Source organism: Aricia agestis, chromosome 18 (genome assembly GCF_905147365.1).
Source record: "Aricia agestis chromosome 18, ilAriAges1.1, whole genome shotgun sequence".
NCBI lineage: Eukaryota > Metazoa > Arthropoda > Insecta > Lepidoptera > Lycaenidae > Aricia > Aricia agestis.
In genome coordinates this window covers 9,513,483-9,647,191 of record NC_056423.1, presented here as the reverse complement: position 1 = coordinate 9,647,191, position 133,709 = coordinate 9,513,483, and the positions used below count along the sequence as shown (strand labels likewise).

General features: G+C 37.6%; 2 protein-coding genes across 2 annotated transcripts in view; both read right to left on the bottom strand.

Moving 5' to 3' along the window:
- Positions 1 to 48,283: 48,283 nt before the first annotated feature.
- On the bottom strand, positions 48,284 to 103,909 carry LOC121736063 (DNA translocase FtsK-like). Its single transcript, XM_042127109.1, has 6 exons — positions 103,794 to 103,909; positions 61,453 to 61,574; positions 54,565 to 54,614; positions 53,962 to 54,115; positions 49,748 to 49,963; positions 48,284 to 49,420 (listed from the first exon to the last, which is right to left on the bottom strand). Exons 1-6 carry the CDS (start codon positions 103,813 to 103,815, stop codon positions 48,344 to 48,346), a joined length of 1,641 nt encoding a protein of 546 aa, XP_041983043.1. The 5' UTR covers positions 103,816 to 103,909; the 3' UTR covers positions 48,284 to 48,343.
- A 26,445-nt stretch (positions 103,910 to 130,354) lies between these two features.
- LOC121736028 overlaps positions 130,355 to 133,709 on the bottom strand; it is a 12,270-nt gene continuing 8,915 nt past the window's right edge. Inside the window, exon 3 of the mRNA XM_042127061.1 lies at positions 130,355 to 130,490. Coding sequence (XP_041982995.1) covers positions 130,355 to 130,490 — 136 coding nt within the window. The remainder of the gene's footprint in view (positions 130,491 to 133,709) is intronic.

The following is a 133,709-nucleotide window of genomic DNA, read 5'->3' as shown; positions in this document are numbered from 1 at the left end:
TAAAAACTACAGTTGTTTTTTTACGCCCTATTTCTCACGGAGAAATAATTCACTTCTACAAAAGCACAGGTAAATGAGTACAAAGTTATACAACTCGAATCAAGAATTTGTAAAACAGTTCTTGGATCTGAAATACCTAAGAATTTCTCGAGAGTAAAACAATTTAGTAAATTCTAGACGTCGCTAGCTCAAGTAAAACAATAAACAATTGTGTGGAATTCCAGGTATTCCGGAGTATTATGTCTACTTTGTTTTAACTCCGTGGTACTACACGTATACTACAGTATATTATTATCCATAACCTGTCTGTTACCTAAGTCTGACATTACCTCCTTACGCCCAAACCGCTAAGCCGATTTTGCTGAAATTCAGTGTGGAGATACTTTAAGTCCCAAGATAAAAAATAAGATACTTTTTATCCCGGAAAAATGTACGGTCCCCGCTGATTAATGAATTTTGGTGCAACTCCCATACAAAACAATGATTTTGGAGTATTTTTGCTCCAATATATTTACTTATTTAGTAATCTCACTTAGTGTGAGAGTCCGACTAGCACTTGGCCAATTTTTTATGATGAGAACGAAGTCGCGGGCTACAGCAACTAGCTTTTGTTGAAATGGATTTAAAATGCTGTTGTTTAGCTCGTGTTTTCGTCTCCTATTCAAAATGGAAATGAGGTCAAGTCGTGGCTTTGTTCGAAAAATGAACAAGATCGGATTCTAATTCGGTTAGAATTCATCGTGATCATCAGGCGTTAGTTATGAAAAATCATCACCATGGATATAAGTCGTAACTCGTAAGTATTATACGATTAAAATAATATTATTATGTAGCACAAACAATAATAATAACTATTGAAGACATGAGTGTAGAATGGGTACCTAGTACCTACTTAAGTAACATTTTACAACATTTACCGCTGTAATCAGAGACATTTAAACTCAAACTCAAACTCAAAACTCAAACTCAAACTCAAACTCAACCTCAAAACTCAAACTCAAGCTCAACTCAAACTCAAACTCAAGCTCAACTCAAACTCAAACTCAAACTCAGTTAATAATTATATTTACAGGGTGTAATGAAACTAAGTGATAATACTTTAGGGTGTGTACGTGTTCCTTGTAGAGAGTTCACTCTAAAAGTAGCAGCGCTGAAAGAGCAAAAAAATTTTTTCACTTTTGTATGGGGAAACTCGCGAGGCTCGGGCCCTTGCCCATACAAAAGTGAAAAAAATGGTCTTTCAACGCTGCTACTTTCACAGTGAGCTCTCTACAAGGAACACATACACACCTTAAACTATTATCACGTAATTTTGTTACACCTTCATACTTATAGCTAATCTATATATATAAAACTCAAAGGTGACTGACTGATTGACATAGTGATCTATCAACGCACAGCCCAAACCACTGGACGGATCGGGCTGAAATTTGGCATGCAGGTAAATGTTATAACGTAGGCATCCGCTAAGAAAGGATTTTGATAAATTCCAACCCCAAGGGGTTCAAATAGGGGGTGAAAGTTTGTATATAATAATACTTCTTAACGCGAGCGAAGCCGCGGGCAAAAGCTCGTATAGCTATAAGTTCATAGAAATTCCGTTCCCTATCCTCCCCTATAACCCTTCCCTTTCCATCCCTACCCTCCTCTATTACCCTATCCCCTCTTAAAAGGCCGGCAACGCACCTGCAGCTCTTCTGATGCTGCGAGTGTCCATGGGCGACGGAAGTTGCTTTCCATCAGGTGACCCGTTTGCTCGTTTGCCCTTATTTCATAAAAAAAAATTAGAATCCACATTTTTTGATTTAAAATCGTTTTCCCGGTCCCAAAGCCTCTATATTTATGTGAACAAACGACAGTTTTCAAATTGTTAGTTACCAACTTCATCCACTCATGTCTTCAATTATTATGATTATTCTACTATACTGTACTCGGCGAAACATGGCGGTAGCGTTCATTGACTCCCTGTCAAAAATTGTCATAATTATTCTATTCAAAGCCGCGATAGACAACGTCTGGCACGTCACTGTCAATCGCGGTTTATTTAGAAAATGACAAGTGTTTGACAGGGAGTCAATGACCGCTACCACCATGTTTCACCGAGTACAGTATAAATCACAGAAATAAATCAAGATGGAACGGCGACGCGCGTGCGTTGCTAAGGAATCGATCGTGTCAATTTTTGCTTTGCATTTAGTTTTATACGTGGGAGAGCCATGCTTCGGCACGAATGGGCCGGCTCGGCCGGAGAAATACCACGTTCTCACAGAAAACCGGCGTGAAACAGCGCTTGCGCTGTGTTTCGCCGAGTGAGTGAGTTTACCGGAGGCCCAATCCCCTACCCTATACCCTTCCCTATTCCCTTCCCTTCCCTTCCCTTCCCTTCTCTACCCTCCCCTATTACCCTGTTCCCTCTTAAAAGGCCGGCAACGCACTTGCAGCTCTTCTGATGCTGCGAGTGTCCATGGGCGACTGAAGTTACTTTCCATCAGATGACCCGTTTGCTCGTTTGCCCCCTTTATTTCATTAAAAAAAAAAAGAACAAATAACTTACCCGTGGAAAGAAATACCTCCTTTTGACCGATTCACTTCCGTACTTCTGTTTTTACAATTAGAAACTACACAATGAGGCATTTTTGCACAACCGCTCCGGTGTAATCAAGTCGAGACGTGCACGCTGACGGCTGACTAAATGAACGTTCAACAAATCTTGCTCACTTGTGCAAGATTGAAACACGCGTACTCCACCCGCATAGCCGTTCTACCTTGATTTATTTCTGTGGTATAAATGCTTGTCATACGTCTTCTAATATACCTACACCAACTCGATACGTACCTATATCATGTATTACTAAAACCTCAAATGACAATCTTTATTAAATAAATAGGTCTTTAATATTTTGTTGTCAGTTGTAACCTACCTAGTTAAAAACTTTTAACTACTTTCCAAGTCGAAACGGTTAAGTAATTTGTAGTAAATTAATATTTTTGAATACCTACTAAGATTTTACTTCCACCGTAAATCATATAATTTTCGATTACTTAGGTATAAGAGTTTTATAAACTGTAAGAGTTAAAGTTTTCTTTCTATATCAATTTACCTTTAAGTTTTGGAATAATATTAATATGTGATCTGTATGGTATTGCAATAAGGACTTTTTTCCTGTCATGCGTGTTGTTTCCTGTCATGCGGGTGACAACATCCCCCAGGCCAGGACAAACATCTATGAAATGATAGAATGCGGGCAACTTGCATGCATTCAATATAAAATATTGTAGACATCTGCGCGTGGGCGACGGCACGCATGACAGGAAAAGCGGAATTAAGCATTTTCTCTGTGTGCATGCATTTTTGTCATACATATGTGGCGGTACCCACAATTCGCCTAATATTCCTGCATCGCGCTATCAAAGTTTTTTGAGCGCGTCGGTATATATACGACAGCTGAAATGTATCAAGTGGGCTTCGGCCTGACCGAGCATAACACCTCGCTTGGTCGGAAGATCTTCCTTTGGCCGCCACGCACATATCCCACACATATTACATCCATACTTTAATACATATTATAAATGCGAAAGTCTGTCCGTCCGTATAAATATTCCTAGTGGAACTTGTAATAATTGTACATAATATTGTGTGTTTAGTGTGTGAGAGAGCGAACAACAGCGTCGGTGACATTTAACTTCTTGTCTCATCTCATTTCGTCTTATCGACGCATCTTAAGGGTCAATTCAGACCGCAACGTGACGCGTAGATGCATTTCTAAATTAGTATGGATTTGACAGATTCGCAAGACATCTCACGCTGACGACATCTGTCAAATCCATACAAATTTAGGTCGCGTCGCGTCGCGCCTCGCCTCGTCACGTTGCGGTCTGAATTGACCCTTATAGCGACCGCTGCCATCGCCGGGACGTCACCAACAAAAAATCAAATAAAATTCCACTTAATGATATACATTATAAGTTTCATTTTCCAGCGACATTGGTCTAGCGACCTATGCCGCCGCAGCTTTGTTTGGCGTAGAGCAAAATGAAACTTATATCGTAGGACATAAAGTGGAATTTAATTTGAGTCTTTATCGGGCGGCCCGGCGGTTGACGGACGGCCTTAAGCTCAGGCTTTCCGCTTTTCCTCGCCCTTGACCTCAAAGTTCAGAACTGCAATTAACCAGATTAGACGGGCTTTAACCAGATTGTGGAGTAAACGGTACAAAGAAAACCTTTTAGAAGTTTTAATTCATTTTCATTAACAGCTGTTCCTAATCTTTTTTAAACAAAATGCTTCGTTTAGTCTGTTTAGGTCTCTTTTATAATGATAATGATAAATACATAATATACATGTAGCCTCGTGGGTATATATACCCAATGGGGTATAAACTGAAATGGTTTACAAAAGACTTGCATCATAATCATCCCTCTGGAGTGTAGTATATAATCAAAGCCTCTGGGCTTTTAAATCTACCAGAATTTCAAATGTATATATGTAGTAATATCCGAGATTTTACCACGAGACGAAAATGTATGTTATCTTCTGTTGCTGCTTGAAACGAAGTAAAAATAAAAAACAAAGGAGAGCCGGATGGAACGAAGTTATAAAAAATAATGAAAAAAAAATCATAACTGACTTGCTTTATATGAGAGAGAGAGAGAGAGAGGACACGCGCACGCCGAACGGCTTACAATTATACTCAGCAAAAAACACAGATCAAGATAAAAAGAAAATAGTCCCGCGAAGTACATACACATGCGATATCTATCTTTATCTATGTCTGAAGTACATACACATGCGATATCTATGTCAAAAAGTGTCGATCAAAAAGTGTCGTGTCGTTACAACTTTGGGCGTTTTCACACTGCGACGATCACGACACGACACGATACAATTTCAAGTTGGCCGACTATCGTACAAACTAAATTGCGTAGTGTCACAATTAAATTGGACAACTTCGTCGTGTATGCTGCCAGCCGCAGACTTTTTTTGGTAACGGAGATTTAGTTGGTAACGGTGTAGCTAGCCTAGCGACGTGCGTGTTAAAATGCGTAAAAAGCACGCTTTTATTGTGGCACTAATAAAGCGAAGGCGAAAAGAAAGGAGAATATTTTGGGTGCATTCAATACTAAGTGCCAGATTAGAATTAGGAAAACATTATTGATCATACCTTGCATTTTAAACTTCGATATTATCCAGATAAATTTTAATGAAAAAATCCAGATAAAAAGGTGATACAAACTTCCATACAAATTTTTTTTTATTGTGTAATTCGGGGCCGTCTATGGGCTATTCGCCCATAACCTTTTTTTGCTCCCTTTTTATATTGCTTTTTCGCAACTTTCGCCTTCGTTTTATTAGTGCCACAATAAAAGCGTGCTTTTTAATATTTTAACACCCACGTCGATAGGCTAGCAACACCGTTACCAACTAAATCTAAAAGTAGGGCTGGCAGCGTACAGATAAAGTTGTCCAATTAAATTGTGACACTACGCAATTTAGTTTGTACGATAGTCGGCCAACTTGAAATTGTATATGTGCGGTGGCCTGCGAATAATAAAAACTAAGGAATAGTAACTCCGTCAAAAAACATGCTCCACAATATTTGTCAAAAAAGTGTACCTTAGGTACACATTTACATACGTTTGCAATATTTAGGTGACCTTGAGCGGTACTAGGCTGACGTTACATGACAGATCAAAAGGAACCAAATTTAAAACGGTAAAAAAAATAGTATGGGAATTACGATTCCTTCGTTTTTATTATTCGTAGGCGGTGGCCTTCTATTCTGTGGTATCGTGTCGTGTCGTTATAGTCGCAGTGTGAAAACGCCCTTTTTCCGTCTAGCCTCCATTTGCAACGCGCGATTAGGAACTTCGTTCCAAAAAAATCATAATAATCACTCCTTTAGTAATTCTTGTTTTGGACGTATTTCGACTACAGCCACGAGCCACGATCTTAAATAAAATAGCTTTTATACGACACTTTTCTCGATAATGTCGTTGTGAAGTGGCGGGCTCAGGTTCCAATATAAAATCGTTTTTGGGGTGCCGTCCGCGTCACCCGATCCCGGCTTTCACACTCCACGGCGCCCAATATAAGATCAATCACAAACGAATGAAGTTTAAAATTGTCGGTTTTAATCACATATGTATACTAGATGTCCCGCGCGGCTTCGCCCGCGTAAATTAGAAATTTTACAGAATCCGTAGGTACATTTTCCCATAAAAAATATTTCCCCCGTTTTTTCCACATTTTCCTGAGTTTCTTCTGTCGTATTAGTCTTAGAGTAATAATATAATATAACCTTCTCGATAAATGATGAGTCTTACTCGATAAATGATCTATCTAACACTGAGATAAGTTTTTAAATCAGACCTGTAGTTTCTGAGATTGACGCGTTCAAGCAAACATACTCTTCAGGTTTATAATATTAGGTAGATATAGATTTTTTTTTATTATCGCTTGACAAACTCGAGTCTCGATCTAAAAGACTATGAAATGGTATAATATGGTAGTGATGATGATGATGATGATGATGATGAAGAATGTAATTTGCATAGTAGCATATGCTTTCTGTTCTTAAAACAACGCCGAAACTCCCAAACTTGTATCTATAAAGAATCAGGAATTCTCTCAGCACCTTCCGAACCACGGTATACCAGGTATATCTCGGTGCAAAATCTTACTTGTTGGTAGCATATGCTTAGAATACTTCTCACGAAACCGAAGTCACCATATGTTTCCCTATAAGTTTTGAGGAGTTCCCTCGATTACTTATGGATCCTTCATCAGATCACCACTTTTCTGAATATAATACCAAATTGGGATGATACGCTATATACCAAAAGAAAAATTTTGAAAATCGGTTAACAAACGGCGGAGTAATCGTTGAATATAAGAAAACGAACATAACACCTCCCATTTTGAAAGTCGGTTAAAATTGTAGCCTATGTGTTATTTATTTAATATTTTAATCAGCACATGAATTGAATAACAAATTTTTTTTCAAATTAATCGTAGCACCATCTGTCAGGACAAACTAAAATTGAAATAGAATAATATTGAATGCGATGATAGCGCCGTCCGCCAGATCTAATGTAAAACATTCCAAAATCAACAACTCCTTATAAATAAGAAATTAATTGAAAAAACATTTTCCAGTAGACCAAACTGTAAATCTAAACCATTCTCGAATCTCCACGAACACACACAAAAAATTTCATCAAAATTGGTCCAGTCGTTTAGGAGGAGTTCAGTCACATACACACGCACACAAGAAATATATATATTAAGATTATATTTAATGAAAAACCCTTAAATATTTTCTCTATAGGATTGACAAAGACCAATTTTTTTAATAAAATTAGGGTGCAAACGAGCAAACGGGTCACCTGACGAAAACTTACTACCGTCGCTCATGGACACATGCATTATCAGAGATTGCGTTACCAGCCTTGAGGGAATAAGCTCTCTTCTGGTTTAGGAATTATGTTGGACCACCAAAAATGTCAATGGTTTTCTATTTTCAAGCGCGCCACATATTTATCGTTATTTATATGTTATTTATATGATAATATGACGTTATTTAAAATCAATTACTTTAAAAAAGCCTTAAATTGCATTTCTCTCTATTTGATATAGGACAGAAGAGCTTTCTAGCCTTCGATCACTAATATTAGTGATCGAAGTTTCTAGCAAATTATACTATCTACAGAGCATACATACTTCAATTTTAAAACAACGCATCTCTAGGATACTTCACATGGAAAAAAAAAGAATTTTTCGTTATATTTTTGTTTACTTGTAGTATAATATAAATGTTATATAGTAGAATAGCCCACCTGTGTCCTTGTAGTTAGGCTCTCTAAATATAGGGGCGTCCCGCGTGACAAATTGAATAATTCTGAAAGTCATCATATTCTCTTCTCTCGATCCAGTTTCAGCTAAATCGAGCCGCAACTTTGTTGCGCCAAAACTCGTTTATCGCACGGAAACCATACATTTTTCTGAAACGAAAACTGACCTATGTCCTTTTTCTAGACTCAAAGTATCTAGACTCAAAGTATATTCCGGATGTCATAAAAATATTAGACAACTGACAGACCGACAGTTTTATGACTCATAAGTAATATATAATATTATTATGTGAACCCAACACCCAATCGAAAGTATGAAGCTAGTATGAACATGGTCTACTGTTATATTTATATTTTGTAGGGAACTGACTATAGGCCTCTCGAGTATACCCGGGTTTCCCTCGAATGTGTTACATAATAAACAAAATGTTGCCAATAGAATATCCGGCGGATTGGGCCCGAGGGAGCAAGGCGGTGGAATGCTTGATAAAAGTTACACAGATCTGTTTGGTAAACATACATACAGCTGTTATCCGCATTTTGGCGCAATATGGCGGATTTTGCGGCAATCTAAAAATATGCTATTCGGTTTGGGGAATATTGTTGACGTGCGCTTTGGTGAAGACTGCAAATCCACAAAGAGACTGGCATGGATTTTTCAATGGAAGGTATTACACGCATCAATATTATCATGATTCTAGTATAACGCGATTCACAAGTGTACTGTGATACTGCGATTCGGCCTACACCATCAATATTATCACGGAATCGTGATAATATTGATGCGTGTAATATGCCTCAATGTATTCAAGCGATTATGCTCGATTATTATGCGTCCGCCAAAACGCGCGGTCTGGCGATATACAGGGTGATCTCAGCAAAAAAACATACATATATAAACATAGTGTCAATGCGTCGCCACGTACGGCACACAACAAAATCTCGGCCAGTTTTACTAGGCTGGTACCGCCGAGATTTTGTTGTGTGCCGTACGTGGCGACGCATTGATACTATGGCGCACACATACAAGGCGGCACGAAGATAACTTACTTCCCCTCCTTTTACTATGCTACTGCCGCACTCAGTATTAAAATTACCAAACTGTACAACATTTTGTCATAAGTCCCGTACATTATCTGGAAAATTCTTTATCAAATTAAGTTAAAGTCCAAACGGCGCATCGAGGTAGAAAACTTCATTTAAACTTGGCCGTGGAGAGGTGGGAGTCGGGAGCTTGGCTGCAGGCACTACTATCTAAAAACACAGGGACATTGGTGGACAGTAATTCATTCCGTCTTGCCACTGCCCTGCGTCTTGGTGTCCCCCATGTCGTCCCTTATCAGTGTGATTGCAGCGCGCGCGTAGACAGCTACGGTCACCACGGGTTGTGCTGCTCGCGAAGTGCTGGACGCTTTTCGCGGCATCACAGCCTGAACGACCTTATTCGTCGGGCTCTTGTCATTGCCGGCGTACCAGCGATACTGAAGCCCTCCGGTTTGGCGCGCGACGATGGCGAGAGACCCGATGGACCCTAGTCCCCTGGAATGTGGGACGGGCCCTTGTGTGGGACGCTACTTGTGTCGACACACTCGCCTCGTCCCATATTCAGGGCTCGAGGCACCTCGAGCTGTAGCGCAGCCGCAAACCAAGCAGAGAACCTCAAGCGGCGCAAATATGAGAACCTCAGCGGAGATCTCATATTTGAACCGTTTGGGGTGGAAACTCTAGGCGCATGGGTTTCGGGGGCACATAAGCTTTTTAGACAGATATCTAAGAAGCTTGTTGAAGCCACCCGAGACCCCAGAGCCGGGAGCTACCTGGCACAGCGGAAAGCAATTGCCATCCAACCTGGCAATGCTGTCAGCTTGCTGGGCACTCTGCCAGGACTTGGGCAGGTTTTTCTTTTTATAGTTTTATATTTAAAGTTTGTATATAATATTATATCTGTATATTTTAGATTGTATTTTAGTGCTTACATTTCTAACCTATTATTCTTAACATTTATTATTAAGTATGTTGTTCTCCAATAAACCTTTAAAAATTTTAAGTTTAATTTTTTGTGCCTCGTTATTTTGATTGTAGTAGATACTATAGTATAGTTTCTGCCTCATTGTCGTAAGATCACATCTCTATTAACTAGTGCTCCATATGAAATAGTTTTGGCAGGACTACATGAGTATCTAGAAAAATATACATAGGGTAATTTGTATGTAACGTGTAATCCGACACGTACATAAAATATACTATCTTCGTACTTACATAATTAATTTATTATGATACGTTTTAATATTTTAGGTCAGTGAATCCATATTTTATTTATTATGCATCCATAATATCTATTAGCGACATCTATGTAAAATTTAAGTTATTTGCTTCTAGCTGTTGTGCATTTTATTAATAAGTATTATATTATAACTTATAAGGTAATTTAATATATTCTTTATTTTACACACGGAGCGTCCGTGGCCTAATGGGTAGACCTTCGGTTCGCACTCCTAGAGAGTGCTGGTTCGAACCCGGGTGGAGGCGTGTACCTATGAGACATTTTCTGATCTCAAGTACATAATACGGACGCTCGTACGGTGAAGGAAAACATCGTGAGGAAACCCGCACATAGTTGGTCCCAGACGTATTGACTAGTTCTTTCCTCTGGACTAGGCCGGCTATGATGCGAGAATGCCGTATGCGCTTGGGCAACCATACGGACATTTAAAAAATCTTGTCCCAGGCACTACAATATTTGAGGAGTGGTTACTTCGCTCTGAAAAATACTGTATAAATCATCCACAACGGATGTAAAGGCCTAGTTTTTTTTTTATTTTACACACAATATTTTTAACAATTTAAAAACCAAAAACATTATTAAACACAAGTCTAACACAATGGCGGCCTTATTACTAATTAGTAATTTCTTTCAGGCAACCACTGGTAGAGGAAACATAATATATTTATGAGACATTTAAAGGTGAATATAACTCTTATAAAAAGAATAACTCTTATAAAAAGGCTAAACGCGAACAAACCTTAAATAACTCTTATACTTTTCCTCGTTTTAAATGTTATACAGGCTTTTAATTTTAAAATTTTATCTGCGAAAAAATTCTTTGACCAAAACTTAATCCCAGAAATTACGCTAAGTTAGTAAAAGTGACTGATTAAAAAACTTTCATCAAAATTAAATCAGCGAAGAAAATAAGTTTACTAAAATTTACTTCTGGAATTGAGACCGTGTTTCATGAGTCTTTGTTTAAATTATAAATCGTTAATTATCTACTTTACATAATAATTAAGCATGCAATGAAACATCAGTACAATATGAAAATTAACCAATGTTGTGTTGGTAAATATTTTAAACTAAGGTGGGATTTCACCAAACACACATAAAACTTAGTTTTATAAAACTTATTTCCCATTGAACGCGTTCATGCTGCGACGTAAATCTCGTTTTGTTTCGATTGGATTTCACAAACTTCTTTTGATCGCGATTATTAAATCTAAGTTTACGTGACGTCACGCGATTATTTTACATGTTTTCATCATTTTAAAGCCTTTTCATGTCAATTTAACTACAAAATAACAAGAAACAAAACATAAACTAACAAAGGCATGCGTCAAAACTGTCATCTTGACATTTCTTTTTTCTATGTTTTTCGTTCCGCCATGACAGGGCTTGAACGAATTTTATGACGTTAAACTTCGGACTTTGGGCGTTCAGAAGATAAAACTCCGATTTGCTGTGAACGCGTTCAATTTATGCTGGTGAAATGCATTTTGATGTTATAATCGCGTTTAAAGGTTTTGAACCGGTGCAGAGTGCTTTGAACGCGTTCCATTTCTTTGGTGAAATCGCCCCTAAACTTCGGACTTCGGGCGTTCAGAAGATAAAACTCGGATTTGCTGTGAACGCGTTCAGTTTATGTTGGTGAAATTCAATTCGATGTTATAATCGTGTTTATACGTTTTGAACCGGTTCAGAGTGCTTTGAACTCGCCCCTAAACTGTCGCAATTCGTCAAATTCTTCGTCGCAAAACATTTTGTTATAATTAATATTATAACAAAATGTTTTGCGACGAAGTATTTTTGCGACAATTACTGCTTACTTATCGTAAGATACGAACAGGAATTTGACAGTAGATTCTGCACGACTGCTGCATAAATGTTGTATGCAAAATTGTTGAGAAATTTTACATATCTGCTGTCAAACTTCTGTTGCTTACCTGTCGCAAGATAGATACGTAATCTCCATTTCGTATGGAAGGAACTTCATAGACTTATACAGGGTGTAACAAAAATAAGTGATAATACTTTAGGGTGTGTACGTGTTCCTTGTAGAGAGTTCACTGTGAAAGTAGCAGCTCTGAAAGACGAATTTTTTTTTCACTTTTGTATAGGCAATAGCCCGAGCGTCACTAGTTACCCCATACAAAAGCTAAAAAAATTTTTGGTCTTTCAGCGCTGCTACTTTCACAGTAAACTCTCTACAAGGAACACGTAAACGTTCCGTCACGTAAGTTTCCCAATACCCCATCGCTGTGTAAATATTTTATCAGTAAGTTGTAGTTATCGATATTAGAATTCCATAGTACAGTCCTAAATACATTTTGCAATAGTAGATAGTCCAAAAGGATTTTTCAATTATTTTAATAGATTTGTATGAATCTCCTTAGCAGTAATATTTAATTTTTATATTATTGACTAGATAAACCGTGTACTTAACTTAAGGCGAGGACTTATCTCAATCCAAAACGATAACCTTGCACACAACCAAAGACCAAGCGTATGCGCATCGCAATAAGATTCATTTTAGCTTAGCAAAAAATTGTAGTTTCTACTAGGGGCGGATCTTCTCTATTTTTCATGTGTTTTTAGGGTTCCGTACCCAAAGGGTAAAAATGGGACCCTATTACTAAGACTTCGTTGTCTGTCCGTCTGTCTGTCTGTCTCTCGCCAGGCTGTATCTCAAAAACCGCTATAGCTAGACTTCTGAAATTTTCACAGATTGTGTATATCTGTTGCAGCTATAACAACAAATACTAAAAACACAATAATATCAATATTTAAGGGGGGCTCCCATACAACAAACGTGATTTTTTTTGCCTTTTTTGCTCGTAATCAATAATTATAAGAGGTAGGTACTTACTTGAATATATGTATACTTTAATAATGAATAATAATATTAAAAAAAAAATAATTAAGGGGGGCTCCCACACAAAAAACACAATTTATGGCCTATTTTTTCTCTATAACAGTATGGAACCCTTCGTGCGCGAGTCCGACTCGCACTTGGTCGATTATTTAAATATCTTTCGAAATAAATATTGAGAAAAAAAAATGATGGGTTTAGTCCATTTCATTGTAATAGGCCTCTTGGATATCGTTGCTTAGCTACGGCAACGCCGCGGGTCGGTTGACGGCGGAAACTCACGAGCGCTTTTCTCATATGATTCTCATACAAGTCACTGCACTTTTTTGGTAATTGTTTATATTTTTAGCACAATAAAAAGTAATGAGCCAAATGATTATTGATTGTGGACTTCATAATATTTCCGCAGACTTTTTCCGCGGAAAATCAGTACTTATCGAAAGCTATATTTACTTATATACACGATCATGAAATATTCTTTCAAATTCATTGAATATGATTTTTTACTTTGTATTTATTTATTTGTAAGATCATCTTCTTAGTTATTACTTATTACTAAAAACAGGTTGTTTACCTAATTAAACATTATAGAGCACAAACTAATTCCAAAGCAATCATGTTCATGAAGTCTTCGAAATCCATGATGATGGAGATCGAATCATCCGTGTAAAAGTAATACCACAGACCAGAGTAGGTAATCGACTGTACGACTTGAAAGTGGAGCTATGTATTGAGTAATCTAAACAAATATATTTTCAGCAACTTTTCAACCATACATGCAAAATAAAAATGGAAAATGCAGATGTATTTCATTATCAAAGAAATTTTTCTTTGATTTTTATGATTAATGTGTAATACAATACTAGATGACGCCCGCAACTCCGTTGTGCCATAACTCTTGCACAACGGAGTAACCGCGCGGGATTCGGGAACCGTACATTTTCCCGAGACAAAAAGTATCCTATGTCCAGTAAATATAGGGCTGGTAAAATGCCACGGGCCCCGACCCAAATAGGCAAACATTTTTAAGTACATAATATTGTTTATTATAAACGTGACGATTTTTACTGATAGAGCCCCATCAATTTGCCACGGGCCCCGGATCTTATAGTTACGCCACTGTCTATGTCCTTTTTCGGGACTCTTAAGAATATATTATGGAGTTATCCATACCAAATTTCAGCAAAATCTATTCAGCAGTTTAGGCGTTAAGAGGTAACAGACAGACACACTTTCGCAGTTATAATATTATTATTAAATCAGTAATATCAGTAATTAGTATATTAGTATGATATTATAAATGCGAAAGTGAATAAGTCCACAAATAACATGCTCCTTCTTTGTCCACCCCATAAAACATCACTCGTCCATTCCTCCTTTCATATCCAAGTTATCCTCCTTTGGAACGCACTGCCAGTGGAAGTGAGATTGGCTAAGTCAAAAAAGGTATTCAAGCGCAGAGTTCGTGAATTATTTTTGATTAAGTCTCAGGCAGATTAAGAACAGAATAAATTAAGTTGCTTTTAATTAATATATTATTAGTATATATATTATATAAAATGTGATATTTATTGTGTATATAAAATATATATATTATTATTTATTTATTAGTTTATTTGAACTATAGTATCCGTATAGTATGTAATAGTAATTATTATAGTATGTATTTATTAATGTTGATAAAATTATAGATGTACTTTGCATCTACCACATCTCGTCTCTATCGTCTTCACCCAAAGGTTGGCTGGAAGAAAATGCCTAAAGGCATTAAGCCCGCCTCTGTACCTTGATGTGTGCAAAAAGTATAATAAAAAAAAAAAAAAAAAAAATTGAAGGAATTAGTAAGAAATGTTGAACCGACAATAATTTTATTTATATCGTTTTTTCAATTACAATATATTATTATACATAAAACAATAATATTAAAAATAACTTGCACGTGATATTTTATAAATATTCATGCGACATTTAGATTTAAGCATGATTATTAATCGATATGTTGATTTCGATACGTTTCCCAATTCCGTCTCAGAAACGAATAAAACGTTAATTCAGGAATCCGAGATTGGGAATTTTTGCACCCTACAACACAACAGTACCTCGTACCGCCCATATTTCCCTTATTCATAGCACTTTTTAACGTTTTCAACGTGTTTTCATTTTTAACTAGTAAACCGTATTTCACAGCTGATCGCACTCTGACACCCACGTGTTGCCTGAATCTGCCACTCGCCGCGCCACTAGAGATATCCAAGAGGCCTATAGATTTCTTAATTTATTAAAATAAAATGTATGTTTTCCTTGTTATTACTTATATTTCGATGAAAAAGATTTTTGTCGGAGGTGAGTTTGTGAATTAATTATAGCCAAAGTATTGTGTTTTCTTAAAATGTTTATGATTTAATCCATTTTTAATATTATTGTGCTTTATATCTCATATTTTTTACATTACGTTAGTATTGGAACTAAGTAAACCAGGAGTCAATAAATAACAAAATGGGGTTTCTGCCCGCCTTAACCAAAATTTTCTCACTGTATAATATAAACTTTACCTGAACTTAAGGGCGCGTTCAAATAATCGGCCAAGTGCGAGTTGGTCTCGCGCACGAAGGGTTCTTCCGCTTTAGTACAAAAATAGGAAAAAATTGTGTTTTTTGTATGGGTCTTGGTTATTAAATTTATTTAAATTTTATTATTGATTACTAATATATAAATACAATTGAGTATTTTGTGAATATTTCAGGTGCCTATCTATTATTGCCATCATTTATATCGAGCAAAAAATGGCAAAATAATCACGTTTGTTGTATGGGAGCCATCCTTAAATAGGTATTTAATTTATTTTGTTTTTAGTATTTGTTGTTGTAGCGGCAATAGAAATACATATTCTGTGAAAATTTCATCTCTCTAGCTATAGGCGTTCTTGAGAGACATACTTGACTTGACAGACAGACAGACATAGCCTGGAGACAGACAGACGGACAGACAGACAGATGGACAGACAGACAGACGGACTGACTGACATCGAAGTCTTAGTAATCGTGTTTACCCTTTGGGTACGGAACCCCAAAAAGCATTCACTTGTCTATCCAGTTAACTCGAGTTACGTGAATTTTAACTCGGGTTAAATCGAGTTTAGTTTTTTCCGAGTTGGCACATCACTAAACAGGTGTGACGGGTGCTCAGAACAAACACCAGTCTTAAAAAATTATACAATTAAGATACAGTCCGCTTTCACTTTCCTTATACTAGCACTGACGACTATGTTCATTGAGGTGCGAGTCAGCGATAGCGCGAGGCAGCATGCGCTCAGCGACATCTATGTAATCCAAAGGCTAACTAGGTGGTAAAAAATAAAATGGGATATTATTAAATGCACATCAGAATAATTTTTCAGCACAACTGAATGCATACCAGAAAAACTAATGCTGATCAAATAAAACAATTGATTAACTGAACATGTCCTTCAAAAAAAACTTAAACATCATACAAAACGAGACGACATTTTTAACCGAATTCACACCAAAAATATGGTTCATACATCGGATATATTACTTGTAAAACTAAAATTTAAATTGTTTATCAAAAATACTAACTTGCACTCTAAATTGGACAATCTTACAACGGAATTTCTAAAAACGATATCGAAAGGTGCACCACAATAAAATCAATTTTCTATTATCAAAACAAGTCTATAAATTGACAAATCGTGCAACTAAAATATTTTTAGCTTAACTTTATTTTCTTTTTGTTTCTCTGTTTTACTGAAAAACATGTTGGGGCCTCCTCATCTAACGCCGCACTCACTCCTTTGCGCTTGCTCTTTACTCTTTAGCGACCACAGATATATCTTGATCTATTTCTGTGTTAGCGACAAAGATTTTTGGTAATTATGATGGGATATGGTGAATGATTTTATCATTCCAAAACTATATAATTCAAGGTTTCGTGATAAAAATTAAGAAAAATTATCAACTACTGTATTGTAATTGTATGGGTTAATAAATTTATTAATGATTCTTAAATAATTAATAGCAATGTTGGCCCAATACGACTTGATTGGGTTAGGTTAGATGGAGAGTGTTTGTCCAGATAAGCACTCTCGTTCGAGCGCAAATATCGACTGAATAGGGACGCACCGTACGCGGCACCGTGACACGGTGCGGCGCCGTACCGTATCACGGTGGCGGCGTCGTGCCGTAACACGGTGCCGGCGCCGCGCCGTGTCTGATGGGGACGCAGCCTAAGCCGGAGGCTTAATTATTTTGCAATATATCGGTAAGGAACCCTTTATGCGCGAATCCGACTCGCTCTTTGCCGATTGTTTATTATTATTGTTTATAAACTGAGTTACCATTCACTGTGCCAAAGTTTAGCCCATGTTAAGTTAGCACTTGATGATTTTTATGTGTTCTTAATTATATGAACATAACAGATTAAATTGGGTTTTATTTAGAATAAATGATGTTCCTAAAAGTAATTTAGGTGATGGTTTTCCTTTAAAAAGTTGTAGTATGTTTGTTGAACTAAGGAATTGTTAGATATACAATTTAATAATAGTCATTCGTTCAGTAAAACAGTTTTGCAAATAACTTTAAAAAGTAAAATAATAATAATAATAATATCTATGGACGCTTCACACCACGTCAGTCTGGCCCCGTGCTAAGTACCTAAAGGACTTGTGTTACAGGTACCAGACAACGGAAAATATTTAATACTATACTATAGGTACATATATTTAAGATTTTTATTATATCATACACATATTTAATACACATCCAGACCCGGGAACATTGAAAACTTTTTTGTTCCGTCGGCGGGATTCGAACCCGTGACCCCCGGCTTGAGCTACCAACGCGCTCACCACTGAGCCACAGAGGTCGTCATCACAGTATGCTGAATTCGCTGATGCGAATTCAGCATACTGTAGTGTGCAAGTCAGTATTTCACCAAAAATACTGACTTGCACACTAATTTTGCACCCTAAATAATTTTAGGGTGCAAAATTAGTGTGCAAGTCAGTATTTTTGGTGAAACTTTCAAATATTTTGATCGAGAAAAGGGAATATACATATATTGATTTAAATACATGCCAAATAAAATTGGTGAATAGTGATACATGGTGGTACAAATAATATTATTATTCCACAGCCATTGAATCACTTTCAGATACTGCTTGACGATCCTAATATAATATTACTAGCTGTCCCGGCAAACGTTTCTTGGCCATATAATATAAAGTATTTCGCCCGTATTATTTTATTGAAGCTACGAATAATAAAAACTAAGGAAGAGTAACTCCGTCAAAAAAGTGCAGCAAAATGTGACCCGAATACATGCATATTTATGCATGTGTTCGGTACACATTTTTCGTGTATATACACTCGAGTGACATTCTACCAGGTTGACATGACAATTTTGTCAAACTCATTTTACAATTTGTTTACATAGGTTTGTTTACTTACTTTTTACGTAGCTTTTTACAATATTTTTGTTGTTAAAATGCCTAAATGCCCTGTGAAATGGTGTAGAAGTCATACAGATACGACTTTTAATACAGGAATAACCTTTCATCTGTAAGTGAATTGCTTAAAATTATGCTTTTTCTTGTATTTTTGTCGACCCAAAAAAGATGGTTTATTTAAGTTGGATGCTAGGGTATGTGCATAAAATTAAGCGGGTCTGTTTGTGTTTGTCTTATTCAATTTACATGTTATTCTAAAAGTGCAATAATCAAAAAATAATATAATTACCCGTGATAATTACAAAATTTTTACAAAGTCGCCATGGACAGTGTTATGCAAGATGTAACAATTTAATCATAAACTAAATTTTAGGGTCTGGCTGACATTATACTAAATGCGTTATAAGATGATATGAGTATTCTCATATTTCTTGCTACGGATTTTTTTTACAACAAAACAAAAAAAAAAATAATGTAATAATTTTTTTTATGAAATAAGGGGGCAAACGAGCAAACGGGTCACCTGATGGAATAATAATTAGGCTAGGGGATTGGGCCTCCGGTAAACTCACTCACTCGGCGAAACACAGCGCAAGCGCTGTTTCATTCCGGTTTTCTGTGAGAACGTAGTATTTCTCCGGTTGAGCCGGCCCATTCGTGCCGAAGCATGGCTCTCCCACGTATCAAAATCTTAATTAAAAAATTACGTTCAACCGACAAAAACAAATAAGTATTTCCTTTAATATTGTAAATGGACAAAAATAAAAAAAAACTGCTAATTGTTATTAAAATTGTGAGTTATAAACTGTACAAAATTTACGTAAGTTTTTAATTTCAATTCTGTAATAATTTAGCACATAGATTTTTGTAATCTGAAAACGTCTTCTCTAGGTGCTCGGACAGTTTTAGTTTCGCCCGAGTCGTACAAGGTTTGTTCATAATTATTACATGTATATTATGATTATTATCAATGTCTTAGTATCAGAGGAAAATGTTTGATTTTAAAATAATAATTATGTGCTCGTTTCTTCGTGATAGTAGATGTGCTTGGTGTATTCTGCATAATACTATCCGCTTTTGACAATTATTTGTTTCATAACTATGACAATGACAATAACCGCGCAGGCTGTCGTCCGGCGCGCAATATTATGATACGTTACCTGGGATACGACCTTGGCGAAAATCTGAATTGTCTTTAGTGTTCGAAAAGGAGCCAAATTTAAAACGGTTGAAGTATGGGAGTTATGTTTCCTTAGTTTTTATTATTCGGTATTGAAGTGACTAAATAAGTATGTCACCATGGCAACGTCCGTCGCACAATCAATTTTCGCCGTCAGTCTCGAGTTGTAAAACAGTACATACAAACAACATTGCAGGTAGCAAAGAGCAATGCAGGTAGGCTGTTGTCGATACGTGCCGCTATGGCCTTGAGCTCCATCATAATGATGTCCATTTTCAAAGGGTTTGAAGCGGCGCGGGCAGGCGAAAGGCGAGGGCTGGAACTGCTGGAAGCTGCCATTGCCTTGCAGCCACCACACCTCCATGTATTTTTGCGATCTCCCAGTTGTCGCCAACCACCTTCGGTAATGCCGGCGCAGGGGAAATCGAATTGACCTTGACATTCGGAGCATGTGACGCCATCCATGCACTCATTTGAACAACGTTTGCAAATAAACTGCATATTGAATAAAAATAACTAAAGTTTGAGAACCGTAATCGAACGAGCACGCATGCAGACGTGCGACTATTCGCTGTCTACCGTCAGACTCCATATTCTGTTTATTTGCAGGGGCGTAGCGTACCTTGGCGGGGCCCCGTATAAAAATTTGTTTGGGGGCCCATAGGAAGGGTAAAGATTTCTCAAAAAAGAAAAAAACATATTTTGCATAAAATTAAAAGAAATATTTATTCATCATAATAATTACTTATCTATCTGTCACATTATTTAAAAACAATTCAAATTAAATATTAACTCTTCTTGCCCTTTTTCGGCAAACTGATTAAGTAATTAAATCATTCATAGCTGATGATAACTTTAGTTTTTCTAAAGTTTCTGCTTCTATGGACAATAGTGACAGGTCTGACCGAAGTTCTTAAAATTTGAACGCACGCTTTACTCGGGAAAAAAGAAATCGTTTTTTTTTTACTTTTCTCTTTTCTGAAATTTAAAAAATTTGGGAAGTTATTATTAATTTTTGCTTACGCACCTTGGGGGGCCCTCGTAGGTCGGGGCCCCGTATAATTGATACGGCTGATACGGCGGTAGCTACGCCCCTGTTTATTTGACTCGTGAACTTCGTATCACTTCACTCCTAAATTTTCTCACCGTATATACCCAGACTTAACAAATACTTCAAGACTAAAATTAGCTAAATCGGTTCTGCGGTTCTCAAGTTTTAGCGATCCTGACAAAATTGAAACTCATTTTTGTTATTATCGATTATAGTTTTCATACAATATTATTACCAATAAGACTTCGCTCAATATATCTCATAATAGAATACACACTCGGCCGGTTCATACCCGGTAATAACCGGTATAAACCGGTTTATGGGGGGATCGCCAATTACTCCGGATTGGGTGTGTTATGTGTCCCGAGTTATTGCCCATCACGCGACTACGCGTGACGCGATATCGCAAGTTTGATTCAATAACTTTTCTTATTGGCTGCAGACTTTTATAGAGCGATAAAGATCCTTTCTTTTTTGGTAATATTAAGACAGTATTTAGTATTAATATGAATCTAGAAAGTAAATTTTTCTAAGCATTTATTTAGCTAGGAAGTCTTCTAAAATTACATGAGGTGTTTAATTGAAGAAGGGATGATGATCGCACCAATACTTCCGCGCGCCAGATCTGAGGAATGGGGAGTCCGGAGTATTCACAAAATATGTAGTTTAGAACTCTACAATAAAAGTACAATATAATATTATGTTTGTCTGCCACTGACGACGAACGTCGAACTAGAGGTGTAACCATATTCCTGTACTTACTTATATTAATAAATAATATTACTTGTGCGGGACACCCTTGGTTTGGGACACACTGGCGCGTGGCGGCGTCGTACGTGACGGCCACCTCGAAAGAGGCGGGAGTAGTGTTTTTTTTTTTTTATTTATTTAACTCGGGCATCTTGGCCCATATTATAAATACCTTATAGACTAACATACATACAATTATACTAAAAACTAACACTAAAACACTAAACACGTATTGTCTGCGACGTGGGGCACGACGTGTTCGGAAGTCGTCCTCGGAACCTCCTGTAGACGACTCCAATCGGCCAGAACTCCTCCTCCTCGAAGGTCGGTAGATGGTGCGTCGGGACTCTCACCACAAAGGAGCTAAAATTCACTTTGTGGCGGGACTCCAAGCGCTCGACCCTCAAGACGAAGTGGGTCTTGCTCCTGATGTAGTCCACGACCTGCTCGACCGTCGTGGACCAGTGCAGCCTGGACACGTACAGCGGCGTCGCGGGAGTCTCACGCCGCAACAGCTGCTCGGGTCCTTCGGGTGCGGTGCCGCGATGGTTGCGGACGACGGGTTTTATTCTTCTTCCTCTCCACTCTTATAAGCCCGTCATCATCGCACTTTCGGTCCTTTTCGGAGGAAGGACACTCCTTTACAGGGGCCTCCTTTTTCCCTTTGTTTTTGGAACGCGGGGGGGAGGCGGGGGGCAAGTGGCGACACTTGCGTAGTTCGGCCGCGGCTCCGTTGCAGGCGGGGCGCGGGCGGCGGGGGCAGCGGCGGCGGCGGCGATATCATGCTCGTTCGTTGATCCGTCTGAAAGTGCTGACGGGCTGAACGTGATCGCTTGAGCACCACGTCGGCGAGTGACGAACGCGGCATCAGGTGACCTACATATTGAATTACCACTCTTTAATTGTGATAATTCATTACGTAGATCGCTGATCGTAGACTCCGATGCCTGCAGTCTACCTCGAACTTCGGCCAACTCTTCTTTCAGGAATCTGATGTCCTTTAAGAGGGTGACGACGTCTACGTGGTCCAGCGTCACGGGCGGCAGCTTATGCAGTTTTTTCGCCACAAAAGCCGGCACCTCATCCGGATCCGTCTGCTTCAGCAAGGATATTATATCCTGCACGCTTCTTTCTGTTCCATCCCCCCGTCGCGATGGCATATTCGCGCTCTGGCCGAGCGTCTCGTAGAGCAAATGCTTCCCCTGGCAAATCTCCTCGCTGGTGAAGGAGGACTTGCAGATCTGCATTATGCTAACCTCGTCCATTGTGTCGATGGCATGCTGGATAAACGCCAGCAACTCATTCGCCACGAGCGCCATGGTGACGTGCAGCGGCAATCAGCCGCGCGATTCGCGAAAATAATATTAATTAATAATTAATAGGTAATATTTGCTGCGTGTGCATAACGTGGAGCGCGACCGTCCGCTGGCTCAACACATTACACACGAAACAATAGTGATGTGCCAACTCGGAAAAAACTAAACTCGATTTAACCCGAGTTAAAATTCACGTAACTCGGGTTGAACTCGAATTACGTAACTCGAGTTAACTAGATGGACAAGTGAATGCTTTTAAGGGTCAACAAGGAACTCTAATAATTTCGGTCTGTCCATCCGTCTGTCCGTCTGTCTGTCCGCGGTTTTGCTCAGAGACTATAGGACCTGCAAAGCTGTAATTTGACATGAATACAAATGTTAATGATGCCGACAAAATGGTACATAAAATCTAAAAATTTTTTTTTTTGTGGTACCTGCCCTACACATCAAATGGGAATGAATTTATTTTTCGCGCCCACTCCATCGTGTATCGTTGGATAGGTTTTTTAAAAATATTATGAGTATTCATAGATAATTTTCCGATTTAGGGATCCATTTGTGAAATATTAAGTTTCAAAGTGGAAAAAATCGTAAGAGTTTTTATTGTGAATAACTTTACCGGAAATTTCTCTCTGCGAACAGTCATAACGTACAATAAAACGTGAATTCCGTGCAGCTCGGAGCACCTCGCAGTTCTCCGCTAACCTTGTTTGCTAACAATGGAATATTTATCTTCCCAGAGCAAATAGAAGATCTGGGTAGAATTAGAAGTGGCAGTAAAATGCTGAAGAGGACGAAATTATGATGCTTCACACCAGTGCTGAAGGCTGGCTCTTATTCTAGCCTTTTATATAGAGACAGAAATTTGGAGGACGATCTTATAATTTTTTTTTTAATTTGTTTATTTATTTATTTATATCAGGCTACACAGGCCCATATAATATATACCTTAATGACTAACATACATATAAATTGTATACACTTAATAACTACACTTTATCACGATGTTATCGGCGACGTGAGGCGCGCTTCATTCCGGAGTCTCCCCCGGAACCTTCGGTAGACCACAGCAGTCGGCCAGAATTCCTCCGCTTCAAAGGTCGACAAAAGATGCGTCGGCACTCTCACCACAAAGGAACTGAAGTTGACCTTGTGGCGAGACTGCAGACGTTCGACCCTCAAGTGGAGGGATGTCTTCTTACTGGGTAAAGTATATAGGAATGGAGTTATAAGAACACCAAACCGTTGTTTCCATTATAAAAATAGCATAATTTTATGTTCTTTCCCCGTGCTCTTAACTTTATCCATACTAATATTACAAATGCGAAAGTGTGTCTGTCTGTCTGTTACCTCCTGCCCGATTTTGCTGAAATTTTTTATGGAAATACTTACTTTAAGACCTGGGATAGGCCATAGGATACATTTATCTCGAAAAAATGTACGGTTCCCGCGCGATAAACTAATTTCATGGCAACGGAGTTGCGGGTATCAACTAGTATGTTTTTAATATCGAAAAATACAGAAGGTTTGGAATATATTTGATGTATGTAGATTGTAGACAAACTAACAAAATAAAATATTTATTTCAATATGTATTATTTTATTACTTAGTATGGTGATGGTGTGATCTGTTTCTTATTTTACTTCATGAAGTCAAATTTATGCTATTCGGAGCACTAGATGAGGGACTCAGAGATATTATTCTAATGTCTCATTTAATGAGGAGTTTGGCAGAAAATGTAATTCTCTCACACTCTCTCACAGAAAACCGGCGTGAAACAGCGCTTGCGCTGTGTTTCGCCGAGTGAGTTAGTTTACCGGAGGCCCAATCCCCTACCCTATTCCCTTCCCTACCCTCCCCTTCCCATCCCTACCCTCCCCTATTCCCTCTTAAAAGGCCGGCAAGACACCTGCAGCTCTGATGCTGCGAGTGTCCATGGGCGACGGAAGTTTGCTCGTTTGCCCCCTTATTTCATAAAAAAAAGTTACCTAAGTAATTAATGTCGTCTCTGAGTGCGGCAGTAAATTGTTTAGTGTAATATCTACGTGATTTCTATATCTGTGGCAACTTATCAGTTTTTATTTTTTAGCTTTTGTAACCAGCACGAGTGATTCGATTCATTTTGAATAGAACAAAGATTTATTGGGCATCATAACTAGTAAGCAGCAACATCACTACATATTTTTTAACTACATATTAAAATTTTTGGACCAACTATCTCTGGGTCCAAAAAATCATAGAAACCTTTCAGGCAACATGCAAAAGCATCCAAATCTCTTATGATAAGAGAGCGGGAGTGGTAGTGGAAGCGGTAGCGATAGTGGAAGCGGTAGCGGAAGCGGTAGCGAAAGCGGTAGCGAAAGCGGTAGTGGAAGCTGTAACTAAAGCGGTAGGGGAAGTGGAAACGTCAGCAGATTTTTTAAAATAAAATAAGCGGGCAAGCGAGCAAACGGGTCACCTGATGGAAAGCAACTACCGTCGCCCATGGACACTCGCAACATCAGAAGAGCTGCAGGTGCGTTGCCGACCTTTTAAGAGGGAATACGCTCTCTTCTTGAAGATTTGCAGGTCGTATAGGTCCGGAAATACTGCTGGTGACAGTTCTTTTCAGAGTTTTGCAGTGCGCGGCAGAAAGCGAATAAAATTGTTGTCTGCCAGATATATTTACTAGAATACACGTAAATATCCTCGCAAGTTGCAAAATCTGTCCCAGCGTTTTTCTAATGCCGAAACAGAACGCAAAATAATGTCAATGGCAGAAACATCTCGATAGCCCCAGAATACGAGTTTTCTGTTTTACGGATCATTCGAACTTGCCAGTTGAAATGAATAGTTCATGAAATAATTTTACGAGTGAAATAGTTCACATCCTGAGAATTGGGCCCTAGGAATACTATGTTTCGCGCGACTCGCGAGCGAAGGAGCGGGTAAAAGCTGGTGTAATAATTGTAACACTGGTTTGACCTACTCCCGGCGCCTGTAGTTTTATTGCATCGATATTGGTCGTGAAAGCTCAAAGGGGAAAGCTTTTACTGGACGAAATAGTACGAGTGTGACTAAAATAAGGTCATTAATATTGAAAAAACCGGACAAACTGCCGCAGAGGACGCGGTGTAGGAGCTCATAGGAAATCCGTCTCGAAGGACAAAAAAAAGGATGCAGGAGCTGCTTACTCAATTATACTTACCCTTTTTGTGATATAATAGTTATGCTACTTTCACAGTGAACTCTCTACAAGGAACACGTACACACCCTAAAGTATTATCACTTATTTTTGTTACACTCTGTATATAGATTGTATGCTAATGCTAATAAATTAATGTATGTACAAAGTAAGCACTAAGCGTATGTGAATAAAATTGTTATCTAAGGAAAAGCAGCTAAGAGATTGTAGTATTTTATAAGACGCGTACGTAATATTTCATTTATATCACTCTATATTACATCCGTACTGTAACACCCTGTATTTTTGGAGCTATATTTTATACGCTATCGTGTACAATATTATATTTTGGGCTATAATACGTAACATTGATCGAACACACTGGGGTGAAGAAAATATAATATTTTTGTATTTTCATATTCATCTTTACTAGTAAGAAAATATAATTATGTACGTTTTAGGCTGGCCGCAAACGCATGTTTTTCGTATTCGATTCTCGAATTCGTTTTCTGTATTCGGAATTCGGAATTCACCCGCAACTTCGCTTTGATCATCGCGTACGGACGTACCAAACTTTAGCAAAATCGGTTCAGCGATTTGGGTGTGAAGAGATAACAGACAAACAGACACTTTCGCAATTATAATATTGGTATGGAAGTATGGATAAGATTTACATTACACAATTCTCCTACTTCTCCTTCTTTTCTCCTGATTAATTTCGTTGCGGTTCCCAAGACAGATTTAGCTTGTCCTTCGGGCATCCTTGAGATCATATCAAAGGGTTTTCGTGGTTGGTCGCCACTGTTGATCCTGGCGACACAGGAGATACAGTGGTGGGAATGTGTGGTGGGTCATTTTGTTAAAAAAAATACCATCGAGGAAATTGATTCCTTGGCAGTTGACGGTTCTACGTCATTTGGTCGGCTTATGTCAATTCAATGTTAGCTCAGATCGGTCGAATGCGTTTGACCAAATTACTAATAGGTCCGCAATGCCTAGGAATCAACTTCTCTGATAGGACATTACACATTCACAATATTCAGTCGGTGTACCAATACGGAGCTATTTCAGCCGAAAGGATGCTCGAAATTCGAATAGCTTTCAGAACTGAGGTTGTCTATGAAATTTAGATGCGGAAGATAGAATCGCAGGGTTATGAAACTGTTGGGTTCATATTTGTCGATTTACTAGATGATTCAGTGAACTTCGTTATTCGTATCACTTTCCTCTTAATATAAAATTTCCCTGGATTTTTATCCAGGGAAAGTTTATATACGGCCCACGAATATTTCAATACAACATACAATTAGCCAACTAAGTTCAGCCGTTCACGAATCTTAACGAGACCAATAGAAAATAAAAAAAGCATTTTTATTATAATACGAGCTTTTGCCCGCGGCTTCGCTCGCGTTAAGAAGTATTATTATATACAAACTTTCATCCCCTGTTTTAACCCCTTTTTTTTTTTCTTAGCGGATGCCTACGTCATAACATCTACGAGTCGTACCTGCATGCAAAATTTCAGCCCGATCGGTCTAGTGGTTTAGGCTGTGCGTTGATAGATCACCATGTCAGTCAGTTACCTTTGAGTTTTATATTGTGGCGGTACCCACAATTCGCCTAATATTCCTGCATCGCGCTTTCAAAGTTTCGTAGAACGGCAAGATATATACAACGTCTGAAATAACGTCAGTGGGCTTCGGCCTGACCGAATATGCTATCTCGCTCGGTCGGAAGATCTTCCTTTTCTAAGTAGGTAAATAATAACTCGACTGTAGGATCAGAAGAAGTGTTTTATTCATGAAACTTACGGCTATATATACAAAATTTTACAGACTAGAAAGAGACGATACATATTAGCACAATAAAGACAAAACATAAACAAAACGATAGCGATGAAAATTGAGACGATACATGTGTTACGCGCGACGTGTGTTGAACTTTGAACCTCACTATCTTCCTACCCATAGTATGTCACCACAGATTTATTAGCCCCCAACAAAAAGAAGGCGTGTTATAAGTTTGAAGAGTCTGCCTGTCAGTCTGTCTGTGGAATCGTGGCATTCAAAATGGTGGACCGATTTTGAACTAACTAGTTAGTCTTTTTTTTAATACTTAGCTTGATATTCTAATTATCGAGAGTGATTCTTAGTCAAAATTTCTTACGATCAGTTTGCTCACTTCTGCAGGAAAATATATATTTTTAATTTCTTACTTTATGCTTATTTTACTAGATGGGACTCCTGGGAAATAAACGTTTATTTCCTATTTACGCAAAAGCCAGTTATCGCTCGTGTGATTTCCTAGGCAATTTTAAAAACTCATAATTTGAGAAAAGGTTGAGGATCCCTGCGTCGATTTGGGCAGCACTGACAGGTAGTGACCGTCGAGCGGGCCGCTCACGGGTTGATTAATTCCCGGTTTTCGTTCAATTTGCCACAGTGTACACTGTATTTGGACCACAGTATAATGATATACAGAAGACTACCTTCAAACCACGCCACAGAATATATATTAGTAGTACCAAACCACGCGTCAAATCACTCTGGACTTTGGAGTGCAGTATGAGTTATGACGAAGCAATACGATGTTAAAACGAAATGGATTCGGCCGCGGCAAGCAGATGATTACGGATTTTAAGTAAAAAATACTTTGCATTCTCGTAAGGACGCGGCTACCCAGTTGTAGGTACAATCATAGATCGTTAACCAGACGCAAATGAACTGGAATAAACTGGATTTTCTTAAAAAACGAAATATAATGAAAAACTCATAAGATACAGTTGGCGATAGATCGAACTTCGTAAATGAATTATCACTGTCTAACTTGTATCTGCGTCATTGATCTCATTGCAAATACACTTTTTTCTACTGTATGACATTTTTATAGTGGTTACTCCTATTTTTTAGCTCAAACAGGACCTTATGCTAACGACATAAGGACCATTTTATAAGCCCCGTGCCTGAGTACTAGACAGTAAATAGTTGAAGATTGATAGCTTTTGAAACGAACGAATATTGAGTGTTTTTTGATATTTTGTTGATTTATATCTAGTAGCTTTTCAGAGTTTTCCGACCCAAAAAAACCTTAGGAGTGAAAGAGAAACCTACATTTTTTTCCTCTTTGCTTAATTTTTAAGGGGATATTATTAAATGCACATCAGAATAATTTTTCAGCACACTACCTTCACTCCGCTAATTAACTGAATGCATACCAGAAAAACTAATGCTGATCAAAAAAAACAATTGATGAACATGTCCTTCAAAAAACTTAAACATCATACAAAACGAGACGACCTTTATAACCGAATTCACACCAAAAATATGGTTCATACATCGGATATATTATTTGTAAAACTAAAATTTAAATTGTTTATCAAAAATACTAACTTGCACTCTAAATTGGACAATCTTACAACGGAATTTCTAAAAACGATATCGAAAGGTGCACCACAATAAAATCAATTTCTATTATCAAAACAAGTCTACAAATTGACAAATTGTGCAACTAAAATGTTTTTAACCTAACTTTATTATCTTTATGTTTCTCTGTTTTACTGAAAAACATGTTGGGGCCTCCTCATCTAACGCCGCACTCACTCTTTAATCTTTAGCGACCACAGATATATCTTGATCTATATCTGTGTTAGCGACAAAGATTTTTGGTAATTATGATGAGATATGGTGAAAGATTTTATCATTCCAAAACTATATAATTCAAGGTTTCTTGATAAAAATTAAGAAAAATTATCAAAATTCACTACTGTATTGTAATTGTATCGGTTAATTAATTTATTAATGATTCTTAAATAATTAATAGCAATGTTGGCCCAATACGACTTGATTGGGTTAGGTTAGATGGCTAAGGCGGGAGCGTAGCGTAGCGTAGCGCAGCGTAGCGTAGCGTAGCGTAGCGTAGCGCAGCGTAGCTCCCGCCTTAGCTATCGTGGTTATTTTTTGCGAACCACCCAGAAGTAGATGATATGAGACGTCGACTCATAATAGAAGCCAGTTGTTTTTTTCTTTTTTTTTTTAGTAGCTTGTCAACCCCTAGAGTGCAAGCTTAGGCCTAAGCTTTAGGCTTAATTATTTTGCAATATATCGGTAAGGAACCCTTTGTGCGCGAATCCGACTCGCTCTTTGCCGATTGTTTTTTATATTATTGTTTATAAACTGAGTTACCATTCACTGTGCCAAAGTTTAGTCCATGTTAAGTTAGCACTTGATGATATTTATGACGTGTTCTTAATTATATGAACATAACAGATTAAATTGGGTTTTATTTAGAATAAATGATGTTCCTAAAAGTAGTTTAAAAAGTTGTAGCATGTTTTTTGAACTAAGGAATTGTTAGATATACTATTTTAATAAGGGAACAAATATAATGACCACCAAAAAATGCACTGATACCCTAAACTTGTTTACCAAAAAAAGATAATTAACACCAAAAAAATAAAGTCTAAAATTGCAACAGTACCAGCTATTTTAGTCATGACAACACTTCAAATTGTAATCGAACACCAAATGTAGTAAATGATCACCAAATAAAGTAAATTATCACCAAATATAGTAAATGACAACCAAATATAGTAAATGATCACCAAATATAGTAAATGATTACTAAATATAGTAAATGATCACCAAATATAGTAAATGATCACCAAATCCTTGTGAGCAAATCAATGCGATATTTCTGTTCAAATAAATCACTACGATTGACAAAACATGTAAGCATAATATTATTAACAAAATAGTCGGCCAAGTGTGAGTTGGACATGGAGGGTTCCGTACCGATATAAAACAAATTTAGACCTAAAATTGTGTTTTTGTATGGGAGCCCCTTTTAAATTATTTTTTATTATTATTACATATTTATTGAAGTTAACATAATATAATCAAGGCATTTGCGAAAATATCAACGTGCCTACCGGTTGCCATTATTGATATGGAGCAAAAAAAGGCCAAAAAATATGTTTGTTGTATGGGAGCCTCCCTTAAATAATAATTTTATTTTATTTTATTTTATTTTAGTACTTGTTATTATAGCGGCAAGAAGTCTAGCTGGAGCGGTTCTTGAGATACAGCCTAGGCCCAGGCCCAGGAGACGGACGGACAGACGGACAGACATCGAAGTCTCAGTAATAGAGTCCCGTTTTTAGGGTTCAGTACCCAAGGGGTACAAACGGGACTCTTTTACTAAGACTTCGATGTCTGTCTGTCCGTCTATCTGTCTTCTTCTCTTTAATAGGATATTTGCTAAACAAAAATATATTTGGTTATAATTTTACATTAAATTCTGACGTATAATGTTGGTGATCGTTTACTACTTTTGGTTTAAGGAACAATGATTTATTTGGAGTCATTTTGCATAAATACGATAGCGAGATAATAAATCTTTAGTGATCATTTTACATTAAAATGCTAGTATAATGTTGGTGATCATTTACTTATTTTGGTGATCATTTACTATTTTTGGTTTTAAGATGTTAAATCTTTGGTTATCATTTTACATTAAAATGGTGGTCTGTGTTTTGGTGATCATTTACTATTTTTGTCTGTGAAATGTTACTATTTCTGGTGATCAGTTAATTATAAGCCTTTTAATAATAGTTATTCGTTCAGTAAAACAGTTTCGCAAATAACTTTAAATAGTATGCTGAATTCGCATTATTTAGGGTGCATAATTAGTGTGCAAGTCAGTATTTTTGGTGAAACTTTCAAATATTTTGATCGAGAAAAGGGAATATACAGATATTGATTTAAATACATGCCATTTTTAAGGTTGTCCCAGTTTTGAAGTCCGAAACAGGCAGAAGTTGAAATACTAATTTTTATCTTATCGTGTAGGAACCATGCATTTAGAACTCAAAGTATGTTCATACCCAAAGGCCAAGGTCTGTCAAAAAAGTGAAGAAATTAAAAAGTGGCAACATCGTAGTGTCATCCCTTTTTTCTTAGTTTAAATTAAGAAGTCTTAGTTTAAATTAAGTCTCGGCCAGTTTTACTAGGCTGGTACCGCCGAGATTTTGTTGTGTGCCGTACGTGGCGACGCATTGATACTATGGCGCACACATACAAGCCGCGCGCGGTGCCGAAGATAACTTACTTCCCCTCCTTTTACAATGATAATAGCCGTCATGACAATAATATAGCATTTTATATGAATTTTTGTCGGTCGCGGTCGCTTACCGAAAGTCACCTATCTGCTAATGCACTGCGCTCCTTCCCGACACTGCGGCCCGGCATAATATGCGCTTAATTTGAGGCGACCCAGTTTTGATATTCTATTACTGCATGATATTACTTGGTCTAATTTAATGTAGACGTGGACCTAACGAACTTTCAGATGGTAGAGCTACACTACAGAATTACCGACTTTTTGAAGTACATTTTTTTTTGCAACAGAATGGCAAAAACTCCTAAGGCTGGCCACAAACGTACGTTTTCCGTATTCGATTTCCGAATTAATTTTTCGTATTTGGAATTTTTACGCGCGAACGCGTAGCGCCGCCGCGCCGGCTTGTTGTTAATGTAATGCTGTTAATGTATTCTCTACTGATGCCATGCATTCGAATTTCCGAATGCGGAATTCAAATACGGAAATCCCATACGGCAAATTAATGTATACGGCCACCCTAAAAATGTAAAGTAAAAAAATATTAGGCTTTGGGGTGATCTGGCAGTGAGAAACAATTACTGTCAAAAATGTACGGCAGTAGAAGTCGAGATTCCTACAAATATCCAGAAAAAAATAAGATAAAAACTGAGCTTTATACTTTTACTTAGGTTAGGTAGACACTAGAGTCTAGACCAACGCAGAACTGGGTACCTTTTAAAGTAAGCGCGACCGAAGTTACTGGTCGATCAAGTCTATAATAAGGGGTCATACGAGTAAACACGCTAACTTGCAGCTTTTATGAAATGACGAAAGTCTGCTTGTCACTGGTTTTCACGGCCGGCCGCATCTACACATTTTCCTATGCAATTTCTGAATACGTTCTTCGTATTTGGAAATCCGAATGCGTGAAATCAGTAGAAAATAGTTTAACTGCCGCCCACATTCGTTTTTCTTGACGGAACAAATTCCGCACGTATGTTTCAAGTTCGAATCCGGCGCGTTCACGCGTAAAAAACGAACGAATTCCGAATACGGCAAACGAATTCGGAAATCGAATACGGAAAACGTGCGAATGCGGCCACCCCACAATGTAATGCCTAAAATAAAACTCTATTTCAAACCTTATAAATCGTCTTACGTCACTGAAACGCACACAGTTAGAGTTACCATACATAAACAGCCAAATATGATTGGCCGCGCCCCGACACCACATAAAACTGCTTTAGGTGAGATTGTATTAGGGGACAGTCCATCAATCACGCGATATTTTTGAAGTCAAACTTCTGTGTGAGAGCTTAGAAAATCGTCACGTTTTTCGTTTACGCGCCATTATATTTTGTTCATACACTTCAGTCTAGATTAATCATACGTCCTAGCGCCGCGAGCGAAGACCAATGATTAATCTAAGACTTCAGTTCAGTCTCGTATCTCGCTCTACTTTTATCAAAAATATTCTTTCCTTCCCTTGAAACCGAAACCATAGCCTACGCGTTTTCGTGACGTCATTTATGGCTAACTCGATTTGTAGATTGTTCTGGAACAAAACAAAGAACATTCCATCAAGACTTCTTAAAAACTCTCGACCGAGTGAGTTTGCGACCGAAACATTCGAGGCTCGAGAATCGCGCCCTATTCCCTGTGATTTCCTGCACGTGAAAAGGTCACAAGTCACAACTATAGTGATAAACAAGGAATAATTAGATGTAGATGACATGAATATTTGAATACTTAATAGGTTTATGTGGGCTGTGATGAGAAGGAACTGACATGTTTACCAACCTTTTAGTTTAACTGACTGCAAAATGTATGATAATGTTTATGTACTACATGTTTTGTTTATCACGCAATACATCGATAACAGTTATCCGTGGCTACTTTTTAATCCGACGAAAAAGAAGAGGGATGTTACAAGTTCCCTTAGGGCCGTGTTTCACCACTTCCTGATAAGTGTCGGATAGTCTATTGACAAATTAACTTGACGTATAAAGTATGGAGAATCTGTAAAAAAAGTTGTTAACAGCCTATCGGCACTTTATCAGAAAGTGGTGAAACAGACCCTTAATACTTACTGCCGCACTCAGAGGCGAATATTGATTACTTAATTGTAATTAAATGAAGGTTTCGACATGCCCCTTACATTAAATTCTTCATTAAATTTTTACTTCTAAAATCTGTGTTAAATTTAAGTTTAACCATCGTTATAATATGTCTCTGAATGCGGCCGTTAATAATTTATAGTTTTTTGTTCGATTTCTCAATTTAATTACTTACTCCAAAGATAATTATTACTCCAAAGTAGTTTTCCGCAAGATGAAGCGGGAAAATGGCACCAATAATATTTTGCCCTTTATAAGTAAACAATGTTTATAAAAACAAACACCTTCGGAAAGTTCTGAGGCCGTTGACTCCAACACGACTCTTACGTATTACATTACTGATACTTTAGTACCCTAATTCTTCTTTTATAAAGCTATTCATCTTCGTTTCTCGTTTGATACAGTCCGTTCCTTATATAGTAATATAAATACTAGTGATCGCCCAATGGTCGAAATTCGACCTTAGTTTCAACGATATTGGGACTACTACCTATATTTTGTAATAAAATATTGACTTTATCATATTTTTTTCAATTCTTGTCTCTGGGACTCAGCTGATCTCAGACTGGCCGTGTATACATTGTCTAATAGTATCTAATATTCAATAAAAAAAACTATAATCCATTTTCAATTTGTCACCTTGTTGTCAACAGACTTCAACCATAAATAAAAGAGTACAATTCGTATGATCAGGCTTGTCACTCAAAAATATGTCATTTTTCCTAGTCTGTGTAATGTTTTATTTCTTAAAAAAATCTATGATAAAAGGATTATTTCAAAATCATATTAGCTCGATGCACTCCTTCACTACATAAACTATAACTGTGCAAAATTTCATTCACCTACGTTTCCCGATTTTTCGTCAAAAGGGATACCAAGTTTTTGGCTCACGTATTAATATATAGATAATTTTTTACGTCCGTGTAGATAATTAGATGACGCCCGCAACCCCGTTGCACCAAAATTCGATTATCACGCGGGAACCATAGATTTTTCTGGGATGAAAAGTATCCTACGTCCTTTCTCGGGACTTTAACTATCTCCAAACCAAATTTCAGCAAAATCGATTTAGCGGTGTGGGCGTGACGAACAGACAGACAGACACACTTTCGCATTTATGAGGTTACGAGTATCGAAGTATGGATATGGAATAAACGTCAAACAACCGTCAAACGCCTGCCCTTTGAAGTTTTGAACTTTTGACCTGTTAGACCACATTGGATGTTGTTTTGACGATTTACAGAATACCATTTGAAGTAAACAAGCTGTTTTGTAGCATAAAGTTAATATACCTAGCGGAATAGAGCAACAATCTCGAGCTGTCAAACGTAACCAAAATTGGTTTTCATCTGTGTGAAAAATATATGTACGTATACACTTACACAAGCATGATTGAACTTGATTTCTATGAGATTAAATTGTTAACGTGCGGCACGCGCCGACTGGACGTCAAAGAAAGAGTGCTGCTGTCACGTCTCTTTTTACTACGCAGTGTTACTGATAGTGACATCTCTCTTGCTCAGACCTTTGTTTCTCTATTCCCGCCGCTAGGTATATTAACTTTATGGTTTGTATGTGTGAATGTGCGAGTGTCAGCAGTTTTGTGTTTGGAAGTCGATATATTATGTTAGAGGCGACGGGCAGTACCGAAGCCTTGTAGCCGCGGCGGCGTATGCCTATTGCATCGCGCTAAAGGAGTGAGCATACTGAGACGGGCCGTGCCGGGGCTCATCGCAAAAATCCGCCTCCATACAATTTGTGTGGAAGCGGATGCGCGTATCGCACACTGTGTCGGGGCGCAGCGTAAATTGTATGTATAAATTGTATGGAGGCGGAAATGACATTTCGCTTTCGAAGACTAATATCAAATCCCATGCATTTTGATAACGAAATTCGCCATCGTTTTTAACGAAAAATACTTTGTCTAAGGGGGCTGCTAGCGACACGAAGCTAGCGACATTTTCATAGTTCAAAATTCAAATACTTACATAGAAATAGTAGTGTCGCGACGAGACGTCGTTTATTCGCATTTTTTGTACAAGCTTTATGTCGCGGTGATAAAACGTGTATGAAAAAAGCGGCCCGCTCCGCTGCGCCTCACCACAATGTGCTGGAAACTTGCAGAATCGGGGTACTGTAATAAAACAAAATATCGTCTCGCCGGGGTCGTTGAACTATGGGTCTTATCTGAAAACTTTTTGGCTGACAAGTTACAACGTGAGACGTGATAAGATTTTTGGGAATTCTCTATACTTATTATACAGGGTGTAACAAAAATAAGTGATAATACTTTAGGGTATGTATGTGTTCCTTGTAGAGAGTTCACTGTGAAAGTAGCAGCGCTAAAAGACCAAATTTTTTTTTCACTTTTGTATGGGCAAGCGCCCGAACGTCACGAGTTTCCCCATTACAGTTTCGTAAATACAGTTCTAAACTAATGTCGTTTTCGCTTCGTTGCCGATCCAAATGTACAGAATTGACGTTCGTTAATATGACATTGACGTTGGACTGGTCTTATGTCAATTCTATACATTTTGATCGGCGAATGGCGATTCTTTAAAGAAGCGATAAATAAAAGATCTTGGCTTAACCCCCAGCGGAGCGGGTAGCGGTAATATTTAGTTTGGAATTACGATTATTCGCTACCATACTACCCACGGCGCGGCGCGGCGGTAGCGGATAACTCTCCGGTTTGAATAGGCCTAGTTTATGAGTTTTTGTGATAAGTCAGTGAGTAGTATTTTGGATATATCTGTGTAATAACGCCTCCGTGGTCTAGTGGTACAGAGCGCGGCTCTTGACTCGGAGGTTGTGGGTTCGATTCCCGCGTTGGAAACATGTTATTTCCAAGTTTGGTTAGGACAATGCAGGCTGATCACCTGATTGTCTGACAAGTAAGATGATCCATGCGTCGGATGGGTATGTAAAAAGTCGGTCCTGCGCCTGATCTCTCGCCGGTCGTGTCGGTCTTCCGTCCCACTGGGTTATGAGAGTAAAGGAATAGAGAGTGCTCTTGTGTTGCGCACACACTTGGGCACTATAAAATTACTCCTGCGTAGCTGGCCTGGTTTCAATGAAACCGGCCACCGTCACCGAAACCGGTGTGGGAGCTATTATTATTATTATATCTGTGTAATGTAAGTGTGTGTTGTATATCTGTGCCTAATAATAATATCTATGGACGCTTCACACCACGTCAGTCTTACCCCGTGCTAAGCATAGAATTAGAACGTATGTAGTATTTTGATATCGTTGGTGCTAAGTACCTAAAGGACTTGTGTTACAGGTACCAGACAACGGAAATATATTTAATACTTTTATACTATACATATATTTAAGATTTTTATTATATCATACACATATTTAATACACATCCAGACCCGGGAACATTGAAAACTTTTTGTTCCGTCGGCGGGATTCGAACCGCGACCCCCGGCTTGAGCTACCAACGCGCTCACCACTGAGCCACAGAGGTCGTCAAATAATACACTTAATTACAAATAAATGCGAAGATACATAAAATTTCTATGTTCTTGGTTAAATTGACATAATATTGTTTGGCACGCTGTTAGAACAACAAGAACTGCGAGCAATAAACCGAATGAAGTTGTAACGGTTGTAAAAGTAAATGTTTTTACGCCTGAGGGCAGAGTAGCTTGCCCAAGTGTGCGTTAAACTTAATAGCAATAGCTATGTTACAAGTATGGCTATAACATGATATATATAGTTATACTATTGACTAATCCATACTAATATTATCAATTAAAATGTGTCTGCATCACAGAAATAAATCAAGATAGAACGGCGACGCGCGACGGTTTCTAAGGAATCGATCGTGTCAATTTTTGCTTTGCTTTTAGTTAAAACAAATAACTTACCCGTGGAAAGAAATACCTCCTTTTGACTGATTTACTTTTGTACTTCTGTTTTTTACAATTAGACACTGCACAATAAGGCATTTTTACACAACCGCTCCGGTGTAATCAAGTCGACACGTGCGCGCTGACTGAATGAACGTTCAACGATTCTTGCACGACAGAGCAAGATTGAAACACGCGTACTCCACTCGCTTAGCCGTTTTATCTTGATTTATTTCTGTGGTCTGCATGTTACCTCTTTAAGCCCAAACCACTGAACTGATTTTGCTATTTGGTCTCAGGAACAGGGCTTTGAGTCAAAAGATTTTTTTGAAAATGTACGGTTCTAGGGCGATAAACGAATTTTGGCGCAAGGAAGTTGCGGGTATCAGTTGCTTGAAAGAAAGAAAGAAAGAAAGAAACAAACTTTATTTGGTAAACAATACAAACAAACTAAACAATACAAACAAACTAAACAATTAAAAAACATTTCAACACCTTTGCCAAATAGGTGCTTACTCAGCAATGGTGCTTCGTCAATGGTGTCGATAGTGCATGCATGTAGGTAGATAGTGCATGTAGAAAGCTATGCAATCATGGTCATACATCGCACCATAACGTGGGGAGGGGCCTTTATACGTCTATGCTTTATTTCAGAACTTACATACTTTCTTTTGGGGTAGAAATAGGGCAACTCTTAAATTGGGTCAATTGCCTTCCCAACCCTATCTTAAGGCAGTTCACAATTATTCTGCCGCTGAATTTATACGAGAATGAACCTACGTAGCCGACATAAAGGTTCCGTGGGGGAAAATAAAGTAACAACTCAGTGCCAGTTTCGTAAAAAAATAAAGTAGAAGTTAGAAGTAGCTTGAATAAATAAAACCCCAAAAACGAGAAATTGAACGTTGGAGGTTACTACCATAAGAGAAATTAATTCATAACCATATTAGGCCGGTGGAAATTACCATTAAATTCGCAAAGCATGATGTAGTGCTGCATTTTTGGTATGTTGTTTGGATCAGTTAATCAGTTAGGGTGATGTAAATCCCAATTTGCAACTTCGAAAAAGTTGCAGCTGCAGCTCTCTAAACCTTACAACAAATAAAATTCTAATATATGTTTTTGTAAAAAAATTACTCTGAATCTATATATATATACATAATTATATATATATATATATATATATATATATATATATATATATATATATATATATATAATTATGTATATATATATAGATTCAGAGTAATTTTTTTACATATATATATATATATATATATATATATATATATATATATATATATATATATATATATATATATATATATATATATATATATATATATATGTAGTGACGTATTATTATGTATATATATAGATTCAGAGTAATTTTTTTACAAAAACATTTCTAAACCGATTTCTCGTTACTGTATTGACTATTGACACAGAATCCGACTAATTCTTGGCTAGTTTATTTATTTATTTAAATCAGGCACCTTCGCCCATATTAAATAGACTAACATACATAATATTTATACTAAAACTAACTCTAACACTAAACATGTATTGTCTGCCTGCCTGTAGACGACTCCAATCGGCCAGAACTCCTCCTTCTCGAAGGTCAGTAGATGATGTGTCGGGATCCTCACCACAAAGGAGTTAAAATTAACTTTGTGGCGGGACTCCAAACGCTCGACTCTGAAGACGAAGTGGGTCTTGCTCCTGATTCCTCTTCACAACTGCCCGCAGTATTGGGTTTTTTGGAACTTATCCTTCATATGTTGACAGCTCCTCACATGTACGGCCATGTTCAACTCCATTGGACAGAAATTCGTTTATCCGGAATAAAATGTATCCTATGTCCCTGAAAGGGTCCAGGGACTCAAAGTATTCTCCATGCTTTTTATACGAATCGGTTTAACAGTTTAAGCGTGAAGTTTATACAGACTGATATAATATACACAAACCGACAGACGTTTACACAAACAGACATACAGGCCGACAGACAGATAGACATTTTCGCATTTATAATATTAGTATCGAAGGTACATCCACGCCCGCGAAGCTCAGTAATTCAGTTTTTCAATTACGGCCATTCATTTTTCATCTTCCTTTGTGGCTTAGTTGTTCGTCAAACAACAATAAAGATGATCTTTTTGATGTTTTTCCGCGATGTAATCGACTTCAAAGATTTTTGATTAGTTCAATTGTGTTTATTTCGCGAATTTCATGCTTTTGTGGAAAATGTTTGTATTTTTCGGAGAGCCGGCGTAGGACCGACTTTTTAGAGCACTTTTTATCATTTACATTTATTATAATTTATATTTGTTGATTTATTAGATGATACAGTGAACTTCGTTATTCTTTTTTTTATGAAATAAGGGGGCAAACGAGCAAACGGGTCACCTGATGGAAAGCAACTGCCGTCGCCCATGGACACTCGCAGCATCAGAAGAGCTGCAGGTGCGTTGCCGGCCTTTTAAGAGGGAATAGGGTAGTAGGGGAGGATAGGGAAGGGAAAAGAGTAGGGAATTGGGCCTCTGGTAAACTCACTCGGCGAATCACAGCGCAAGCGCTGTTTCACGCCGGTTTTCTGTGAGCCCGTGGTATTTCTTCGGTCGAGCCGGCCCATTCGTGCCGAAGCATGGCTCTCCCACGTCAAAATATAATATACATATCTACGTCTTACGAATTCTGAATCGAATTTAACTTACTAAACTAAATATTTATCCATCCCAAAAAAATTACCACAAATTCTCTTCAAAAATGCTTATTTTTCAGCCCTGGGTACAAAAACCAAAACCATGAGATTATCATAATATTATTACGCGTTATGTAAAATAGTTAGGTATATAACTTATAAGACAGTTCCAAAGGGTTCGTCAGACCTTTCCCGCGACCCTAAGGGCCGTTACAAGATATAAAACCTTTTTCAACTATCCATAGGGTCATCTCAAATGGTCACTTACTAAGATGAATCTTTAAATATCTTCCTATTCTATCTATATTCATACAATTACATATTATAAAACAAAGTCGCTTTTTTTCCCTCATGTCCCTTTGTTCTTGTTGTTTAATCTTTGAAACTACGCAACGGATTTTGATGATTCTTTCAGTGTTAGATAGCCCATTTATCGAGGAAGGCTATATTTAGGCTATATTTTATCATGCTAAGACTAATAGGAGCGAAGAAATAGAGGAAAATGTGGAAAAAAACGGAGAAAATTATTAAAAAGGGCTAACTTGAACGCGCTAATCTCAGGAACTACTGGTCCGATTTGAAAAATTCTTTCAGTGTTAGATAGCCCATTTATTGAGGAAGGCTATAAGCTATATTTTATCACGCTAAGACTAATAGGAGAATGTGGAAAAACGGGGGAAATTATTTGAAAGGGCTTATCTCGCGAACTACTGGAGCAATTTTTATGTTATTTGGTACATATAAGAAGTAGACCACGTGAAGGATCATAGGCTATCATTTTTAATATTTTTTTCAGTGGCTATATATTTTATACCCGTGCGACGCCGGGGCGGGTCGCTAGTAACTTATAAAAGATAAGTTTGATAGAAACGTGGGAGAGTCATGCTTCGGCACGAATGGGCCGGCTCGACCGGAGAAATACCACGTTCTCACAGAAAACCGGCGTGAAACAGCGCTTGCGCTGTGTTTCGCCGAGTGAGTGAGTTTACCTGAGGCCCAATTCCCTTCCCTAGGGGAGGGCCCTATTACCCTATTCCCTCTTAAAAGGCCGGCAAAAAGAAACAGGAAAGTATCATCATCAGCGATATATCAAAGCAGAATATAATATAATAGTTATCGTTATACTAGGTGACCCGGTGTACTCCGTAACACTTTCCTTCGACCTTCCCTGGATTTCCACTAATATTTTTAGCGAAATCAGTTCAGCCTTTCTCGACTAACAAAATAATTGAAAATTCATTTTTAATTTTTATTTAAAAGATAAAAATTAAAATATACTTAGGTTGGGTTGCACCAACTAACTTTAACTTTAACTACAATGCACAATGTCAAATCGTTGGTTAAAGTTAGAAATGGACGCCATCAAGACGCCATATTTAACCATAACCATAGAGCTCGACAAGGTTTTAAATGCACGTGGCGAAAAAAAGGAACTAACGCTGTCATCATACAAAAACGCCATTTTTGACAGTTCTCCTTTACCAGCAGCGCCCCCGCCAACGTTCATTTATAACCTTGTTGGACCAGCTGTCATCTGTCAATTTCTCCGGTCAAAGTTAAGGTTAAAGTTAAAGCTAAATATAGCCTTAACTATAACCTTAACTTTAACTTTAACCATGCCTCTGGTGCAACCCACCCTTAAACTATAAAAATAATGTCGTGTCAGTGTCACGATGAAGAACTACGAAACTCCTCCGAAGCGGCTCGGCCAATTGTGTTAAAACTTTGTGTGCTTATCGTGTGTGTCTGAGATACGGCCAACGTCGATTTTTCATTCTCGAAATAACATTGTACTCGTAGTAAGTATTTACCAAACGGCACGCCGTCCTGAATCGCGCTATAGAAGTTTTTTTAAAGTCGCGTCGGCGTCACATAATCAAACTTGGGCCGTGTTCACACCAAACCGACTGTGAGCCGCCGAATGTGAGCAGGCTGAAGGCTCACTCATCACTGTGAGCGCCAGTGTGAACGTGGAAATAAACGGTATCGAATGTCTGCGCCTACGCCTAGCGTCAGGGCCCGATCTAGGGGGGAGCAAACCAGGCAATTGCTCGGGGCGGCAAAAATGAGGGGCGGCAAATTGAGAGCGGCGCGGTGTCGCGTCGGTGGCCTTCGTACGCGAGTCTAACTCGCACTTGGCCGGTTTTTAGGGCGGCAATTATTATTTTGCCCGGAACGGCGAAATAGCTGGATCGGGCGCTGCCTAGCGTATTAGCGTATTGTCGGTTAGGACTTAGGTGTGAACGAAAAAGTGAATATGTATAGAAATACAATAAACTGCGTAACGTTCGCTCACATTCGGCGGCTCACTGTCGGTTTGGTGTGAACACGGCCTTAGTGAATATTATGACACCTAAAAATAATAACAGTGGGTTAAAGCATAATTTATTATTATGGCAAAACAACCTTTGTCGAATCGTATTTTATATTATAATCGTTATAACTTAGAACCCCCGTCTGTCGGCTCGTAAAATTTTATATAAATATTTATGTTTGAGAAGCCTAACCTAACCTAGTGTTTCATTTAAGTATATTGATGTTAGAAACTTAAGAAACTTTGTACATTATATAAACGAATTGTACATTGACCGTATAATGTCTGTTTCAGACTTTATGATCCAGTGGCTAGCGAATTCAGGGGCTTAGCTACCGCCTTATAATAATTAAACGGGGCCCCCGGATCACAACATGAGCAACAATACGGCCAATGCGACATGCAAACCTTCAAGAAAAAAGAGTATTTCCTCAAAGGCCGGCAACGAACCTGCAGCTCTTCTAATGTTGCGAGTTTCGCTACGCTTCTGAGTGATTTGTTTTTGCCTAGCACTCCAGAGGTCTTTCGATTATAGCACAATGAACAAAATAGTGCATTGAGAACCAAAACAAACGAGACTGCTTTGACGTGTCACTAAAATTTGAACTACCATCGTCACATTGTAGTAGAGGAGGGGAGGGTGCTATTTTTGTAGTCACTCGAGCGTCATGGAGACCTAGTAGGTTTTGTACATTAGTAAAGCTGATAAAAAAAGAATAAGAGCGTTTTTTTATTTTAGCGGTGGGTTCAGAAACTGCAGCCATTTGAAAGTTTTGAAATAGAAAATATATTCAGAAAATTGCTTATTTAGGTAAATTATAAATGTATTTTAGACAACAAAAACTAAAACATTTAGTTTAGAGCAAAATAAAATATCTGCGAAGCTTAGTTAAGAAAATATCATATTTCAAAGTGTCCCTACAGGCTTAAATAACCTTTGAATCGTCAGTGCTTTCTATGGAAGCTTCTTTGGGGTATACTAAACATCCCCTATCTTAATCTGACCGATCCGACGACATTTCAATAATTAATTATTTTTTTTACCCACCACGTGAGAAATCTGATTTCTATACCATGATAATAAGACACATGTCGAAAGCCTATGCAAGCTTAATCTGACACGCTCGAGCTACTCCCGAAATCCCCTCTTCCCCTCCCCAACTATTGTAAAAACTAAAATATAACTCCAGACATTGACAGAAAATTTGGTTACCGTCATTTTAGCTGCTTCGCATCCACGCCCCATGACAAAACCATCCACATGCCAAATCATTCTTGCAAGTCTATAATCTTCAAAAGTAATGACCACTTAACAATAAGATAGTCTGGGCGAGTGATAAAAGAAGTTAATTCCAAGTTGGCATCGAGCCAAATTCTTATAAAATGAACGTCTGTATGGTGACAAAACAGAACCGCGGTTTGTGTGGTATTGTGGTATTTTTGCAGGTATTAATTAAACTCTTTGTGTGAGTAACATGTTAATTAATAGGGTCCCGTTTTAACGCTTTGGGTACGGAACCCAAAAAGTGAACTCAAAATTATTGTGAAAAAAAAAATGTATTCATAACATTGTCTTCCTGAAATATAAAAAAAAAGAATCATATTGAGCAAGCAACCATAGCAAGAAATAATATCCTTATTTCTGTTGCGAGTTGCGACCATGGTAATAGTCCATGAGGGTTTCGACAAAAAAGGTTGTATATCCTTAAAACTCCTAGCGTAATGGAAAACATTTGTAGAAACTGCGCTGGCGACAATAAAAGTCGCAAGACTGTTAGCGTTACTGCTAAAGCCAAGTTGCAAAAGAGGTTTGTTATTGCTGCAATAGATTTAGCTCAGATTCTTGTGCTATTCTGGCTTGGGAAACGAGATCCAGTATCTTTGATAACTTTTATTATGTTTTTGAATTTTTATATTGCAATAAAACAATCTATACAGTGTGTAACAAAAGTAAGTGATAATACTTAAGGGTGTGTACGTGTTCCTTGTAGAGAGTTCACTGTGAAAGTAGCAGCTATGAAAGACGAAAAATTTTTTTCACTTTTGTATGGGCAAGGGTCCGAGCGTCACGAGTTTCACCATACAAAAGTGAAGAAAAATGTTGGTCTTTCAGCGTTGCTACTTTCACTGTGAACTCTCTACAAGGAACACGTACACATCCTAAAGTATTATCACTTATTTTTGTTACACCCTGTACATGTAAAAATGGATTTTTCAAATGTGTTAGTCGCACTAAAACTCGAAAACGGCTGGACGGATTGGGCTGATTTTAGTATTAAAATATTTGTAGAAGTCCAGGGAAGGTTTTAAAGTGACACGAAGTTCACCGGGACAGCTATTGATATAAATCCATGCTAATTTTATAATTGCGAAAATGTTTACGTCCCTTTTCACGTTCAAAACGTTGAACTAATTTGGAAGGAGATACTTTTGGGTCCCGGTAAAGAATACCTAATTACCTATGTTACCTATTATTTGTTTTTTTTTTTATTTTTTTTTTTATTATAAAATTGGGGCCGTCTATAGACTGTTCGTCCATATCCTTTTTTTGTTATTTTATTATTTAGATTTTTCGCACCAAGGATAATTGAAATAATATTATGAATTTTAATTAATTGTGGTCCATCACGCCATGGACACTTTTTTTTTTTTTTTTTTTATATATATATATATATGTGTATATGTATATTTAATAGAATAGAGTATAATATGTTATACATATAATAAATAAATATATACATTTATTGTTTTATAAATTGCATAATAATAATATTAATGTTTTGAACGGTGAGGTCCCAGTCGGTGTGGCGGCCAGTAGATCCGACATTTTCCGATTTCCTTAGATTTTATGCTGCTCCACCCTTTGCCTTTAGATGTTGTGACATTGGCTTGGTGGAGAGGGGTCACTCAAGCTGGGTGGAGTTTCTAGGTTGTTAAAAAGACATCGTTCTGTGTCGAATCTACCCGCCATGTGGCTTAGGACTTTATCGTTCCTGTCTTTTATAGCCATTTTTATATTATAATCTCTTATGTGTTCGGTTGACACCTCCGTGGCTCTTTTTATGAAGCTTGCCACAGCGTCTCCATCAGTGTCAGTGTAATAGACACAGGTGTTAGTGTGCCGGGATATGGCTACGACTGCATGAGGAACGCTGTCATGGATTGCCAGCTTTCGGGACTTGGTCTGTATGATGATCACCGAGGGACTCGTTAATCCCTGAGCTTCATGGATTGTGAGGACGCGAGAGTCCGTTCCCGATCCATAGCCTGTATTAGTGAGGGCTGCTTTCTCCTCTTGTGTGTGGACAAGATACAGGGTATTTAGATTGGTTTTAGGTATTCTCGCTCCTGAATACTTCATTAGCTTTAGGGACCGCACTATTTCCTTCGATGAATAGATGTTATTATAGACCATGCTTAAGGCGTATGCCACATCCATAGGGCTCCTGTGTGTGCAAGACAACTCCTGGGTGATGCTGGTTACCAGGTTTGGACGAGTGTAATTAAGTTTAAAGAGGTTTTCACGCTCTATAAACGGGAGTTGGTTAATATCTCCAATGAGGATAACATCGTTGGCGCCTGTTAACTGATTCGCCATGACGATTGAGCCGAAATGGTTCATGAGGGCCTCGTCAACTATCAACCTTTTGTAGGTTTCTTTTGTCCCATTTACCAGCAAAGAGGCCATGGTACGAACTTTATCTTTAACTTTGTTGCCAGTTCGTAGCGATAGCCTTTGCTTTAGATCCTCGGCTGCTTCGATTGTCGTTGTTATTATAACGTCTGTTTCCTCATTGAAGTTATTAATGATCCAAGTTGTCTTCCCACATCCAGGAACCCCATTGACCCACGAGTAGTTGATAGGTTTCGCGAATATATCCCAGTCCATGCTGGATTCGGGGTCCCCAGATAGGACTTCTGCCATTTCTAGTATCCTGTCTTCCAGCATTATTCTGGTACATTCCGCTATTACCACTATTGGATCCTCAGATTTTGTGATAAATTTGAGAGTTCCCGTGCGTTTTGTCTCATCCTCGTCCAGAACCACGAATCCGCAGTCGGCACTTAACGCCGCCATATACTGCCCTGTCATCGCCCCGGCAATTATTGTGGAGGTGACATTGTCGTATATGGCAGCTTTTGCATCCTCGAGTCTCACTTCTAACAGCTTTTGATTTTTCCGCTGATAGGCCTGCATGATCTTATTGCAGGTCAAGAGCTTTATGGTCTTATTTGCTCTTATTATCGCCTGGAACTCGAGGAAGGCATTTATTATATGATCTTCGGGGCTCTGGGCCAGTCTGAGTTTTGGCGGGAGCACTTGCCCGAGATCGGCCCTATATCTTTTGTTTTTATTTGCCGGTGTTTGTGTAGATGGTTCCCTCAAAAAAGCCTCCATTGCTAAAGCCTGCCGATTTGTTTGTGACGAAGCCTTGATCCGAGAAAGGGTGTTTTTATCCTCGATCATTCTTTCACGATGAAGTACTCTTTTGATGGAGCCCACAAACGCTTTTAATTTGGCCGTTGAGTTTAGAGACTTCTTAATTTCATTTTTATTTCTCTCTTTCTCATCCTCTTTTTTGGTCTCCCGTGATGCTTGGAGTCGTTCACTTGCGGAGGATGAGTTCGCCTTATTGCTGGGTTGGGACGTTGCTGGCTGATCATCACGATTCTTTTTGAGGAAGCTTAGGTCATCCCCTCTGTTCTCGTAGACGATTATCTCATGATGTTCTGAGGCTTTTACTATTCCATAGTAATTTGCAGCCCTGCCTTTGTCCTGTCCCAGTGACATGGCGTCTACGCTGATTATGCGTGGGGTGATACTGTGTCTTATTCCCATTGCTCCCAACTCCTTCAAAGACGAACATGCCCGTTCAAAGGCTGTTTGCGCATCCCATTCGAATACTATTATCGTTTTGGTGTCTGATTTCAGTATTCTGCATGGTTGGCCAGCGAAGGTAGTTGTTGGGAGAGCTAAATATTTGCTCATTTTCATGTTCGTCTTTGATGTACTTCCGTTTAGGATTGCTGCTAGTCCCGGTGAGATGTTGACGTGGTTGGGAGTGCTAAGACGGCTGTATGTTATACCCAATGTTTCGGTTGGATTAGACATAAAGAGAGGGATCGGCCTTAGTTTAATTTTCGGTTCCCCGTTTTGTCCGCGGGCTAGTAATTGTTGGGTTTACCTATTATTTGTTAAACACCTATGTATTTATAGCGGTAAATGCATATACATTATGGCATAATAATATCTTGCTAATAAATAAAAGACTCATTTAAATTAATTATAAACTTATATTTAACATTATTTATCTATTATGTACATTTCGGTCATTTAAGGGGCGTCGTCCACTCGTAGCGGGAGATAATGGTTGCGTCTGGTGTGTAGTGGACGACGGACGGGCGCAGGGGCTACGTCTATGGAAGACCTGGACTGAGCAGTTTCAATGCCTGCCTGGCCTACTGGGATAGGGGTCACCGAGTACCCAGCAGCTATCAGCGCAGAAAACTCCTCAGGAGTATACGCTTTGTTGTTCTTTGGAGGCGGTAGATGCGCTCTCTGGTCATCGATGTTCTTCGATCCTTGGGTTATTTGGACCTGTTCTGCGCTGGAGGGTTCCACCCTGTACACTTCTCTGGGCTCATATTTGATGCCAGAGTCAGTTCTTACGAGAGGTCTCGCTGCTTTCGATTGTTTGGGGATGTTTTGGCTGACGTAGATTGCTGATAGGGGTGGTTTGGTGTCTAAACTGCGCTGGGCTTCAACGTTTCTTAATGGCGCTTGCTCGTACCTGGCTCTCTGCTCTGGACGGTATACCTGACGGACATAAAACTGCTCGCCGCCTTGAGCTACCCTCTGGTTGGCGCCCTCAGGTTCAGGGAACCGCTTGAGATAGGTGACTGGTCTCTCGTTAATGTTCACTACTCTAGTCTTCTCCTGTCTAGCCTGTTGTCTTGGGGCTTCAATCAGTCTGTACTGCTTGGGCGTTGCCTCCTGTTGGTATTGGGGAATTAATCTATAGTTTACTTGGTTCTGTAAGTTCGCCGGATTGATTTGCTGCAATTTGGGTGGTGCAACTATTTTCAGGCCAGACGATTCTGGTCGCTCGTAGATCGCTTGCTGGATGGTCGCTTGCGTTGGTTGGATCTGGACGTATCTTAGAGTCTGGGGGACTCTCTGGCTCTGCGGTTGGCGGTACTGTTGGTACTGCGGTTGCACGGTCTGGTATTGCTGTGACGGTTGGTACTGCTGTGTCGGTTGGTACTGTTGCTGTGTCGGTTGGTACTGCTGCACGTTGGTTGTCTCGATGAGGTACTGCTGGGGGGCAGTGGCGGGCTGCGGGGCGACTTGCACTTTGGGGCGGAGTTTCGTGGGCTTCTTGCTCGGCTTCGGGACGTAGGGAATGTCCACCTGGAACGCATCAATGCACTGTTTAACGACGTACATAGAAATGCAACAGATTAAGTCGAAGGGTAAGAGAAAGCGTGGTTGGTTTTTGTAAAGTTTTTACGATCTTTGTGTTAAAAAAGCCATTTAAAGAACAGAATACCCATACGACAGCATATCCTGTATGTTGATTCTAAATGTTACTTTGAGGCCTGTTTCAGAATGTGACTGATTGAAAAAATACTTAATATATCCTTAAAAAACCGTTCAAGAGAACACAATCATTTAAGTTTTTTATATCATCCAAAACATGCTACATAATAATTCATACCAAATGCAACATATACAGACCTGTTGATACTGCGGGACGTATGTGGGTTTGGCGGTGGGGGTGTACTGGCGCTCCTCCTGTCTCTGCGCCTGGCCCAGCAACGCCAGCAGCTCCTGGTCGAAGGTCGCCCCCGGGTTGGCTCCGTCACTGACTGACAGGGCCGCCCCTACGGAGGCCTCGCCGCCGTTAGAAGAGAAGTCTGGCCGAGCTATCACCGCGTGAGACGGCTGGTAAACCTGAAAATTTTAGGTGCTCATGTTTTAGGTGGCATTAATTAGCTTTAATTGAATGGGTATTTTGTCATAAACTCAATTCTTGCGGGGATCACACTGGTGGAGAGTTGAATCGTTGCAACGCGTCATGTTTTCGGACTATAGCATATTTATCTCTATTGTTCTACTGTTAACGAACAACTAAGTACAAAATTCAGCTATAAAGATGCGCTAGCGCGTCTCCGCGCAAAAATTGGATACGCCGACTCGTCGACGCTTCGACTCTACGCCAGTGTGACCAACAGTTTCGCCGTAATCGGGTAGGTACTTAAAATTTAAATCAAATGACTGCGTGCTATTAAAATAATTACTTATCCTAGTAATAAGTTTATGGAACACACACACACACACACACACACACACACACACACACACACACACACACACACACACACACACACACACACACACACACACACACACACACTCGCACATACATACAATAAAATAACTTTTAATTTAGTGTAATTATATTAGTAATTATTATAAAAAATTTAAAATAAAATTATGTACGGTACCTAATTATTGCAACTTCGTTTCGTCCCTACAGGACAGGCATCGCCTAGTGTGGGGATCCATTATCGCATTATATTATGTTAAAATTTTTTGGCCAATAAATATTTGTATTTGTAACTTTATGTGGCTTTAAATAATAATTTAAATAAAAAATAGGCGTAGGGATGTGACGACCCCACCGCCCGCCTGATGGTAGTTCTGTCTCACAATAATTAGTGTGGTATAGATCTAACATCAAGCGCAGTTAGTCAACCGAAGGATGGCGGTAAAACCATCAACGATAGGGTCAGTGAAGAAATCCATGGTCATCAATGGGCTGCAGCATTGATGGTTTGATTCATTGGCCCCCTGTCAGATTGCCAATTCGCGTGCTCCGCGTGGCAATTATGAGCAAATGCCTCTTATGAAACGCACCAGAAAAAGATGGCCCCTAGTTCCCGGTAGCGGTACTATTCCTGGCCACGGTAGCGGCCATGGTAACGGCACTGCGAGGGGTGCTAAGAATCTCCGGGCTACGGATCGCTACCACCAACTGGACCTGGCGACGTACAACGGACGAGCGCTTAGACTCGAAGACCACCTAGTCGAACTGGAGGTAGAATTGGAAAAAATCCGTTGGCACGTATTAGGGTTGTGCGAGGTCCGAAGACAAGGAGAAGACACCATGACTCTGCCATCGGGTCACCTTTTCTACTTCCGAGAGGGAGATCATACATCCCGGGGTGGCGTGGGATTCCTCGTCAACAAATCTCTCGTCGACAACGTTGTCGAGATCTCGAGTGTGTCGGAGAGGGTATCGTTTTGAGACTCACCGATAGGTATTCTCTCAAGATAGTACAAGTGTACGCACCAACCTCGACACATTCGGATGACGAAGTGGGGACCATGTACGAAGACATGTCCAAGGTCTTAAATACCACCCCTAAGACTCACTTCAATGTTGTCATGGGAGATTTTAACTCCAAAGTAGGAGTACGAGCTAGCGGCGAATCTTGCTTGGGACAGCACGGTGTTGGGATTCGAAACCGCAGGGGGCAAATGCTGGTCAACTTTCTCGAAAAAGAGGGGCTCTTCTTGATGAATTCCTTATTCAAAAAGAAGCCCCAAAGAAAGTGGACATGGCGAAGCCCTGACTCTGTGGTAAGGAACGAGATAGATTTCATCATTACGGTTGTCTCTGTGATCAATAGGTTCCATACCGGTAGCGATCACCGATTACTGCGAGGATCCTTGAGTGTATGCTTCAAACTCGAAAGAGCCCATATGCTGAGGTCTACTCTCCGACCCAACTTCCAACAATCCGTCGCTGACACCCAGAAATTTCAGTTACAACTGAGAAATAGGTTCGACGCTCCTAACATCTCGGAAACTACAATGGAAGATGACGAGGCTTTAAATGCAATTGTGGAGAGCATACGGGTCGAAGGTGAAAGGTTTTGCAGACCCAAGCATGCGGGCAGGAAATCCAAACTTTCGGATGAGACACTCAAATTTATGAGGGAACGGAGGGAAAACACGGACTCGGGTTCGTCAGATGTAAAATTTCTCTCGAGGCGAATACGGAAACTTATACGTAGAGATCTTCGCCGCTCGAATACGCTGGAAATCACGGAAGCGATTGAGTGGAATAGAGGGTCTAAAGTTTTCGTAAGGCGCCTCGGGAGGAGTCATCTGACGAAGGTGAAGAATAGCTGTGGCCAAATCGTTTCCTCACGAGGGGGGGTTCTGTCCGAGATCGAGGATTTCTATAGCCGCTTGTATGTTTCACATGCTTTGCAACCTGATCCTCGTGATGACGACCCGCGTGCCAAACTCACCCGGCATCCTTCTGGCGAGCTTTCTGACGTGAGTATAGGCGAAATCGGATTGGCTCTGAAACAACTTAAAGGAGGAAAGGCCCCGGGGAGGGACGGAATTACGATCGAACTTCTCAGAGCGGGAGGCGAACCCGTCTTGAGAGAGCTTCGTAAAGTCTTTAATTTTGTCCTTCGACGGGGAGTTTTCCCCGAAGAGTGGCTTAAAAGCGAGGTGGTTCTCTTTTTTAAGAAGGGCGATAACACCCTTCTTAAAAATTATAGACCCATCTCGCTTTTGAGTGACATATATAAGTTGTTTTCTAGGATCATTACGAATCGCCTATCTAATAAATGTTCAACGAACATGTTCTCCCGAGACCGGTTGCAGTTAACGGTGTCTTTCTCGAAGTCGTAACGGAATATGTCTATTTGGGGCACATACTGCAGGACATAACTTCGAGAGAGAAACCGATAGGAGGATACAGTTGGGTTGGGCAGCATTCAGGAAGCTAAGCCACATTCTCACGTCGCATATTCCGCAGAGCTTGAAGACGAAAGTCTTCGATCAATGCGTGCTTCCCGTTATGACCTACGGGGCGGAAACCTGGCCTTTTACAGCGGGGCTAACTCGTAAGTTTTCCGTCACTCAGCGTGCTATGGAACGCGCTATGCTCGGAGTTTCTTTGGCGGATAAGCTTCGAAATGAAACAATTCGTCAAAGAACTAAAGTCACCGACAGTGCAGAGAATCAGTACGCTGAAGTGGAACTGGGCTGGTTACGTAGCTCGAAGAACAGACGATCGCTGGAGTAAACTTACTCTGGAATGGAGGCCAAGGCTGGGAAATCGGGGTGTAGGTCGACCTCCAACTAGGTGGGACGACGATCTCCGCTTAGTTGCAGGCCCATGCTGTATGCGAGTAGCAGGAGATCGGTCATCTTGGCGTTCATTGAGAGAGGCCTATGTCCAGCAGTGGACGACTATAGGCTGATATGATGATGATGATGAATGTAACAAAGCCAAGAACTAACTTTCTCAAATTCTCGCACGAAATTCCCAAACTCCTTTTATTAAAACAAAATTTAATTAATCAAAGTAAACATGATATTAATACCTGCCGTATATCCCGGGCTTATTTTAATAATTTTCTCGAGCATAATTAAAATAAACACAGTCCTTTTGTTAATTAAAGTATGAAAACAAAATGGCGAAATCCTTTTGCAAAATAACTAACGAACCGTGCGACAAGAAAATGAATAAACTAAATTAAATTTTGTGGCTAAATGCGTTAGTTTTATTTAGCTGAGAATAATTTGAAGTTATTGTTTTAAGCTTTTCATTTCTGTTATTTCTGTGTTTCTAAGTAATTAACATTTTCTTTCAACTTTCAAAGGCTTTAAAATAAATGTCTCGTGTGATCTTATAGTATCGACAGACTAAGACAAAACATGATGGCGAACTTCGTTCTTTGGTCGGGTTATGTCAAATCAGTATTACTTTAGTTTGACCTAACCCGACTAAGTTACATAGGCCCGTCAGCTGCCTATCGAACAATTCCCTAATGACGTCGTCTGTCTGCCAACTTGTGGTACAAGATAAGTAGATCTGCGTTTGCTGCTGTTATTGCTGTCCGTCTGTCCCCAGATCTCACCTGTCTGCCAAGTTGCGGTTCGAGATAGTAGACCTGCTGCTGCTTCTGCTGCTGCTCAGGGTACAGCTGCTGCTGGCTCTTCCTCTCGGGCTGCAGGTCCAGCAGTTCCTGAGCGTTGAGCGAGAACACCTGCCCGGGCCGGTACTCCTCGTCCCTGAAAATCAAGGTCATAGTCAGCATCATCATCGCCACGATCTTCAGAACTATAGACATCAATCTTAAATGTATAGTTACTTCCTTAGAAATGTATTCTTACTCCCTTACTGATATTTTAAATGCGAAAGTGTGTTTTACCTCTTCTCGCTCAAACGGCCAAAAATACTCGACGCTATCGACCGCCCAAGGCGTCGAATAGAAGGGGCCGAAAAAGGGGCGCCGAAGGCAGAGAAAAGGGGCTTTTTGCATTACTAGCACCCTGGGCGCTGAAATTATGCCCTGGATGCTGGTTATACTAAAACCGGCACTGCACAGAAGTACGCTTGCAATGCTAATACAAAGAGTAATAGAGTAAAAATAGATATGGCCGATTTGTCACAATTTCCTCTGCCGTAGCGCGACCGATTCTAAATCTATAATGGCGGAAATAAAAAGTTAATAGTATACCTTGTGTCGCGGTCGTCTTCGCTGTTTTCCTCCACCGGCGCTACGTGCTCCTGAGAAAATAAAGAAAAATGGCATTAGAAAACTTTCCTTAGGTTTACCTACAATAGTAAGTAGAAAGGTACTTTTTAGGCAAAAAAATTACTTTCCTAATTAATTGCTTATGAAGTTATGACTCTTTTAGTGATGGGTAAAAAAGGGTGACCGGAAAATTATCGAGTATCCTTCGTATGAATAATAAGATTAATAAGACGTATCTCCCTGTCTTTCTACTGCTGCTATTTAGTCTTTTGTAGTGTGAGTACCTAATATTATATTTTCATTTAAGTCTTTTCCGGTATAATGTGCAATTTCCAAAGCATTAATAACCTATACGATATAGTTGTGGAGAATGTCTTGTTACACATTTTGAAACACCTATTTCATGTCAGCGACTTGGGATGTTAAGAAATAAGTAAGTACATAAGTACTAACATAGTTTCAAAATGTCTAATTGTACTGCAAGCATGATGTCAGAATTGTCGCCAGCCGCCAGGGTATAATTATTTTGTTGCTTCAGTGAGGACATACGAAACACATACACCCTTTTGTGGGGGGAAATACCCCTCTCTATTGTTTAGACGGCAACTAGTCTGGGCTTGATAAAGGATAGTATTTGTTTAGGTTCTTGGAATTATAGAAGCTTATTGACATAATAAGACTATGTTATGAAATATAATATTATGTTGGGAGTGTACTCTTTAGCTAGTTTTTTATTATTAGTAGTCTTTAGCGGAAAAAATAGTCTGTTTGAAAAACTACCGAATTTAATGAAATTACACAGATAAGTAGACTACGCGGAAAGGCGCAACAAGGCTTCATTTCCACTAGCGCGGGAAGAACATTTTTTCGCAAAAAAAAAGTCCTATGTCCTTTCCCTTTTTTAGCCGGCTTCCAGACGATCGATTGTATTGTGCAATAATATGACGCTTCAATTTCTCGAACAGTTCTTTTGCAAGTTAGATTGAAAGCGCGATGACATAAACCCTAGAGTTTAGAACTCTAGTCTAGACGGTCAATAATATTACGAAATAAGTGATATTGCGCAATAAAATTGCTCGTCTAGGGGCCCGCTCAAAGTATCCCTACACCAAAATTTATTTAAATCGTTTCAGCTGTTTAAGCGTAAAGAGGATACAGACAGACTTTTGCATTTAATATTAGTAAGGATCAGTCTTTGAATAAGATCAACGTTTCCTAACAGGGCGTTTATTTCCTGTCGTAAAACGTCATAAGGATTACATTACAATTTCAAATGTGTGCGGGTCAGAGGTTGGTTTATCTCATCAGGCGAACCGACCGCTCGCTTACTGAATACCAATCACGACTCACAAACTTTGTGTAAATTATACAATATCCAGGTTTTTTTTGTTGTAAATTGAATATTTTCAATTCATACCAATATTTTCGATGCTTACTTGAGTCCCGGGAAAGGATATACTTAGGATATTTTTTCTCCCGAAAAATATACAGCCCCCGTGTGCTAAATGAAAGAAAAGACTTTTCTATACAATCGTCGACAATCATGGCATACCATCAACTATTGCAATCACAAGATCGAAGCGACACACCGGTTGTCCTAACAGTGAATGAAACACAGCATTATGAAACATCAATATCGTCATAGGAAATTGGCAGTTATCGACTTAATACCTTTTTAATAGAACCTTACGACATGTCATTACAATGTCGTATGCGATAGTATGTCGTACGACCGTCGGACGCAATAGTAAAAGTCGTAAAGGTCAGTCTGAAATGTCACTAAAAAGATTAGTACTGTAGTTGAATACATTTTGAATGGCTTAGATTACAGACTTTATTTTGAACAGCAACTTTATTTTAAAAATTCATATTTCATATGACATAATATCAATGTTAGGTATTTGTACGTGGGAGAGCCATGCTTCGGCACGAATGGGCCGGCTCGACCGGAGAAATACCACGTTCTCACAGAAAACCGACGTGAAACAGCGCTTGCGCTGTGTTTCGCCGAGTGAGTGAGTTTACCGGAGGCCCAATCCCCTACCCTTCCCTATTAACCTATTCCCTCTTAAAAGGCCGGCAACGCACCTGCAGCTCTTCTGATGCTGCGAGTGTCCATGGGCGACGGAAGTTGCTTTCCATCAAGTGAACCGTTTGCTCGTGTGCCCCCTTATTTCATAAAAAAAAATGCTATGCATATTTAAATCATAAAGTTAATATACCTAGCGGAATAGAGAAACAAAGGCCTGAGCAAAAGAGATATGTCACTATCAGTAACACTGCGTGGTAAAAAGAGACGTGTGATACATTACAGCAGCACTCTTTTTTTGACGTCCAGTCGGCACGTACCGCACGTTGACAATTTAATCTCATAGAAATCATGTTCAATTATGCTTGTGTAAGTGTATACGTACACATATTATTACACACAGATGTTAATCAATTTCGGTTTCGTTTGACAGCTCGAGATTGTTGCTCTATTCCGCTAGGTATATTAACTTTATGATTTAAATGAGCCATTGAAAGCTGAACTTTGTTTAATTAGAAGATGTACACATTAAATTGACTTGTCGTCCGCATTTGGTATGGCTGTTCCAAAGAATGGCTCATTAAAAATGCATCGCAAGTCGCAACGCATCTTGATGTTAAAATGTAAACAGCTAAGGCTGCCTTCACACTAGCGTTTGTCCAGCGTAGGCGTTCAATATACAACAAGACAACGCAGCGCGTGCGTCGCCTTGAGTCCTGGGAAAGGACACAATATTATTATTTATTTATTTATTTAAATCAGGCATCTTGGCCCATACTGTATATACCTGAAAGACTAACATACAAAATATATAAACTAAAGCTAACACTAAGCACTAAATACGTATTGTCTGCGACGTGGGGCGCGACGTGTTCCATTATGTCTACTACCTAATATCCCGGAAAACCGTACGTTCTCGAAAGCGTCGTATAGAGGATACCGTTAAAAGACTTCAGAAACTAAATTTAATTTTTTATAATAAGCGTATTTGTCGAAACACACTAGACCGAATTGGCCGGCGTAAATTCCGCCGCAACTGTCAAACGCATACATAATACGGACGGAACGCGACGGAATAGTGTGTCATCCCTCGCGATCCGTCTGTATTTTGTATGCGTTTGAAACGCGGCGTAAACGCGGCGGAATTTACGCCGGCGTAATTCGGCCTAGTATGTTTCGGCACTATAATGGCAGGCTATATAACTATTAATTCGACAATGGCTCACAGCACAATTTTTTCAACTTAACGTATTATTTAGCGGGTATGTTTCCAGTGAAAGTTCTTGAATGTTTTGGCTTCATATCGATAATAATACAGCATTACACATCGCAGCTTATTAACCAATTTGATGGGAATCCAGCTGGAAAAGTAATCCATACTAATATTATAAATGCGAAAGCGTGTCTGTATGTTACCCCTTCACGTCCAAACCAATTTAGCTGAAATTTGGTACTTTTTAGTCTCGGAAAAAGACATAGGGTATATATATATATTTATCCTGGAAAAATGTACGGTTCCCACGCGATAGACGAAATTCGGCGTAATGGAATTGCATGAGTCATCCAGTAATGTAATAATCCTCTTTTTGACAATGTCGGGAGTCACTGCCATTATTTGCAAAACAAATTTTGCTAAAAACATAAGCTTTTAGAATCATACTAATATTCTAAAAGCGAAAGCTTGTGACTTTGTATATTTGTTACTTCTTTACGTCTAAACGGCTGGGGCGATTTATTAGGAAATTTCGGTATGGAGTTAGTTGTTGCTTACATAGTTGGTCTAGTGGTTCAGAGCGCGGCTCGTGACTCGGAGGTCGTGGGTTCGATTCCCGCGTTGGAAACATGTTATTTCCAAGTTTGGTTAGGACAATGCAGGCTGATCACCTGATTGTCTGACAAGTGAGATGATCCATGCGTCGGATGGGCATGTAAAAAGTCGGTCCTGCGCCTGATCTCTCGCTGGTCGAGTCGGTCTGCCGTCCCACTGGGTTATGAGAATAAAGGAATAGAGAGTGCTCTTGTGTACTGCGCACAACTTGGGCACTATAAAATTACTCCTGCGTAGCTGGCCTGGTTACAATGAAACCGGCCACCGTCACCGAAACCGGTGTGGGAGCTATTATTACATAGTTACATTAAGTTACTTTTTGGTGCGGGAATGTATCACAATTAGTTTTCCCTAATAAACAGCTGATAACATTGCGGGGCTCAGCTAGTTAATTATAAAAGTGTTTCGTAAAAATAACGTCCTATCTTATTTAAAAAATGGAAATTAATTTTACGGAAATATTGAAAAAAATAGGATAATAAACGGTCAATATCAACGTAGATATTAACGTTCTATTTTTAAATTAATATGAGAAAAAAATATTTTCCACAGAACAAAAGCGCTGTCGACAAAAATAATTATTATGTTGATTTATATTTTATTATTACAAATAAACAACAAAAAAAAATACGGGTTGCACTCCGGGAGTGCCGGCAGAAGTGAAAACTTGATTATGAACGTGTGCACTATTTTTTTAACCCATTTTTTATGAAAATCGATTTTTAAAAAATCGTTTTATTTTTAATTAAGTAATCGAAACCCTTATAATCGATTAAATTTTTAACCCATTTTTTATTAAAATCGATTTTTTTAATTAATACTTAATCGAAACCCTTACAATCGAATAAAAAATATCGACAATCGAAAAAAAACAATCGATTGTTCGATTAATCGATTTCGATGTTACAACACTACTCTCCAACCGTCTTACGATTTTTCGATCAGCACGAGAATCTGACGCGAGTTTCACAGTTTTTACCCATCCCACAAAAGTGCTCAACGCCGCTAAAGAAGTTTTCACTTCAAAAAAGTATAATTTTGTTGTTAATTTGTTGCAGAACTATAATAATTTATTATATCTGAAAGGTCGCAAAAAAGCAAAAAGTTTATTTACTTCTTGAGCTAATATAGCTCAAGAAAAAAATAAACTTTTTGCTTTGTCTAGTGCTTATGATCAAAATTAGTCCAGCAAATTCAAACTTTTGATGCAAACAAAAAATCTTTCGTTTTTATAATGTCCGTAGGTACGTACAATATATTTATATTATTCTGTCTATAGATATATAAATTAAAAATATTTAGGGCCTGTTTCACCACTTTCTGATAAAGTGCCGAATAGGCTATTCAGAACTTTTTTGACAGATTCTCCATACTTGATATGTCAAGTTAATTGGTAGCCTTATCAGGAAGTGGTAAAACAGGCTCTTCAATTAGTAAATTATACAGCACCACGCATACTTAAACCAAGAGAATCTTCAAAAACCGATATGAACGTCAGGATGGCCCCAAACAATATCAAAGTGGCCCCATTTGGGCACGCTTTATGCTTTAACATGTCAGGGGGGGAGTCAAAATCTTTTCATTTTCGCTTCGTTATAGAATCGCCGATGAAAATGTATGGAATTGACATAAGCGTTCATTAATATGACGTTGACGTTCGACTCGTCTAATGTCAATTCCATACATTTTGATCGGCGATTTTATAACGAAGCGAAAACGAAAAAGTTTCGGCTAAATGGCCAGGTCTATTATTGTAATTTATATGTCTATTGAATATAAAAGGTTATTATTAAATAAACAGTAACAAGCCAGCTACAAGACAGTAAATAGTGAAGCTCGTATCAAAACAACCATTGTAAAGGTTGATCGGAAACTTAATAATGAACAGTATAACAAAAGGAAATTGACTTCAAGTCCTTTATACAAAATCCTTTGGAGAATAATATTCTTTGTCGTTTTGTCAAAGAAACTCTGATTTGAAAGTGTTACGTAGTATTTTTCCTAGAATTCTTTTAAGGCCCCGTTTTAGTTTATTCTAGCTATTTCCGTTGACGCTGATTCCGAAATCTTGATAACAAGTACTTAATAATGTTCTAGATGAGACATCAAACTCAATAATAATTTAACTTATTGAAAGTTTACATATTCAAATATTATCGACTAGTGAGTAGTGAACGGAGCAATAATCTTATAATAAATGTCAGATATCTCGCATAGTCGCATATCTACGATACATCCAATCTTAATGCTGTGCAGACTGTCAAAGATAAGTAAAGATAGGATCTTGTGGACCTTGCCAACTTTCGGTATCCTCTCAAGGCCGTAGGGACCTCTCTCTGCCAGATCCCCTTCACTGATAAAATAATTACCTCTTCATGCAAATTACTAGCATATTAATTTGCCATAACCTAGGACAGTCTTGCTCGGATTTTAATTAGTACCAATCTTTACTTTAAATACTTGATTTTTTTAAATCTCAAGTTCATAATACGGACGCTCATACGATGAAGGAAGAGGATTACGAAACCCGCACATGGTTGGTTCCAGACTTAGTGACTTCATTCCTCCGGAGTGTCTGGACTAGGCCAACACTCTTGCGGCTTGCCGTAAGTACGTACTTGGGCAACCATACGAACAAAACCTATCCCACACTATACTAATGTTGGATTAAAGCGTCTCCCAGACAGGCGGTCAGTTGGATGTCTTGGCCGCGTGGCCGCGTATGTCTGTGTCGTTCCTAGAACTCTCAAGTCACTCAAGTCACACCTAACTGACCGCCACCGCCACCGCCACCGCAGGCCGCGTCTGTCTGGGAGACGCTTAAAAGAGCACAAAATATATAGAACAAAATTTTCACCTCGTATCCACAGACAATTTGTTTGTACACTTTTTAAATATTGCCACCGACACATTTATTTCATTTATAAGGTTTTATGCACGGGTTTTATGTAATTTGAGAATTTTGTTCGATGTCCACTCGTTTTTGAAAAGCTGTATATAAACATTTTCATACCTGTTTCCTGGCGGTTCTGTATATAATATGCGGCTGGCTTTCCCCCTGGGTCTGTCTCTTGTCCTTAGCCTGAACATCCTGGTCTTTGGTCGTTTCTTCAGAGTGAACACAGAGGAAGAGTGCTGTAAATAAAGAAAAAGACATTTAGAACTCCAATCCATTTTCGTAAAAAGTTTACTTGACGAATACAGTAGGTTTTGCTATCCTACCAACTCAATCGTTTGTCGCACAAGAACTGCATTTTTCGGTGATTACGACTGCCCTTTACGGTAACTCAAATGTTTATAGAACATTCGATTTAGCTGTTTATAGCGTTAAGAACTAAATAAAGACAAGACTGTACGTTTGAATTTATAATTCACATATTACATTATCTACCTACTAGTTTATTTTCACTCGATATCTAGATATATAGGATGAAATAAAACAAGTAGTAATCTTTCAGCGATACTTTCACACTAAACTTAACTCCACATAAGGGACACATAATATTATACGAGTTTTTGCCCGCGGCTTTGCTCGCGTTAAGAAGTATTATTATAAACAAACTTTCATCCCCTATTTTAACCCCTTGGGGTTGGAACTGATCAAAATCCTTTTTTAGCGGATGCCTAGGTCATAACATCTAACTGCATGCCAAATTTCAGCCCGATCCGTCCAGTGGTTTGGGCTGTGCGTTGATAGATCTCCATGTCAGTCAGTCACCTTTGAGTTTTATATATATATATATATATATATATATATATATATATATATATATATATATAAATAATAGATATCGTAAAGTATAATTATGACATTGTTTTGTTACTCTGTAGATGCATATTTACCTCATATTAAATGTTATAGAAACGTATGCGATTAGTAAACAAAAATGTCCAATTACTAACCAAACCGCAAACTCAGTGTCCAGTGATCATTTCCTTATTTTTAATCTAAGCGGAAAGAATTCTAATCTCGTTCGTTAACCGCATTCTATTACCGCTTATTTATTTCAGCTAGCTCGTTCGTTTCCTGAATGGAAATATGCGAGCAGGGGAGAATTACATGGGTAAAAGAAAACATAATACGAAATATTGTCAAGGGTGTGTTCCGAAATAAAAGCCAGTATATAGTCTCATGACATCTATAAACGACGCCGTACTGTTCATTTGTTCCTAAATATACGCCAGTCGATTGAGGTATAAAAATGAGTAGGTAGTAGGTATTAACTTTATCGGGATGTTATTATTGAAATAAATACAATAAACACTATGATCCTTATATAAACTGATTTTTCATATTTTTATCATTTTGAAATGCTCAACCGATGAGCATTTCAAACTGTGTGAGACCAGCCTGACATAAGTTACCAGAATTTAGTTGTGAAATAATGATACGTGGGAGAGCCATGCTTTGGCACGAATGGGCCGGCTCCACCGGAGAAATACCACGTTCTCACAGAAAACTGGCGTGAAACAGCGCTTGCGCTGTGTTTCGCCGAGTGACCTGATGGAAAGTAACTTCCGTCGCCCATGGACACTCGCAGCATTAGAAGAGCTGCAGGTGCGTGGCCGGCCTTTTAAGAGGGAATAGGGTAATTAGGGGAGGGTAGGGATGGAAAGGGAAGGGAATAGGGGAGGGTACGGAAGGGAATAGGGTAGGGGATTGGGCCTCCGGTAAACTCACTCACTCGGCGAAATACAGCGCAAGCGCTGTTTCACGCCGGTTTTCTGTGAGAGCGTGGTATTTCTCCGGTCAAGCCGGCACATTCGTACCGAAGCATGGCTCTCCCACGTGAAAGATTACGAATTAAAGGAGCCATTTTGGATATATTTTGTATTATTATCACACCTGAAGCTATTTTTCATCACGGCATAATATACACCAGTAAACAAGAAAGTTGCGAGCAAAATCATAATATTATATTGAAAATTCATATTTTAAAGTTTAACATTTACGAATCTGAGTGGTTATCGAAGAGTTTAAAATTCAGTTTCCAAGGTAAGCACACAAACATTGTTAAATATGATAGCTATTAGCTATTGAATATGTTCGACTTTAGTTCGTTTGTTATTCCGAAATAACAAGGATATAAACTGTGGATTTTAAACAAACATCGACGGTAGGATAACAAAATCATATTTTAAACAAAGTATTAACTATTAAGCGCTTTTCCTATGAGGGTCAGCTCAACCCAAGAGATGGTGTATAATTTTAATCAAAACATTTTGCTTTTCGCACAAGTTGTTCGCAGATATACAATACTAAACATGTAATATAAGGAGGGTTTTGTTAGCGTAGGTTCAGAAATAGGACTCAGTATCACTATATTAGCCAGTGCCAGTGTTTAAGGCATCATAATAAATAATAATATTTTACGCCATATTGTACGGGTGTGCCACAATGAGACAAGTGTGACGTACTATACTATGATTTATTTTAAAATTTAGTTTGTTATCATTTTACCCATATTCCGCGAAATGAACCTCAACCTATAAGTAAATGAGTGAGTGTTCGCATAGGCATGCGTACAGCACTTCCCTCCTCTTCCACACTGCCTATGCGTACACTCGCATGCAAGAACCTGCAAACACCACCACCACACAAGCAATAATGTTGGCAAATCCGTGCAAGGCCCCTCACCACCATGCAGGTTGAAAACCTCGACGCGCGTTTCGCCCCAACACCGGAGCATCCTAAGGATGTGGACTCTACGAACAACGTCCGTCAAGTACAACAAACTTCTACGAACAAGAGCGTTTCACCCCAACACCGATGGGGCGAAACGCGCGTCGAGGTTTTTAACCTGCACGGTGGTGAGGGGCCTTCCACGGATTTGCCAACATTATTTCGCGGAATATTGCTAAAAATAATAACAAACTAAATTTTAAGCTATGGATTTCCACAAAGCAACGCCTGATTCTGTTCACTATTATGATTTATTTATTATGACTACGTTGGAATGTAGTCATTAACGTTTATGACTACATTCCAACGTAGTCATAAACGTTAATGCATTGGCTTATATTTTAGAACACACCCTTAGTATTGTACTATTACGATGTAGCTAGTTTATAAAATTACTTACTGCATTATATCAAAATACAAAGTTTATCTCACTGTTAACTTACTAAAAAAATACCTACTAAAATAAATATTATTATTTCGCTATCGGATAATAATATTTTTCCGGTTTTCCGTTTTTCTCAATCCTATCTATACTATAAAATATAAATCCAGTGAAAGTGTCAATCGGGCACACCTGAGCCCTTAGTCAAGTTGTATTCAATAATTTCCACACCGAAAATTTTATAAAAAATCTAGCTGTCCCGGCAAACATTGTTTTGCCATACTAATTGTTTCGCCCCTACTATTTTACTGAAGTGACTTTATAAGTAGTGCACTATGGCAACGTCCATCGCTATCCCGTCGCACAAACAATGGTCGCCGTCAGTTTCGAGTTGTAATAATTTACAATTATTTATTCAACAAAATATGCACCTATCAGTATAAAAAGTACCCAGTAACCGATTCTCAGACCCACTGAATCTGCATATAAAATTTGGTAAAAATTAGTAAAGCCGTTTCGAAGGAGTACGGTAGCTAACATTGTGATTTGTGACACGTGAATTTTATATTATATTAGAGATGTATAGAATTTGACTTAAACTCTTCAAGCACCATATTGCCGGCCGACCTCAAATACATTCAATAATCATTACTTATCTTTAATTTAATAAAGCACCTTACAGAAAATGTATTCAAAGTTTAACATTCATGTCAAAATCTACATTAACTTAAAAATAAATTAAGTTACGTCAAATCCCACACATTTCTTGTTTCAAATTCACTGTCGACATCGAATACAAGTTGTCTGAGTACCCTGAACCTTTATTTTTTTTTTTAATTTTTTTTTATGAAATAAGGGGGCAAACGAGCAAACGGGTCACCTGATGGAAAGCAACTTCCGTCGCCCATGGACACTCGCAGCATCAGGAGAGCTGCAAGTGCGTTGCCGGCCTTTTAAGAGGGAATAGGGTAATAGGGGAGGGTAGGGAAGGGAAGGGAAGGGAATAGTTGAGGGTAGGGAAGGGAATAGGGTAGGGGTTAGGGGATTGGGCCTCCGGTAAACTCACTCACTCGGCGAAACACAGCGCAAGCGCTGTTTCACGTCGGTTTTCTGTGAGAACGTGGTATTAATCCGGTCGAGCCGGCCCATTCGTGCCGAAGCATGGCTCTCCCACGTATGAAATATTAACGTCCTGTATAATAACTGTCAAGTTAGTTCAATTACACCCTTAATAGACTATACCAGAACCATCTATTAAGGCTATACTAGAGCTATATAAAAGCTATAAGTTATTATAATTTATTGATAACGCAAGCGACAGTTTAGTGTGGCAATATGACAGATTATGATCGATCGTAGATCCTTTACTTTCGAATTGACCCACATAATAACAATGGACGAAGGAAATCTGTGTGGTCTAATAATATTTACATAATTAAAGACGAAATTGTCCAGCAGTGATGTTGAAGAATTATCGGTTTTTTACATTTTCGCTCTTTAAAAAATTAAATTAAATTCGACCCATTTAGATGCTGCGATGCCACACACAGATACATCTAATATATAAAATTCTCGTGTCACAACGTTACGAGTAGATAGCGTACTCCTCCGAAACGGCTTTACTGATATTAACCAAATTTTATATGCATATTCACTGGGTCTGAGATTCGGCTACCTATTAGGTACTTTTTATATTGATAAGTGCATTTGTTGAATAAATAAAAGTAAATTATTACAACTCGAGACTGACGGCGACCATTGTTTGTGCGACGGGATAGCGATGGACGTTGCCATGGCAGCCCCGGATCTTCAATTTTTTTCAGGCGGGGCAAAAACTGAAATGCCACCCCCCACGGGCGTATATATAGCTTTGATAAGGGGGGGGGGGGGCGACGACAAGTAAGATGGATAGTAAAGTGGGGGGGTCCGGACCCCCAGGACCCCCCCCCTTATATACGCCCATGCCGCCTCCCCTATCTACTTATGTTTATTTTCACCTTTATCATCCATATAATTTCAGCTATCAATATTATGTAGGATATATAATATAATTAACAGGGTAGGGTTTAAAAGCGTGCGCGAACCGGGCGCGTATTTTGAACTATGCCTACGCGCCTCGCGAATAATAAATGTTCGTGCAGCACGTCTCACTCCGCAGTCCGCGCCCAGGGTATCGGTCAAGTTGATATGGCCATGAAATTGCTGTACTTGTGCTATTATATATTTTATTACGTGGTCAATGATGAGTTGTCCATTGGTCCGTGAAGTATGAATTTGGCCGCCCCCTGAATTTACCGCCCGGGGCACAGACCCCGGCTTGCCCCCCCCTAGATCCGGGGCTGTGCCATGGTGACATACTTATTTAGTCACTTCAATAAAATAATACGGGCGAAATACTTTATATGGCAACGAAACGTTTGCCGGGACAGCTAGTAATATTATAGACTATAGACAAACAGACACGCAAACTTGTAACATAGAACTATTTTTCTATTACTAATAGAAAAATAGAGTGTTGTTTGCACATAAAGTTATCTATACGGGCTCTTAAGTTTTTACACCACTTCGTCTTTGTCTATAATTTCTTTCTACACAGTATTCGACGAAACATGGCGGTAGCGGTCATTGACTCCCTGTCAAAAACTTGTCGTTTTCTATATACAGTTCGACAAGGCTTTATATGAACGTGGCGAGAAAAGGAACTAAACGCTTCTATCATACAAAAACGTCGTTTTTGATATATGTGTTTGACAGTTCCTCTTTATCAGCAGCGCTCCCGTCAATGTTACCCACGTTCATTTAAAGCAGTGTTTTTCAATCTGTGGGTCGCGACCCCTAGGGGGGTCGCGAAGCCTTACTCGGGGGGTCGCCGACGGAAAGTAAAAGTTGAGGTATAATAGATAAATATACCAAACTAGGAAAGAAAATCATTACCTAACGTAGGTAGCCTTTTAATAAATTTATTTTTTTGTCTTTCTATGACACGAGGGGGTCGCCAGTATATTTCAATCAGTAAAGGGGTCGCGAAATCAAAAAGATTGAAAAACACTGATTTAAAGCCTTGTCGAGCTGTAAGCCGCGATTGTCAATGAAGTGTCAGACGTTGTCAATCGCGGCTTGGTATAGAAAATGACAAGTTTTTGACAGAAAGTCAATGACCGCTATCGCCATGTTTCGCCGAGTACAGTATAGTAATGAACTGAAATATTATGAGAAACTAAAACTGCGTCAGGAATGCCGAAACTGCGTTTTTAAACAGCGCTGTGTTCCGTCGTGGTATGTAGTAACCCTTATGTATCTATTGCCCTATAATTTGTAGCACGAAATTACCATGCACCTCATTGAATTTGCCTCCCAATTAGTACAAGGCCGACCCACTCGTGCGGATTCCCCTCGTGTCGCCTTATTGCTTGTTGACATTATATCAAATGTCGACGTTCGCGTTGGTGGAAGCAGCTTCCTTGTAATTGGTGTTAGTGTTAGTGGTTTGTTTCTTATTTCCCATGTCACGTGCAGAGGAGCCGGGAAATCGGAATTGTTCTTTTTTTATATATTTTATATTTTATCTTATATTGCGCGTGATTTGACAAGGCGGCCCCCATAGAATTAGATCGTTAGAAAAGGCATTCCATACAATGGTCAGCGCGAAAATGTGTCACTCTCGAAAAGAGTGAGCTCACTCTTCTGAGAGCAGTGTGCCTTAGGACGCCGTAACCGCCGGACGTGTTTAATTCATTAATTACCGCGTTATTTTTCGCTACATTTCGCTCCAGAATGCCGTCATGTGCCTTCCGACAGTGCAGTAATAAAACGAGGAATACAAATAAAGCCAAAGGTGTAATATTTCACACGTAATTATTGAGATTTTAATAATATTTAAATTATTGTATTTTGATATCGTTGGCGGCCCCTAGACGACCAATTTTATTGCCCAATATTACGTATTTATTATTGTAATTATTTATATCAATATTATTGTAGGTTTATAGGTCACCTAATATTTATTCCAACACGAAATGTCAATATCTACGTTCATTCATTTTTCAGGTTTTACTTTTCTCCATAACCCTTTAAAATGGGTTCCTGGAAAATAAACTTTAAGCGTAAGATAAGTAGGTGAACTATTTTCTTGTGCATTCACTTTACCTTTGTCTTTACCAATCTGTCAGGTTCAAACCAAACCCATTCGAGCCAAGGAACTGTACATAATCTCCACAACCAGACCATGAAATGGACGAACAGACAACAAAGGCGGCCTGGCCTTTGATATGATTTTGAGGGATTAGAGTCTGAAACTGGGTATTAGTTTGGTGGACAAAATTATGTCACAAAATCCAAATAATATTATTATAAATGCGAAACTGTATGTTACTGCTTTTGCAGATATGGAATGGTATATCCATTCCATATCTGCAAAACTGCATCCACTTTGAGTCCCAAAAGAACGTAGCATACTTTACTTTCTATCACGGAAAAAACTGTTCCCGGGCGAGAAACAAATTTTGGCGCAAGGATGTTGCGGGCGCCGGGTGTCATCAAGTTTCTTTGTAAACTCTTAATAAATTGGATTTATTGGCTTTGAAACTACTAGACCTTTAAAGTTCAACTGACACTTTGGTCACCGTACATAAAGGCAAAGGGCATCTAGGTTTTAGTACTTGGTACTTACGTAAGTATTACTTTGTAATGTACTATCAGAGAACTGAGAAGTTAATTCCTAGGCAGATGCAGGGGGACCTGCGTAGTATGGTCAGAGTAGACAGAATTATAGAGTATGCCGACTTAGAACTGATGTTGAAATTTTTAAATTTGACGTATTATGACTAAAATCGTCGCTAGGGTTGTTAACTTGTTACCTACGAATTTAAAACTATGACATATTCGCTGGACGTGTTCCTCTTTGGTCGTATTGTTGTTTGTGTTTTGGCACATGCGATTGAAATTGTCAGAATCCAATTTTGACATCTTTATTTTAAATATTTAAAAATAAATTATATCAGCCAGCGCGAGGCACATTCCGTTTATAATCCTAGTGAAACCCGACGAATTTGACAGATATTGAAACCTGTCCGTCTCTTTGCAGTCGAACTACTGGTCGTTGTCTATTGTGGTTTGGTCGCGTTACGTCAAACCCAGCCGACAGATCACAATTAACATTGAATTGACGTGATCCGATCAAATGACGTAGGTCCGTCAACTGCCTGGGAATGAATTTCCTCGACGGTACAATACAAGTGCGTGGATTGTTCGTCCTAAGAAGAATAACATTATAGATTAATCAATACAAAATAAAGAGTAAAAAAATGTAATAATTAATAAGTTAATAACATTGCATGTTGTAAAATACCCTATATCACAACATGCAGCTAGGGGCAGCACCAGTACAGACAGTAAACAAAAAGTTTTGTTCGACGTTTGACAACGTTCCTGTTAATATTCTGATATGACGCTGGCAACATGTAAGACTTTGAACGGTTTTTTGTAATGAAATAAGGGGGCCAAACGAGCAACTTCCGTCGCCCATGGACACTCGCAGCATCAGAAGAGCTGCAGGTGCGTTGCCGGCCTTTTAAGAGGGAATAGGGTAATAGGGGAAGGTAGGGATGGGAAGGGAAGGGAATAGGGGAGGTTAGGGTAGGGAACTGGGCCTCCAGTAAACTCACTCACCCGGCGAAACACAGGTTTTCTGTGAGAACGTGGTATTTCTCCGGTCGAGCCGGCCCATTCGTGCTGAAGCATGGCTCCGATCTTTGCGTAATTATTGGCATCATGGACGTCCTCATCTATAATACGTTAAACAGTTGGTAACATTATTGTATCATCATATTGTAAGTTTAGTTTTTACCCTAAATATATATTTTTTGTTTTACTTTTAATATTGACAGTTTTTTTTTCTATTTTAAATTATGCAATCAAAATTATGGCAGGGTTTCCCATTGGCATCTCTATAGTGATTATAATATGGGAACTTAATCTGAAAACTTTAAGATAGAATATTATTATGTTAAGGTTAGCCTTATGATGCAGCTAATTTCTTAGTTACATTCCTTAATAACAAGGTATTTTTATACAGTCAATGGCCCAGAACGTCTCAATCGCTAGAATCTGTCTCAGTCACCCTGTCAATCTTCCCTGTCAATGTCAGGGTAGAGTCACTAGAGTCATGATTTAATTCTCTATTTATGTTTTGTGGAAAATGTAAGCACTATATTCTTACAGAAAATAGCGTTAGAAAAGATAGCGAGTTGCAGTCCGGCAGTGGCGCTAGAAGTGAAAAAGAAACAGCAGTAGGCTTTTCCATTCCTCTCCACTTCCTCTCCTATTACCTGCGCTGGCAGACTACTCTCCCTTCATCTTACGAATTTTCGATTAGAACATGTATTCAAAATGTGCACAGCGCCGCTAAAAAATCTCACTTCAAAAGTTTAGAATAACACTAAATAGAAGCTTCTAATCTCATCCCATTAAGTATAATATAGAAAACAAGCCCCAGCAAACTGTAACAAATAATAATAATAATAATAGCTCCCACACCGGTTTCGGTGACGGTGGCCGGTTTCATTGAAACCAGGCCAGCTACGCAGGACTAACTTATAGTGCCCAAGTGTGTGCGCAGTACACAAGAGCACTCTCTATTCCTTTACTCTCATAACCCAGGGGGACGGACGACCGACACGACTGGCGAGAGATCAGGCGCAGGACCGACTTTTTACATGCCCATCCGACGCATGGATCATCTTACTTGTCAGACAATCAGGTGATCAGCCTGCATTATCCTAACCAAACTTGGAAATAACATGTTGCCAACGCGGGAATCGAACCCACGACCTCCGAGTTAAGAGCCGCGCTCTATACCACTAGACCACGGAAGCGCTAAAAAAAAAAACAAACTGTAACAAAACAAATTAAGCAATAATACTTTAGGGTGTGTAATGTGTATGGTGTCCCTTGTATAGAATTCACTGTGAAACGCTATGAAAAAACGCTACAACGTTTAAAGAGTTGCAAATACAAAAATACTATCACTTTGCTTCGTTACACCCTGTATATTATGTTAATAATAATTATTATTATTGCCACATCTAAATTTAACTGTGTAGTATATAATCCGATAACGAGCTTAATTGGAATTGGCAGTTAATTAATATACGTCGGGAGTCGAAGCCGCGACCGCAACCTGGCGCCTCGCACTTTACCGCCATAGACTGCAGCTGATCATAGAAATACCTCGACAAGCAATGGAAATAGTTGAGGAATATAAAAGTGACAACGCAGTAACTATTGTTAACAATAAGATCAAACCTGGGAACATTGTTGGATGTAAATAGGAAAAAAACCCAAATAACTGTAACATGCGCGCTTTTCCAGAAACGAGATTTTATGAAACTTCTTATAATATTGTTAAATGGAATAAGGCTTCAGTCTCGAATCCAGCGGGCAGCGGAGCGGGAACGGCGGCGGCGCGAGAGCGGCTGATTTAGAGACTGAAGCCTGCAAGATTAACACTATTAAAATATAGCAGCATTTAGATACATTTAAATATAATTATTATTAAACAGCCGCACTCAGTTACGTTTAAATATAATTAAACAGAGTTTGACAGATAATGTATGGGGCTAATGTCGAAATCATCATTTAATAACAGTTATGATTAACCCCCTATCATCAATCCCCTAGCGGCACCCGGTTGCCGCATAACAATTGAAAATCTATTGTGTCTGTGATTCCCACGATCGAGGTATTAATATTCGTCTCTGTGTGCGTTAGTTAGTTATTTACTCAAAGGAAATGTATTGACGGGTGTTTAAATTTGAAGACATGGTCATAATATATTATAATCCGTACAACGAGGCGACTCACAGAAGTCCCAGTTAGTGTCTTTTTTGAAGTAATTATGTCGTCCGTATTAAAACACTATTTTGGCATGTCTTTAACGTTTCTACATCTACGTATAATACTAGAAAAGCCGTTATCTTACGGCGTGACTCACGACAAGTTCTACATTATTGACAGCTATTATACCTTTAACCCTTATAACATTGACATAAAGTCCACTTTCATAGACACTTGAGGTAGAATAACTGTGAATGGACTTATAGTCTTGCAATAGTCGTACCTCAAAAACTAGTTGCGAAATGAGATGAACTGATGATAGTTTGTCAATGGCGTCATGATACTTAACGTGTCACTGCAGGGGCATGTATGTATGTAGTGGGAATAAGGAACCCACAAGAACTGTACATTTGCCACCATTTAAAAGGTTAAGTTCTGCCTCGAGGTTAATAAATAATGATATTATTATTATGGGCCTACTAGCACAATAGATTCTGTCTACTCTGCTACTAGTTTCAGAGCCTATACGCTTAGTTATGTATAGACAGATATCAAGAAACAACAAAGGCCGATTTATATTAATGTGTAAGTCAAACTACGCTACTACATTGCCAGTAAACCATAAAGTTAATATACCTAGCGGAATAGACCAACAATCTCAAGCTGTCAAACGAAACCGAAATTGATTTACATCTGTGTGTAATAATATATGTACGTATACTCTTACACAAGCATGATTGAACATGAATTCTATGAGATTAAATTGTCAACGTGCGGCACGTGCCGACTGGACGTCAAAAAAAGAGTGCTACTGTCATGTATCACATGTGTCTTTACCACGCAGTGTTACTGATAGTGACATCTCTCTTGCTCAGGCCTTTGTTTCTCTATTCCGCTAGGTATAATATTAACTTTATGCAGTAAACCAATCACGTGCCTAAAATAAAACATAACGAGATAAGTAGCGTAGTTTTATGCATGTGTGTGCGTAAACGCGAGTAAACTTTGTGAAATCTGTTACAACATACAACGGAAGCTATCTTGTTTTTTTTATGTATTTTTTAAGCCTTAACGTCTTCTTCTCTTTACATTATTTCTGTGGATTAATCGTATAATGCACAAATAATGCATATCTAAATATTGTCTTGAAACATCTAGAATCAAGTTGTATGCTTGTTAAACAGCATCATGGAACACTTAAATGTCATTTCATTATTCCCAAGGTAGACTACTAGTTAGAATACCTAGCTTACTAAATGAGCCCTAAAATAGGTACTGGCAGCAAAACTGATGACCTGTAAAGTTTTAAAGTACCTCTGATTATCTTCAGTATACTTGACAGTTTTATATTAATGAAGAATTCTGGTTTGTTGAATAATGTCATCAAAAAAGATTAAAGTCAATAATTTTAGACGTGGGAGAGCCATGCTTCGGCACGAATGGGCCGGCTCGACCGGAGAAATACCACGTTCTCACAGAAAGCCGGTGTTTTCGCTAGCGCTGTGTTTCGTCGAGTGAGTGAGTTTACCGGAGGCCTAATCCCCTACCCTATTCCCTTCCCACCCTCCCCTATTCCCTTCCTTTCCCATCCCTACCCATATTACCCTATTCCCTCTTAAAAACCGGCAATGCACCTCTTCTCTGCTCTTATGCTGCGAGTGTCCATGGGCGACGGAAGTTGCTTTCCATCAGGTGACCCGTTTGCTCGTTTGCCCCCTTATGTCATAAAAAATTGTATGATTGTAACATCATTTTATATGCTTCTTGTATATTTATTTAGAATAGCAAAAGTGTGTATATCTGTCACCTCTTCGCGCTTAAACCACTGAACCAATTTTGCTGAAATTTGGTATGGAGATTCTTTAATTCCCGGGAAAGGATACAGGATACTTTTTATCCCGGAAAAATGTACGGTTCCCGCGCGATAAACGAATTTTGGCGCAACGGAGTTGCGGGCGCCATCTAGTATTAATTAAGACATGTGTACACTGTAAAATATGTCGGATCCGCTAATATTCTATGTAAATAAAACTATGATATTGTCACCGCAAATGATATGTTAGGGAGTAATACAAACATAATATCTTGTTTAGCTAGTAACAGTATCCCATTTAAGTTAATTCCCTAAGTTTGCGTGGGAAGTAGGCCACGCCGCTACATTGTGTGCTATAAGCTATTGTATGTGTAAATTACATTTAATCACATTATGTTAAATGAAATATCTTATATCTTTAAACGAGCAATTCTTGTATATATATCTATATATAATTGAAATCTCGGAATCGGCTCCAACGATTTTCATGAAATTTAGTTTAAAGGGGGTTTCGGGGGCGATAAATCGATCTAGCTAGGAATCATTTTTAGAAAATGTCATTTTATTCGTGTTTTATCGAATAGCAAAGCTCGGTGAATTAGCTAGTGAAGTTTTTATTTAGATAGCGATTGGCGTGATTTGACTGCAAGGCGTGACATAACCCGACACAATCACGTAGGTCCGCCATTTATTCTCCCTATTGTATCAATTTTTCTGATAGTACAAAAATATTTGAAGACTAGTTGACATGGTAGATAAACTTCTTATCATTTCGGAAAATTGTAGTTTTTTTTTTCTCACCTTACAAACCTGACGGACTTCAACGAATATTTCATGACCAATATTAGCCAAATCGGTTCAGCCGTCCTCGAGTTTTAAGTAACAAACTTGAAAATTCATTTTTATTATCTTAGATTTTGCGTAGCGAATGATTCTATAATAAGAAGTCTTTGGGTGTTGTGTCGACAAATGGGCAATAAAATAGACTTTATACTCAATTCGCGGTGTATTTTTATTAAGAGGGCGACTAACCCAAAAAATCAAACATCGTCCTTCTCTCTTCACACTCACGCCCGTCTTTTATATGCCAGGGAGCTTATTATGAGCTCTTTAATCCATTCACTTTATGTCCTTATACAGTCAGTACGTACGTAAAGTGAATGGATTTAAGAGCTCATAATAGGCCCCCAGGTGAAAAAGGACGACGCGGATTCATCGCCAAATTAGTTTTTTCTCAATAACTAGATAAATATACAACATTTTAAAAATCCGCTAGGTCGATCTCTCATTAATAGAATTTTATACAATGTGTTAAAATATTAACTTAGTTCAATGCACATTTATGGCAATAAATGAAAAATTCGTGAAAATAAGATGCATCTTTGTGATTTTTTTCTATCGAGAAAATTTTAAAATATCGTGTTTTTGCTCAGATCGAATTCCCGAAAATATAATGTAGTATCTAATGTTAGAAAATGAAACAATTTGGAGCTTATTTTCAAGTATAAAAATGAATTATAAAATCGACACTTAAACGTTAGTCACCCCCTTAATAAAGGTCTATAAAAGTAAGTATTGTTTTTAGTCGTGACTTGAATGCAATGCTTGACATAACCCCACTAAACTAAGTAGGTCCGCCATTTGCCTATGTATCAATTTCTCTAATCGTACAAAAATATTGGTAAATAATATAAAACCAACTCACGGACCATACAGTAGAATGGAATCAAATAAGCAATTTCGTTTATTCGATTACAGAAACATCGCAATCAACTTCTGAATTGCGAATCGAAAACAATAATGTTATTATATTGTTGCTTCGTCATTATTATTGTTATGATTATCATCATCATCATCACAAACCTAGCTGGAAGATACATTATGTCGGCCGATTCCTGGCAACTATCCTGCTAAACAATCGAAAATAGAAACATAGAGAAGACGCTTACAAAGTGGCTCTCCCCACAGCTTACTTTATATTTTGCCGAGTCTCATCAAAATCAGTTGCTGAGTTTTAAATCAAAATTAAACTACTTACCTATATATGGCAGCGTTTAAATATTTTTATTGATAGGGGGTAACCTATAAAAATATATTTTAAACATTGCAAAAGCAATATGTAATACCTAATAGATATTGTATGCTTGCAAACGGGTGGTCGGACCGATTCAAATCTGGTTTTTTATTAAAAATTAACATTATCGAGAGTGTTTTAAGCAATATTTCATCATTATCAGCCTAATCAGTGCTAGAAAATTTGGATTCATCACTTACATTAAGAATAAGCTTGTTGAGGCGTGATTTTATCCGTTTCTGCATGACACTTGAGTTTTATTTCAGGATGTTTTTATTCTCTTAATTAATGTCTATGTCGCCACTTCGGAATTCCGTAGCAACAGCATCGCGAGGATGAAAGTGTTGCGTGCGTGCAGCGTGCCGCTAGACGCCAGTAAAAGTAAACTGCACGGTGACCGTCATATTATGTGTGTCATCTGGCCGTGATGTGTCATAATCACTCTACTTAATATTTGCTGTTCTGTTAAGTACCTACTTGCAAACAATCGCACAGGAACCACGTATTTTCGATAAAAAGTAGTTTGTTTTCGTTCCCGTCATGTGGCACTAATATCTGCGCCAAACAGCAAAATCCGTTGAGTTGCTTAAAATAACTAATTAAGATTTATAGGGCTAGATAGCAGAATGCGATTATGTTTCATTATTATTATTATAAAGTACGAATTACTTTTATTGGTCTACACTCTAAAATAAAAATTGGCTCTGTGCGTTTTTTTATTTTTATTTATAATTTATTGTGCACAGGAAATATAACAATATAACAGTTTACACAGAAAGACGACACAAAGGATCTGCTTATTTCTAAAAGAAATCTCTTCCAGCAGCCCTACGGAGAGAGATAGGATTAAAACAGCAGATAGGACGTGCACGAATATGATTACATTAAATTTACAATAATAATATATGCTCGTTAAAAGTAAAACTAATACTTACTATAATACTAAAACGACAAAAGATAATATATATGAAAATGACAAAACAAATAAATAATAAATATCAATATAATGCGTTTAGCAAACTCCATCTTCTTACATTCATTATTTTAGTTAGTTCTCTACTTCTATATCCAGTGTTATTTTTAGGTTTTTCGTCTTTTCTAATAGCCTTTTTGCGGATTTGTCTGTTCACCCTTATCAGTGTTAAATAAGGGTTCGTAATCCGTCACCTTCCGCGTCCCTCACGAAAAGAAATAAATAATCGCAAAGACTAGGAAAATACACCCACGTAGTGATATTTTCATTGAAGATCCTATCAAATTGCGACTAGTTGTTTATTCCACATAATATACTCGTTTTCTTTTCAATACACGGTCCACATTTTACTTCAAGAATTTTTTATAGGAAAAATCATAGAGTTTGCTTACTTGGAAACCGAAAGCACAACACCGAATTTGGTAATTGGAGCTACCGGGATAACAAAAAAAATACTTTTTAAAGGTAATTTACGGCTCCTTCCGATGCAGCGGGATTAACTTAAAACAAACATGAAAAAGCGAAAAACAAAAATATAATTATATTAATAGTTGACGCCTGCAACTCCGTTGCGCCAACACTCGTTTATCGCGTTGGAACCGTACATTTTACGTTACGATAGGATATAAAAAGTATCCTATGTCCTTTCCCGGGACTCAAAGTATCTTCATGCAAAATTTCAGCAAAATTGGTTCAGCGATTTGGGCGTGAAGAGGTAACAGACAAACACACTTTCATATTTATAATATTATTAGTATAGTTATCCACGGCATGAACCTTGCTGTTTCACGGCATGAACATTATGGTTGTCTGGAAAAGACCGCTGGAAGCGGTAAGATCGCAAAGCGCGAGTCCTTACTTTTTATAATATTAAGTATTTATATTATTATGTTTGAATGTGCAAAGAAAGGTTTTTATCATTATTATTATGGAGGAATGCTATATAAGTATGTCTGTTGTAGAAACGATTCAAGCTGGGAAAGTGTCGAATCGCGAGGCAGTAAAATGTAATGACGTGTGAGCGTCCGCGTCATAACAATCGATACAGTGGGTCAGTTACACTGGGTCGCAGGTTGCGGGTCGCGGGTCACGGCCTGTGGGTCACTACCGCAAGGGTTAATCCGAGTTATTTTACCCGAAAGTTTCTGTAATGCCTTTTATATCTTTATTTCGATGAATTAAGAATAACTAAATATGCCAGGTTTTCCCCCAACGCAAAAAAAAGGTTTCTGAGGTTGTTTAACAGGAGTTTATGATTTATCAATAGGAAATACTATGCAGAGGGCGCTACTAGCACATATAGGCTGCGTTCCAGATGACGTTAATTTTGACCAAAACGCTCAAAACGTCCCCTTCTGCCGTTCCCTTTGGCGACCGGGGTCGTTTTGATAGCGGCTATGACGTCACTCATGACGTCATCATTTTCGCTCAAAACGACCCTTGACGAAGATGGGTCAAAGTGGGCGTTCTAGTTTTTTTTAAATTTTAACGTAACTATATCGCGAAAGCCATGTTTGGAAAGTTTTCAGGAGAGAGTAGAGACAAAAAAACTTTATATTATTTCATTACAAATAATATTTTAATTAAATAAATTAAATAACATCTCATCTCTCTTATACCTGTTGACTTACTCGTACTTGACTAAGCATTAAGCGGTATTGTTACCTAACGTTTATATGTATATTGTGACAATAGTCAATATTCAAAATATGTGGTTTTGTTATTAAAATATGATTCAATGTGAAAACTCAAATATAATAAAAGCTTAACTATATTAAAATATGATTACTTAAGTAAAAAAATGTAATACTAAAAACGAAACAAATATAATATTATGTACCTACATATTTTATTAAAATAAATGTAACTATAAACAATAAAATTACTTTTATTTACGACTTGAAGAAAAGGATCGTAATATCCAAGTTCGGTTCAATGTACCTATGTATAAAAAAAATATAGTTCTTTTTTTTAACTTTTCTCAAAACGCTCAAAACGATCCATAATCCGTTCCACTTGGGTTTGTATCACTGACGCTCACAAGCTAGTGGAACGGGAAAAACTACGGTCTTGAGCGTGAGCGTTTCTAACGTCATCTGGAACGCGGGGATAGTAAATAATCCGACCACAATCCGTCGACTTCATATCAGAATATTGACAGGAACGTTGTCAAACGTCGAACAAAACTTGTTGTTTACTGTCTGTGCTGGTGCTGCCCCTAGCGTGAAAACATTGCAGTAATAAAAAAATAAATAAAAAAATAAATAAATAAATAAATAATACCATGTCCTATTAACAGCGCTTTAATTGGCTTAACAAAAACTTTATGACGTGACAGAGCCATGCTTCGGCACGAATGGGCCATCTCGACCGGAGAAATACCACGGGCTCACAGAAAACCGGCGTGAAACAGCGCTTGCGCTGTGTTTCGCCGAGTGAGTGAGTTTACCGGAGGCCCAATCCCCTACCCTTTTCCCTTTCCTACCCTCTCCCATTTCCTTCCCTACCCTCCCCTATTCCCTTCCCTTCCCATACCTACCCTTCCCGATTAACTCTTAAAAAGCCGGCAACGCACCTGCAGCTCTTCTGATGCTGCGAGTTTCCATGGGCGACGGAAGTTGCTTTCCATCAGGTGACCCGTTTGCTCGTTTGCCCCCTTATTTCGTAAAAAAAGATTAACCCTTGTTGAAAAAATTCAGAAATCGGGCATTAGTGATTTTGAAGTCGACAGAATAGCGGCTAGGGCTCTTCTGAGCAAATAATGAATGCTGAACCCGTAGGACTGTAGAATGAGAAGTCAAACCCAAAGAAAAATAATATATTTAGGGAAATTAAAAAGTTTATTATTATTTATTTTTGTATTGTGTTATTGGAAAAAACTTACATCCTACAGTAGCAATGCATACTTTTGCTAGTAAGTAAAAATATTATTCACAATACTTATGCACAATATTAATTTGATTTTAAACGGATGTGACGTTATATAGCAATGCAGTTGTCGCTATAAAGTATTTACCGAACAGAAGAAAAACAAGTGAGCGCTGAAATTATTCTTTCCTCGTACACTTTAATGACTGTAATTAAGTGCTAGTATCGCTCACACTCGATATTTTTATGATTCCTAATTAGTACTGACTACTGATATTTATTAAAGGAAAGTAATTATTGATTTCTCGAGTTTATTTATTAGTTATAGTAGTTATAACATAACTCGGAAAAAGGCACTATTAGATAGAAAAAAATTATAATATTATAATTATAATTATATAATTTCTCGAGTTTCTTGGAATCACATTATTGTATTTTTGACGTGGGAGAGCCATGCTTCGGCACGAATGGGCCGGCTCGACCGGAGAAATACCACGTCCTCACAGAAAACCATCGTGAAACAGCGCTTCCGCTGTGTTTCGCCGAGTGAGTGAGTTTACCGAAGGCCCAATCCCCTATCCTTTTCCTTTCCCTACCCTCCCCTATTTCCTTTCGTACCCTCCCCTATTCCCTTCCCTACCCTCCCCTATTACCCCTTAAAAGGCTGGCAACACACCTGCAGTTTGCAGCTAATGCTGCGAGTGTCCATGGGCGACGGAAGTTGCTTTCCATCAGGTGACCCGTTTGCTCGTTTGCCCCCTTATTTCATTAAAAAAAAAAAAAAAATTCATATGAAAGTTTTATTATTAATACATCCATACTAATATTATAAATGCGAATGTGTTGCTGTTATCTCTTTACGCTGAACATTTGGATGTAACTTCGTACTTTTTATACCGATTACCGGCAAAACGCCTGATAGTTTATATATCAGAACGAGCTTTTACTAGCGGCTTCGCTCGCGTTAAGAAGTATTATTATATACAAACTTTCATCCCCTATTTGAACCCCTTGGGGTTGGAATTTCACAAAATCCTTTCATAGCGGATGCCTACGTTATAACATCTACCTGCATGCCAAATTTCATAAGCCCGATCCGTCCAGTGGTTTGGGCTGTGCGTTGATAGATCACTATGTCAATCAGTCAGTCACCTTTGAGTTTTATATATATAGATTAATATCAGAATGTACAGTTCCCGTGCTATAACTCAATTTCGAAAAACCAAAAAACTAAGCACAAGATTTTGTAAATTGGTGTATGTGAGTGATAGTTTTTGAATGTGCAGTTCCCGAGCGATAATTCGATTTCTTAAGCAAAATAGTATAGAATAGTTCCACGGTTTTGCATTCGTTGGAAAGGTCTCGGGCTCCGTGAGGTCTATAGATAAAAAATCAGAAAAAACTTCAAGAGAAAAGCAGGTAAACAGGGAAAACCATTTTATGGCAAAACGTTTGCCGGGACAGCTAGTATACGTATAGATTGTATGTTCATTCTAATTTGTAGCAGACAATATTTGTGAGCAAACTGCAACTTCAAAAGTCTGTTGTAAAGGTCACGAAGTACTGAGCTCAGCAAACTTTCTGGATTGATATTTACCAACTTGATAAACTGGGACATAGGCTTGAAATGTGGGAGATAATATTATCTCCAAGTAAGGCCAAGTTGCACTGATACTTCTAATATTATGCTGAATGGTTTGTTTGAACTCGCTTATCTCATGAAAAAAACCGCTTTTTATGTTATTTGACACAGTTTAAATGGAGTAGAGCAAGTGACACACAGGCTTCTTTTTGCTTCCGAGCAAATAATCATATAGCTCCGGATTTGATGAGCTTTGTTTTTGACGACCTTTGTGGCATTGTTGGCGAGGGAGTTGGTAGCTCAAGCCGCTCAAAACGCGGATTCGAATCCCGCCGACGGAACAAAAAGTTTTCAATGTTCCTGGGTCTTGGACATGTATTAAATATTATATGTATGATATAATAAAAATCTTAAATATATGTACTTAAGTATAATATAAAAGTATCATAATATTAATACGTGAACGAAAAACTTTGTAACCCTTTTTACGAAAAATGGGGAAACGTAAGTGCATGAAATTTTGCACAGTTATAGTTTATATGGTGAAGGAGTGCATCGAGCTAATATTATTTTGAAATTATGCTTTTATCATACATTTTTTTAACAAATAAAACATTACACACAGTACAACACACACACATGAGAAATGACAGATTTTTGAGTGACAAGCCTATACATACGAATTATACCCTTTTAATGTTTATGGTTGAAGTCTGTTGACAGCAAGTTGACAAATTATAAATGGATTATAGTTTTTTTTTTATTGAATCTAAGATACTATTAGACAATGCTTACACGGCCAGTCTGTGGTCAGCTAAGTCCCAGAGACAAGAGTTGAAAATAAAATTATAAAATCTATATTTTTTACAAAATATAGGTAGTAGTCCTAATGTCGTTGAAACTAAGGTCGAATTTTGACCATTGGGCGATCTCTAGTTAAATATAATATTTCCGTGCCTAGCACGGGGCCGGACTGACGTGGTGTGTATCGTCCATAGATATTATTATTAGTTTTACCAAATAAGGGTCATTATGATGAAAGAAACTAAAAGTCTGTGCCTAGTTGAAACTTCCTAGGCATTTAAACTTACGGCCGCACTCGCACATTAATCATTAATGATGCTTTAACTTAAATTTAATGAAGAGTTTAACAATCAAATTAATGTTCGTGTCTAAGTCCGGCAGTTAGTTTAAGATGTGTAAACAAATGTCTTGTCAATAGCATATTGATTTTTTTACTATAGGAAGGTGCGCTGCTGTGATGAAGCTTATTTATTTGTCAGAGCCCTAGCTTGAAGAATATTTAATATTGTATTGAAAATATTCAAAATATAGATTAGGCGATAGAAATTGAGTTATACTAAAGGACACACCACAGCAGATTTGACGACAACATATGCAATGACATGTTAATATCAGCATGAAACAAAACAAGTTAATTTTCACAGATAACATAAGTATATTTCCGACCAGGCAACTACTTTTAGTGCATTTTTGCGTAATAATGTCCCCCAGAGAAAGTGAAGTGAAATTTAAAAAATTTCTAGTAAAAACTTAGATTACTTGCAATTCTGTTATCAAATTTGTATCAGTAGTTCTGTTAATAGTAATAGTTAAATAGCTGATCTTACGCCTGACTGAGAAATTAAATGGTTACTTAATTTTAACTTAAGAGGAGTCCACACCGCCCTTTTTTCCATACAAATGTTGTCCCCTGTTTCCTCCCTGGATAATGCTAGTAGAGTTATAATTTTTTTCCTGAATATCTACGGCCATTAATACAATGTCCCTATGTTTTCTTTTTTTTCATAATTTAATTATTAAATAAGATATGAACGTTCAAAAACCCAAAAAAAAATGGCCAGATTTTCCGCTGTGTTCAAACGTCCAGAAAACAGATTTGGCTAGATTATACAAAAAAAGAAAAACATAGGAACACAGTTCAAGCCTTTTTTTAATCTTTAATGAAAAAAGTACTTAGATCTGTTAAGTTTTGGAGAAGGAATCAGGGGACAACGAATCGTTGATTTTCTGGATTTTCTGCAGTTGTCTCTATCGCGTTCTGCGGTATAGGCTTGAGGTAAGGGAGATATTACACGTACTTTTTTTTCATTTCTCTAGCCCCTGGTGTATCCTCTTAAGGTGACGTATTGATAATTTGGCTGCAGCGATATCGATTTTTCTCAACAATGACTAAAGCTAAGAAATTAAAGTTAATTGTCTTAGTTCATCATTATTATTCATCTAGTCTTTATTTTTGATTTACCCATATCATAACACGATTAGTCAACTTTTATAACACAGAATAATAAATCAAAAATACCTGTATATAAACAGGAATTCTATTAATTTTGCCAACAGAGGAGATTACTTAAGCTTCCAAAATTTGTACATAGATTAATTCAAGCATACACTATAATTTGCCCATAGCTTATAATCTTATATATAAAAATGGATTTTCAAATGTGTTAGTCGCGCTAAAACTCGAAAACGGCTGAACGGATTGGGCTGATTTTAGTCTTAAAATATTCGTAGAAGTCCAGGGAAGGTTTTAAAGTGACACGAAGTTCACCGGGACAGCTAGGATGAAATATATTTATGGTTTTTAAATTACGCGACAAAAACCATTTTGTCGCTTACGCCCTTTCCACTTCTTGCTATTCCATGAGATTGTTTTCTAAGAGAGGCCGGCCCAGCCTCTCATAGAAAACAAGCGATCTAAAACATATCCAAAACGATTTTTTACTTTAACGCGGCGTCACCTTAATGTAGATTGTGAAACGCTATACAGGGGTAACAAAACTAAGTGATAACAATTTAGGCTGCGTATGGGCCTCCTATATAGAGTTCACTGTGAAAATAGCAGCGCTGAGAGAGCAACACAACAACAACAACAGGCCATGAATCATTTTTTCCATACAAAAGTTAAAAAAGTAACTCTTTTAGCGCTGCTACTTTCACAGCAACCTCTATATAGATTATAGGGAATCATAAACACTAAAGTATAAAATATATCATTTACTTTTGTTAAGTATACATAATACTCAGTATAGCGGTCATTCACGTCTCTATTATTTTTAATGCTTTTTTAAGTAACATCTAAGACATTTACAGAACTCCCATTATCTGTAATTTAGGTCATTCTTTCATTCCTCTTTTGTCGGATAAAAGCTATGCTTTGTCCTTCTCTGGTTCCCAAAGTGTTTTTATATAAGTCGGATTGTAAGTGGTCGAAAAACAAAGAGGTGTCAGTCACACACACTGAGGAACACTTCGACAATTTCATCAATATGTATGGATTAATTATATTATTATTGACTCTGTGCAAAATCAGTTAATGCACAATGTCTGATCTGTTAAAAAAGTAAAAACAATATACCGTCTTTGAAAACTATTGCATTTTAAAGCGGCCACAAGATATTAAGTCGTTTCGAATGCAAACCGTCTCACTCGCGTAAGTGTAAGTTCTCACATACGATTTTGCTCGATCGAGCAATCACGTAGAGTAAAAACCACGGCTCGGGCTTTCGTCCACACATTCAGCATTGTTCGATAGTTTTACTCCAGTTCGAAGGAAATTAGCTACGAATAATAAAAACTAAGAAAGAGACTGTCAAAAAATCTGTCAAGCCGGCTCGATTCGAGCCTTCAAATTGGTGCCTTACTCCCGAAACTGATATCGATTTTGATTTGCGATTTCAACGGTTTTTTGTCACTTTAGCCATCTAAAATATGTCTAAAAATGTCAAAAAACCGTTAAAATCGAAAATCGAAATCGATAGCAATTTCGGGAGTAAGGCACCTGGCTCGAAGCCTTCCAGCTGTGAGTTTAGCGGTCCACACGGTGGTTTTTGCTCGAGTAAAACTATCGAGCAAAACCGTATGTAAGTACTTAGCATAAGACAGCAATATCAATAGAAACAACTTATTCGACGCTTGAGAATCGGGTCCAGGTCGAACAAAGTACGATTTTGATATCGACTGTACCTATAATGTAGGCGTAAATCTATGTCCTAATAGACATCAATTTGGTTACAACCTCATTGCTAATGCAATATGATGAGTCTCATTGAGTCCATCAATTCTGATTATTGGGAAATGATAATGTGATTTGCACAATTCCGGTGTTTCACATGCATGTCTGATGAACAGGATACTTAGGGCCTGTTTCACCACTTCCTGATAAAGTGCCGGATAGGCTATCCACAACTTCTTTGACACTATCTGTCAAGTTAAGTGGTGGATAGCCTGTCTGACACTTATCAGGAAGTGGTGAAACAGGCCCTCTATCTGTCAAGTTAAGTGGTTGATAGCCTATTCGACACTTATCAGGAAGTGGTGAAACAGGCCCTCAGTCAAGTTGCATTCGATAATACTCGTATTGACGGCGCAGTATAACTCAGTAGAGGCAAATCCGTTGCGCTAAATTCGTTTATCCTACGAAGAAAAGTATCCTATGTCCTTTCTATGACTGAAAGTACCTCCATACTCGGCATAATTAGTTTAGCGGTTTGAGCGTGAAGACAGACAAATACATTTATAATAAATATTAGCATGGATAAGTAACGCAAGCTGCTGGCGTAGCATGGTCACCGTAGAAACGGTTTCTTTCTACAGAAGAATCGACATACCGACAGATTTTATCGACAAAATGACGGATTTCCATTGTCTAACTGTCACTTTGTCTCTTCTTCCGTAGAAAGTTCCGTTTCTATGGTGACCATGTTACGCCTGCTGGGGTCATAATATGATTGTCCCCATAAATAAATCCTGTATTATAACTGCCTTGCGGCTTTCTACTGAAATACCGAGCTTTACTCGAAGTTCAAAGAAGGAACAGACAACATTTTTTGGGTTTCTTTTTTATTTATTTTATTTTATTTAACTTAATAAGATAATCTTCTCGTTCAACACAAAGTAGTTATAACTAGATAATACAATTTTCTGGTTTTCACCCTGACGGGCTTTCACCTGTAACCACAAAATCGCGCGGTGCGGTCCAATTTGCGGTTTGCGATACGCAGATTATGCTCATAGTCTATGTTAGTATCCGTGTATGTTGGAGAATAGTATGGATATGTCTGGGTATGTATGGATATGTCTGGGATATGTCTGTCAATTTTAATGTCTGGGTAGAATTGGAGAACGATTAAACCGTTGGGCTTTTTATTATTTAGGTCTACAGGGTGTTGTAGGTATAAGGCACCAAAAGATAATAATAATTTTCAGCGCTGTTATTCACAGTGTTCTCTATATAAGGGACACGTACACAACCTATTAATATTATTATCACTTACTTTTGTTACATCCTCTATCATTGCTAATTTTAAAACGATGATTTTTCACTTTAGAAAATATCTTACGCAACTAAAAGTACGCAACTACAAATATCAATAATAATTTGTGTGTTAGTTCTGAATTATAGCAATTACAAATTAAAAAAAGTCAGAAACAATATGAAATCAATTAAATTAGTTCTTATAGCCCCATTTTCAAAACACCATAACAACCTAAAAGTTATAAGGAAGAACCCATGAAGAACCAGATACAATATAAGATTGTATTTAGTCAAGTTGTAAATACTAACCCCTCCTGTATTTACTGGCTGCGAAGATTTACTGCGGTCCCTAACCTGATTGACGATTATGGGCTTTCACACTGGAGCACGCCGCCGCAACGGAACATAACGTAACGTCGACATAAAACATAATAATATTTGACAAGTTTATTTACTTTTAATATGGTTTTGAAGCTATTAGCTAAGTTTTAGCTGCGAAGGCATGTAAAACCCATAAAACAACAATAAAACCCATAAAACAACAAATAATGTAGGGTTCTTGCTAAAGATCAAAAATCAAAATAGAATAATTATTATTGAACAAGAGAGTAAAAAGTATTCCATTGATTTTGTATGGTGTTAATTTTTTTATCATTAAAATGATAAATTACATCCATTGTTATAATATTTTTTAAGTGGACAGAAAAATTATACATTAAAGAGCCACTCATGTGATACTTACAAAGCTTTTTATTTTTTTGCATTAAATTCAACTAATTTATATGTCCTTAAGGCTACGAACAATAAAAACTAAGGAATCGTAACTCCCATACTATTACCGTTTTAAATTTGATTCCTTTTGATCTGTCATGTAACGTCAGCCTAGTACCGCTCAAGGTCACCTAAATGTTGCAAATGTATTGAAATGTGTACCTAAGGTTCACTTTTTTGACAAGTATTGTGGAGCATGTTTTTGACGGAGTTACTTTTGCTTAGTTTTTATTATTCGTAGCTTTAAGGTATAAGAAATAAATCGTTTTTTATTTTTTCACTTCACATGGATTCACCAACAACCAATAGTAATTTATTCACCCATATTCCTGAAGCCGTATTCTACGTAAGTGTGAAAGCGTAGTTATAAATAAATCAGTTATAATTTAACGTAAGCACTTTAGGTTAGCGTAGGCTTATTTATAACTTATTTACCGATTCATTGAGGTTAGTTGTTTTGTTATTGTGTTGATTCACAGCTTAATAATAGGATGTGGTTTATTAGATTGTGCTAAAAACTGCTATACTATACCATTTTATGGTGCCCAAAACCAAGCGTTTACGAATGTGTAGTCTAGAGAGGCACTATATTCATCTGATTGCCCATGATTAAGTTGATTTACCTAGACAGTTTCGAAGTTCGAAGTTATGGTGACAACCATAATGAAAAACCAAACGCATTTCACACATAAGCGACTCAGATAATACAATATTAATTTGTATACAGGGTGTAACAAGCTAAGTGATAATAATTTAGGGTGTTTATGTGTGGAGAGAGTTCTGTGTTCAACAAATCCAGGATTTCCCTCCGTATACGGCTGAAGGCAAACCGCAGGCGGTTTAGTGGTAAGAGTCCCACATACCCCCGGGGTGCTTCAGCTTAACTGAGGCACATTTCCAACCCGGGGCACCCTTAAAGGGTTTCCCCTGCGCATCAAAAATTAGCTCCTCCTTTTTGAAAGTCGGTCAAAAAAAGGGTGTGTATGAGTCGGGTGTCCCTTATATTATATTTAAAGGAATACAGTAGTAGACTCTATAGATTTCTACTATTAGGTATACTCCTTAGGTTGCAAACAAGTTTCGGATCACGTGATTGCCTTAATATTATAATACCCAATACCCATTAAAGGCATGACATACAATCAGGTGATAAGCTCGACGAAAGCTGACCTAGGGTTCAGGAGATAGCACTATAAATTGTAGAACGAGATGTTCAAGGCTTCTAATTACGGTGAAATGTGTATTTTAGATGGGAACTTAGACCGGCTTAAGGTGACTTTCCGATCCTTGCCGCAAGCGACCGCGACCGGCAAAAAATCAAATAAAATACCACTTTATGATATAGGCTATAGGTTTTATTTTCATCTACGTCACAACAAAGCAGCGGCGGCGGTCGCTAGACCAAAATGCCGGTAGAAAAGGACGTGTGCAACATGTCGGATTTTGGTTAGATTAATAATAATAATTATTTACTGTACGTGCTAGTAGCGCCCTCTGCTCCGATCTTTTCCGAGTGCATTTCTTGTCTCAGTATGAATGGCCCTAGCATACTACTTAAAGGTCACAGCACACATATCGACTAGGAAAGGGATCGTCACCGTATCGCCTCTCACCTCGCCGTCATCCAGGCGTCAACCAGGCATCAACCAGGCGTCAACCAGGCGTCAACCTAACGTATGCACGTAACCAAAGCGTATCAGTAGCGCCTGTACGTCAACTCGCTTACGGCTCGGGGAAGGGGACAGGGGCAAGGGTGGACGAAGAAACGTAAGCTTGAGTACGGAGAGACGTAAGCACGGGGACTACGAGCCGTAAGCGGGGGGACTGCTAGTTGACCACGCGTCGCATCCCAGTTCGGAGCCTGTTCCGAGGCGAGGCGATTACGTTACGGTTCCGTTTAGTGTGCGTTAAGTAGGGAGTTTCATATAAACAATATTGAACGGCTCGTGGCGATACGGTGCCGATCCCTTTCCGAGTTGATATGTGTGCTGTGACCTATAAGGTAACAACGTCTTTACTTTAATTTTTTTTTTTAATGAAATAAGGGGGCAAACGAGCAAACGGGTCACCTGATGGAAAGCAACTTCCGTCGCCCATGGACACTCGCAGCATCATAAGAGCTGCAAGTGCGTTGCCGGCCTTTTGAGAGGGAATAGGGTAATAGGGGAGGGTAGTGATGGGAAGGGAAGGGAATAAGGGAGGGTAGGGAAGGGATTAGGATAGGGGATTGGGCCTCCGGTAAACTCACTTACTCGGCGAAACACAGCGCAAGCACTGTTTCACGCCGGTTTTCTGTGAGAACGTGGTATTTCTCCGGTCGAGCCGGCCCATTCGTGCCGAAGCATGGCTCTCCCACGTAATATACTTAAATATACTTAATCTTAAGTCGGATTCACACGGTTTCACAACAATTTATACAACAATGCAATAATAACAATTTAACAATACAATATCATGTATATTGTACAATTATTGTTAATAATATCATTAAAAAAATACATAAAAATACTTAGTAACAATGTTAGTGTGTCAGTGTCATCTGTTATACAGGGTGTAAGAGACCAGTGTGATAATAGTTTAGGGTTACACATCCCGAGTAAGTGTGTCCCTTATATAGATTTCACTGTGAAAGTATTAGCACTAAAAAGAGGATTTTGTGATTTGTATATAGTATAGGCATTAAGGCGATCCCCCGAGCAAACGACCTTGACCATACATTTGACGCGTTGCCGAGATCGCACAAAAATCCTATAATTTAACGTGGGAGAGCCATGCTTCGGCACGAATGGGCCGGCTCGACCGGAGAAATACCATGCTCTCACAGAAAACCGGCGTGAAACAGCGCTTGCGCTGTGTTTCACCGAGTGAGTGAGTTTACCGGAGGCCCAATCCCCTACCCTATTCCCTTCCCTACCCTCCCCTATCCACTTCCCTTCCCTACCCCATTCCCTCTTAAAAGGCCAGCAACGTACTTGCAGCTCTTCTGATGCTGCGAGTGTCCATTTGCGACGGAAGTTGCTTTCCATCAGGTGACCCGTTTGCTCATTTGCCCCCTTATTTCATAAAAAAAAATCCTGAATGAATACTGAATAATTAGGTAACACTTATAATTTTGCTTTTATAATATTTGCTGTGAATATTATGTTCTTTACGTGATGTAAAACTAAAAAAGAAGTTGTTAAGAGGATACACCAGGGGCGAGAGAAATTGAAAATAGGTATTTCAAAATGTATCCTGTCTCACCAATCTCAAGTCTCCCACCGCAGAGCGCGATAGAGACAATACGACAAAAGTTCTAATAAAAGCACAGAAAATCTTTGATTCGTTGTCCGCTGATTCCTTGTGCAAAAAAACAAAAACAATACGTTAAATTCGGAAAAGTTTTTTAATATCCATACTTCCATCCATACTTAATAATATTATAAATGCGAAAGTGTGTCTGTCTTGTTACCTCTTCACGCCCAAACCGCTGAACCGATTTTGTTGAAATTTGGTATGGATATACTTTGAGTTCCGGGAAAGGACATAGGATACTTTTTATTCCAAAAAAATGTACGGTTCCCGCGCGATGAACGAATTTTGGCGCAACGGAGTTGCGGGCGTCATCTAGTTGTCATAACATTGAAGGAATGTGTTGAATGTTAGTTGAATGAAATAAGGTTCTCACTTCTCACACATTGCTATAATCAATCGAATTTGAACTGCAACCTTCATATTGGTCTAATGTGGGAACTGTATGAACCTTGATGTTGTGTGAACACTTGGACAATGAACTGGCTAAAACAATGAACCATATTGAAATATAGAGGACATACGAACAATGTTCCAATTAAGTAATTAACACATTTTATTAGCAAATTTATATTCAGTTATCATTTTATTAGCTACCGGGGAAGAAGTGGTGTCTGTTTGTATGTCTCTCCTGTGCACATCATAATAATATAATATCTATGGACGCTTCACACCACGTCAGTCTGGCCCCGTGCTAAGTACCTAAAGGACTTGTGTTACAGGTACCAGACAATGGAAATATATTTAATACTTTTATACTATACATATATTTAAGATTTTTATTATATAATACACATATTTAATACACATCCAGACCCACATTGAAAACTTTTTGTTCCGTCGGCGGGATTCGAACCCGCGACCCCCGGCTTGAGCTACCGACGCGCTCACCACTGATCCACAGAGGTCGTTAGACATCACAATATCGTCTTATCCCATCCTAAGTTAAACTTGTGTTATGGCAAAAAAAAAACGTTTAGAGACTCAAACAAGCCGTCTCTCATACGTGAAATGACGTTGTCAGAGACGCGGCATTCTCGTTCGATTGTTTGAGTCTCAAAACGGTTTCGTAGTAGGCTTCTAAAATCTATGGTAGAAGGCCTACAGAATCGTTTTATAATGTAACTGAGCCTATATTCGCTAAATGTCACAGATTGTATCTTTCATAAAGGGCGTGCTAAACGCAATACGCGGAACAAAAAATATGACTAATGTTTCACTATGTAACTCAAATGTCAAAATCGTGATTTCCTTACAATATAACTTTTAATTTAGATCTTAAAACTATAAAATCTCGTAAGTCACGAAATTTATAAGTATGTTCTAACATATTATGGCAACATCTGCATCCTAATGTTCGAAACCTCCAGTGATTTTTTCCAGTATTGTATACAATTACTGTATACAACCAAAGATGACAAAGAATCTATGTGATAAGTTTTTTTTTATAAAATAAGGGAGCAAACGAGCAAATGGGTCATCTGATGGAAAGCAACTTCCATCGCCCATGGATACTCGCAGCATCAGGAGAGCTGCAGGTGCGTTGTCGGCCTTTTAAGAGGGAATAGGATAATAGGGGAGGGTAGGGATGGGAAGGGAAGGGAATAGGGGAGGGTAGAGAAGGGAATAGGGTAGGGGATTGGGCCTCCGGTAAACTCACTCACTCGGCGAAACACAGCGCAAGCGCTGTTTCACGCCGGTTTTCTGTGAGAACGTGGAATTTATCCAGTCGAGCCGGCCCATTAGTGCCGAAGCATGGCTCTCCCACGTATAAATTTTTGATGACATATTTTATATGGAAAACTTGGGGCTTATCATAGGCAAACCCGTAGTTTTCTCCGTAGTTTTCCAGCACTGAGCGGACTGATAGTGATGGAAAGATTGCTAAGAACATTGAATGAATGAATGAAAATGAATGAAAATACTTCATTGCACCAAAACGAATATGACATACAAAACTTAGTAACTATAAGAGTAAAAAGTACAAAAGGCGGCCTTATCGTTACAAGCGATTTCTTCCAGACAACCCTTATTGTAAAACTATGACGTAACAGTAGTAATAGATGATAGGTGACTACATAGACAGCTAAGAGTAATTTTTTTTAAATATATAAGTTCTAACTTGATCAGCTATTTACACAACAAAAATCTTTAGGTAGGTATTAAAATTTTGGCTACTACGGATTGTGTGTCAAACACAAAGACAGACACGTCAAACTCATAACACCCCTCTTTTATCGTCACAAATAACGTGAATCACTTACAAACGGGTGATTTACCGCTCCATTGACGGCGTTATGCCCTAGTGGTATAACTCGTGTTGACGGTTACATGGTCAAACGTGGTCACTACATAATTACTTATGTCATGACCACCTGATTTACATGACTAGCCAAGTTGTCGACTGCAAGGAAAGTCTAAAGAGAGTAAGACAAAAGTAAGTGGTAACACTTTAGGGTGTGTATTTGTGTACAGAGCATAAAGTTAATATACCTAGCTATATTAACTGTATGGTACAGAGTTGGATGTAAAAATAGCAGCGCTAAAAGAATTACTTTGTTTAATTACTCCATGGGTAACTCAAATTCATGACGTTGGAGCATTTCAGCAGAAAAAAAAAGTTAAACGCAAATACTTTAGAGCTGCTACTTTCACAGTGAACTCTAGTCTCTATATAAGAGACACGTTCAAATCCTAAAGATTACCACTGACGAGTTTCTCGTATATCTATTTTGACGTTGGAGCATTTCAGCAGAGAAAAAAAAAGTTAAAAGTAACTACTTTAGCGCTGCTACTTTCACAGTGAACTCTAGTCTCTATATATGAGACACATTCAAATCCTAAAGATTACTACTGACGAGTTTCTCTTAACAGGAGACAGTAGATAAGGTTCACAAACTTGAAAAAGAAAATACTTCCTAAAATTACAAAATATTAATAATATTTTCAGCCCAATGCCTACCTAGATATTACACAACATTACATAAGCACTATATATCCTGTATATCTGGTAAGGGAGGATGTAGGATGTCAGCTTAGACCTGTACTAGATATTACCTAGGTATCGATATTAATAGCCTATGTCGTTATTGCAACATCATTATAGTCAACCCGGTACTTAGACAACTTGTATTCGATAATTAAGGTGGTAAAGAAAGGTATTTGACAAAGCGGTGCTAAATGATATTGGCGTATGAATTATTTTTTTTAATTTTTATTTGTTTTTTTTTATGAAATAAGGGGGCTAACGAGCAAACGGGTCACCTGATGGAAAGCAACATCCGTCGCCCATGGACACTCGCAGCATCAGAAGAGCTGCAAGTGCGTTGCCGGACTTTTAAGAGGGAATAGGGTAGTAGGGTAGGGAAGGGAAGGGAAGGGAATAGGGGAAGGTAGGGAAGGGAAGGGAATAGGGGAGGGGATTGGGCCTCCGGTAAACTCACTCACTCGGTGAAACACAGCGCAAGCGCTGTTTCACGCCGGTTTTCTGTGAGAACGTGGTATTTCTCCGGTCGAGCCGGCCCATTCGTGCCGAAGCATGGCTCTCCCACGTGTATACTTGAAAAGCACGCCAGCATTACATGTATTAAATAATATAAAACTTAAAGCTTACAAATAGTTCAATAATATGATTTTGCGCGATAGGTTTTTAACATAATTTACAGATTTTCTTATATTCTAAAATAGTAGAGAAACGAGGAAAATATTTGTCGCTTCGATGCGACAAGAATTTTCAGTGGAAATTCTTAACTTTTCGTGCGCATCAAATTTCCGAGCGAATATGTGTTTGGCAATTGGCATGCACAAATGTGCAAAGATTCTTGCACACAAATCTATAAGTTTTGTTAAATGTTGAATTCATTTTTTTTTTTGTAAATAATAATAGGTTGTAAATGTGGGACGAGTTTTTGGATTTAAACATTGAAAACTCGTCCTATGAGAACAAAATTTTGTGGGACGACAAAGTAAACTAGTAAGGTAAAAAATATATTGTACCATCGAGGAAGTTGATTCCTACGCAATTGACAGACCAACGTTATTTGGACGAATATGTCAATTCAATGTTAATTGTGATCTTTCAGCTGGGTTCGACGTAACGCAACCAAACTACTTAGGTCCCCGATTTGCATAGGAATCAACTTCTTGATAGTACCTACATTATAACATTATACTAAATGCGAAAGTGTGTCTGTCAATCTGCTTGTTTATATTATGTCTGTTATCTCTTCGCGCACCGATTTTGCTGCAATTTCGTTTGGAGATAATTATTTTGAGTTACGCGAAAGGATGCGACACGATGCGATAAACATATTTTGACGCAACGGAGTTGAGGACTATAATTTTTATTATTTAAGGTTTTAACATAAAGTAGCTATTTGAGATTTTTTTACTACATCTTGTTATTAGCTTAGCTTGTAACTTTTTATGATCAGGGCCCCCGTAAGGGCTACTGGCGCCTGTGTGCAAAAAAAAAAGATTTTGGCGCTCTTGAGGCAAAATTTTTTGAGTCCTTGCCCCTTGGTTTTGGCGCCCCTAAAGATGGCGATTTGGCGCCCCTAGAGGATTACGCCCGTGTGCATCGCACACATTGCCCATATGGTAGCGGGGGGCCTGATGATGGTGATCAATCTGAGTCATGTAGATAACATAACAAACACTTGACCTCCAGTACGATCCGAGATTACTTTCACTCCATTACGCCAAAACTATTTATACAACTCTAAAAATATACACCGTTACTATTTCTCTAATTATGTATAATTAACGTTAACTATGTCAGTAACCCTGCGGCCTCACTTTGGCATTTTCATAATTTCACCAACCTTAACCATCAATTAATAATAGAGATGATAAAAAGGTCAAAGATTAGCAATTTTTTTAATAAAGATATAACGGTCAAAAATAAGTATTTCTAAAATTTGATACCTTTTGTGTTTTTTTTTTTGTTAAGAGCCTTCAAAGTTAGATAGATAAGTCGATTTTTTTTACATAAAGAAATCACTGACAACATAGCTCTATAATAATATTATGTACATATAATAAAGTAATAATTAAAAATGTTCTCTAAAAGTAAAGTGAAGTGAATTTTCTGGTTTGTTTTCGAGTGCACTTTAACTCAGTAACAACTCTCAACTAACTGCGAACTGGTTAGCAAAATCTAGACGCGACTATAATACAAGTTAAACATAACAAAATAGTACAAACTAAAAGTTTCTAATATACTTGATTGTGCCGCAATTTCGTTTACAAATATTTTCCAGTGTGTCTTTTATTTTCGTGCCAAGTCATCAAAAAGAATTAGCTGTTACCAGTAGTTCGATGTCTGCTTTGGTTCAGACTTTGTTCAATGCAAACAAACAAAGAAATAAATATCCATAAACTTATATTGTAAAATTTTCGTGTGCCGTTCAATGCAAACAAACAAAGAAATAAATATCCATAAACTTATATTGTAAACTTTTCGTGTGCCGCTGGACCGATTTGGGTAAAATTTTGTGTGATTTTCAGACCTACTTGATGTATGATAAGTAGGTTTGAAAATCAGGCAATATTTATTTTCATACCCGAAATAATATAGCAAAATATTGTGTTCAGCTGGTCTGAGTATAGATTTTATTCTTCCTAACTGTAGTAAACAACTGATGCAGTCTGCTGCAGAAGATGGAGACGAATAAGGTTCGCACCTTCAATCTACGTCGTTCACGTTATGTCATAGCTGTATACAGGTGCACAATCGCCTAGGGTTTGCACTAGGGTACACTATTATGAAAATTCTATCAAATATAAAATTACCACGTAATTCAACCACCATCAAACACAACAAGACGACCTATAGTTTATCTGTAAAATAAAATATTATGTTGTAATGAAAATCAAATAAAATAAGAAAAAACTAAAAAAAATATACAGGTTGTAGCATGAAAAATAAACAAAAAAAATATTTAGGCTGCACGTATTCGTTTTTTAACTTGTATTATGAGCAGTTTCTGAAGTTTTTAAGTTCAAAAAATTATTTATTGATTAACTTGACTGCCAATCAAATGCTATACTTATTTACTTAATTTATTGGGCCTTTATATCCGCATTTACTGAGCGAAATAATCCTGGCGTAGCTTGTTTTAAATAATTTCTACTAAACAGAAACGGAATAATAAGTGCTTTGTATTCAAAGGTGCTATGTTAAAATTTTTAGACCCAGAATTAATTTAATCCACGCAAAATAAACTTAAAAATATCTCTTGTGGCAACCCTAACTAAGAAGCTTAGTCACGGCTTCCCCTGAGAATGCCTGCATTCCAGCCTGGTGTTATTTTAATTAAATGGCTGACTGAGGTTCACTCGATGTGCAGGAATGCTGAGTGAAACTCAAAATAGATTGTGTATGTTTATTATTTTATTGTTTTTTGCAATACATGAATTTAAACTCGTCCCAATGTCAAGGCCCGACTGCCAACTCGCCCGATTATTATGAATTTACAATCTTAGATATATAAATAAATATGAATTTTTGATTTTGTTCGTCTCGCTAAAATTCTAGAATGGCTAAACCGATTTGGCTAAATATTCGTGGAATTCCAGCAAAAGTTTATATCCGGAGGAAAGTGAAACAAAGTCCACCAATCTAGTAAAAAAAATCGTAAACTTCAACACGTCCACAATGCCAAGTGCTAACTCGTCCCATCTAAAATCTAAATCTATTCTACTGCTTTTTCATATTACGCAAAAAAGTTGCGTGTATGTTAGCACAATAAGTCTATATTGTATGGGAACTGATCGAAATCTTACTAATTGTTGTTTTTCACACTTTTCCTGCCTCTTTGTTCTTCGCGGAAATGGCACAATCTCGGTTGACATCGTTTTGTCATAATTTCTTGATTAGGGGATTATCACTAATGTGTATTAAGTACTACAATTAAGGCCCACATATACGGAGAGGCCGATCTAATCTGGTAGAACTGATCACAGGCTGATCTGACTCGGGCATACACGGAAATGCATAAAACGAGTCCAGCCACACAAAACAGTTTAACAACAAAATAATTTTATTATGGTACTTTACTTTTTTTTTAATGAAATAAGGGGGCAAACGAGCAAACGGGTCACCTGATGGAAAGCAACTTCCGTCGCCCATGGACAGTCGCAGCATCAGAAGAGCTGCAGGTGCGTTGCCGGCCTTTTAAGAGGGAATAGGGTAATAAGGGAGGGTAGGGATGGGAAGGGAATTTGGGAGGGTAGGGAAGGGAATAGGGTAGGGGATTGGGCCTCCGGTAAACTCACTCACTCAGCGAAACACAGTGCTAGCGCTGTTTCACGCCGGTTTTCTGTGAGAACGTGGTATGTCTCCGGTCGAGCCGGCCCATTCGTGCCGTTTCGTTTTTATAGAAACGAATAGAAAAATCATAGAAGAAAGAAAATCTATGTTTTCTTGAAGTTGATTAGTTAATGTAGAAGACAAAAAGAGGCGCTACGTCTAGGCGTTTTATAGCTCGGAAACATTTTTCCGGGATAAAAAGTATCCTATGTAAAGGACATAAATCCCGGGACTCAAAATATCTTCATATCAAATTTCAGTAAGATGAAGTGAACAGGTAACAGACAGACAGACAGACGCACTTTCGCATTTATAATATTAGCATGGACATTTATCGCCGCGTTGCGTTTTATCCCAATTCGTTTCGATGTGATCTGACCCTAAGGGTTCCATTAATAAGTAATTGAATATTTAACGGCCTTTTCATATTTTATCTAATTACTGTGTTCCCATTACCTACTCTCCAAGCCGTAACGATTGATATTTTATTTCTTAGTGACTTAACAGTTACCAGTCGTGCTCAAGTGTAAAGAACCATCTCCATGTTGGTCCTTTGGAAAATGATTGCGGCAGCGATCTATCTGTGATCCATCAACGTTGGCAGAACATAATATTGGACCAATATAAGTGCTCACGAACTTGTTAAGAGTAAGTATACTAGATGACGCCCGCCTCTCCATTGCGCCAAAATTCGCTTTAATTGTGCGGTAACCTTACATTTCTCTGAGATAAAAAGTATCCTATGTCCTTTCCCGGGGCTAAAAGTATCTTCAAACCAAATTTCCGCAAAATCAGCCCAAAGGCGGGAAATGTAACAGACAGACAATCAGACAGACACACTTTCGCATTCATAATATTAGTATAGATAACCCAACGTGCTGTGGTGGAGACTTTAAGTACTATATACAATTAACGTTATTCATGGGTAAGCACAAGTCATGAGGAATCATCTTAGATTCTAGGCAAATATGCCCCTGTACATGTTCGTAATCGCTTGTCATCCATCAATGGCCAACATGAAGAGATACCTTGACAATAAACTTCACTTTACGAGAGATAATTAACCAGACATTAATATTATGAGCTGGAAGACGTAAAACGGTTGTAAAGTTAAGTTGTGCTAACTCCTCAGAGGTCATCATTATCATCACCACCACCATTCACTTAAATTATTAAGTCACTATATGACGCCCGCAACTCCGTTGCGCCAAAATTCGTGTATCAAGCGGGAACCGTCCCTTTGCGCGGGATAAAAATATCATAATATCTCTTTAGTCTTTTTCTTCCTGGGACTCGAAGTATTTCTATACCCAGCAGAATCAGTTCAGCGGTTTTTGAAGAAGTTGTGACAGACAAATATACAGACACACTCTCGCATTTATAATTTAAGTATTGTTTTATTTTATTTTAATCGTTTACAATATGGTTTATCAAAGACAACTTGCATTTGATATTTTCAGAGACAAAATATTATCAAAAGAGTTTTGGGATTCGACATGACGCTTGACATTTTTGTTTCCAAGCTTGCTGTCTACATTATCATAATTCATAATACAAGATTATACAATCATCAATACTCCATACGCGTTGGATTTTGCCCTACATAAAACATCCGCAACTCATCCTATTGGGACGAGATCTTGTAGGACGATTAACTAAATACTCTAAATAATTTTAAGTAAATAAATACAGCCGAACATAATATTATTTGGAAATCATTGGACAATGGGTAGTCAAAAAATACCACTTTCATTGTAAAGTACGCTTGTTTTCACGGGTTTGTGTTTTTTCTACCTAAAAATAGATGCGAAAAGGCCCTCTCATCTTTTGTGTAATATAACTAATTATAATATACTAATAGCAATGAGTTTCAAGTGATTTGGAAGCTAAACAGTGTTATTATTGAGTGGTAATTTTAGATACATTCCATAGATAGTAGTAGAGACTAGATTACCTTTATAGAATTTTTTGGCTGCGCAAGCAATGGCCATGCATTGCTAGATATTGGCAACATTTTCATTGCAATAGGAATCGTACATTTTTTTGTAATTCAAAATAACTGTCGCAAAGTGTATTTATCCATTTTACCACGATCTTAAGCACGAGGAGGCAACAGACAAACCATCGCGTTAAATGCGATAGTTTGTCTATTATGTCTATACTAGTATAGACATATTAACATTATCTTAACCTTCAATAGACGTGCGTGTGATCGAGAAAGGGTCTTTGTGCATTATGCACTCGTGCAAGTCTCCCATACACATTGTTCAACTCGGAAACGTTTCTATTTTCATCTCGTCGTTTATAATTATTGGGTGTACCGTGTATGTAATAAATTAAAGACGTAAGTGAATAAATAACTAAAATTTTATAACATAAGCGTGATTACTCATTTTTACACGTAAAATTTGAACAAACCTTGTAAGTTCTACCTACTTCATCTCATATTATGTCTGGCGATACATAAAATCCATTTTTTTTTCAAATATTTTTTTTTCCTAAAGCATCCGTGTATCCAATAAAACGTCAACTTCCAAATTTTTAGCTACCCACTTCATCCTCTAACGTTTTCAATATTATGCTAGCTTATTACAAGAAATTTTTTTAATTATTAGGAAATAATCAGAGAAATGTCGATACTCGTCCTTCTGGGACGAGATTTTGGTTGTCGATTTAACAAGTCTATTGTTAAATTATATGCAATCAAAACAAAAAAAAAAAGATAAATACACTAGCTAAAAGCCGAGCTTTGTGAGGGCTCACGTCGTTTGTCTGCGTGGTAATAATCTTTCAGTGTAAGTACTCACATACGGTTTTGCTCGATCGAGCAATCATGTAGAGTAAAAACCACGGCTCGGGCTTTCGTACACACATTCAGCATTGCTCGATAGTTTTACTCCTGTTCGAAGGAACAAAAACCAGTGTCAAGAAAATTGTCAAGCCGGCTCGATTCGAGCCTTCGAGCTGTGAGTTTTGCGGTCCACGCGGTGTTTTTTTGCTCGATTTCGAGTAAAACTATCGAGAAAACCCGTATGTATCGAGTACTTAGCATAAGGCAGTTTTCGCTCGCCCTGATTATTATTTAAAAAAAAACAGATAAGAAACAGGAACGAAAGAAATTATGGAGCAGAATTCGCGCCAAACAACTTAAGTCTGATTACAACTTAGGACAACCTAAGGGTAAAAACAAAGAGCCATTATCTTAGTGTCTGCCTTTCTGCCCTTAAGGCTAAGGTTTTATCTATACTTAGCTCTGTTTTACCACTTCCTGATAAGTTTTTTTTAATGATATAAGGGGGCCAACGAGCAAACGGGTCACCTGATGGGAAGCAACTTCCGTCGCCCATGGACACTCGCAGCATCAGAAGAGCTGCAGGTGCGTTGCCGGCCTTTTAATAGGGAATAGGGTAGGGTAGGGAAGGGAAGGGAAGGGAATAGGGGAGGGTATGGAAGGTAATAATGTAGGGGATTGGGCCTCCGGTAAACTCACTCACTCACTAACGGCCGTTCCCAATATTCAATCTATCTCTGATTTGACATACAACCGATCGCAGCTAACATTGAATTGACATAAAATATACGTCTCTAATGTCTAATGTGAGCTATTCCTATCTCTAGTAGGGCAAAACCAGAGATAGAGATAGATCAAATATTGGGAACGGCCGTAAGTGCCGCATAGGCTATCCACAATTACTTATTTGACAGATTAACCATACTCTATCTGTCAAGTTAAGTTGTGGACAGCCTATCCGGCACCTTATCTGGAAGTGGTGCAACAGGCCCTTAGAATATTTTACCGATTTCAAAAAGAAGTCCACGCTGACCAATGATGGACCAATACGCGATTAAATAGAGATTACGAATAGGCGATGGCAAACGGCTGTAAATTATTATGCTAGCTTCGCAATCATGGACATTCATCATGGACTGGAGAGAGAGACTTCGCGAGTCTTTTGTATTAATTGTCTGGTCTCATGGTTCCAACCGTACATTTTTTTTCGGTGTCCGAAATATATTAAATACGGTTTATAACTTAGTTTACTATGTGACTACTTATTTAAATAGCTTCATGTTTTGACTCTGTTATCTGTGTGGAACTGGAAAATATTATCTTTAATCTAACTTTCAGATCGAATAGTTTGTAGACTGCGGTGGACTGCAAAGAAGCTCTTCTTGATTGTGGATAACATAAAAAAGAAAGTGTTGTTCATTCCTTTTTTATTAAGTAAATAGAACCTCAATAATTATTATATACTTAATAACTTTTTTATAATTTTAAGTTTTGTATAATTTTGTAAAATTTTTACATGTAATTTAAATAACATAAAACTCTCAATAATTGGCGCTTTAAGAGTTTACGCAAGAAATCCTAATATTGGCATTCAGAATATTTTCAAAGAAAAATCTGAAGCCCATAACAGGATGACTGCGAACGATGGAGTAGTTGCCCTGGTAAGTAATATTTCGTGCCTACTTACCCAAGTACATTGATGGTACATCCATGAGCGTAACAGGTATGAGCTGCCCCCCCCCATGGTAAATGCATGGTAAAAGTTAGCACAGTCCTTGGTAGGCTTATAAGTTATATCTATTATTGTCCATACAATACAACAATAACGCAAAAACGCCCACAGTGACACACTTCACACAATATCCCATTGAAGATAAGTAGATATACTTATATAAGTATTATAGTAAGTATCCTTCCCGTAAATCTTTAAAGGTCAAAGTTATTATTCTAACAATCATAAATTACTTACTTACCAAGTAAGTGAATTTTTAGAACTTCATAAATTTCGAACGCTGAAACTGGTTGTTTAATTTTGGAATTAAGTTTTTTTATAAGTCACAAGTTTGGGTGATAGAATTAATTCTCAAAAGATAACAAAATATGAATTGAGTTAAATAATGAACCAAATCACAATACAAATCTAAAATAATAATAATAATTATTAATTCATTATTTATTAAGTAATCATGCCTAGGTATATAATTATGAATAATATTGTAATGAAATAGCCCAATTTCAAAATCTGAATAAACAATTGCAATGATTATGATATACCTACCTACTAATTATTCGGATGAGCCAAATAGGTAATACGGTAGTAACTAGTTACTAGTACCTATTTAAGTATAATAAAGTAATAAGGCAACATTATTATAAGTAATAAATCATAATAGAGCATTTCCTACATACGATCAGACCATTAAAAGTGATGTTTGACAAAAAAAAGAAAAAAGTAAAATACTTTCGCGCGCATTTTCCAATGGCTGGCCACGCGATCGAGTTAACTCGGTTCCTAATTGACTAACAATACGACGAGAGCGTAATTATTTAAAATAATGAGTTTATTGTTGGAAAAGAAAACAAAATTATTAAACGTAGAAATTCTCCACTCAACTTTTGCTTTCTTTGTTTTTGTTTTCGGCGTATTTTTTTGACAAAAAATTTGGCAATTAACACAATTTTTAAAAATTAATTTAGACTCACCGAATAGTAGGACGATCTTCATTTTGACAGGTACCACAGACACAGAAAAAAAAAACAAAAAGTCAAATTTTGAAATTCGAAATTAGATGCAATATGGCGGCGTACGTCGCGCGTGACCGCCGAGCCGCGTGTGGTGTATTCCTATTGTGCGCGACTCAGGCGCATTCACTTTCTACTGGTGGGGTGCTAGGACAGGGAAGTAAGGGTTTGTTGACATACGACCATACATAATCTATAATAATAAGCGAAAACACGAATTCCTCGTCCGTCACCAGGAAAAAATGAATTACTTACATGTGAGTTATGTAAATTTAATGACGGCGGAATATTGATATTATAAGTTTGATATGGATATCGCTTAGTGATATAAGAGCATATTTGCATAGGAATAGATTAGCGGTAAGTCATCAATGGTTTGTTGATAGTTTAAGATCATCAAAGCCTTCTTGAACTATGTGCAAATAAGTACTATGAAAGAAGGCTCAAGAATTTGGCCATCCCTTTTGCTTTTCGACAATTATTTCTAACTAGATGACGTCCGTAACTCAGTTGCGCTAAAGTTCGTTTATCACGCGGGAACATTTTGCCGGGATATAAAAAGTATCCTACGGCCATTCCCGGGGCCCAAAGTGTCTTTGAATACCAAAGAAAAAAACTACGAAATATATTGTTAAATGTACCATTTAAAATAAAAATTAGGGCATTCGCTGTAGGGTGTTTTGAGCCTATATGCTCTGGATCCTCAAACATAGTACTTAATGCATTTTTTTATTTAACCTTGTTTTTGCTTCTTTCTTTTGCATTGTCTATTTTGTCTCAAAAAAGAAAAAAAAACTTTTATTTCAGATTATTTCAGAACAAGGTTCCTAAATTAAAATTAATTACTTTCTTGGGATTTTCTTCAACGTACGAGAAATATCAATCTAAAATATGTTGGCCAATAGAAAATATGCTACTCCTAATGGTTCACTGTTCCGCTGACAATCACAATTTTCTACGGACTATTGAAAAGATAATTGCAAATTATATTGATGTAATTCTTATTTCTTCTCTATTATGATACTCGTATGATCATCACGCAAGGAAGAATTTTATTAGAAAAACCATAGATTTTTTTTAAAACTTAGATAATAAATAATAATAATAATAAATAGTTTATTGCCATCAGAAAAATAAATACATAACACGTTATAAAGACATATAAAGCTGTTATTACATAGAATATCTTGTTATTTGCGCAGCCCCTACACTAAGAAATTCTTGTGCTGTAGGGGTTGCCTGCCAATTATTAACATAAATTATGAAGACATATTATTATAAAAGACATCAGAAAGATTAATTTAACAATTCAATAGGTATATCTAAATTATATTTTATTATACAAATGTCAAGTTATTATATTTACTTATATGAATTCTTAGTGACAATTTTGATACATTATTATTACTTACTTATTTTTAATTTATGAATTTAACATTATTGCATTAGAGAAATTAGCTTAATTTTATTGTTATTATTATTAAATCTAATTGTTTCTATGTGTGTGTGTGTGTGTGTGTGTGTGTGTGTGTGTGTGTGTGTGTGTGTGTGTGTGTGTGTGTGTGTGTGAGTGTGTGTGTGTGTGTGTGTGTGTGTGTGTGTGTGTGTGTTTTGTTCACTCTTGATAGGTAAGGTGTTTTTATTTCGTGATGTGTATTAGATTTTCAGTTTCGTCATATTTAAGTGTGATTAGCCAGTTGTTCACCGCAAACTTGGCATCTCTAGTGTTCATTACGTTAAAATTCTTTATAACTTTGCTGACATTATTGTATAAAAATGGTCCTAGGAAATATTGTTGGTGTTGGGCCATTGCACTATTAGTTTTAGGTAGTATGTATACTTTGTCCTTCCTTCTTTTATTACAAAGATTTTTAGTTAATTCTGTATCACTGGTGTGGCGATGCTGTGTCAGTATTGATTTTCTAATAAACAGTTGTCTGACTGTCAGTGTGTTGGTGAGTTTGTAGAGTTCATCTGTCGGAAAGTCGTAAGGTTTGGATACAGCTACTTTCAATACAGCTCTTATAAGAACAAAATATTTGGACATTTTAGTTTTAAGACATTTTTCATAACAGGACGATTCTTTAAATACTTAAAAATGAATAATTCATATGAATAGTAAAAAATTGACAATAGCTATAAGCATAATCGGTTAGAACTTGCAGCTTTACTTTTGCTAGTCAAGGCTAAAGTACCGGTCAGATCAAAGTGCTCAAATCTCCCTATCTATTCGTGCTCTACTTAGTACCCACTCAATGCATATGAAGTATTATCTGATTGGACATTCTTATATTATGTTGATTACAGATTTCTGCTTAGGAAAACCCAGGTTTTATCTATGTATCTATCTATATAAATCTATAATGGTGTAAAAAAACTAAATGATAAGTGATACTTTAGGGAAATAACTTTCGGTGACGGTGGTCGGTTTCATTGTTCAACCAGGCCAGCTACGCAGGAGTGCCCTAGTGTGTGCTCAGTACACAATATCACTCTCTATTCCTTTACTCTCATAACCCAGTGGGACGGATGACCGACACGACCGGCGAGAGATCAGGCGCAGGACCGACTTTTTACATGCCCATCCGACGCATGGATCATCTTACTTGTCAGACAATCAGGTGATCAGCCTGCATTGTCCTAACTCCTAACTAACCTTAAACTTAAACTTGGAATAACATGTTTGCATTTTGCATGAGCATGAGCATGAGCATGAGCATGAGCATGAGCATGAGCATGAGCATGAGCATGAGCATGAGCATGAGCATGAACATGGGCATGAGCATGAGCATGAGCATGAACATGGGCATGAGCACGAGCATGAGCATCTTTATGGACGTGGGAGAGCCAGATCCAAGCGCTGTGTTTCGCCAAGTGAGTGAGTTTACCGAAGGCCCAATCCCCTACCCTATTCCCTTCCCTACCCTCCTCTATTCCCTTCCCTCCTCTATTTCCTTCTCTTCCCTACCCTCCCTTATTTCCTTCCCTTCCCTTCCCTACCCTCCCTTATTACCCTATTCCCTCTTAAAAGGCCGGCAACGCACCTGCAGCTCTTCTGATGCTAGTGTCCATGGGCGACGGAAGTTGCTTTCCTCGTTTGCTCGCTTGCCCCCTTATTTCATTAAATAAAAAAAAAAAACTAATATACTTATTTCTCAGATGTTACAATTTATTGTAGGCTTTCAAGGAGAATGCGGGGACAGAAAGGAGCGTAATAACGTCTGGCGTACAATATAATATAATTAATTGCCTAATTCACAGGTAATGCCAAGCGACCACTTCTCACGACCAACGCACAAAATCCATAGACATAGGAAGAAACACACAACCCACACATTCATATTTTACTAGACGATTCCCGAAAGTTCGTGGCGCCAAAAATAGTTTATCGCGCGAGAATCGTACATTTTTCCGGGATAAAAGTATCCTATGTCCTTTTCCGGGACTCAAAGTATCTCGATACCGAATTTCAGCATCGGTTCAGCGGTTTAGGCCTGAACAAACAGACAGATGGACGGACAGACAGACACACTTATTCATTTATAATATTATTTAAGTATGGATATAGCTGGGAAAATTTGTTTGTCTGAAGTGGTAAGCCGCGTTAAAGCAGTACCTATTCAAGCTTTAACTGTTAATTTTTTTTAAATCTAAATTATCGGTTCAGTGAACGAGGTTAAAGTTTAACGCCGTTTACCACTGAACCGACTTAGATAAAATTTGGTAAGATACTTTGATTTGACTTATATGACTCAAGTCCCGGGAATAAAATATAAACACGGCAAAATGAATATCATAATATTTATGCCTCTTATGCCGCAGCCGCATCTGCGTAGTGCTTCGCGCTAAAACCGATACTATTGGACGATCTGCGTGTATCGTCCAATAGTATCGTCTCAGCACGAAGCTTCGGACGATAGACGCAGGTGCGGCCGGGCCGTTACTAATAAGTGTAATAGCCTCTCGTGGTCAGCATATTATAGCTAACTTTAGTTTTTTTTATAATATTATTATTAAGTTTTTTTACTGTACCTAATTGAGTTGACTCACTTTCGTGTTTTATAAGCCATAAAGAGGCAATGAAGCATTAAAATATCCTAATAACAATGAAAGTGTTGTAACTTGTAACGCCTTTCATATTTTATTATGCAAGACCCTTGATTTCCTTATTCCTGAAACAGTCTAAATTATTTGAACTGCATGACGCCTGGTACGCCGTTTTATATATCGTACGGAAACAATACATTTTTCCAAATTAAATGTGAAAATATGTCTGTAATAGGTAATAGACTACACTACTTTACGGCCGAACCGATGAAGGTAAAATTTGTTATGGAGAAATAATAGAGCCACATGTTAGACTTCACTACATAGTATAAAACACTACGCAACGGATTTTGATGCGGTTTTCTTTAATAGATAGAGTGATTGAAGAGGAAGGTTTATAAGTATAATAATATAACATTTATTTATTTATTCATCTTGGAAAACCTACAGCTTTAACTTATAATACAATAGAATCTCTAACTTAACTTACAAAACATGCATTAAATAGTGAAGAAATACTGTTATTTTTGAGGTTTCTAATATGATGTCGTATATAATTACATTTTTTTCCACTTACATTGCAAACGCAAGCTGGACCTTACTAGATTTATCAAATTAATAATGTACTTTAAGAGCTCACCTGACTCCATCGTCCTTCTCTCTTCACACTCACGCCCGTCTTTCATATGCCAGATGAAAAAGGACAGCGCGGAATCATCGCCGAGTTAGTTTTACTTGAATAAAAGACAAACTATAATGATTATGAAAAAAGTGTTTTGAGCAAATTTAGGTTTTATCAATACCTTTTAGATATTAAAAAAATATTGAAGAAAAGACAGCAAACTTCGAAGATCCAAGCAAAAATGTGTCTAAACAAGGTTTTTTGTAAAAAAGAAACTATCGAGCATTTTTTGAGAAATCGTGTTTTCGTCTTGAGCATTTAATCTTTATGAACTAAAGTCACTTGTGTCAAAAAATCAGTTTTCTAGACCTTACAGATTTTGAGATCTAGGTTAAAGTATGTAGTCAAGTTAGGGTCATATGGGCTCTTAAGAAAATAAAACTTATCTTTGGATATCCCACATTTAACATTTTTTTTCCCAAAATAAAAAAAACATGTATTAGGCATATCTAAACTCTTGCTAACACTTCAGCGCCCATCAGAGATCGCCAACCTTGAGATAAGAAAGGCAAATCCGTTCCAAATGGGACATAATTGTACCGTCTTATGGCCGATTGTTTTGGTTTGGATTGTGACCGCCCTGCGACGTGGTCTTCATCATGATGCTAGCAGCTATAATAATAATAATCGCTTTATTCCATGCTTCCATACTATAATCTGGGCGAGCGAATCGAGCCTACTATACAACCTGTACATTTTGTGGTACAATTTACGGAAAAACTATGGCTTATAATTAACTGATCACCAGAAATAGTAACATTTCACAGACAAAAATAATAAACTACCTAAAAGATTAATACTAAGCAGGAAAACGACGCGAGCCCTCACAAAGGCTTTTAGCTAGTATTATAAATGCTAAAGTGTGTCTGTCTGTCAGTAACCTCTTCACGCCCAAACCACTGAACTTAACTTTAACCATAACAAAATGTCAAATGAACTGTCAAATCCCTAGTAAAAGTCCATAATGGACGCCATATTTGACGATAACCTTAACCTTAACTATAACTACGCCTCTGGTGCAACCCACCCTTATATTAATAATATTATGACGTGATGGATAATGTAATAATAATATATACAAAGTGTAAAAAACTATGTTATAATACTTTAAGGCATAAGGATGTGTATGTATCCCTTTTATAGAGTTCACTGTGAAAGCAGCAAGGCTTATGAAGTAATTTTTTATGGTGATTTTTTGTATTGCGCTCCAGCGTCATGGTTTTCCATACAAAGGTGAAAAAAAGTTATTCTTTCAGCCCTGCTACTTTCACAGCGACCCATACACAACCTAAAGTATTATCACTTAGTTTTGTTACAACCTGTATAGACGTTAAAAGTTCATAACTGATAGTAATGATTTTATGTCCCATGCCCTTAATTTAGTCGGTTAAAAATTATGTCACTTCATACACGATCTAGTTCATTACCAGTGCGTAACATTTTTCACTGTTTTACTGACCAAATAACGTTTATTATATGGGCGTTTCTCTGTAAACTGGGCAACTCATGCAATGAAACTGTCTCAGCTACTTTTTTGCTCATAATATAATAAACTTTCTTTAGGAAGTAAGTATTTGCCTATATATTAATATACAGAAGATGAACCACAAATATTCCCATTACTTTAGGAAATATTAAGTATTTTCTGAAACAAATAAACAGGGGACTGTTGCCAAAGCCAGGGGACTGTGAACTTAAATAAAATATACAATTTTAGTAGTGAAATTAAACGTTTTATTAGTATCATAAACTTTGGAGCTTAAGAATTAAGTAACTGAGAAATAAAGAATCAACTATCTTTCTGTAACATTGTACTTAGCACTGTAATCTTAATATTTACTTTATTAAATCACATATTTGAAAATACTTTCAGTACTTTGAATTAAACTTACACTACAGAATCAGTCTCAAAAATATTTAGTAATTTCTAAAATATAGCAAAATAATAAAAATTGTACTTAAAGTCTTATTTTTTCTCGAAAACATCTACAGGTAAATCAAACTTATAAAATATTCTATTGCCTTTTAAAACTATGTTTGGATTAGACAGCTTTTGTACCACTTGGTCCATTGTAATGTCTGACACATCATCAGCATCGTATCTAAATAATTGGCCTTTATTATCACAGAGCTTTAGGAATGTGACCCGGATTTCGCCATCTTCTTCATCAATCTTGTCAATTATGCTCACATATCTATATTCCATATTTGTTTTGCTAAGCAATTTCACAACAATATAATCTCCAGTTTTGAATGGTTGTACTACAGCAGAACTAGGTCCAGCCTCATTGTCAGATTCTGAATCAGTGTACACATCTTCTACATTAAGTTTTGGCTTGTCTTCATAAATTATTTTTCCGATATTAAAGTGCACACAATAATCATTGTCGCAAAAACAGCTTAAAGTTTTCATCACTATTTCAGTAGAATTTGATTTTATTCCTGTTGGATTAAAGAATTTTCCAGTGACTTGATGGACTTTGAGGGTGCCAACGAAAGTTTTCATTTTGGTTACTTCTCGATCGATTTCAGTGCTCATTTCTTCAATTGCTTCATCTGGTATAATGCTCAAACTAATTGCAGGACATCTCTTTTCAATGGCTTCTACAAATTTTTCCAGATTCTCGACATCACCTCCAGTAGCGACCAGGGCATCTGCAGTCCTCTTGCAGGTAGCTCCAACGCCGTCTGGAGTGCCTTTACCATGGCCACTTTCCGTATAGTTCCAAGTAAAATTTTGCACATATGGAAATCTCTTTGATATTTTCGTCGCCATAATGTAAAACATGGTTTTATTTCTGTACTGAGTAACTGGACCATCACTCAAAAAATGCAGGTGTTTAATTTGAGGTGGCAAAGCATTAAAAATTGGATTAAGGTGAGCCCAAATAGCAGCTGGAGAATGAGAAACATTCGTAGAAATTGTGCAGTAAGATTTTGTTGTGTCTTTCAAGTATACTACAACCGTGTGCAAACTAATTTGTGTGCGTGAACCGCCAAAGTGAAAAGCTTGAATTTCTTGAGAATATTTAGTTATATAATTCTCAGAAAAATCCATGTGAATGAGAGCATCTTCTTCAGTCAGCATACTTTTAAGTTTTTTTATTGCACTGAACTGATGTACAATATTTCTTTCGTGACGAAGAAATGTCTCTAGCTCATCTTGCAATTCTATAATGAGATCGCGCGGTTTCACATCGAAGGATTTCTTAACGTATTTGGTTACTCGACGAGTCTTTTTGGATTTTGGGTCTATGAAGTCGGCTTTTTCAGATATCCATTTCTTATAACTGATACGTCTCATGTTATTAAATTCTTTATAAAAAGGATTATTATTAAAACACTTTTGACAGTCTCTCGACAAACATTTCTCATTATAGCGGTCACAACATAGTTCCTGAAGCAATTTCTGATAGCTGTTATAATTTAAAATTTTTGCATTGAATAAAGCAGATACTTTTAAGTCTATGTTTGCGTGGTTTATACACAAACAAGTATCACGTTTATCAACTTTGGGCATGACAATCCAAAAAGGTCGCAGTTTGCAAAAAGTTTGATAACTTAGTGTAAAATTTCTCTTCTCTAGTTTGAATTTTTCGTACAACCCTAGTAATGAGTCAAGCATGTATCGCTTTTGTTTTCGTTCTGATTTTCTTGTTATAAATTCCTTCTTTCCAGCGCCTAGCCTACTATTAGAATCATCTTCATAGAAATTAACAACTGCTCTTACACATTTATCGGAAATTTTCTTTCTTCTTTCCAGTCGATGACCTATTTTTGCCTTTTTTATTCTTTTGTAGCTTATCACACCTGTGTTTTTCATTCGCCATAACTTATATTTATCAACTATCTTTCCAGTAACCATTTTTGTTAAAAGTCTTTTTTCTTTTACGGTCTTCATCTCTGAAAAATTATCTTCTATTTGTTGTTTTAGTACTTCACCGAAAAGAGCTTTTTTTACAAGATCTTTTCTTGATTCTGGATTGTCTGCCATTTTTTGTAATTTTGTATTTGGTGTATCTGTAGGCTTTGGATTTGTACTCTTTTTTAATCGCGATAAACGTTTTTTGTACTTTAATACTTTCCTCTTCAGTTCTTTAATTTCTTCATCTTTTTTCTTTTTAATTTTATATCTAAGCATTTTTTCTTTATTTTTATTATTTCTTTCAGCAACTTCAGGTGTTACCATTTGACATGAAGCAGATACGTCAGAATCTGGAGTATTTTCTTTAATAAATGAGTTAGTAATGTTTGCTAATACTTTTTTCTTACTGCGATACTTGGTGCAGTGCTCTTTCCATTTCTTTTTAGCGTCTCGGTGTTCTCGTGGAGTCATATTCTCAACAAGCTTTCTAGTTCCCTTTTCTTTTTTCTTAAGGTACTTAAGACGTTCTTTTTCTCTAAGTTCTTCCCTTTTCTGAGGATCGTTTTTAATCTTCGCATATCGCTTTCGCTCTGCTTCCCTTTTTTTTTGTAGAATCTCTTCTTTAGTGGCTTTTTTCTTCTTTGGCGCCATTTCCTAATCTAAAGCAATAACAAGTATATTTTACAGGCTGCGCAAGTATTACGTAGGTATTTTTTTGTAATTATTAATAAGTCTGTAGACTTAAGTAATAGGTTTGGAATATTTTTTAAATAAACTTTACTTACACTGTATTCAACATAGAATGACTTATAAATATCAAACATTTTGTAAAAAAATATGCAAAGCAAAGACCCCCCCCCCCTTCCTATAATGCTTACGTAATACTTGAATTGCCTCTTAGACAGTCCCCTGGGTGCAAAAACAGTCCCCTGTCTTGTAGAGAGACAGGGGACTGTTGCCAGGGGACTGTTTAATTTGATTTCATTGAAGAGTAGTACAAAATGTAATTGAACTATGCTATTTTACTGCACATAGGAAATATGCATTTATTGTACCAATTTAAATATTTGAAAGAATCATTAAAATACATAAATAGAAATTTAAAAAATCCTTACCAGTGGACTGTTGGCTTTGAGGTTATAACGCGGGTTCCACGGAAGGACGCTCGCACACCACTAAATAAGATGGCGTCTGAGCCATCATGGCGGCAACCGCGCAAACTTCAGACTTGTTGCGTTTCGTTATACGCAGAAAACGCGTTGTTTAACCTTTAGGCTACGTGACACCTAATTTAAAATATAGACAGGGGGACTGTTCCCAAAATGCGAAGACAAAGTTTCATTGTTATTTTTTTCATTGTAAAATATTATTTATGCAAAATAAATGGGTCTCATGAACAAACAAACAATATTGATTTAATAATATAATAATTACATCAATTCCAATAGATACTGTCCCGAATAATTTAGTTTGAAGTAACTACACAGCTTTGGTGACATGCCAGGGGACTGGTTTAGAAGAACTATAAAAACGTTTTTAATATAATAAAGTTTATTTTAATGGATTTTTAATGTTGTGCAGCGGTAGATTAGGGTATTGATTTTTGAAATTACTTACGAAATATTTACGATATTTATTTTTTTAAACAAAATCAGCCTGGGACAATGAGTTGCCCAGTTTACAGAGAAATGCCCATATAATGAATACATTTTATATTATATTTTACATCTAGTAGCGTGTTACCTTTCACTGTTTGAATAAAATATTTATCGCTCTTGATATAAGATTACTATATAAGTACACGATGTACACAACATTAGACGTTATTGTATAAGAAATCATTGTACTTACTGTAGTCTGCGTTAAAAATTAAAATAATATTGTACTTCAATATTCTAGATCACAATTATTTACCGTTCACTAGACCTAGTACTATCCTATATATCTTTATCTTAATACGTAAAGTATCTCCATACCTAATTTCATCAAAATCGGTTCAGCGGTTTTAGCCTGAAGAGGTGGCAGACAGACAGAGAAACCGATACATTTTCGCATGTATAATATTAGCATGGCTTCCACGGACACTAACGGTTCATTTTGCTGACAAAAAGTATTCTATGTGCCAGGACGCAAAGCATCTCCAATTCTCCATGCCACATCTAAATCTGTTTAATAGTTTAGGCGTGAGTAGGATAGACGAACAGACAAAACACCATTATATTTATGGATTTAATGACAAAAGCAATAAGCGTAATGGATTAGTCGCGGTCAAACAGCTGACGGAAGTCTAGTGTTTACAAAGACTTTAGTCTTGGTTTTAGGCACTATAGAGGCCAAACCACAAGATTAGTCACAAAACTGAACATTGATTGTCCAAAATTTTATCAAACGCCTCGAATACCTCCGTGGCTTGGTCTATAGTTACAGAATGTACATAATTAAACATTTTACATTGTTTAAAATAATGTTTTGCGCCTCCGTTGCGCGAAAATTAGATTATTGGACGGGAACCGTACATTTTTCTGGGATAAAAAGTATTCTATGTCCTTTACCGGGACTCACAGTATCTCCATACCTAATTTTAGAAAAATCTCTTCAGCAGTTTAAGCGTAAAGAGGTAACAGACAGACAGACAAACTTTTGTATTTACAATATATAAGTATGAATTATTTAGAACTGTATGAAAACAAATGCCCAATTTAATGCATACTTAGTTACAAAGTATTTCACACAGTTAGCCGCCAAAATATCATTAATTGCGAAATGTGTCATTATCAAACAACTTGTGAACACTTAATTATGATAATGAGCGAGAATTATTGTGTCTGGGAACACCTGAGTCTGCAGACTTGGATATAATATGTAAATGTAGAAGCGACATTATCCATACTAATATTATAAATGCGAAAGTGTGTCTGTCTGTCTGCCTATCTGTCTGTCTGTTACCTCTTCACGCTCGAACCGCTGAACCTATTTTGCTGAAATTTGGCATGGAGATACTTTGAATTCCGAGAAAGGACATAGGATACTTCTTATCCCGGAAAAATGTACGGTTCCCAATCGATAAACGAATTTTGGCGCAACGGAGTTGCGGGTGTCATTTAGTGGTTTATGAATTACCTTTTCACGCCCAAACCGCTGAACCGATTTTGCTGAAATTTGGTATGGAGATTCTTTGAGTTCCGGGAAAGGACATAGAATACTTTCAATCCCCGAAAAATGTACAAGCCCGGGCAATAAACGAATTTAGAGGAGTTGCAGCCGTCATATTATAGTCATAATATAAATGCGAACGCCTTAACGCCTCCGTGGTCTAGTGGTATAGAGCGCGGCTCTTGACTTGGAGGTCGTGGGTTCGATTCCCGCGTTGGAAACATGTTATTTCCAAGTTTGGTTAGGACAATGCAGGCTGATCACCTGATTGTCTGACAAGTAAGATGATCCATGCGACGGATGGGCATGTAAAAAGTCGGTCCTGCGCCTGATCTCTCGCCAGTCGTGTCGGTCGTCCGTCCCACTGGGTTATGAGAGTAAAGGAATAGAGAGTGCTCTTGTGTACTGCGCACACACTTGGTCACTATAAAAATTACTCCTGCGTAGCTGGCCTGGTTTCAATGAAACCGGCCACCGTCACCGAAACCGGTGTGGGGGTTTTGAATATCTGCTTGTCTATCTGTTACCTCTCTCGCACTTTAAACTTAAACGGTCTTACTACAAAAGATTTAAACACCTGTTGAACAGTTGATTAGAAAAAAAATCAGTACAGAATGGTCTCAAAACAACTGGTCAAAAGATGTTTAGATCTTTTGTGGTAAGACCGAAACTGTTTTACCGATTTGATGAATTATCCACTGAGATTCTTTCCGTTCTGAGAAAGGACAGGATAGTTTCAATCCCAGAAAAATGATTTTCCGAGATAAAAAAAACTGCAGAGAACATTTAAAACAAAATTATTCGTATTGGCTGTTAGGGTGAAGCCAAACGAGCGTAATTTGTGAGTGAGTCGCAGAATTTCGGTCGCGTAAATATCTTTTCACATAAATTATATCATTTATCTCACATTATTCATATATCTCACAAAATTACGCTCGTGTGAATTAAACAGGACTTTTGTATGAAACTTAATACAGCAGAATTTCTGCGACTCACAACTCACAAATTACGCTCGTTTGGCTTCACCCTTAATGTAATTAAAATAATACTATTTATTAGTTACAAACTTAAGCCTACGCAAAAATCAAGACATAATAATTAATTAAAAGCCTAACAAGTAATTAATTTTTCTTTCCCAATATTTGTATTGCTTCTGTGAATTAAACAATTAATTACCCTCAATAGTAATTAAAATAAATCTAAGGTCAAAAATATAATAATAATGATTACACAATATTTATAACAATTGTAAATAACAAGTTAAGTAAAATTAATTTTATTTCGTAACCTACTTCTATGTGGCTTTGAATTATTTTTTAATGGTTATTAACCCGTGGTAAAAAGTGAAGTACTGTTATTACTTATTAGTTTTAGACATATTTATTGGAGCAGACGTCCATACTATGAATGAAAAAATACTTTAAGAGGATACACCAGGGGCTAGAGAAATGAAAAAAAAGTACGTGTAATATGTATAGCTGTCTCCCTTACCTCAAGCCTATACCGCAGAACGCGATAGAGACAACTGCAGAAAATCAACGATTCGTTGTCCCCTGATTCCTTCTCCAAAACTTAACCGATTAAGTACTTTTTTCTTTAAAGATTAAAGAAAGGTTTAAGCTGTGTTCCTATGTTTTTTTTTTTTTGTATAATCTAGCCAAATCTGTTTTCTGGATGTTTGAACACAGCAGAAAAATCTGGCCATTTTTTTGGGTTTTGGAACGTTCATATCTTATTTAATAATTAAATTATGAAAATAAAGAAAACATAGGGACATTGTATTAGTGGCCGTAGATATTCAGGAAAAAAATTATAACTCTACTAGCACTCTCCAGAGAGGAAACAGGGGACAACGTTTGTATGGAAAAAAGGGCGGTGTGGACTCCTCTTAAGTCTCGGGAAAGGATATACTATATGGGATACTTTTCATCCTGCTAAATGTAGAGTTCCCGCGCGATAATCGAATATTGACGCAACGGAACTCCATTGCGCGCGGGTCGTCTATATTTCACATCTTCTTATCCTCATTTTGTCCAAGAAAGATCTGCCTTACCCGGTGGCTTGCAGGAGCATCAAAGGTTTACTACATGCAACACGCTCTTATGTAATGTCATGTAACTTGACTCTAAGTATGAATACATTACAATATAAATAAGCAATAAAGTGTTATGTAGCGGCAAAGCAAGTTAAACGTGCGTTTAACATAACAGTTTGAAAACTTCTACAACTTAGTAACAACTAACACCTCTGTGGTCCAGTGGTTTAGAGCTGAGCTTGACTCGGATGCCAAGGTTTCGGTTCCCGCACTGAAAAAATGTTGCATGCAAGTATTAGGCCAGAGTGATCACCTAATTGTCTGACAAGTAAGATGATTTATGCGTCGGATGGGCATGTAAAAAGTCTGTCCTGCGCCTAGTATGTCGCCAGTCCGGCCGCTATAAAATATGTCGGACTATGTCCTTTCCCGGGACTCCTATCTCCATAGTCCGTATCTAGCAGAATGAGTTCAACCGTTTGTGTATGAAGGGGTAACAGACAAACAGACAGACATAATATTAGTATGGAAAATGGATGGATGGATGAGGTTTTCGTGCGATTTAACGCTGTGAAGAAAGTGAACATCAGAGCGTTTCGCGTCATTTGGTAATTGGGCTAAACTACGCGACAACTTATACAACACTTTACACTACTTATTGTTTAATACGTAATACGCCATATACTATTTTATAAATGGGAAAGTGTGTCCGTCTGTTACCTGTTACGCGTAACGCTGGCCTGAGTTAGATGAAAAGTATACCGACATTTGAGTCACAGGGTAAGGCTAGAAGAATTTACGTTTCTGATAGGGAATTTCGCAAAGGTCAGAGCAGAAGTAAGAAGAAGCAGAGAAGAGAGATAACCCGTCCGAAATTCGACATGTTGCATACGCCATATATTTGACAGAAACGTTGTCAAACGTCAAACAAAACTATTTTATGGAAAGCAACTTCCGTCACCCACGGACACTCGCAGCATCAGAAGAGCTGCAGGTGCGTTGCCGGCCTTTTAAGAAGGAATAGGGTAATAGGGGAGGGTAGGGAAGGGCATAGGGGAGGAAAGGGGATTGGGCCTCCGGTAAACTCACTCACTCGGCGAAACACAGCGCAAGCACTGTTTTACGCCGGTTTTCTGTGAGCCCGTGGTATGTCTCCGGTCGATCCGGCCCATTCTTGCCGAAGCATGGCTCTCCCACGTTATGAACTTTTTGTTTACTGTCTATGCTGGTGCTGCCTCTACCATCAAAACATTGCAGTAATGTATCTACGTTGTGCAACGAAGGTGCTTTTCCTTCAAATCTCTTATTTTGAGAAAGAAACCCTTAATAGTTGTCGAATTCTGTCGTTTTGGTGATGGCAAAACTGTCGTAACAAGAAATCCCGTGTGCAAGGTCTCTGTGAAAACTGGCACAAGTAAAAATTCACAATTACGAAAATTAATAATAAAATTACCACAAATACTTGACACACAAACAATGAGCATGAAATATTTTTGCCGAGTATTTTTTGCATCATTTTCTTGATTGTGACTTGTGAGTCATAGTCATGGGAATAACCCTAATGGGCTAGAATACCCTGGCCTCATAGAAACTCGTATAAAAAGTTCATTTTTGGAAGGGGCAGATCGAACAAAATACCACCGTTTACAGAAACACGTATGAAATATTTTTTGTTTCTTTGTTAACGTCCTAAGGAACAACGGTTTTATGGACCTTAAGGGAGATCGCAGACGGCACACTTTTTGTAAGATCGAGTCTGCGATCTCCCTAAACCTCTACTTATTTCCTGGGAAGAAAAGGTTTAACGATGCACTAGTCGTATGTGGTGCTTGCTTACCATCAGGCAGGCATTCACTTTTCTCGTTTTCAGGTATTTATCTTCTGCCATCTTAGCCCGGCCGCACATTGTCCGAATTCTGATCAGAAACAGTTGAATTTCGCCGGACCGCCCGCGCCACCCCGCACACTATCCGAAATATCCTTCCGGTGAGTTCGAGCTCACTCGGCTCAGTACAAACTGTAAGAGACAGCGCGGACGTTCAACTGTTTCGTATCAGAAATTTCGGATAATGTGCGGCCGGGCATCTTTTTAAATAAGAGATAGAATTAATCAAACTCTGGAACGAACTGTCACCAGCAGTATTTCCGGACCTATACGACCTGCAAGCCTTCAAGAAGAGAGCGTATTCCCTCTCGAAACGCCGGCAACGCATCTGCAGCTCTTCTGATGTCCCGAGTGTCCATGGGCGACGGTAGTTGCTTTCCATCAGGTGACCCGTTTGCTAGTTTGCCCCCTTATTTCATTAAAAAATATATCATAAAGTAAAATTGATAACCGCGCGATGTGGCAAAAGATAAAAATCAATCCATTTCTTAAATCTATGTTTAGCATTTATCCTGGAATTGCAGAATTCGGATTTTGTCCAGCCGAATACAAATAAAACCAAACTTTTTTGCTTAAAATAAAAGATTTGATTATTCACGGAATATAATTTTCATGGCTGATGGCAGCTATAACTCCGTTTGACCTCAGCAGTAACATTTTATGTAATTTGATGGAACTACGATAAGGATATTATGGAAGCTTTTCGATAATAAACGTTTTAGCGTGATTCTAATTGATTTAGGAATTAGGAAGGTTTTAAGGGTTATTGTAGTAAGTTATTTTTATTATATTTCATATTTTGAAACGGGTTAATGCTCTAAGGATAATAATTAAATAAAATATGAAACAAAACATAAAATCCATATTATTTTTATTAATATTATAAATGCGAAAGTGTATTTGTATGTCTGTTATCTCTTCCAGTCCTAACCGCGTAACTGATTTTGCAGAAATTTGGTATAAGTAATTGAGATACTTTGAGTCCCGGGAAAGGACATCTTAGGATACTTTTTATCCCGGAAAAATGTAAGCAGGTACGGTTCCCGCGCGATAAACAAACATCATAAATTGATCATCAGCTTTGTCCACACTGTGCCCTTTTCTGTTCGTCAAGGGCATGAGTTATAGCACAGTCAACAGCGAACATGAGGCATGCCCGCGACGCATGCCCTCTGACCGTATCCAAAAAACAAAAATGATAATGTTGGCGTTGCGTTCGTTGACGCATTCAATCATTGAATGAGCCAAAACGAAAGTTGAATGAAAGAAGACTGACGAAAATTGAAGACGAAAGCGCATAGTGTGGACATAGCTATCTAGTAACATAATAACATAGTAACATAACATTGAACATCTAGTAACATTATAAATTGATCTAAAAGTTATTGGGTCAATTAAGATTTTTTATTCATAATCTTGAACTTTATAAACAATTGGATCGAATCATAGTTAAAGCTTCGGTTGTTAGATCATAATTTGATTAACAGATAAATCTAAGGTCGATACTTTCAAATATTAGTTCTTGTTAAAAATTGTAATTTATCGATAATAATAATAAAGAAGGTCAAAAGTAAGAAAATAAGTAACGAAACTAAAGTTGATCAATGCCATCTGTCGGAGAATTGTTGAACGAAAATCACAGGAAAAGCACGAAAAGCCGTGTTGTACGAAGGCGGTGCTTTGTAAGTAGTAGAGACTATTCATCACTAGATGGCACTGTTTACATGTTTTTAGAGTTTCGTACCCAAAGGGTAAGAACGGGACCCTATTACTGAGACGTGGATGTCTGTCCGTTTGTATGTCCGTCTGTCTGTCTGTCTGTCTGTCTCCAGGCTGTAACTCAAGAACCGCTATAGCTAGACTTCTGAAATTTTCACAGATTATGTATTTCTGGTGCCGCTATAACAACCAACACTTTAAATAAAATAAAGTTAATATTTAAGGGGGGCTCCCATACAACAAACGTTATTTTTTTGGTCTTTTTGGCTCGTAATCCATAATGGCAACATGACATAATGGCACTTGTAATTCTCACAAAATCCTCAATTATATGTGTACTTCAATATTAAATAATAAAATTAAAATAAAATAAATAATAAAGGAGGGCCTCCCATACAAAAACACAATTTTTCCCTATTTGCGCTCTACAACGGTACGGAATCCTAGAGCGCAAAAGGGCAAAATTGTGAACGGAATCCTTCGTGCGTGAATCCAACTCGTGCTTGACCGATTTTTTTTAAAAGGGGCACCCTTGCAATTTTATTATTAATTATTAAATTATTATAGGTATATATTATTCTACAATGTCATAGGGTGGGTTACACCAACTTACTTTTGCTTTAACTATATACGTGGGAGAGCCATGCTTCGGCACGAATGGGCCGGCTCGACCGGAGAAATACCACGTTCTCACAGAAAACCGGCGTGAAACAGCGCTTCCGCTGTGTTTCGCCGAGTGAGTGAGTTTACCGGAGGCCCAATCACCTAACCTATTCCCTTCCCCTCGCTACCTTCCCCTATTCCCTTCCCTTCCCTCCCCTATTACCCCATTTCCCTCTTGAAAGGCCGGCAACGAACTTGCAGCTCTTCTGATGTTGCGAGTGTCCATGGGCGACGGTAGTTGCTTACCATCAGGTGACCCGTTTGCTCGTTTGCCCCCTTATTTAATAAAAAAAAAAATTATTGAATTATTATAGGTATATATTATTCTACAATGTCATAGGGTGGGTTACACCAACTTACTTTTGCTTTAACTGTCACTTTAACTATAACTTTAACTACAATGCAAAATGTCAAATCTTTGGTTAAAGTAAGAAATGGACGCCATATTCAACCATAACCATAGAGCTCGACAAGGCTTTAAATGAACGTGGCGAAAAAAGGAACTAACGCTGTCATCATACCAAAACGCAATTTTTGACAGTTCTCCTTTACCAGCAGCGCCCCCGCCCACGTTCATTTAAAACCTTGTCAAAAGTCAATTGTCATCCGGATCGTAAAACTTATTAGAAAACACAGCAAAATTTTGCAGCCCGCTCTTAATTTTAAGACTTGGCTTTTTTCATTGAATGTTTTGAAAGGAGTCAAGTGTGAAATAATGAAATGTTAATATCTTTTATTTTTATCCTAATTATTAAGCTAGGCTTAAATATCAACCAGCAGGCAGGGAAATAAAAAAAAATTATTATATTTAGAAATTCTTTATTGTAGGTACAGTCACCATAAGAATTTTATCTAAGTTTATTAAACCCACGGGCCACGACCATTTGGAGCCTCACCGACTTATAAACAACTGTGGCAACTTTTTGGAAAAATTCACGGTACTTCTTGAAATAAAATTGTTTATTGCTTAAATAATAATATAATATTAATTACAGCTTTTACTGTTTATTGGTAACTTGAATTATTGAAAAACATCATTTTGGTAACAATTTCTAAATAACATAACTTATGTTCATAGTCTCTGTCTGCCACATTAAAAAAAGTTGCAAGACAGGCAATGACAAAAAACATTGAATAACAAATGGGGATTGTCCAATTTTTTTTAATTTTGCTCATTACAAAAATATTTCGAGGAATAAGGTCAGTGATCGTTTTTCTGCATATAAACGAAAAAAATACCCATTAGTTACTTATATATTTTAACAAATATGTTTAACCTTAGTTTGACCTTCAATGGCGTTAAATTAGCAATAAATTCGATCAACATTACGTTTCGAACTTTTGGTAAGCTTCTCGTATCAGCTTTCACATAATAAGAACTTGGATTGGACGAACCAGCCATTATAAATAAGATTGAAAGGAAATTTAAAACATACTGCAGAGGTCAGTTGGCCGCCGATGATGACGTCAGAGCGAAACTTTAAAAATTTATTGAGAAAAAACTAGCCAATGAATTTCAAAATTATTTAATCTATATTCTTAAAATACCCTATTTTAACGAAAAAAAATATAAAAAGTACATGTGATTTTTTTTGGACAATGCCCATTCTAATTATACGCCGCGTAAATAATAATATAATATTATAGGTATTGGTATTAAAATTAAAATAAGGTTTAGGTTGGGTATAGGGATTGCAATCCGGAAAACCGGATCCGGAAATTTTCCGGATCCGGCGTCATTTTTCGGGTACCGGATCCGGTCCCAATGTACCGGATACGGAGACCGGATCCGGTGTTAGCGATTTGTAGCAATAGTTAATAGAATCAGGCGTTACTTGAAATCCATAGCTTAAAATTTTGTATATCAATATTTTAGCAAAATTCCGCGAAATACACATCAACCTGTAAGTAAATGAGTGAGTCTCATTTTTGCTAAAAATAATAATATACTTTAATTTGTGGCAAAGTGATATGGTTGTTGCATGAATAACTTACGTAAAATGCATTACCCCTGGATAAGCTTTTTCTCACTTTTTTAAGGTTCTGTAGTGAACAATGAACCGTTATAGTTTCGGTCTGTCTGTCCGTCTGTCTGTCCGCGGTTTTGCTCAGAGACTATATATAGGACCTACAAAGCTGTAAATTGGCATGAATATACATATTAATGATTCCAACAAAATGGTATATAAAATCTTAAAAATATATTTTTTATGGTACCTCCCATGCACATGAAGCGGGGATGATTTTTTTTCGCGTCCACCCCACCGTGTGGGGTGTTCGTTGGATAGGTTTTAAAAAATATTACGAGTATTCTTAGATCATTTTCCGATTCAGGGATCCATTTGTGTAATATAAAGTTTTAAAGTGGAAAAAATCGTGTGTCCCCCCTCTACCAGCTAAACGGTTGCTTCTAGAAATGTGAAAAAATCACGGGAGTAGGCTGCTGTGTGCTGAATTTAAAAGGAAAATTATCACGGCTAAGAAGACTTCAAAGTTATTGTGTAATAGTCGATCAACTAAAAAAAATGTATTCGACGAAGTATAAAGGAACTTTTCGTTCAAATTCCTTTGAACGTGACTGAGATGATGTTGTTAGTAGTGTAAAATGCGTCATAAATGTATATTCATTGACTATACAAAAATTATCAAAAACTAGCGGTACTACAGAACCGCAGCAGCTCTATTAGAAGTTATTTGCTAAGTGACGCTTTTAAATGATTAGCAACAAATGGATGTATATCGTTAAATATCAACTCGCCATTGACAACAGCTACGTATGGTGGTTGGGAGGGTGCAATTAACCTGCTCATTCTTCTAGGGCTAGGCCGACTAGGTTGCGACATTTAAAATATTATTCCATGCTCTACAGTTTTTAAAGAGTGGTTATCTCGCTTTGAAAATATTGCATTAATCAGCTACAAGTGATGCATATATGCCTTGTTTTTGAATTAGAAAACAAAAATACGATGATTTTCGGTTTTTAGTTCAATTTCATCAATCCGGCCGGATCCGACCGGATCCGGCTGGATTGACAGTAATCCGGTCAAATCCGGTCCGGATTGAAAATGACGCCGGATTGCAATCCCTAGTTGGGTTGCACCTACTAACTTTAACTATAACTGTAACTTTAATTATAATGCAAAATGTCAAATCTTTGGTTAAAGTTAAAAATGGACGCCATATTTATCCATATCATATTTAACCATAACCATAGAGCTCGACAAGGTTTTAAATGCACGTGGCGAAAAAAGGAACTAACGCTGTCATCATACAAAAACGCCATTTTTGACAGTTCTCCTTTACCAGCAGCCACCGCCCACGTTCATTTATAACCTTGTTGGACCAGCTGTCGTCTGTCAATTTCTCCGGTCAAAGTTAAGGTTAAAGTTAAAGCTATATTTAGCCTTAACTATACCCATAAATTTAACTTTAACTTTAACCACGCCTCTGGTGCAACCCACCCTTAGACACTAGGTCTAAAGTTAACTTTTACAATAAGGTTTATCTGAAATGTGTGCCAGCCTTAGCACTGTATTATGAATTATAATATTATGGTCTAAACCACGAGATTAGTCTCAAAACTCCATAAGTCCATACACATTTTGACATTTAATAAGTATGAAGTTTTGTGTCACATCTAGTGGTTTGGACGATAAAACATAGTTTATACCTTATACCTAGTTTGTTGAAAACTCCTGGAGTTAAGGCTAGTCTAAAGTTAGCCGTTTCTTGCCTAACATAACTTTTAAAATTCTAGATAACTAAAAAAATAGCTGCTTTTTGAACAAAGTGTTAACATGTTTTTTATTTGGAAGTTCAAAGTTTAATTAAAAAAGCAACGAAAAGTTTTGAAAACAAAATGTCTTTGGCCGAAATTCATGCGAATATTAAAAATATTACGACTAGATTGCTCTTGTTATAAATAACACTTTATTTTATTTAATATTAACGTGAACTTAATTACAATGAAAACGCCTAAAACATAACTAATTTAATAATTTTTTTATATCTATACTAATTCCAAACTAATATTATCATTGCAAAAGTGTGTCTGTCTGTTTGTCACCTCTTCACGCTCAAACCGCTGAACCGATTATTCTTAAATTTGGTATGGAGACACTCTGAGCCCCGGGAAAGGACATAGGATACTTTCTATCACGAAAAAAAGATAAGTTCCCGCGAGATAATCAAATTTTGGCGCAACGGAGTTGCGGGCATCATCCATACTAATATTATAAATGCGAAAGTGTGTCTGTCTGTCTGTCCGTCTGTTACCTCTTCACGGCCAAACCGCTGAACCGATTTTGCTGAAATTTGGTATGGAGATACTTTGAGTCCCGGGAAAGGACATAGGCTACTTTTATCCCGGAAAAATGTACGGTGCCCGCGTGATAATCAAATTTTGGCGCAATGGAGTTGCGGGCGTCATCTAGTATTCTATAATGTAGTACTTACATAACTAGCCCTGAGTCAGTTTTTTTAAATATTTTAATAGTAACCAAACCTGACCGATGATAACACATCTACATATAAATAAAAATTACTATGTTAAAGCACAAATCAATTAGCGTGATAGTTTTTCCGTAAAGTGTATCACAAAAGTGCTCAGGCCAGCTGAAACTTTTTCGTTTTCGCTTCGTTAGAGAATCGCCGATCAAAATGTATGGAATTAACATAAAACGAGTCGAACGTCAACGTCATATTAACGAACGCTTATGTCAATTCCATACATTTTCATCGGCGATTCCTTAACGAAGCGAAAACGAAAAAGTTTCGGCTAAATGGCCAGGTTATATTAGGGCTCATATTATTGATATAAGAAGGTAATTTAAAAAGCATGTTTACCAGCTATGGTAAACAAAGTTACGTGTAAACTACTATTAAGACATCATTTCAAAAACCATCTTCCGAGTATGAGAGAATCATAATTAAGTATTAAATAATAACGCGACAACGTCACTTCCCCGATGACACGTAACTTACTTTTACAATACCGCTTAATACGGAAATAATCGTAGATGCAAAAACCGCGTTATATGGGGGACTTAACAGGATGTAACAGAACTAAGTGATAATACTTATAGGCTGTGTATGAGTTCCTTGTAGAGAGCTCACTGTGAAAGTAGTAGCGCTGAAAGACCTTTTTTTTCACTTTTGTATGGGCAAACGCTCCAGTGCAGCGTCACGAGTTTTCCCATACAAAAGTGAAAAAAATTTTGGTCTTTCAGCGCTGCTACTTTCACAGTGAACTCTCTACAAGGAACACATACACACCCTATAGTATTATCACTTATTTTTGCAACAGCCTGTAGATGACGCCCACAACTCGGAAACCGTAAATTTTTCCGCAACAATAACAGCTATTCTATGTCCTTTCCCGTATCCAAAGTATCTTCACACCGATTTGCATCTAAATAGGTTCAGCCGCTTTAGCGCAAAGAGGACAAATAGACAGACTCGCCATCCGGTTTATAATATTAGTAACGATAGACGTTTCTTAGGGCTGAAATATACAGTTTAGCTGTTTTTATTTTGTTTAATTCCTATCTAATCAGAAATCACCAAACTATTGTTGCTATTATTTTTAGTAGTAAGATAAAATTGTATCTATTATTATACTTAAATCTAAAATATTACTACAATATTTTCTATTTAATATACATATTTTAATAATTATTATTAAAACATAATATGAATCAAAAGACATCGAAATTGTTTGAAATTGATAAAAAATGGCAAACTTTAGACTTGCCATCTCATATTTTAAACTTAACTAAGTAAATATATTTTTGTAACAAACCTAAAATATCTTAAAATTAATAATTTAATCACATTCATTGACGTGGTATTTCATTAATATTTAAAATCAACATTAAAATAATATTAAAAAAAATATATTACATCCAAAGAATTATTATTTTAACCAATGATCTATAATAATAATAATCGAGGTTTTTCCCACAAAAATAATAATAAGATATAAATATAAGAACTTAATCAAACTTATTAATAGTATTACTTAAGTATGCATAATTTATGATTTAAAATATGTGTTGTGTAATTTCTCTGCAACATTAAAATATTCAGCATATTTAAGAAACTTAAATTAACATATTTTTGTAATAAACGTTTTCAATGTCTTATTTACAATAAACAATAGTTGAATTGTAAGTACATTTTACAACTGAATACGTAAGTGGATAAAGTGGGTAACTGATAATTTGAATATTTTTTTGTATTTAAAACTGAGGAGCGGTTTTTTTTTAAATAATTAAAAATAATAATTTTATGCACTTAAATACAGATATAATAGTACTAGCAAGCAAATTTTTTGTGAATAGCTTCATTTTGATAAGACGAACAACATTTTTATTTGCGAAAAATATCGAAAGTGGTAGCTAACAGAGTTAGAATTTGATTTCATACTTTGAATTGCTGGTCCTAAAATATGGACTGCTTTATTTGTAGGACAACATCACTCTTAAAATATCATATGACTAATCTATCTATTAATATACAAAAAATCAGCTCGTTAGGGTACCGTTCCGTTCTGTAATCAACAAAACTTGGTTGACTGCTGAAAAATATAGAAGAAATAGTTTGCCCTTATGTTATAAAATGTTAATTATGCACTTTATCCACTCACGTCTTCAATTGCCGATAACATATTTCTTTAAATTACATGAAATCATGCATACTTCGAAATAAAAAGATATGTTGAGGTTAAAGTTATTTTAAGGTGAGATTCAGTCGAATAGTAATTATCATAAATTATATTAATCCATTGAATAAAGGTATTTCGAGAAACTTATAAGTCTGCCTCACTCAGAGACGGTTATTATAATTTCTTGACTGTAATTCAAGGGGGCGACTAACCCTAAAGTATCGATTTTATAATTCATGTTTATACTTAAAAATAAGCCCCGAATTGTTTCATTTTCTAAAATTAGATACTACATTATATTTCCGAGAATTCGATCTGAGCAAAAACACGATATCTTAAAATTTTCTCGATAGAAAAAAATCACAAAGATACATCAAATTTTCACGAATTTTTCATTTATTGCCATAACCGTGCATTGAACTAAGTTACTATTTTAACACATTGTATAAAATTCTATCATTAAGAGATAGAATAGATTACCTAGCGGATTTTTTAAATTTTGTATATTTATCGAGTTATTGAAAAAAAACTAATTTGGCGATGATCCCGCGTCGTTCTTTTTCACCTGGCATATGAAAGACGGGCGTGAGTGTGAAGAGAGGAGGACGATGTTTGATTTTTGGGGTTAATCGCCCTCTTAATGAAGATTTTGACATAAGCCCTAATACATTATATTTTCTCAAACTTTTCATTAAATTACAATAAAATAATAATATTCGTCTCTGAGGCGCAATCAAATTAACTTGTATAAGTAGTTACCCAGGCCCTTTCGCCTAGACGCTTTCATTATCGCTTTGTATGAAATAGACAAACGTTCGATGAAGTCGACATCCGGCTCATGTTATGTCAATTCCATACGTTTTAATCGGCGATTTTATAAAGAAGCGATAAATAAAACGTCTTGGCTGAGGTCATTTCCTATATTTCTCCATCGCGGGCCAAAACAGAGGCCGCATAACATAGCGAAATGCAACCTTTAATTACACATACGGTTTTGGATGAGCTGTTTTGAAATGGGGCCAGCGATGCAACGCGCATGTAACACCGCCTTATATAACTTAGCGGCATCATGCAGGTACTTTTAAATATCGCACAGATCATTCTAAAGATTTTCAATTCGTAGTTAACTTAAATGGACCGACTTCAATATAAACATTTCAACATTTGCTATTTTACAAGTACTAATTTTCTTATTACAATATAAGTATTTAAGTACGCTATTTGTGTCCTTCACTTGTGCAAGAATATTGCTTTAGTCTTTGTTACCTAACTACTGCATCAAAACTATATCAAAGCCAAAAATTTATGTTGAATTACAACATCAAAATCGGGATGATAATAATTTAAAGATAAGGTATTATCGCTATTTTGATGTTGTTTGTTCACCGTTAAATTCGTACTGGAGAATTTCTTTTAACGGTGATCTGTATGCTAAATTCCAAAATCAAAATCACTATTAACACTTACAATTTACTTAAGAAAGACTCAAGTATTGTTAGCGGTTTTTAATGGTGATCCTAATTTAGTAACAAGTACAATAAATAATTGACGGGTAGCAACTGGCAAAGAACAGGTAATGTCTTAATGAATAGATTTTGAGGAAAACTGTTTTCTTTACCGGTATATCACGAACATTCCCAGTTTTCGGCCATCAAAAAAGCGGCGCCATTTGTTTACTTTTTTATTAATTAAGTGATTGGAAATAATCTACTATAGGCATAGAGTTAAAAAAAAGTGACATTTCCTGTTCTTTGCCTGTACCCTTCACTTCGTACTCAAGAAACAGTCAAGTAGCGTTGATACTGTCCCTTAATTCAGCAACGCTTCATTACATCCCCTCCTCTTGCCCAGCTGATGGCAGAGCTGGGGGGAGCCCACGATGTCTCCGAGGAATACGCTCAAAAGGTACAGTTCCTTGGCCTGGTCGGGCGACCGCTTGTACTGGCTGGAAGAAGAAAAAGACTAATTAAGAAAAAAAAATACGGGGTCACAAATATTACGGACCTAAAATACTAGACAACTATCCTATCTTTTTCTTCAACTCTATAGTTATCTCAGAACAACATCTAGTAGAATAATTCCTATCTTTCAAGGTTCCAACAAATTCTAGAACTGTTGACTAGGAACTTCGATCTTATGCAACTGCTTGTATCTTCCTTGATCTAGATAATAGCAAATACGGAATTGAAACCTCAGCCAACTGTTACTACACCACTAACGTACTTAACGCCTACGTGCTCCAGTGGTTTAGAGCGTGGCTCTTGACTCGGAGGTCGTGGGTTTGATTCGATTTGTTGTTATAGCGGCAACAAAAATACACAATCTGTTAAAAATTTTAGAAGACTAGCAATAGCGGTTTTGAACCCTAGAAACCACAGTAGATAATCGACCACAATATACAAAGAAAGTGTTTATGTTGTTTCGTAATAGAAAAATCTCGGCTATCACCACGATTAATGTGGTTGAAGTTTGTTACCATAGTAAAAGGAGGGGAAGTAAGTTATCTTTATACGAAGGCACCGCGCGCGGCTTGTATGTGTGCGCCATAGTATCAATGCGTCGCCACACGGCACACAACAAAATCTCGGCGTGAACCAGCCTCTAAAACTCGTCAAGATTTTGTTGTGTGCCGTGTGGCGACGCATTGATACTATGGCGCACACATACAAGCCGCGCGCGGTGCCTTTGTATGAAGATAACTTACTTCCTCTCCTTTTACTATGTTGTTACTCTGTGCACACATACATAAAATGAACAGGATTTCAGATACCTTGAGATTGTAACAACAGTACTTAATACAATATACACTATAGTGTGTATATCAAGTATCAGATCGCATGCGTGCAAAATTTGTCTCTGTATTCAAGGACGCTTGCCATAAACGTTACTTTGGGTATAAAAACTTCATGGACACACACACACAAAATTTCATCAGAATCCGTCCACCAATTTCTATTTACCAATAACACGAGACTTTCATACACTAGATGATATTTATTCTGAAACCCATATGCGCAACCGTAATGACCAGAAACCAGCAACCAGTGTTGCAAGCGCTGGTTACGAGCGACCCAGTTGGTGCGGCCTTGGGTTGCGTAACCGTTTTGGGCCGGTCAAGGTTGCGTTTTGAAGAGTCATTGAGATAGTTATGTAACGCTTCGCCATACTTTTGGTATTAGGGTTTTAGTAGGTATGGCTTATATTTCGCCTACATTTTTTTATGAAATAAAGATGCAAACGAGCAAACGGGTCACTTGATGGAAAGCAACTTCCGTCGCCCATGGACACTCGCAACATCAGAAGAGCTGCAGGTGTGTTGCCGGCCTTTTAAGAGGGAATAGGTGTAAGGTGAGGGTAAGAAAAGGAATAGGGAAGGGTAGGGAAGGGATTAGGGTAGGGGATTGGGCCTCCGGTAAACTCACTCACGTCGCATGTTTCACGCCGGTTTTCTGTGAGCCCGTGGTATTTCTCCGGTCGAGCCAGCCCATTCGTGCCGAAGCTTGGCTCTACCACGTTTCAATATGTTCATGTTAAATTACAATAGAGAATAATATTATAACGCAAAGGTTGGAGCAGAGGGCGTTGCTAGCAGATACAATAAATAATCCCAGTTCCGACCAAACTCCGTACTGTTGTACACAGGCGCGGTCGCAGCCTGAAATTTAGGGGGGGGGGGGGGGCCACTCACTAGTCACTACACTAATATAATATTTTGTTTTTATCTACGCCCTCGGACGGTTCTGGGTTGACAGCTGTCTAAGGTCGGGCATAGTGGTGGTTAGGGGATATATAGAAATTTCCTTGTATTATTTGGCAAGGTTTTGAGATTTTTCAACTGGACCTTAGATTTGGGGGGGGGGTCATATCTCCTGTGCCCCCCCCCCCCCCCCCCCCCCCCTTCGGATCGCGCCGGTTGCACACGTTATATCAGACAGAAACGTTGTCAAACGTCGAACGAGACTTTTTTACTGTCTAAGCCGGTGCTGCCTCTACCGTCACACATTGCAGTAATATCCTATTAAGAAATCAGTTAATAAATAATAATCTAAGTATCATAGTATATTTTGATAATATTATTATTCCCAAACAGTATAAACGCAAAAACTTTTAAATAAACAACTAAACGTCTTTATTAAATAAGTAGAAGTAGATATTAGATATGCGTACACCTAATATCTGTAGTTTTTTACACCTCAATAAACAAGAACGTCTGATTTAAAGTATCTAGTTCACAAATCGACCTCAATATAAGGTGAACGTACCAAGGGAGCGTATTTCCCTTTCATTGCGTACAGCCTACCGATCGAAGTTATACAATACTGTCACTTTGTGCAAAATCCCGCGGAAAACGTACATGTTGACTTGATAAAAAGTAGCCTACAAATCCAAAGTGCGTATGTCTGTTACCTCTTCACGCCCAAACCGCTGAACCGATTTTGCTGGGTATGGACATACTTTGAGTTTCGGGAAAGGACGTAGGATACTTTTTATCCCGGAAAAATGTACAGTTCCCGCGCGATAAATGCATTTTGACGAAACAAGGTTGCGGGTGTCATCTAGTAGTCTGTATAGACTTTACCCCTATGGGTAAATAAATATACAATACTTCCCATGATGTGTTGTTCTCGTCTGTTTTATGTCTAAAATAAAAAATAAAAGCATTTTAATGAAATTCAAATTAGAGCACCGACTTTGTGACGCACTTAGGCGCGTATTCACATGCTTACACACACACACACACAGTCGTGCCTCAAACTACGCTACTTCACATTACCTGTCTTAAATTTGATCGTTTACAGGGCAATTAATTTGATCACTCACACATTATTGAGAAACCGGCCTCACTTTGTTTTTTAAGAATTACTCTATCTATATACGTTTATTCTCTAGCTCTAATTTTTTAAAATTTAAGTCTATGAATATTCAATTATGTCCTAACTCCTAGGAAGTTTAGGCAACATTAGAAGGTCTAGAGTTAATAGGCACTCCAATGTCATATTGTAAACGATGTCACAGGTTGGTGCGCAGGCCAAGGATTCCTAATAACATTGTTCAGATTTGAACCTAAGTATTACATTGGACATTGTTTTTACATGCTTAAGCCTTGCGCAGAGGGGTTAAAGTTGATACTGGGTTAAATATTATGCTATCTCTTATCATTTCA

Excerpts from the sequence above, each read along its gene's own strand:
- LOC121736063 (XM_042127109.1), bottom strand. The coding sequence starts at position 103,815 with ATGAAGATCGTCCTACTATTCG. Across the intron at positions 54,116-54,564 it reads GAAGACGACCGCGACACAAG|GGACGAGGAGTACCGGCCCG; the intron begins GTATACTATTAA and ends CTTGATTTTCAG. Across the intron at positions 49,421-49,747 it reads ACGTCCCGCAGTATCAACAG|GTGGACATTCCCTACGTCCC; the intron begins GTCTGTATATGT and ends GATGCGTTCCAG.